We start from the raw sequence: 144,179 nt of genomic DNA on the forward strand, positions 1-144,179 counted from the left end.
CAACTATCTCCCCACCCCCAGCAGTCCTCTGTTTGATCCATTCTGGCCAGGGTTGAGATACCCTCTGCTGTAGATTTGAGGGAGCACAGAGGGCTACTAGGGGAAGGAAGGGGCAAGTTCTGTTATGCAAGTGGAACCCTACTCATGTGACACTGGAGCTGTGAGCTGCTGTCTCTTTAAAAAGACAACTGTAACTTCTCCTTCAAGTTTCTGTTGACACTCGGAACAGATTTTGTTTGAGAAAAACAAAATATATATATATATAGTCATCTGTTTAGATAAAAATACCATTCGTTCAGCATTTTGTGGTGAGCTTCACTGGTTATCTCTGTACTTGCCCTGAGAATGAACCTATCTGGAGTGGGAGAAATCACCTTGCTTTTGTTGTTCTCAGCTCTCCATGGTCTCATTTAGACATTTATTCCAAGTCCTGCCTGGAGGTGCCTGGGAGTGGACTAGGGAACTTCTGCAAAGCCCATCCTCATTGATTTGAAACATACTGTGATCTTAAAGTGCCATGTGGAACATCTGCTTTAATTCCTTTAGCAGCGCTGCTGTGGAAGCAACTAGAGACAGATTCTAGTCAATAATTTTTTGTAAGATTCAAGTTTTCTATAAACATTTCACAGTTGTGTATTCCGGCATTCTCTTTTATATATATATATAATTTTTATTCAGTTTTTTCCAATATAAAATTTATACAATTCATACATCTTTTTTATATCCATTCTCTTTTTTGACTTCCCTCAACTTGGCTGATACTCCTTCCCTTCTTGATTTCTTACTCATTTCTAAAACCTTACTTCTATTATTTTTATAAATTAAATCTTATTTTACTCATATTCTAACATTTCTTTTTACAGAGCTTCATTAAAGCTTACAAGCGTTATTTGATTATCACTTAATTTATGCATATACTCTGTAAACTTTTCCCAATCTTCTATAAATCTTTGGTCTCATCGATTTCGGATCCTTCCCGTCAGTCTATCAAGTTCTGCAAAGTCCGTCATCTTCAATCTCCATTCTTCCAATGTAGGTAGCTTCTCTTGCTTCCATTTCTGAGCCATCAATATTCTTGCTGCAGTCACTGCATATAAAAATAGCTTCCTTCCTTTCTTATTTATCTCATTCCCTGTAATACCAAGTAAAAACGCTTCTGGTTTCTTAACAAAAGTGTACTTAAACATTTTCTTCAATTCGTTATATATCATTTCCCAAAAGCTTTTTACTTTCTTACACTCCCACCACATATGATAGTGTATTCCGACATTCTCATCTGCACACACATTGGCTCAAAAATATTTTAATTTGCTCATGAGTCAAAGACAGCATGAAGAACATGCAAAGTCATTTGGCAGCAGCAAATGTTCAGATTTGTGCTGTGAGTGACTGGAAGCTGCAAGAACAGCAGCAGACATCAGTTGGCTCACATCTGCCAGTCAGCTGTGGCCCAAATTGCTGTCAGCTCACTCACTGTGGCCATCAGTATTCAAACAGGTGAGATGAGAGTAGAATCCTGGTCTCACTAAGGCTCCTGAGGTTTACCAACAAGTCTCTTGTGTTAAAAACTTCCGTTTCATGAGAAGTTCCAAGCCCTTTAAGTGTTTTGCAGTTGGCCCAATGATTTCAACTATGCAAGAAAAACAGTAATGTTAAGAAGCACTGCCCCCCCCCCAAAACCCCCCACAGCTTTTGCCTGATGCCTCAAGAGACTCCATTGTAGGAAGCCAGGCACATGTTCTGCAAGCAAGCTGAGTTGCAACAGCACCTAGTAAATGCAATGTCTCCTTTCACTCTAAATCTCTACGGTTCCTCCCTTATCATTTGCAAAATTGAAATAAACAATGCAGTATTCATAATCCTCTGAGAAGTGTCAAACCAAGGTAATCGACATGCCAGTCCTTCATTTCCCCCCTCCTCACAGTGACTGAGTTCTCAGTGGCCTGAAGTTCTTGTCAGAAGAGATGAAGAGATAAATAAATTTATTATTGAACAACAAAAGCAATATAGGAGACGAACAATAACAGAATAATATAAGTTCAACACTATGAGCATTTGATAATGATGTCAAAAGGGAAAAAAATCAGGAGCAAATGAAATGGATACAATAATAACTTTATAAATGTATAAAATTACAGCTTCTATTGTACAATGAAAGTGTCGGGGGGGGGGGGAAGAAAAATTGCAACTATTTACTTCAATTCCAATGCTGCACCTGGTCAGCTATCTTCATTTTACAGTGATTGGTTAGTTTCTCTGTGACTCACAGATTTAATAGTATAATGCTGTTTTAAAACTTTTTAAAAATACTGATTATTAATACTTTGTACTGTATTTGATTTTTATTTTGTATGTCATTTTGAGATTTATTTACTTTTTGTGTTTGGGCTCTTTTTGGTGTATTCTTTTATTTTTACCTACACTTTGTATATTGTTTTGAGATTCCTTTATAATATATTTGATTTTTATATTGTATATTGAGATGTGGTTTGTTAGTTTTGTAGTTGATCTCTATTTTGGTAGTCTTTTCTAAGGTACTTGACCTTTCTGTTGCCTAATGTCCTGAAACTATGTTTTACTGGATTTGGTTTTTATTTTCTTTTAGATTGTTTAGAATGTAAAGTGATGAAGAAATTTATGTAATAATAATGACTCCTACTGGAAGTCTCCAGGCAATGGGTGGCAAATTTCTGGAGCTAGATTTGGTGTAAAGTTGCACCATTGCCAGAGCATGTCAAGCACTAAAGGAGTATAGTACTGACAGGGAACATTTTTCAGCTTGAGGCCACATTCTTGTATGGGCAACTTCCTGAGGGGCACATGTCCATGGTGGGCATTTGTTGTTGTTTAGTCGTTTAGTCGTGTCTGACTCTTCGTGACCCCATGGACCAGAGCATGCCAGGCACTCCTGTCTTCCACTGCCTCCCGCAGTTTGGTCAAACTCATGTTCGGAGCTTCGAGAACATTGTCCAACCATCTCATCCTCTGTCGTCCCCTTCTCCTTGTGCCCTCCATCTTTCCCAACATCAGGGTCTTTTCCAGGGAGTCTTCTCTTCTCCTGAGGTGGCCAAAGTATTGGTGCCTCAGCTTCAGGATCTGTCCTTCCAGTGAGCCCTCAGGGCTGATTTCCTTCAGAATGGATAGATTGGATCTTCTTGCAGTCCATGGGACTCTCAAGAGTCTCCTCCAGCACCATAATTCAAAAGCATCAATTCTTCGGTGGACAGCCTTCTTTATGGTCCAGCTCTCACTTCCATACGTCACTACTGGGGAAACCATAGCTTTCACTATACGGATCTCTGTTGGCAAGGTGATGTCTCTGCTTTTTAAGATGCCGTCTAGGTTTGTCATAGCCAGAGGTAAAGGGGCACAGCAACAGATGTGACTATTAGTTTTGAACAGTAGGCTACATTCCAGCAATACAAAAACCAGAGTCTTCACATACACACATCCAGGCAAGCAAGAGGCATTTTCAGAATTTAAGCGTCTATTGTTTCAACACCAAAGGACTCGTGAAGGGTTTGGAGCAGAGCTGGTGTGAGGTGTAGCCTGGGAACTGGCCTTTAGGAGAAGGCTTGACCCAGGAAAAGGACCAAGGGCCAGATAGAGATGTCTGGGTAGCTGTATTGATCTCTAGAGCATGAGGTTCCCCACTCCTGAGGTTTAGGATATGGCAGAAAGTCAAGGGGCAGATATATAGCTCTCCCCACCCTCTAAGCCAATTTTGACAGGTTTGGGGCCCCACCTACCTATCGATCACTCTACAATTCAATGATTCTGTGATCCAGTTGAAATTCCTGTATTGTAGTGGGTTGGACAAGATGACCTGTGGTGTCCCTTCCAACTCTACAATTCTTTGATTCTATGACTGATAGGTGGACAATCCCACCACCTGTCAAAGCAGACACACAGGGTGGGGGTATGGGAGCGCCCAGCAGGACTTATCCCTGACCACTTGCTGATCAGCTTATGCAACCCCATGACATCAGGTGAGTGACATGTGGAGGTAGTTAGGGGGGCAATGACCTTGTGGGCCAATTCACTGGCTGATCCACAGACTCGAGGTTCCATAGCCTTGGGCTACAATGTCAGTGTGCCTCCTCTGTTGCAGTTGCCCACATTCTGCTCAATAATTTCACCCTATTTTAGCCAATGCATCTGAGAATTTTGCATAAGTATCTGTCATGACTGCAACCAGGGGCGTAGGAAGGGGGGGTCACCCTGGGTGTCATCCCAGAGGTGGGGTGAAAAAATCCTCTCTGGGCAGATCACCGCTGCGCCAGTCACCCCTCGGGCGGATCGCCACCATGCTGATTGAACCCCTAGGTGGATCGCCCCGCCCCCTGGCATGTGCATCGCTCCGGGTGTCCGAGCGACTAGTTCTGCTGTTGACTGCAACACAACTGGCATTGCAACAGAAGCATGGAGCTTATAGGCCCCACAGCCACCAATCTTTTAAAAGATAGCAGAGATGGTTGTAAAACTCTGTCCTCCTCTTTTGAAGAGTTCTCCAGAGCAGGCAAGTTCGGAAAAGGAACGTCCATAATATTTTCTGTGCTTGGGGACTTCTGAAATCAGAGCCATACATGGCTGTTTTGATGGGAAGGAAACAACATTATTGAACAGCACTTAATCTCTTTCATATGCATCCACACACAGATACCAGAGGAGATCTGTGTTTTTCTTATGTTTTGGCAATACTAGTATAACTAGTCCTGCCAATAATTTGGACTGTTGTTGAAACATTTTCCTTTCCCTCTGGAGGAAATGTGCAAGAGCTCATTCATGTTCTCTGTTGACATACATCCAGAGCTTGGAAGTTCACGATTCAAATCTTACTCCAAATTAGGGACTCACTGGGGCCACGTTCACACCTAACATTCAAAGTACTGTGATACCACTGTAAACCAAAGGCTGCTGTTCTTAACAGCAGCCAACCAGATGCCTATCAGAAGCCTGCAACAGTGGCGTAGCGTGGGTTGTCAGCACCCGGGGCAAGGCAAGTAATTTGCGCCCCCTAACCCGTGGATTTTAGCACTCGAGTGCGAGCGCCCCCCCCAGATGTTGCGGCCGGCCCTCCTGCACCCCCCACGCTACGCCACTGGGGCTGGGGGCGAGCGAAGGAGCCAAGGACCCCCCCTTAAGGCTCAGCAGGAATTTATTAAATTTATTATTTGCGGAGCCCCCGCGAGCTGAGGCAGCCGAAGCCCCCTCCCCTCGGGCGCCTCCCCGCCCCCTCCTCTCCTTGGGCTGTAGGTGGAGCCCGCGCTCCGAGGCGCTCCAGATCCGGGCTTGGCGAGCGCCTCTCCTCCCCCCGGCCGGGTCCGGGGGCTTCCAGCCGCGCTCCGTCCTCGCCCCCCGCCCCCGCGGCTGAGACTTGCGCTGAGAGCCGGAGCCAGCGGCGCCCCCTTCCGCCAGCAGACCCTCGCCCGCCCGCCGGCTTCCTCTCAGAGGGTTTTGGGGAGCGCAGGGCGCGGCGAGGCCCCTCGGAGCTCTCCTCCCTCCCCGTCGGCAGAAGCAGCCGCCGCCTGTGGCTGGGCCGAGGGGATGGCGTCGGGGTGCGGAGGCTGCCCATGCCCGGCCAGGGATCGGTGGCGGCGTCGGCACTGCTGCAGCGGCTGCTCCTCCTGCGAGCAGTGAGTGGAGCGCAGCGGCGGCGGCGGGGAGCCCGGCGGAGGAAGGAACTTGTCCCTTCCCTCTGGACTCGCGCCCCCCCAGATGTTGCGCCCGGTGCGGCCGGCACCCCTGGCACCCCCCACGCTACGCCACTGGCCTGCAAGCAGGACCTGAGTGCAGCAGCAACTTGCTCCTCTTGCAGTTTCCAGCACCTGCTATTCGAAAGCATACAGCCTCTGCCAGTGGAGGTAGAAGAGAGGCATCAGGCAGGGCCGGCCCACCCAAGAGGCAAGGTGAAGCGACCACCTCAGGTAGCAGAATCCAGAAGTGCAGCAAATCACAACGCAAATTCACCACTCACCCTTTGTTCCCTGGGGCCAGGAAGGATGCCATTTTGTGGTTCATTCACCTCAGGCGCCGAAATGTCTTGGGCCGGCCCTGCTATTAGGGTTGGTAGCCATTAAGATTTGGGCATTATTGGCTGAAACAAAAGATAGACCTTGTCTATAGTTGTGTACACAGCTCTGAAAATCCCTCCTGAGGGAAGTTTGTCTCGGCTCCCCCTAAAAATTTTGGTGGATGACAAAATACCCCCCTCAAAGGCTTTTGGCTTCTAACATCTGGATTTAATAGCTGGCTCAAGATGAGTTGCTTATTTGTAGGCATCACTGTCTCCTGCAGATGCTTTTTGAATGTTGTTTTATGCTGTGCTGACTTCAGTAATTAGCAATTTTAATTGTTTCAAGTGATGACTTTAGTCGCGCCTTTTACTATTTATAGGAAAAGTGAGGGGTAAATATTTTAGATAAACAAACTCCACTGGTGGTCCTCTGGATTTGAGGTACATTAGTTCTCCTACGCTAAGGCAAAAAATAAAATAAAATTCACTTGTAGTTAGTGGGGTCTCCTGATACTTTCACATGTACTGTATATGCCTGTATTATTACTATTACTATTATTTATTCTACCTTCCTGAGCAGTGGTTCTGCTCCTGCTGCTTTTCCTCCTAAATCACTTTTACCTTTTCCTCAGCCTTTTGTATTTCTGACCTGCTCTGTAGGGCTGCTTGTTCTGGTGGAGGTCTGCCGTGTTTTAAATCTCCACTCGCACCCCAGGAACAAATATTCCCGTTTTTTCCTCTACCAGAAGCTGTGGAAGAGGCTACAGTAACGTTTTTGGGGGGATTTTTGTGTGCAAGCGTGTCCGTTTAGCGAGGAAAACACGACGAACGCGCTGCACTCTCACTCCAGGGTGGGCGGGAAATCGGCGTGTATTATGTAAACAGCAGCGAATGTTTCGGTTGTTATTCCCGCCCCCGCCATAAATTTATTTCACCAGCACCAGTAAAAACAAATACTAATACTATTAATAACATAAGAGTGTGGTGCGCATGGTGGGCTGCGTCTGCCTGGCCGCTTTCTCTCTCTATTTCCAAAGCTTCCCTCAGCCCTGAGAGAAGACGAAGGCCCGCTGAGGGACGAGGGTGATGTAATAACCACCCGGCCTCAGCAAACAACTCCGCCTCGCCTCCCTCCTCAGCCAGCCCGAACATCCGGGCTCTCGCCGCGCGCTGCGCCACAGCCGGCGGTACGAAAAGGAAAAAACGACCAACGACGGTCGAAAGCTGCTACTCAAGGAGACGCGGGCTTGGGGTTGGATGGACGGAGGGGAGAGGCGGGGCATAAGGCTAGAAATCGCTCGCCCATTGGCCGCTCAGGGAACGCAGGCTCGAGCCGGCGTGCGTGCTTGCGTGTTTAGTAGAGGAGGGGGGGATACAACTGCGCGTGCACGCACGCACGGCACGTACGCAGGCCAGGCATAGGAGGCCGGCGGGAGAGTTCCTTTCCCTCTCTCTCTCTCTCTCTCTCTCGCGGGCGTGCCTTCCCCTGCCTTGTTATACAGCCGACTCACCCCGCGCACGCGCGGTTTGGCGAGGCGAGCTCGCGCTTTCGGCGTCTTGTCCGCTCCGCGCTTACGTCGTCGTCCTCCTCCCCTCTCCCTCGCGCGCTGGGTGGTTCTCTTTGCGCGTGCGCGACCCTTTGCTCGCTTGCTTCGGTTGCCCGCCCGCCTGAGGGAATTGAAGCGGAGTTGAGGCGGGTGCTTGGTGGGGTGCGGAAAGACGGGGAAGCGCGTGAGGCGCCGTTGCCGCGAGGGGAAGAGGGGAGACCCGCGTGCGGCGCGGGAGGGGAGGGGTGGGCGACGGGGAGGCCGGGCGAGATGAGCGCTCGGCTCCCCGCTAGGGCCAGCCAGGAGGAGCAGCAGCAGCACAAACAGCGGCCGCGGCTGCCTTCGCCGCAGTCGCCACCGCCGCCGCCATCGTCTCGCCCCGTCTGAATGAACTGAGGCGAGAGAGGCCGCTTTCGCCGGCTCGGCCCGGTCTGGCTCAGGCCTCCTCACTGCGCCGCTTCGGAGCGCCCACTCAGAGCCCCCTCTCCCGTAGGGTAAGTGGAGGCCCCAAGGGTGGCTGAGGGAGGCCTCGGGTGCGCCTGGGTGGAGGGAGAGAGAAAGGCCCAGTAGCAGGAGGAGGAGGCCGCCACCGCCGCCGCCTGGATCTTGGGCCTGGAAGCCAGTGGGGAGGAAGGGCGAGGAGGCGCCCGGCCTGCGTGTCGTCGAGGATGAGGCGTCTCTCTCTGTGTGTTGTAATCCACCTCAAAAGATCCGGCGGACCCGGACCCCCCCCTCCCGCATTTTAAAACACGAACAGCTGGGGGTGGGGCAGAGACGGTGGCAAACTGGCTCTGGGAATCGGATGTTTCCGTGCACGGATCTGCCCCTAGGAGCTTACAGTCGGAAATCCTGCACGGGGGCTTGGGAATGGGGGGGAAAGGCGGCAGCAGAGGGGGAAGGGAACCAGGGTAGCTGAGAAAGGTCTTCAGTTCCTGGTGTTGGCGAGTTAATTCCACCCCCACTTTTCCTTACTAGTATATGTGTGTGGGTGGGTGGGTGTGAATTTGGGAGGCCTTAAAAGTAAGTCAGTTCGTACAGCAAAGAGACTCTTGCTCTCTGAGTCGTTGGTTCCAGCCCCAGGTTGGGCTGAAGATTCCTGCATTGCAGGGGGCTGGACTAGGTGGCCCTCGGAGGCCCTTCCAACTCTGATTCTGTTATTCCTAAGCCAAAACCATGCTCTTTTATTCAGTTTATTTTAAACACCCTAATATGCTGAGCCTTTAGTATATACAGGGCGCTAAATCTGACAGGCAAGTCTTTACGTGTTTCCTTGTGGGAGGGAAGAAGACTCTTTGATTTTGGCAGAACTTATTTATTTAGCACCGCAATCTGAAACAGAGAGAAAGGTTTTGTGTGTGTGTGTGTGTGTGTAGAAGGCGGCCAAATGTTTGGGATTTGATTCCTCTGTGTTCATTGTTCATGCCAACCCAATCCGGTGATGACGTAGCTGGATGTCTGTATCTTCCCCTGGAGGGATGGTGGTGGGCGAAAAAGCTTGCTGTCTGCCAGGATTTATTAATAATGGTTATAAGCACACATTCTCCTCCTCCTGCAAAGCATTCTGCTATCATTCACAGAGAACCATTAATAAATGAGTCTATTTATAAAGCGCCCCACCCTGCTGCATCATTCACTTTGCTAGGTATATACTTTCAGATGTGCAATATTTATGAAGCAGTCTGCCTCAGTGATTGCCTTCCTACACACACAGCTATTGCTGTCTCTTTTTAGAAGAAAAAGAAAGGTGTGGGAAAGGGAAATGAACCCAAACAAAAAAGGGTTATGTAAATGTGCCGTTTCTTGTAATAACTTTGAATAGTGGAAGTGGGTGTGAGATGCTGTTTTCAGAGGGCTGTACTATTGCCCATTGAAATGCAAAAGGTAATTATATTTTTTTCAAGTCTGCAAAACATTTTTTTTAACAGATCAGTGATGCTATAGTTATTTATGGTGCATGTTATGATTTTGGCTCTGTCTATTTCGTGCTAAAAATATTCCAGATTCTGCACCAAGCAACTATGAATTCTGTAGCCTGTGTGTGTGTGTGTGTGTGTGTATTATGCAACACAAGCAGGTTTGCATATATTTGTTGTGTTCTGCTTTTAGTAGTTGGGGAGGGGCATATATATGACACAGAAGCCCATCTCCTGATCAGTGTAAATTTTGCTTAGCCTTCTCGCCCCCAGATTTCATGAGACATTTCTTAGCTATAAAGGGGGGCGGGGGAGCCACAAAAGCTGTGACTTGGTTGTTAAGTTTTGGATCCATTATGCAGTCTTGCGTTTAAGTAATTTGATAAGAATACACATTTCTGGTGCTTGTAGTTTAAAATACAGATCGTTTTATAATTATATAAAAGGGGATAATTTTTAAAAACACAGATTTTGGGTTTAGGATTCAGATTTTGTTGTAGAAAACAGCAAGTTTCATAGTTACTTCAGTGTGATGATTGTCCATCTTATGATGTACTAGTTAGAGTATGTGATTTCCTCACAAACAAGAATTGAATCTCTTCAGCTTATTGAGGAATCACTCTGCAAACGTGTTTTCTTAAAGCAGGTTGGAACATGGAGAGAGCATATTGGAACATGGAGAGAGCAGTTTCTTATTACCAGTGCTTTTTCTCGAAAAAAATATGCTTTGGGGTACTCATTTTCCTACTCATATTGAAATACTGCCCCTCAATGAGGCCAAACCTAGATTCACAAAATGTTTAGGGGTATGCATACCCCTGGGTTCCCCCCAGAAAAAAGCACTGCTTATTAACATAACCTAGTAGACATTTTCCTCACATGTGTGTTGAGTTCTCAGGTTGAAAAAGAAGTTGAAAAGACAAGACTCTTCAATTACTACTGTTATAATGATGTTTAAAAATGTGACCTAGCATATTTTCCCTTAGTCTGCAGACAGTGCTGCAGTGCTTGTGCTGTTGAAGGCGTTGTCAATCCTTAAGAGTGAAGGTAAGATTTCACTCCTCAGAAGAGTGAGCCTTAGAAGAGCCCTAATGGAAGTAGTTGAGCTGTCAGATTTTCTTTCCCTTTATAAAGCTGTGTAAATAGTAGAAATGAGTACTGTGCTTAGAGCCACAGTTTGGCAGAATATAGGGGATATGTGAGGATATAGCGTAGCCAGGTAATCTTCCTCTGGGGCTCTGCTTTCTTTCAAGAGCCAGATGGGTGGAATATTTATACATGCAGATGACAGCTAGAGACTAATACTAAACATGGCAAAATAGTTTAAGAACTCTCATCATACCACTTTCCACCCACTGGAGCTGGGCTTATTGCCGGAACCCCTATGAGAGCCTTTGCTTATTCTGGTTGAAAGCTCGTATGCTTTTCACTCCCTGTTATAAAGCAACTGTATGGCAATCAAATCCTACTGACTTCTCTTCCATATACTATATTAAGGATTAAGTGATAATTGTCTTGGGCTAAATTGTTGTGTTTGTGGAACAAAGTCCAGTCCTGCAGCAGAACTGTCTCCCCTCTCCTCCCCTTATGCCCCCTAAGCCTGCTCTGGAGGGTTGGTAGAACCCCCAGAACAGCTTTAGGAGGTGCACAGGGGGAGGATAGAGAAGAAAGTCCTGTTGCACAAGTGTACTTGTTCCCTGGACACATACTCCATTTAGCACTGCATAGAATTCCACCCCACGTTTTACTATAAAGAGTCCTCACATTCTCTAGTGTGCTTAAGGAACTACCTATGTTAGAAAAATCTTTCCATTTTGTGGTTGAGGAACTAAGATAGTGACTATATTGAAAGCCACATTGTGACACTGCTGTGGGGACTCCTCTTTTTCAGGTCTAAGACCAACCCTAGTGCAGTGTTTCTCAAATTTGGGTCTCAAGCTGTTGATGGACCACAACTCCCATCATCCCCAGCTAGCAGGACCAGTGGTCAGGGATGATAGGAGTTGTTGTTGTTCAACAACAGCTGGAGACCCAAGTTGGAGAAACGCTGCTCTAATGGCGCTCATTTTTATTCATTCTTTGGGCTTTGTCCTCATTCATCTTCTTCACTAGCCTTTCTGATTAGTTCAAAGTTTAACAGTCTACCCATCTGTGTGTACATGTGTCATGGTAAAAAGTTCTAGAGGGGTCACTATGTTAGTCGGTTGCCGCACCCCCCTTTTTTTACATCTTAAATTAATTATAATGTAAGCTTTTGTGGTCTAGAAACCATTTCCTGAGAATTGTTATCTTTTCTTAGCTGGTATGTATACAGATGGGACGCAGGTGGCGCTGTGGGTTAAAGCCTCAGCGCCTAGGACTTGCTGATCAAAAGGTTGGCGGTTCGAATCCCTGCGGCGGGGTGCGCTCCCGCTGCTTGGTCCCAGCGCCTGCCAACCTAGCAGTTCGAAAGCACCTCCGGGTGCAAGTAGATAAATAGGGACCGCTTACCAGCGGGAAGGTAAACGGCGTTTCCGTGTGCGGCTCTGGCTCGCCAGAGCAGCGATGTCACGCTGGCCATGTGACCCGGAAGTGTCTCCGGACAGCGCTGGCCCCTGGCCTCTTGAGTGAGATGGGCGCACAACCCCAGAGTCTGTCAAGACTGGCCCGTACGGGCAGGGGTACCTTTACCTTTACCTTTATGTATACAGATAGCCCATAGATCTGGTTAGCTACTTGTCTAGAATGAATTACTTGTTCTAGGAGAGTGGCTAATTTCACATCTACTCTCAATAGTCCTGTGAGGTAGGTCATTGTTCATTCTGGTGTAACACAATATATATGTGACAGCAGCTTCAACAAATGATTAGAGGAAAGTGAGGGAAGTGGTTCAAATGTTCCTTAAAGTGGAAACCACTAACCTGTAAGCCAGGCATCCCCAACATTTGGCCCTCCAGATGTTTTGGACTACAATTCCCATCATCCCTGACCAGCTAGGGATCATGGGAGTTGTAGGCCAAAACGTCTGGAGGGCTGCAGGTTGGGGATGCCTGCTGCAAGCAGTTCTGTATCAAGATTGGGAATCGTGCTGCATTGGAGGGAAGGAGTTTGACCAGTAGAGCAAGGAAGTATAGAACTGGGTTCCTAATCGGGTGAGACTGGAAACCAAGTCCACATTCTACTTTTTGTGGGGATTAGTGACTGAGCTCAGAATTTTAGATTTACTTCAGTACCTTCATCAATCTAGTAATCAGTAATCTTAGTAGACTTCTAGACTATTTGTCAGGTTTGAGATTATATTTCTATAAAATTCTAATAGATTTATATTAGAAAACCAAAGTTGGTTAAATGCTATGAAACTACATTATAACTCTTTAGAAAGGCCTCATTTTGTGAGTAGGGCAGATGAGGCATATGTAGAAGACCCTACATCTGGTCCCTGGCTTCTCCTATTAAAATGCTTAGGTGGCAGGTCTGGCAAAGACTTTATTCCCCAGACTTCAAAGAACTGCCACCTGTAGATAGTACTGTACTAGATGCACCAGTGATTAGACTCTCTATAAGGAAGCTTCCTGTGCTCATTTGATATATCCCAAATAATTAATTTTTGAAAAACAATTTAAAACACGCAAACTGTAAAATGCTAGTCTGGAAGCTGTTGCAGAATGCAGCGAAGAGCAAGCTGCGTAGAGTGTTTTGCTCTTACTTTGGCTCAGCTTCATTGGTTGCCTAAATCTGGACAGAGTTCAAAGCGTTGGTTGCTTTAAGAAATCCTTACATAGTCACGGTCTTATCTAGCTTTGGCATCTTCATCACTTTTGTCGTTTTAATGTGATGGCCTGACATCTTTATCTTTGGGCAGTGTCTTTGGCCATTTCTCTGGTGTTTTAATGGTTGGTTTAGAGTCTTTGACCTTAGGGAGGCTATTTAGTGCTAACTAGTGATTGGATGTCTATTTCTGCTGCTGTTTTAGTTCTGTTTTAGTCCAAACAATGTACTTTAAATAATAAATAAGATCTTATATCTGGCCAATGAGATATGCTAGGCTGAGAGATAATTTAAGGCCACCCAGGAAATTTCTTAGATAAGACTAGGGATATGAACCTAAAACACTCTAACCAAAGTCCAGTTCTCTGGTGTATACCACAGTGGCTCACATTATGGATGCTGTTGTGGATCCTTTTTTTAAACTGTTTTAATTGCTGTTGATGGTGTTTTAAATTATTTTACTGATGTAATCACACTGATCATTTTTATATGTTCACTGCTTTGGACACAGCTTTGGCAGCAAAGAATGCAGTACATAAATGTTTCCTGCTTTACAGTGCAAACCTATACATATGAACTAAGGTGAACGTCAGTGGGACTTCCAGGTAAAAATAGGGTGGCAGCTTTCATAAGAAATGGCAGCCATGGGTACTTTTGAGGTGGTGTTGCATGCATTGCATAGTTCAGGGGTTTTTTTCTGGGGGGGGGACACACCACTTAAATCGAGTTTTATTGATGTAAAGACTTGCAATAATGGTGTACTGCTGTAGCCACTGCAGTGTGCTGTGTGGGAGGTAAGTAGGGTTGTTTGTCTGTTTTGTGCTTTGTTATGCCATTCTGAGTGGGTACTGACACCTATAACAACTTAGGTTTCTTTTGATGTAGCTGGCTCCATGATGGCTAGAAAGCAACATTTTTAATAGTATTTTGTTTATCATTTTCTCTTTTACAACAAACAGCAGATTACATAAGAGCATTTCATTACTTCCGTTCCCCTTTTCCCATGGTTCATTTTAGTTTTCTTTATCTAACTACATATTCAAAAAGCTCAATCCCCCTTTAAATTCCCCCTATATCTAATTTCATTTTAATTAATTTTCCTGCTTCTATTATTCAATCCGCGCATTCCATCAGTTTTATCTGCCACTCCTATTTAGTCAGTACTACTGCTTAGAAAGCAACATGTTAATGATGATAGCATCGTTTCTCAGCCAGTTGCATGCCCTGGTGTCCTGGGTATGTTCCTTATCCCAATGAATTAAAGCATTTGTTTCTTGATGCCAGTACAGTGATGCTAATTGTTTAGCAAAATAGTCATAAGGTCAGACCTCTCATATTTCTGTTTCTGGAATACTAAATTAAGCAAGACAGTATAACACTGATAACTTAAGTAGCACATTTGTGAAAAGCAGGTGGATCCCACTGCCTTTGTTCTTTTCGGTAATTGGTGCTTGCTTTTGAATTTTAGTAAGCTTTTGTCTCTATTTCAAGTCTACATAGAGTATCTGGAGCTGCTTCTCCTTTAGGTGACGTGATATCTAGGAGCTGTGTCTGAATGATATGGCAGTGTGGCTTATCATGTGGGTCTTGGAATCCAATGTTGTGGTGAAGACTCAATGATTAGTCCTATCTATATGGTTGCATCATCCCATCCATGTGGGATCACTTCATGGGAAAGTAGCTAACCACATTGCTGCATCTAAAGGGCACCTGAGGATCCCAAGGTAATCAGTAGCTGTAGCTTTAACCCAGACATAAGAGAAGACTTGCCAGCTTGAGCCCTGCTTCACCCAAAAAGGATTTCCCTGACCCCTTAAAGCAGTCAATCAGAAATATCACTTGAACGTTGATTGCAAACTAGGGACACATCCTCCATCTTTGATCTTTGCCTTTAATGCTGATCTTTTTTCTTCCCCACATCTCCCATTTATTCCTCCTGATTCCTTGAGCCTATACTTTGCTTTGCATCTGAATTTTTACAAAGGCTAGTATTCAAAAGATACTTTGGAAATGAAATGTGGTGTCAAATATGAACAGATAAAAGTTTCCTTGGAACAGAGAACGCTAGTTTAATAAACTTTGAACAAAAGTACCTCCTTGTGGTTATAAGATCAGTTTGAAATTAAAATGCTGTCTAAATAAAAAGGTAGTATAAATTAAAATGAATTTGGGTATCTGTCAGTACCTACAATTTAGTTAAATATCAAATATCAACATTGGAGGTTTTAAAGCAGAGATTGGATGGCCATCTGTCACAGATGCTTTAGTTGAGGTTCTTGCTCTGCATTGGGTTGGATTGGATAAGGGTCCCTTCCATCTCTACAATTCTGCGAGTCTATGAAACTTTCCTCAGTTGGATAAGATTGAGCCAAGCTAGGTAAAGTAATATATTACTTCTTTATCTCCTTTATGTTTGCTTTGCAAAACTCAGCAAATGTGTTTTCATGCTTTTACATAAGCAGCTTTGGCTTCATCCAAGTATTGCTGCACATATTTTAACTGTTACACATGTGAGAAGTTGCACTGACTTAAGTACACAAAAGACTGGTATTATATGCCTTTCTGGATCAATAACTATAAAACACAGTGATTCACTTTTATATCAGAATGTTATATTTGTTTCAAGGTGATTTCCCCCCCCCAAAAAAAAACCAACAACAACACTAAACTAGAAAACTGACCTCTACAATAGAAGACACGATTTGTTTATATCATGACCAGTAATGTGATGTCAGTATTTTGTTTTAAAATGTCTTAACTTAGATTAATATCTTATTGGATGACCCAGCTGCTCTAAACTCCAGTGTAAGGATGGGGAACTGATAGCCCTCCAGATATTGTTAGGCAGTAACTCCCACCATCTACTGATGATTGACCAAGTTGGCTAGGACTAAATGGAGTTGGGAGTCCAAGTACATCTGGAAGACAACAGGTTTCTCACTCCTGCTCTAGTGAAAGCAGTGTTAGAAACTGAAGTATGAAAGCTAGGAGCTAAATGGCACCTTAAACCTAGGTTATGGGCCCAACTACAGAATGTCTATGCGTTTTTTTAATAACAAGAATGCAAAGCTGAAAATGAATGAACTGCAGCTAAATATTATGTTCATTTTTCACATGGTCTTGTCCTTCCCCTGCCCACCCCCCTAATATTCTTAAGAGGGTCTCTTCTCCAGTCTTCTTAAGAGGGTCTCTTCTCCAGTCTTCAAAGAGTAGCTGGAAGTAGGGAGGCAGAAAAAGGTCCTTTCTTCTACTCTGCAGTTTAAATCTGAAATCTTAGGCGCAGTACTGCGCCCGGAGCTCAGAAATTGCTCATGCTAATGAAATTCCCTGTCGCAAAATGTGCCTAGAACAGGCATCCCCAAACTCATCCCTCCAGATGTTTTGGGACTACAACTCCCATCATCCCTAGCTAACAGGACTAGTGGTCAGGGATGATGGGAGTTAAAGTCCCAAAACGTCTGGAGGGATGAGTTTCCTATGCCTGGCCTAGAACAATGGGAGTTTTGAACACTGAGTGAAAGATAACATTTTACCTTGCTTCATTGCTCTTGTTAAATTGAACCACCACCACCTTACATACATAGTAAAAATAAGTGTTAATAGATGCAGACCACTTCAGGCTAATCTAGTGGCACTTCTGATATTGTCTGAAATTTGGAAACTTTAACAATGGAACTTTCTCTACCCAGTATTACGGCCACCAGAGCTACACAAAAAGCTGTTGCTGAGAATCAAGAAACTTTGTCAGTAACACGAGAGGGTGTGGGCTAGCCAGGAGGGGAGAGTGGACAGAAATTATGTCCCAATTTTGCATGAAAGGACATGGAAGGTACCTTTGGATCCAACCCATTATATGTAAATCAAATACAGTGGTACCTCTGAAGTGGTACCTAAGAAGTACTTAATTCGTTCCGGAGGTCTGTTCTTAACCTGAAGCTGTTCTTAACCTGAAGCACCACTTTAGCTAATGGGGCCTTCTGCCACCGCACTACCAGAGCACGATTTTTGTTCTCATCCTGAAGCAAAGTTCTTAACCCGATATACTGTTTCTGGGTTAGCGGAGTCTGTAACCTGAAGCGTCTGTAACCTGAGGTACCACTGTATGAAGTGTATGTGTTTGGCAGCATATTCTACAGCAGATCTATTAACCATGAAAATGTTGATAGAAAAATGTGACCACTATACGTATATATATTGGATTCATTGACTAGGAAAAAGACTTGATACTATTGAAACCTGGACATTACAGTGGCCATTACAAAATTGCAGAATTGATATCAGATGCAACCATCTACTACAAGAAACAGCAGACAAGGCAGCAGCAACTTATCATCTCCATATAAATACCAATCCAGTACATTTGAAAAGAGGCATAAGACAAGGAGATAACTTATCACCTGAGCTAATTTACACTTGCCTTGAAAGATGTGTTTTAAAAGCTTTATTGGCCAGAAAGGGGAATGAATGTTAACAGAGGATCTACGATATGTTGATACAGTCATAATAGCTAAAATAAATCCTGGAAGAACTAAACCAGAGGTTCCCAAACTTATTTGGCCTACCACCCCCTTTTCAGGAAAAAAGAACAACTTAACGCCCCCTTGGGTTCAGTCCGATCTGCCCTCTGCCCCAGGGGCGGGACCGGTGCCCACTAAATTAACTAAACTAAATTAAGAATAAAAAAGGTAAGACTGAAGATGAATTTAGCTAAGACAAGTTAGAGGAACAGAGCAGGTTGAAGATTATGCTTAGGACAAAAAACAATCCTAGAAGTCTGCAGGACATGTGCTGAAAGATTGCTCAGGCTGATGGAACAGAGGAGTGCTACTGTGCAGACCATACAATTTTAAAAAAATCTAGGTGATGGCCACCCATGCAGTGGGTGGACAATCTAAAATTGACAGCAGGCCTTATGATGCAGATAGCAAAAAACAGAATGTTGAAGAGAACTTGAAGAAGTGTATATCCAAACTTGAAGAAGCGTATATCCAGAAGAGAAGGCCTTCTTCACTTGTTTATCCTTTGTATCTGCATCTACACATTTAAATTCTATTCCTTTGCTAGGTGCCCTGGTGGGAGTAGGTATGTTATTTCATGATTCAAGTCCCTTCTATTTGTAAGCAAAGGGGGAAAGGGGCTGCTGTTAGGAAAGCATGCAGGACTCTGTAAGGGGTATTAGAACATGATAATGTCAGGGCAAGAAGCACCATTCTTCCATTCTAAGAGGCAGGAAACCACCAGAACTTTGGGAAGAATACATTAAGTTTCCCCTATCCTAAGGTGAATGGCTTGGATTTACCATGCTTGAGGTAGGAAGAAAACATTGGAGCCCTTGCTTTTTAAAAATCTATAGAGCATCAGGACATGTTTCCCAACATAGACTGTCAGTCAGTCAATCAATTAATTTCTACCATCCCCACCCCTGGAGGCTAGGGAGGCTACTTACCTACTCACTAAATTTCTATGCCACCCTTCATCTGAGGACCACAGAATGGTTTACAATTTAAAAATGCATTTTTGCCTAGTGCCTAAATATACGCAATGAAAATGCCAAGCAAGCCTCCCTGGGGAGAGGCTTCCACAAGCAGGGAGCCACTGCAGAAAAGGCTGGCTCTCATGTTGCCACCCTCATGACCTCGTGAAGGAGGGCCTCAGATGATGATCACAGTGTCCAGGTTGGTTCAAATGGGAAGAGGCAGTCTTTGAGGTATTGTGGTCCTCGGCCATTTAAGGCTTTATAGGTCAAAACCAGCACTCTGAATTGGGCCCAGAAACTAATTGTCACTAATTGGCAGCCAATGCAGTTGGGCCAGAATTGATGTTATATGCTCAACTTGACTTTCCCTGGTGAGCAGCTTGGCCACTGAATTTTGCACCACCTAGTTTCCAAACCATCATTAGAGGCAGCCCCACGTATAACACATTGCAGTAATCTAACCTAGAGGTTACTAGAGCATAGATGATAGAAGTTAGGCTTTCCCTGTCCAGTTAAGGGTGCAGTTGGGCCACCAGTTGAAGCTGATGGAAGGCACTCCATGCCACCAAGGCCACCTGAGCCTCAAGCCTTCAGGGGCTACAAACATGACTACCACATACACAGAATATATGTTTGCTTCAGATAGTCAACTGACATTTGAGTTTCCAGAACTTACTAGCTAGTTCAGAATCTAACTTTTGCCACTTTATTGGCCACTTATCTAGGTGTTTGTTATATACTTACACTTTTGCACTTTAACAAAGTTGTTAAGACATCCTGTTGATCTTGTACTGTGATGACATTGACAATCTATTCCTACGCTTTCCTGTCTTAGTATGCTTTTAGAGGGCTATATTTATTCTTTTGATGTTGGGTGCCTCCAGAAAGCATGCATGCAGTCATTGCTATACCCTTTATAACAATTTGTCATCACTTCACTTTATAGCATGGTGTGCAACACTGAAAATATTTGGGTCTCTGTCATATACATTTCAGTACCATTGGTGGTACTTGTTGGGTACTTTATCCACCATGAGAGTGCTCATAAATTAGCAAAACATAGTTATTTTTCTGTATTCAAGAGGCCTGCTCTCTGGAATAATTTCTGGAGATTTGTGTATGAGTTGAAATGCTGAGCGCTGACATCATTAGCACTACATTAAAAGAGCATGTGAACTGTTGTCATAAACAAACAGATGTTAACTTTGGAAACGTTATGTGGTTTGTCATGGGGGAAACATGGTTTCTGAAAACACACTCTGCTACTTTGAAAGCTTTTCCCACTGCTGTATATCCAGAAAGTATTTCTCATTCATGTCATGTACCCACTTGTTTGGCGTTTACCCAGAAATAAGCAGTAAATTGTTTTGGAAGGGTACATGTGCACTTTCTTGTGAAGAACTTGGTGTACACTTATTAGCTGAAAGGCAACTGCTGGGAAAGTCAGTATTATTCTGATATGTGGAACAGGAGTTCTTTGATCTGAGAACATAGACCCAAAGCACTTAGTCCACCTTGCTACCACAACAGTAAAATGAGATGCATTTTCATGATAGTACTAATGATAATTAGAGGTGATGTACTTTAATATATCATTTCTGTTTGGTCAAGTTGAGCAGGAACTATAGGTGACTTGTGGATAGTATGATACGTTTGACTTACTCTAGCCTTGCAAATCACCTTGGCAAAAAAGTTACCGGTACTAGTCTGCACATAAAAGATTAGCCCACCTCCCTAAACAGGTCAAACATTCCTTGCCTATAATTACAAGTTCTTGTTTAATGACTAATTTCGTGAAAGCAGTTTTAACTTTACCGCCTACTTATATAAAATAAACAATCCATATAAATACTCTGAAATCATCACAGAATTTTCTTCCAACATGTATCAAGATAAGTTTATAAACCCTTTTGAGTCTTAAAAATATTGAATAACTCCATTGTTCACATCATCCCTTCTGAACCTTGTCTCTCTTTTCCGTTCCTTTGCTATCTTCCCCACAATAAATATTTTTAATGTAAGCCCCCTAAGGCAAGCAATCTGTCTGCAAACCCCCATATACTCTGGTACTATTCCACATATACTCGAAATATTAAGAGTAATATGGTGGTTGCCTATGGGCAGGCAGTAGGCAACAGTCATAGTTTAGCCGTGGCTGGTTCACCTCGTGGCCCAAGGTTCACATGCAGCCCTCAAGGCCTTTTTGATGGCCCTCAACAACCCCCAGCCCCTGTGCTGTTATCCCAAAGCCTTGTGGGTAAGTGAGGTTCTGGGCTTTGAGAAGGAGGCATGGAAGCTTTGACAGGGTCCTAGAGTCCTCCTACCTCTCCAAAGCCTAGTTAGCACTTTTCCAGCTTTTGGAAGGAGGTTGGAGGGCTCTAAGAACCTGCCAGAGCCTTGCACATCATTCCCAAAGAACGGCATTTCAATTACCGTAGCTATACTTCGGAAGGCAGCGTGAGGGCTTGGGGGGGTGTCAGATTTCGGCCTCCCCCCAAAAAACAAGTTGTGTGCAGCCTCCAGGTTCCATGCCGAAGTACTCTTGCAACCACTTGGTTTGAAAAGTTGGGCCGCCCTGGTTTAGCTGGTGATAATATATAACGTTCAGACTAACTTACATGCAGAATAACTGACCCCAATATATAACAAAACATGATAGTAGGGGGATCACTACTATACAATATATTAGATACACAAAGTTCAAAAACCTATGATAAAATATGAAAAAATATTGTTGAAGGTAAAAAGTAATATACTGTGGAGACAATATGTATAGTGCCTGAGAGTGGTTTTGCTCCTTGAGATCCCTACTGCTCTCTGTTCATCCTCAACCAGCACAGAAAAGTAGCAAATACTGAGCACAGTGGGCCAAATTTGGGTTGGGACTCTGGCATGGGGATGTAGTGGGGCTTTAACTCTATGCACCTTGATGTGGCTTTAATCAGGATTGGTATTTGCTGTTTGCTTTGTCAAGAAATGATCCATTGGAGTGAATGTTGGGACCATGTTGGATTACATTGTGACGTAGTAAGGGGCAAAAGATAAAAGTCCCTCTTACACTCCCCCAGCAAGGCTTTATATCTGGATCAACCCCCTGCTGTTGGAGGGGGGGAGAGAATCAATTGGAACGAATAGGAGCCTATTTCTCAGTGCAAATTGTAGTGAGGGGCTTATGTGTGAATTGAATAGATGGTATGTGTGAAAGTGAATGAATGGGTGTGCTTGCATGTGAGCATGACTTGATGGAATGGGGTGTGTGGCTGCGGAGTGGCACTCCCTTTCATCACTGGTATGTGGCCCCTGACACATTTTATGCCTGAACGGATGCAGCCGTCCCAGGAGGAAAGATTCCCTAGCCTTGTGTTAATTGGAACAGGCCCTCTGCTCACACAAACGAATACTCCTCAATGTTCCACTTCATTTGCTGCTTCTTGGTTTGTGGGAAATCATAGTTTTCTGTTAAATCTGAACAGCAAGGTATGGTTTGTTTGCCCTGCAGACCAGGTCAGATTCTTGTTTACACACTTCGTTTGCATGGCAAGTGTAAATCATATTTTGCTAATTCAAATATTTTTGGCCCCAAGACTGGAGAATAGCCACCCTGAGGAGTGCAGCAACTAACTCATCTCCTGTAAACTAGAAACATTTATTGAAGTGTTAGAGAAAATCCTGCAAATAAATAAATCTCTAGATGACATTCTTTTCTGGAACACCATACCAGATCAGATGGAAGCCCCGCTTTCATAAAATATATACGGTGGACTTGGTTGTACTTGTGTCTCCTGGAAACAAGTGAATTGTGCCATTGTGTTGACCATTTATGTGTTTGCCTCATGTTTCCACTTGAACCTCATGTAAGTACAGTGTGTAACCCATAGGAGAAACTAGGACATGTAAGTGATTTGGGGCAGAGGAGCAGAGCAGATTCACCCAAGAATTGCAGGGTGCCTGTTGCAAAATGAGGAGTGTGTGGGCTTGTGTATGCACAGACCTGACTTTCTCCCTGAGTCTTGCAGGTCTGTGAAGCACAAGGCCTTCATTCTTGAATAACCCCATGATGATATAAAAAGAGACTGCCAGGTATTCATTCATGTATTATTTGACCTGCATCCCAGCCCTTATATTTAGAGGAATTACATTCATATGATAACCACTTTAGACTTTTGGGAAGGAAGCGAACAGCAATGCAATGACAGTTTCAACATTTTTCTTTCGCTAAAAGACAGAAAAATATATTAGCTAATAAGGGATTGAGGCATATTTTTAAAAGATTTCCCTTTGTGTTCTGTGGTTATATGAATGTTTATATGGTTTCTTTCAAGTATTCATTGCTCTTCTCATATTTTGGTAATGCTTAAAACTTTTCTAAGGTAGGTGATAATTCAACTGAGACTGTTCACAGCTCATGTTCCTGGCTATTATGATATACAAGATCTAGTTATGGAGCTATGTTTCAATCTTGGGTATGAGAAAGAGTTGATATGAGGGAATACTGAATGAATGCTTTGCTTGAAAATTGCAGTCTTGTCTCTGGACAGTGAAGTGCTAGGCTTGGTGGCTTGTGCATCTCCAAAAGTCTGCAATTTCTGGTGCTTTATCAGCCTTGTCTAGGCTTGGTTCTTAGGGATTAAAAGTTGTTTGCTGACTCCTTAAAAAGGAGAGGGGTATAAAAGAAAGGGGTCTTGATAAGAACCTATCAAAAATCAATTACCCAGCCAGATGGGTTCGGTATAATTATTATTTTTATTATTATTATTAATTCTTCAACAGTCTGTGAGCAATTACATACTTTTTTGCTCCACATTCAGAATAGATAAATTCAGCTCTTAAGAGTCATACGTATTTCCCTGGTATTATATATTCATTATTCAGAATAATTACATCCTGCTTTATAGCCCTGAGAAGCTCTCCAAAGCTGCTTACAAAAGATTCTTCAAATAGAATCACTCTGAGATCTAATGCAGAAATAATAATAAAAAAGACACATGAAACAGCATATTCAGGCAGCATTTCCTGCTCTTTAACTTGTTCTTTCCCCTGTCTAAACCTGTTGTCCCCAGATATTTCTGCTTCATCTCTCTCTTCTATTTCCTGTTCTTCCATCTTTATGACAATAGTGTCCCTTAATTACCCTCACTGTGCTACAGCCAGTGTTTCCTGTTGCAATACAGGCTTTACATACACAGCTGGTTAGCCACTGTGAGAATAGGATGCTGGACTAGACAGGCCTTTGCTCTGCTCCAGCAGGGCTCTTCTATGTTATCATCCCCAACCCAGGTCTGTGGCCAATTATTCCTCTGGTTCTTACCTCTGTCCAGCAAGCAGGGTTACTTCCTAATTATGTAGACAACTGGCCTGAAATCTATATAGAATGGTTAAATCCAAAGATCATTCATATTCCACTGTGTGGGAGACCATGTCATGCCAGGCATGCACAACATATGATCCTAAGGCTGAATGCAACGTACTGTATATTGTGACTTTGCAGATGTTTGGCGGCCTGGTTGATTGAATATTTGATGCATTGCATTCAGTTTTTTTCCTGAGGGGAGAGCTACAGAGTTTGCCATCTTGTACGAAACTCTTACTATTCTAAAAGATGTGAACTTTACTCAGAATATTTTAGAGGCTTCAAAGCAATCCAGTACAGTTGTTAGTTGAAATTGTATGCACATCCCCATTTGCAGATGACTGAAACATAGTTGGATATTTTTATTTCACTATAGCACTTTAGGGTGTTGTATATAATGTGGAATTTGTATGATTGCTTAAAGATTTCTTTATGTGTTAAGCATAAGATACATTCTTTTTTAAATAGATGTAAGATTTCTTTGGAAAACTTCTTCAATAACTATTCAACTTCAGTAACTATGGCATGACTACTAAAATGGGTTCAGGTAGAATAAACAATGAGAATCTGCAAATAAAAACATCACTTAAAGATGTATGATATACTGGAAGAGTGTGCCATTACCATTTACCTGTTGTGATTAGTACAAGCTGTGCTCTTTCAAACAAAACCCACAAAAACCTAAAAATTAATGATGCTAAGCAGATGCAAGTATGATTTACAGTCTTCTATCACAACTATGTCCATAGCCCAGTTCAGTCAATTTTGTCCTCTTATTTTCCCATCGGAGCACATCAGTTGTTGATGTAGCAGTACAAATTAGGCAGGAATAACCAGCTGCACAAATAGAAGATGAGGGATACCTGGCTTACTTGTGAAAAGGATTTAGGGGTTCTTAGTAACCCACAAGTTCAACATGAGTCAACAGTGTGAAGCAGCAGCAATAAAAGCTAATTCTGTTCTAGGTTGCATCAACAGAAAGTATAGTGTCCGGATAAGGGAGGTAATAGTACCACTCTGTTCTGCCTTGGTCCAGTTCCAGGTGCCACAGTTTAAGAAGGATATTGACAAGCAGCCTTGAAATCTACTCACTGAAAGATAAGATAAAATTATTTATGTAGATTTCCCAGTATTTACAGATTAGTTTTCACCATAGATGGGCAATCAATGGATTTATTCATTTATATAGGGGTCTTATAGCATGCTTTTCATTAAAAATCACAGAACAGGGCAAAATGTAACAGTCTTGAAACCAGTAAATTGATTTTGGTCCAGTATAGTCACCATCACCACTATATATATACACACACAAAACTACAAACACACGATCTTTGTTTTCCAGTTGGGGATGTTCCATTCCAGGTAGCTTCCATGACAGTTACTGGCCAAGTGCATGACAAGATGGATCTAGTTAAATCTGGGTTTGGTGTGTTGGTATACAAATGGGTGACTGAAAATATTACTGTACAGTGCAACCAAGAATCCACTGAGCTTTGTTTATTTCTTAAGAGTCTGAGCTGTGGTTTGATTTATTTACACTTACTGCAGATGTTTTGATAAAAGCCACATTAATAAAGCGCAAGCCATTCTCTTGCATAGTAACAATTTAAATATTTATAATAATACACAAACTATTCCCAAGAGTGAAGTTCACAAAGCCACAAGCTGAACAGTTCAGCTCCCTGTTAATTAAACATATTCTGTCTGTTTTGTACAGTAAGCACTGCAGTTCAGGTTCGTGTTTTCTTTAAGCAACATGTTCAGCATATGATTAAACTGCTAACTGTCTTAAAAATAGCTTAACAGCAGATCTTTTTGTCTCTGCAGATCTTAAAGGACAAGACATCATGGGAGCATTTTTAGATAAGCCAAAGATGGAGAAGCACAATGCCCAAGGGCAGGGCAATGGACTACGTTATGGGCTAAGTAGCATGCAAGGTTGGCGAGTTGAGATGGAGGATGCGCATACAGCTGTAATTGGCTTACCAAATGGACTTGACGGGTGGTCTTTTTTTGCTGTGTATGATGGACACGCTGGATCCCAAGTTGCCAAATACTGCTGCGAGCATTTATTAGATCACATCACAAGCAATCATGATTTTAAAGGCCGTGGAGCTTCGCCATCCGTGGAGAGTGTAAAGACAGGAATCAGAACAGGTTTTCTGCAAATTGATGAACAAATGAGGCTACTTTCTGAGAAGAAGCATGGTGCGGACAGAAGCGGGTCAACAGCTGTGGGAGTCCTCATTTCTCCTCAGCACACTTATTTTATCAACTGTGGAGATTCTAGAGGATTACTTTGTAGAAACAGAAAGGTTTATTTCTTTACGCAAGATCACAAACCAAATAATCCACTGGAGAAGGAACGTATACAGAATGCAGGTGGTTCAGTCATGATTCAGCGTGTGAATGGCTCCCTCGCTGTGTCTAGAGCACTTGGAGACTTTGATTACAAATGTGTCCATGGGAAAGGCCCTACAGAGCAGCTTGTCTCACCTGAGCCCGAAGTTTATGAAATTGAGAGATCAGAAGAAGATGATCAGTTCATCATACTGGCCTGTGATGGCATCTGGGATGTTATGGGAAATGAAGAGCTGTGTGAATTTGTCAGATCAAGGCTTGAAGTCACTGATGACCTTGAAAGAGTTTGCAATGAAATAGTCGACACCTGCTTGTATAAGGTAGCCAGAAGTTTTATGTGGGATATATTGAAATGTGTATGATTAGTTGTAGTGTTGGCAAATGATGGATACAGCTGGTGTTGAAAGTGGTAGCTTTTCATTCACAATTTTAGCTGGCTTTTGACTCTCTGGGACCAATATTGAACACACATGCTTAAATCTAACTTGCTTTGCTACTAGGTTGCTGGATTTTGTATGTAGGGAAGAGACTGTAGCTCATTGGCAGTTAACATGTTGCCATCCAAAGGTCCAAGGTTCAATCCTCAGCATCTCCAGGTAGGGCTGGAAAAGACTCCTGTCTGAAAACCTGGAAAGCTGCTGCCAGTCAGTGTGAACAATACTAGGCACGATGGACCAGTCATCTGATTATATAAGACAGCTTTCCACATTTTTTGGAGAAAAGCATGTGTATTGGTAAATTATTTTAAGCTAATGATCTCACATAGCCAAATTGGACATCAGCTCTAACTTTACTTACTAATATTTCTCCACCACCACCCTTTCCTTAAAATTAGTATCATGGAGGTTTGGTGGGAGCAGGTCAAAAGAAAGATACATACAACAGCTGTTGTATCTAGTTTAGGCCAATTTTGTAGCTTAGCTAAACTACCCATTCCTCTTTTGTTTCCTTAACCTTCACTTTCATAAAAAGTATGCAAGAAGTTGGAGGCTATGCCTTTAATATTATCACTCAGTGTGCTTTGTTGTGTTACTAGTATTGCAGTTGCAATCTGTACTTTGCCAAAAGGGGAGCCAGAATAACTCATGTAAGCTTTGAACAAAGTGACTTTGTTGAACAAGAGTTATAGAAGCAAATGGATACTTGCTTACGTTCAGTGTTGGAGTGAGAAATTGGTGAAAGTTAAGATTACTAGCATTTTCTTGTATTAATGTAAAGAACGTTGTCAGACTTGTGTGAATATTATGCTGCAAAATAGAACTTCATCAAACTCTTTTCTTTTTCCCACTTCAGGGAAGCCGAGACAACATGAGTGTGATATTGATCTGTTTCCCAAATGCACCAAAGGTATTACCAGAGGCAGTGAAGAGAGAAGCAGAGCTGGACAAGTTCCTGGAAACCAGAGTAGAAGGTGGCTCTTTTAAAAAAAAATAAGTAATTTTATTTCTAAACAAATGCCCAACAGCTAAGTCCTAAGCATCTATAAGCATTTTCTTAAATTCTTAAGTGCCATTCAGCATTACACCTCACAAAAAGGTACTTTTCTTGCCTTTTTGGATATGTGTAGTATGTCCTGTCAAAATAGGTGTCCTTGACAATTCTTCTTACACTGCAGAAAGATTTGAGTATAACATTTATTTTGCCAGCAATAATTCTAGACTGTAAGCAATTTTTGATCCTGGTTGCTGAGAAGACAGCCATCATAATATGATCAAATTTAAATTAATAGTTTATTAATATCTGTTATGCTTGTGTAATAGTAAATTTACTGTCAGTAAATCAGTACTGTCATAGATAATTTAATCTGGTATTTTGCATTTCATATAATTTTGTGCCAAATGGTTCAAAACTGGTTCTGGTTTAAAGCATGAGTTTGAAAGGTGTTTCACACTGTATTATAGTGCCTTTGAACATGTGCAGTGCAATCCTGTGCATGTTTCCTTAGATGTTCCAGTATGTTCAACAGGACTTAGTAAGTATGTATTGAAACTATAAGTTGTAATATATGTTTATTTCCAAAATAAAGAAACCATTTTATTGTGAATGTTGAGTTAAGTAAAAATTAGATTTTAAAAAACTGAATTTGCTGAGTGCCTGTGGCAAAAAAGTGACCAATAAATTTGATTATGGTGGTGGTAATAATAATAATAATAATAATAATAATAATAATAATAGTGTGTAATGGACCTAAACATAAGGTGATTACACCTTAAAGGCTCTGAAGTCATAAGTCCCATGCACTAACATGAAATATTTTTAAGCCTGCCATATTAATGAATGAGTTTTTAAAAATCTCTTGCACTTTATTTTTTTATTCTGTAGATGCTTAACTGTCCTGAACATAAATGTTGTTTATTTAATATTTTGTCATCTTGAATTGATTCAATGGCTTGTTTACTGAGAGTTGGTGTCATATAGTACCTAAGAGACTGAGCTACATATTAGGAAGTCTCTGATTCAATCTCATTTTGGCCATGAACTTACTACTCTTGACCCCTTTTCCCTTCCATTTTAACTAGAGGGATCATAATATTGAACGATAATATGGGGTGGTTGTAAGAAATACAGCAAGATTATGAATGTGAAGCACTTTGAACTCTTGAAAGTTTTATTCAAATGCTCAGTAGTGGTGGTGATGTAATTCTTATTTTGCTCCTATTATAGCACATTACACTGGGAGAATTGCAGTTAGTGGCCGCTGATATTCATGCTTTGGAGTCACTTTCCATAAATGTTACAAATTGTGGCATATGTAGTATTCAGAAGGTAACTGAAGACAAGGAATGTTATGTTTGTAATGACCTAGTGAGATGTCCATCAATATTTAATAGATTAAATGAGAAGAGGCATCAGAAAATAATAGTTGTGTTTTCTTGTTTGTCCACACTTTTTCATCCTTGGGAACCAAAGCAAAGTGTGGCAAAACTGCACCAGAATTTTGCAAAAAAAAAAAGCTTGTTCTACTGCAGCTCTTTGCCCCTCCTGAAAAATTGCTTAGGAAGGTTTGGGCATCCAAGCAGTATTTGATATATAGGAGGAGCTACAGCAAGAAAGGAAAATCATCTGTCGTCATCTATAAGTGTGGAAGCACTTTGTATGCATAAGCTTATTTTGATATCATCCCATATGACTGAAACCATTTCACTGATGAGTATGTGTGTGTAACAAAATCCATGTTCATAAATGAAACTTGACCTTACAGTTCTTTCTTTGTGTAAGTGGAATTAGCTCGACTTTTAATTTGTGAATAGATGCCATAGCTGCGATCCACAGGGCAGTGTGAATATACCTCAGCGTTTTGAAGATTTTCTGTTTAGTGCTCTTGAATTGCTCTTTGAAGTTTCCTGAGTTCAAAAAGCAGTTTGGGGATTTGGCGCAAGAGTAGTTTTAAAGGGAGCTGCCAGTTAATACAGCATTGTCATTTACATTTTCTGGCATTATTTCCCTATCCTACTTTTAAAAACTGAGGTGTGTTAAAGATCAATTTAGGCATTCTTGGACCGGTTCTGAACTGGAAACTGTCAAAGTTTCAAGCATGCCTGTTTCTATTCAGTGTGCTGTGAGTGGAAGGCAACATGTCCCATTGTTCTCTGGTAATGGGTTTCTGGTATCAGTGTTGAATAAACTAACTTTGAGTCTCCTGCCAACTCTATAGTTGTATCTTTCTCTTTACCTCTTCCCCCCTGCAGCCCCTTGTACCCTCTTCCCCCAGAAAGCCTCTTTGGTAGACTGTATCTGGAGCTGCAGTGAAAGGAATCAGCTTTCAGGCAATTCCCCCCTTCCTCAAATACTGCTGCCCTGGGCACGACACAGCCTGCAAAATTTGATGGGTCCTCCAGCCCTCAAGTGAGGCTCTTGGGCGGGAGGGAATGATCCGTGGCACAAGTTTCCTTCCTCTCGTACAGTTTTGGATTACAACCCAGTATCTTCTGGTTATGTGCAACATCCAACAAAGTAGTTCCATATATGTAAGATTTTCCGATTGCACAAAAGAACTTCCCCCTACTCCTCCCTCTGTACTGACTCCCAAACTGTTTTGGAGGGTTGGGGTGAACATGCTGTGAAGGGGACGCGGGGGCTAGTTCTATTGCACAGTTCTTGCGCTAACGGAACTACTTGGTTGAATAAATTCACAGGAAAATAGAACTGACTATGTAACTGTTGAATAATTCAAAATGTGCTTACTATTCTGTTACTGCAATCTCCCTAAAATGCCCTAAGTTAGTGTTTTTAAAATTTGAATTATAATTTTAAAATGGACTTGTATAATGAAGATCTGTAAGCAGGCCCATGCAAATGGGGGGGGGGAACCTGGGTGAGAGCTAAGCTGGCCAGGGACCCCGACCAGGGACTGACCTGCTTTTTTGTTTGAGTTTATAACTTTATTCTAACAAGACTTCAGCCCCAGGCCTCAGAAGAGCTCTGCACAGGCCTGTCTGTAAGCAATTTTGCACTGTACAGATCAAATTGAAATTTAAAAAATGGTAGCTGAAAACAATATTACCATTATATGGCTACTGAAATGGTGTAAATCAAGTGAGAAGATTGGACACATTTTAATTTACAGCCCAACCAGGCTTAAGAGCTTGTACTTTTGACCCAACGTACTAGGAAAAATACTTAATTTCACCATTCAATTTTGTTTCTTTTTGCGAAGGAGCTATGTTGGTGACTAGTTTAGGAAAAAACCTATGGCAGTTATGAATTCTGCTGTCTGTTCTACTTTATTTTATATCAATGTCAAACAATTTCAGCTGTAATTGTGTAGTAAATAATACTAATCCCACCTGCAACTTGCAATATAAACTACGTATTTGAAAATTTTATTCCCAAAAAATACTTCAAGGATTACAGACAATGAGTTGGATCTGGAGTTGCACAGAGTTTAGTTCCATACACTGTATGCTCCAGCAGGCAGAAAAAGATAGAGGTGATCTTCACCTCCCCCCCGCCATTGGCATTCTGGTATGCCACAAAAAAACTACAATAGAGTGTGTGGGGCCGCATGGGGCGGGGGGGGGTAATTGGTGGAAATTTCTTCCCACTGTCTCCCCATTGGAGTGTCCAGTTTGTTGAGTAGGAACCTCCATTGGACCCAACTCACTTCTGCAAATGAAAGGGAGCTCTTCATTTCATGGAACAGCAGGTCTGGATCCAACCCTGTGGGACTAGCCCAACTCTTCAAAACAAAACCCCTCAACTTTCCATTACTAACATCCTTAAGCTGTTCCATCGGTGCAAGCGATTGTTAATTTTTGTGGAGCTTGCACAGATGCAGCACTTTTAAGGATTGGGCGGGGAAACTGTTTTGAAATATGTTTTGTAATAGGTGTATGTCTACTATTATAACTATTTCAATGTCTGTGTTTCAATGAATTAATTGAGTGTGATCACCTCAGTGTAGACTATATATCTTCAGTAAAACACATGTTTCAGTATAGATATTTTCTCTCATTTAGAAGACGGAAGTAAGTAGATCTTTGGATGCAAGAACATGTTCCCACAAGTATAGAAATACAGTGTTTCTCAGACTTCTAAAACCACAGCCTCCTTTTAGATAAGAGCAGTTGAAGTCAACACTATTCATCTGTCTTTCATTAATCTTCTTGTGCTGCAGTTTGAGAAAGTGTTTTAAGTTAATGAGAAGCTACAATATGCATGGACACAAAAAGATATTGCAAGATGAAGGCCAACGGATTGGTTCCATTTGTGCCATAAATAATTTGTGGATTGTACATATATTTCTATTGAGTATAAATGTATTTTAGTGGAGAATGTATTTTAAATGTACTGTTGCTTTAGGTTATTGAACTGTGTAGTTCAGATAAATTTTAACCCCTTTATTTTTGTACAAAACATAACATAGCATTAGAATGATGTAGACTATACTAGATGTTCACAATTCACAATAAAAGAACTTGGCAAAATAAATCTGATATCTTTGCTCTTTATTCAGTTTCAGTATTAGAAGCCTTTGTCATAAATAGTTGATGGTAAAATACAGATTCTGGCCTTAGTACTTCACCTTCAAAATGTTTAGCCAAAACAAAAAGTAAAGTATTTGCTTTGAAATACTGTCCAGGATCCATAGAACTGTGCAGCTATCAATGTGATATCAAGGGAACTTGTCCCCCCTCCCCAAGCAGTCTGCGTTTGTGATGGACGTGTGGGCCTTGGAGAAGAGAATAGATGGTTCCAGTGGGTTAGTGCCAAGCCCCTTGCTTTTGCCTAAGCAGCTCTTCAGATCCTGGCCACTATTCACTAATAAAATAAAATAAGGAAAAAAGAGAGAAGCATTTATAGGGAATTAAATTTGATATCTATGTATTTTGACAGCTGTCAAGATTTCCCCCCGACTATTTGCTATCGGCTACTATATATTAAGCCTACAAATTGAGCTAAAACTTGCAGGGACTGAAAGGTTACTGAAAATCTGTTTTTGTGCTCCTATTCCACTAGCTGTGTTCTTGTGTCATATTGTCTGCATGTGGCCTGCTGTTATAAACTGAAAAAGTTAAATTTGGTAGCACAACATTCCTTATTTTATTTTTGGTGCTACATTGATACTACATGCAGTTTTGAGAAAACTGCACTTCTCATCAGGCTCATTTTACAGGTGTTTTCATGAAGTCTCAAGTGTGCTGGCCAATATACCAAACTGCTACTTTAATTAAAGCTATTGTATGCCTAATAAAGCATCCATTATAATAATAGGTGTTTACTGGATTGCAAAATGAAATCTTTGCAAGTGAAAGTTTCCAAGCTTGATCCCTCTAATGTCGTCAGTTAAATGCTATCAGGAAGCAAAGTAGAAAAAACCTGAGCTTGAGACCTTGAAGAGCTACTTTCAGTGAAGAATGCTGCTGGGTTAGATGGACCAGTGGTGTGACTTGTTCAAAGGCAAATATTCATATCCTAATATTGTCAGTTTTAATAGTTCTATCTTATAAATCAACAAACAACCTAAGTTGGTGGTCTGAAACACTTTTGAAAATCTGACCTATGATTTGTTACATTAATGAGATTTTAAAATCTTGGCACCTGATGTTCTCTGAATAATGCACATGATCTGTTAATTGATTTGAAGATGGATTGAGAAGTTTGAAGTATTCAAATATTCGGTGTTCAAATACTGCTTGAAAGTAAATGATGCTGCAGCTGAAATCAGATTCTTATTTCAATGGGGTTTAAGTATTGCACAAATTAGTTTGAGCATTGTTTCCCTACAGAGACTGTGCAGTTCATCTTTTGTTGTTTCACAACTCTATTTTTATTCAAGATAGTATGTTTCCTATCATGTCACTCATGTTTTCATATTTCAGTTTATAAAACTCTTAAATTGGTCTGTTGGAGTGTATCATTTTCATTTACTAAAAATGGTTGTTACATTTTTCTGTGAAATCAATTTATAACTAATTTGTTTTCTTCTCAGGCAGTATAAGCACTTAAGATCTCAGTGCTCTTTTAGAGCAAGCTCCCTTACAATGTACTACAAGAGTATCATTGATATTTTTAGATAATGATCTAATGAGATTAATATATTGTATGCTTCCAAAAGTTTTATTGTAGGAAATACATGGCAAAGATGCCAAGGTAGAACTGTTTTATCCAGCCTGCTTATTTTGTTATGGTACAAGAGACACTCTAAATACAATACTCAATATGACAAAGGTTTTGAAATCTTAGTCTGTCTTATATAAAGTAAAATGTTGAAATCTTTTCAATTGCATTTGGACTGAATTTACAAAGAAAGTACTTCTGATTCCCAGAGATCATAAAGAAGCAGGGCGAAGGAGTGCCAGACTTAGTCCACGTCATGCGTACTTTACAAACAGAGAGCATCCCAAACCTTCCACCAGGGGGTGAATTGGCAAGCAAGTGAGTTTACACCTGCGTAAATCTGCTGTTGATTTAATATTCTTTAAATAAGGCCACTCTTAAAAAGGGAGGGGCACCAAAATAATTTTAAAGGGGCATTACGACTATTAGCCCCAACCTTTTCTTTCAAATTTTGAATTATATTAAACATGGGAATGAAGGCATGCGTGATACCCTGTGGCAGACTGGGAGGTGGATTCTAAAATTAAAAGTAAACCTGTGTCATACCACAGCTGAAGAAAGGTCAGGCTATTTTTAAGAGTGGCCTCATCCTTTAACTGAAGTTCTTAAATATTTACCGCTTTTAAATCTTTCTAAGTGTATGATTCTAATGGTTTAGGTATTTATGTTTATATGTTTTGACTGGCTTAAACAAATTAGTTTTTATTTGATATGTATAATGCTGGTTTTTATGGTATTGCATTTTCACCAAGGTCATAGTTGCCTTTCTCGGATGGTAACGCATCAAAACTCCTGATACCATGCAGGCTACACCAGTTGCCAATCTGCTTCCGGGGTCAATTCAAACACTGCTTTATGACTAAATGGTTTGGGACCAGAGTATCTTTAAGAATTGCTTCTTCTCACATGAAGCCATTGCATCCATAAGATCATTTGATGAGACTGTGCCCTTTGTCCATCCACTGTCAGATATGTGTGGGGGTCTTTTTTTGTACTGGTACAAAGGCCATGGAAGACCTGCCTAAGGAGGTTTGCCTTTCAATAAGCAGCTATCTCTCCCAGTGGTTCTCAACCTGTGGGTCCCCAGATGTTGTTGGACTACAACTCCCATCATCCCTGAGCTCTGGCCTTGCTAGCTAGGGGTGATGGGAGTTGTAGTTCAACAACATCTGGGGATCCACAGGTTGAGAAAGGCTGCGGCTTAGACACTGCTTCTCAAAATGGGGTTTAAATGCTATTGTCTGCTCCATTTTGAACTGTTACCAATTTTAGGTTTTTTTGTAATTTGGTAGCTTTGAACCTAACCTGTTAATATTTTGAAGAAAACCAAGGAGTCTTTATCTTTTGGTAGAAAAGTGGATTAAAATATAATTAAATAAAAAGGTCTAGTATTTACAACATAATCAAGGCTATAATGTCAAATCTTTCTTCATTCTGACAATTTTAGATGTTAGGCTATTGGGCACGGAGATACAGGATATTTTGACTACAGTTGAACCAGAGATGAATTGAGAGTGTTAAATCTTGCATCTCTGTTAGGGGTTCTTTCTGTTCATCTTAGTTTGGCAGTAAAGTTCCAAACCATCTGTGGGAATTTTCTGTCTGGATGAGACTTTAGTGAAGCCCCAGTTTTTCCTGTACTGAAGGGTATTACTGGGAATTTCATCCACATCTGTACTGGGATTCAAACCCTGGTTCAAGACATGCCCAGTCGCTTGAGCATGGGATTTTCAAGTGGAAAAATTGTATTGGGGCTGCTGGGAATTCAAGCCCTACTGGGTGCAGATAACTAGTTGTGCTATGCTTTGGTCCTTGGCCCTCTCATTCTGCTGACATTCTCTGGTACTTGATTAATTCTTTTAAAATAAATGTTGCTTTCCTTATTTGGGATTTTGGTAAGTAGTTCCAGTAGTTTGGTTCAATTTGCTGTAGTGTTTGTTTTGTTTCGCTGTGCTTGCCCTACCTAGTTTGGTCTGCCAATAGACAACTGGCTACTACTAAAATGGTTAAGCTGCTGCTTTTATCTATTTCTGTATAATGATGTGTGTTCTGTTATGAGTGTTGACGGTCTTATGGAATTCTGGTAAACTACCTTGAATGTCAGTTTGCAGAAAGATGGCGCACTTTTTTATATATATAAATAAGGGGTTCCTTTTTTCCTTTTTAAAAGGTATTTCTGTTTTGAGAATCTGTTTTCAGATGACAATTGTCCTTTGGAAAATGCTGATCTTTAAAACCTTTTTTTTTCCTTGCTTGCTTTAGACGGAGTGTGATTGAAGCAGTTTATAACAGACTGAATCCTTATAGAAATGATGATGCTGTGAGTATTAGTGCTGTCCAGCCTGTCAGCCTGTCCTTACTGACCATTTTCACAAGTTTAGCTGAAAGATTGCTTTTTCAGTGCTTAAAATGTATTGTATTCATTAAAGCAAAAAAAGAAATCCAGATTTGTGAGATCTGTTTATCACTGACATTGGGAGTCCCAATGCGCAGCTGCCTTCCATTTGAATTGTAGCTGTAAAAACATTTTGTTGCATGTGAATGGCAATGTATTTTGGCTGTCAGAAGTGGAATTGGTTCCTGTTGTGTCAAGTTGGGCTACCCAGTTTGTTCTTGCTGTGGCTGCAGCATTGGTGGACAAGCCATTAGCTTCCCCCCATCTCATAATTGAATTATTCCGTGTGCAGTGCTATGTGACTAATACACTGAAAATCTTGGCATTTTTGTTTCACCACTTAATTTTCACAACTCTTCCGCTTCATTTTCACACGCACCCCATCTTCTGTCTCAAACATGTGCTTGCACTTTTTTTGCTATTTCCTTGGCACATAACACACCTCACATGCACACTACCCTTCCCACTTGTAGAAAGGTTCTTGGGGAGTTGAAAGGAAAACATTTTTAGCTCTGCATTCATGCATATGGGTGGCATCTACACAATCGTTAACCTTTTATTGTTGACTTTTTGTGCTTGTTCTGTGTGGTAGTGGGGACAGGTTGAGAAGTCTCTAATACTCAAAACTACTTTTATTTTTGGCTCATTTTTGTAGCCACACATGGTCTCATCAAAGTCCTCATTGATTTTACATCAAAGTAGCACATTTCTAATGCAGTGCATAACTTTTGTACATAATTCTACAGAAGGGTTTTCTTTGTATCATGGCAGTGGTGATGCTCAACTAAGTTGTACAAGGAATAGAACCACTGAAATGAATGGGCTCAGTTACTTAAATCCACTTATTTCAGTGAGACTGCTTTGAGTATGACTAAGATAGCTTATCACCCTGTATCTGGTGCACTTTGCAGAGACTAGAAAAAAGCAGAACAGGGAGAATAAAGGGCAGAGCAATAGAAACAAGCTCATGGTGTGAGGTTGGCAGCCAGGAGAGAAACCAAATCCAGGATGATGATGATAACCATAATAATAAATTTTATTTATACCCCACTCTCCCTGGCCAAGACCAGGCTCAGGGCGGCTAACATCAGGTATAAAAGCAATTGATTAAAATACAACTTAAAAACAGGATTAAAATACAACTTAAAATGCAGCCTCATTTCAGTGGAAGTCCAGATCAAAAACTGTTTGGGGAGAGAAAACGTCAAATCTTCACCAGGGCTAACTACCCAGACTGGTCCTACGTGGGCCAGAAAAAAGCCAGGGAAGTCCCCAAATAGGGGTTTCATCACAGAAGGAAAAGGAAAAAGGGGGAGGGGATCAGGCTGATTCCAAGCCAAAGGCCTGGCAGAACAACTCTGTCTTACAGGCCCTGTGGAAAGAAATCAGATCCGCAGGGCCCTGGTCTCATGAGACAGAGCGTTCCACCAGGCTGGAGCCAGTGTTGAAAAGGCCCTGACTCTGGTTGAGGCTAATCTGACTTCCTTAGGGCCAGGGACCACAATAGTGTTGCTATTTATGGACCTTAAGATCCTCTGCAGGGCATACCAGGAGAGGCAGTCCCGTAGGTACGAGGGTCCTAGATTAAGTACTTTAATTCAGACTGCACGGGTGAGTGCAACCTCACTGCATTTTGCACCAGGCTCAATGTAACTGGGTAGACAAAATGGAGTCAGTGGAGGAAATTAGGTTGCTTGGGCTGGTCATGCATTGTGCTTTTGAGTGACTTGCCTCTTTGGAAAACTCGTCTTAAAAGCACTGGAAGATTCTTGGTGGATGGTCTGTTACTGGAGGGCTTTTTATGCATAGTATAAGCCTTTCTAATTTGCCCACTTCCAACACAAGGCTTTTAAATATCTTAAAAGGTGAAATAGATATATTCCTCTCATTTCTGTTGTGGAGGATGCCAACCAAACTGAAATGACTTGACTGCTATGCAAGATAATCTCCAGTTTCCCAGTTGGCTTCTCTTGAACATCAGTATACTGTATACAGAAGCATCAAAAGTGAGCAACCTCAAATTCAGAAGCGTAAAGAAAATCCTGTTAATAATTGGAAGGATACCATAACTTTTTTCTAGGTCAGCAACATTCAAAATGATTGCTTACAATTATTCAGCCAGGACATCTTGACAAAGGTACATGCATGTAAAATACTAATAATGCCGTATTTTACCAACACAAAAATGCCACCTGATTTAAGAGCCTAAGTCTTGTTCTTTAGAAAGTGGCATGTTCAAAGTCATGTTCTTTAGTTCTTTAGAAAGTGGCAGCTGGGTGCCCCAGGCTATTCTTATAGCCACCCTTCCTTAGTTGCTGACTGCATTGGGGTGCAGTATGCAGGAGTGATGAATCTTTGGTGCTCCAGATGTCGCTGAACTGCAACTCCTACCAGCCCTAGCAAGAATGGCCAGGGTTGATGAAAGTTGTAATTCAGTGATCTTTGTAGGCCAAAGGGTTCCCCATATCTGGCTTAGTGGGACATGATTTAGGAACATGCACTCTCCTCTCCCTGTCCCATGTGACTGGGAAGATGACCACAGAAGCCTTCACTAAGCCAGCTAATGTTTTCTATGTCATTTGGAGACAAATATGTGGTTCATACCAACGTGATCCGTCTAAATGAGCCTGTTTTAGAAACACTGGTTTGAATTTTGCTTGTCTGAAATCCACCATAGCTAGTGCCAGACACAATTTGCCATGCTAGAAGACTTTGCAATCCCAAATTGGTCCAAATGGAAAGCAAAATCTCTTAATTCTCCCCCAGCTGTGTGAGAGAAGGCAAGGAGTAGGGAAATGCGCTGGAAGAGACCATTTTTGAAGTTGGTTGTTACAATGATAGTGTTTTCATGTCACACCACCTCCGTGAGTGGACAGGCAAGAAGGCTTTGGCCTTTAACTTGACCACGTGATTTGTAGCAAACTAGCTTGAACATCCAGCCAACTTCAAACCACAAGTTATGAAGCTGGTTTGTTAAATTAGCCGAAGTTTGTTATTAACTGTGGTTTCAACACAATGACAAGCCAAAATTAGGGTTCAGGGAACCTAAACACAGTTGAAGTCCTGCACAGCTGTAGATTTCGGGGTGGGGGAGATTAAAGCCAGAGTCCCTGTTTTCACAAAACCCAAGATGTTTAGGTGCCTTTGGGTTCAGTAAACATATCAAACCCTGCAATTTAATTTGCAGAGTTATACATAAAACATACTAAAAGTTATATGAAAATAAGCATTTCTTGCCTCTATTTTTTAATTTGCATTTCTCCTAGCTACTTTCAACATTTCTAGAAATCTTAAATCTCTTAACGCTTTGCTTTCAAATGCCAGAGGGGTAGAAAAATCCATCTTTATCTGGATAAATAAAGGGTGCAGTAGTAGTGCATATCAGTACTGTGACTATGAAGTGCTGAGTTACATCAGATACTGAACACCTGAAGCTGCTGCTTACTTTAGTACCCAGGTGATGTCTTCCATCTGGTGAGTCAAGGCATTCTTCATCTCCACAGAACTGGCATGTGGCACAGAAATGCCTTGTTCAGCATTTCAACATGACTAAGGAAAAGAGGTGAATGACAGTTGGACAATATCTGTTTTCTATTAATAGCATCTAAAAAGATACTTCTACTAGAGTACCTAGATTTTAAATTCTAAGGATGTTCTGTTGATTTCACTGAAACCTGCTTTCTAGCTTGCATTATGGAATAGGAAAACTGAAAAACTGTAGGAGAACATGTGTGAATAACTTTTAGTTTAAGGCAGAAGCTGAAAATTTAACTATTGACACCTGAAAATAGTCTGCTTTTATGTTCAGGGGTATATTTAAGGGTGACCTAAATAGCTTTTGTGTATTAGGTATCTTACCTTGTTAAATGCTCATAAATTACTGTTCCCAGAGTAAAGCTCTTCAGAACATAAAGAACACCTGAATCCTAAAATTATTGCCGTATCTACCCTTTTCAGTCTGGATTATCCAGAAACTGCTGTAATTTTGGGCGCTCCAGACTTTAAAGGGTTCCTTCTCTTTTCTTTAAGGACTCTGCATCAACCGATGATATGTGGTAAAACTGCCATCTAAGCTTGGAGTTTACATCCATCCTGATGGAAATTGCACCCTACCCACAGTGACCCTAACATCCATCTTCCACCTTACTTGAAGGGGAAAAGATGTGTTGGCGAAAGTGACTACACCTGGAAGCAGAAGTCCCAACACCTAGCCCAGGAACTGATGATCTTTTTTTCCCCTTTTCGTTTTCTATTGCAAAACAGACTTCTGTAAAAGTGATATTGAAACCAATATGTTGTAAATTGGACTCTTAAGCAATTTTATGTTGTATGATTTTTGTTTTGTAAAGTGCAATTGTGGTTGTACAAAATGCTTATTTAATGATGAACTGCTTTACATCGATTAAGGTTAGATTAAATGCTTGGTTTGTTGCTTTGAACAACAGTAATCTAGCCCTTTTCCATTCACATTTGTGGTTCTGGATTGCTGGGAGCAGCAACCTCGCCAGCTAAGCTAAGCGCTCAGGAGGTATATAGAAATTGTGTAAAGGCTATTTTATATAAAGGCAGATCATTGCAATTCTAGTATGGAAAATAACTGATAAAACAGTTCATTCTCCATCAAACTTTTAGTTGTTTGATTAAAAAATAATAATTCCTGCGGGATCTAAAAATCCTATTGAAATATATGGGAAGTTCAGTGAACAAATGGGACAGGTTTGCCAACCTTGCAACATGGCAGTGAAATATAGATCATGGGGGTTAAAATGCCTTGATTATTTGCACCTTTAAAAAAACCTTTACCTTCAGTTAATTTTCAGTTATGTAAGAGGCTATGTCTTTATTTAGTATAAGCCTGCAGCATTCTTATCATCCTGATTGGCTGGGTTGGCTGCTGTTCCAAGTAAAATACTTTGAATTCCATTATATCAATAAAGATTGATTTAACAAACAACAAAATTTAACAATATATGTGTAACTACTTTCTCCCTTGTCTTTTGAAATGCTTGTAAATGAGATGTCATGTGGATAAATATTTTTTATTAACTAATTGCCCATTTATGAAATGGGAAAAACTCTTGGCTGTTGCCCAAGGCACAGGTGGATATTTTTCCCCAGTTAGCAGGCGTAATATGGTATCAGAAATGAAATCCCCCCCCATGAGTTTCTTTCAAGATTATTGATTTGAGAGAATCATGTGAAGTTATACTTGCCTCTTGTTAATGAAAACTCATTTGTCAGAGTCTGACAATCTTACTTTTTATGGTATGTTTTATATGGCCCCGTTGACTTAGAACAAAAACTAGTGTTTTAACAGTATGTGAGATTTGAAATACAGCATGTTCAGAATATTTAACTGTTGAGATTAAATTTTAATTCTTAAAAAAATCATAAAAGTAATAAAACTAATTTGACTTTTCTCCTATTGAACATTCAAAGATAACTTTTCAAATCAGTCGTGTTTGCAGAACTACTGTTTCGTGCACCTTGTATTTTGTCCCTTTTTATGTTGAGAATATTGTATGATCAATATGTAGCTTTCTTTAATCTTTCAGTCAACAGATTCCCCCTCCAAAGGAAAATCAACAAAATATATAAATAGGTTGTAGCAATGTAGCTAGAAATTTTTTTAAAAAGGTGTAAAATATACCTTTTTATAGGAAGCAATGTACAATGCGTTTTTCTATATCTGTCTTCCCCCCCCCCCCCAACTTGGAAATATACATTTGTGTGTATATATAGCCTTAAAACTGTTGCAGAGTTAGGGAGTGTTGAACAGTGTTGAACAGTGAAAAAGTAACTTAATAATGTCTCAACTAAGGATAGCATTATACCAGCAAACACTTTTATTTTATTCCTCTTGTTTGTGTGAGGTGCTTAACCTTGACATCATTGTAATCAGTTTGTACCCTGTTAAAGCATGAAGAAAAACCTTAAGCACTATTTGTATTTATAAATTTATAGCGATTTTGGGTTAAAGAACCAATCCTTCCCCTACATACAAATAAATGGTTAAAATGTACAGTTTTGTTGAGTTCAGACTATAAAGATGTCAAACGTATAGGATCACAAGAACCTATTTCAGAGACCTGTATTTAAAATACAACAAGGTCAGCTAGTAAAGAATGTTAAAGTGGTTCCAGGATTGGTAAGATAACTGCTCCCTTTTCTGTGCAAACTGAAGTGCAGTTCTTTAATTTTTATTTTTTTTTGGCAGAACTTCAGGCTGTGGAAACTGAAAAGTTTAAAATATTTTATAAATCACAAGTGGAAAGCCATATGTTAAAACAATAATTTAAATGTCATAATGACATAGCGTATGTTTAAAACATACGGCAGGTGCACCCTTTAAACATACAAAAACACAATTCTTCTGCTGTTTCTACTAGTGCTAAGAAAGGGGTTGAAGGGGGGGGGAGGCAGGGTTAAAAAAAAAAGAGGCACAGCAGTTGTAGGGCCCCCCTCCCTTACATTTGGTACTTTGAAGAGGTCAAAGCACTGTGTTAGTTATGCCTGCTAAATACACTGCTATTCTATGTATACCAAAATGAGATTAAATCCATATAATCAATGCACCACATATTCTAGCAAAGGCGCTTGCTCACTCTTGTTCATTCGTCTGCAAAAAAAGGCACTTTTCGTTTTTGCAACTTTTAAAAAATGCTAAAAAAAAAATTTAGAACACCTCAGGGGCAATGCAGCAAAGTTTTGAAGAATTGTGTGCTATTTATTTCCCTAACTTGGAGGGGAGGAGTGGATGCCTCTGCTGACGAAATAAAGTAATATGATGGTCCCAAATTTACCTGTAAGGTGTTAATATTTTGTTCCTTTGCTTTTTGCTTCACGTCCATACTGCTCTGTATATTTTTCTTAACTTTGACCATTACAGTTTAGATCTATCAGTGAGTTCTGAACATTAATAATACCAAGTTACACTTACAGTAGGCCACATTGTTGAATTCAGTATGTGTTATAGTTGGTTCCACATCTTGTGGTTTGCAGAACGTGGGTTCTGACCTATACCGTTGGCCTATATCAAGCTCCTATTATATTGTAGCTTTTTACACAATTCCACCTATTCATTAAACAAAATTGGGCTGGCCACACAAGCTTTCATTCATTTCTACAGGTATCATTTCCCCCCTGTGGTTAATGTTTGTTCAGACGTGCACCTAAGCAGTTAAAAAAAAAAAGTATACAATGAGTTTCAGCTACTGAAATAGTTCAGTGCCTGAAATTCGTAGTTTCATCATGCGAGGAGGCTCCATGCAGCCAGGCACTTAAACGTAGAAGAATTAGATATTTCTAACCTCAGGAGTTAGAACCCTCTGTAAAAACCAAGGTATAACTCAGTGTTATATCTGCTTAATACAGAAATGCAACTGGCTCAGAGCAGTAGCCTGGTTTTCCTTTTTGTCATTTTAATCAATCTGGAAATCCGAATTGGAGAAAATTTCATCCATTTGTCATCAGCGTGTTCTGTGCTTCCTTCATAGAATTCAAAGTACAGGGTAGCAACATGGCTTAAAGGTACCCCTGCCCGTGCGGGCCAGTCGTGTCCGACTCTAGGGTTGTGCGCCCATCTCACTTAAGAGGCCGGGGGCCAGCGCTGTCCGGAGACACTTCCGGGTCACGTGGCCAGCGTGACGAAGCTGCTCTGGTGAGCCGGCACCAGCGCAGCACATGGAAACGCCGTTTACCTTCCCGCTATAAAGCGGTACCTATTTATCTACTTGCACTTAGGGGTGCTTTCGAACTGCTAGGTGGGCAGGAGCTGGGACCGAAAGACGGGAGCTCACCCCGCTGCGGGGATTCAAACCGCCGACCATGCGATCGGCAAGCCCTAGGCGCTGAGGTTTTACCCACAGCGCCACCCGCGTCCCAAGCAACATAGCTTACGTTGCACAATTCTAATATTTGTATCTTACTCTTTCTTGAACAGCTTTGGACAGATGACATTTATCCAGAGTTACCCATCAAATTTCATGGCAGAATGGAGGTTGAACTCGTCCGAGATTTCACACTCAGTCCAGTTTACTGCACTGGGCTGCTGTTACAATTTCTGTTAGTCCATGTTAGACCTGAGATTCTGTGGTGCATGGAATAAACTGATGCAAGTACAAATTTATGCATCATGGCCATTTTCGAAAACTAACCTTCAGTACCTGATCTAAAGGAAGGATCCTGCATCACAGAGATTGCTGATTGGCATGCCTATCCAAATCAGCTTTTCAGCCACAGCATTTTGTTTGCTGAGGCATCCCGAGGATCTATATACTGCAAGGTGTGGCCTGTTTTATTCTCCCTTGTCCCCGTCATTTCATGCATTTTGATATTTGCAGTGGTGGATTTGTATTCAGTTTAAAAGACATCATCCTCACATAGGGGAAAATAAAACCCCCGCATCTCAGGCTATTGTTTGGAGTAATAACTGATCAAGCAGGAGAGAAGTTCCCGCAATAGGTGAATCCTTTTTGAATAATAATAATATTTTTTTATTTATACCCCGCCCTCCCCAGCCAAGACCGGGCTCAGGACGGCTAACAACCAATAATAAAAACAAGTTGATTAAAATACAATTTAAAAAAGATTAAAATACAACGTTAAAACATTAGAAGCCCCTTTTATATCTCTGCAGGGAATTATTTTTTGGTAGCCCTTCGTCCAGTCTTCCTTTGGAAAAAGCAGTTGTGCTGCATTCTAAGCCTGCCAAGAGACTGGCTTGCAGACTGCCCTGGGCAGGGAGATATTTAAAAAGAGACATCTGGTGGATTAAGATCAAACAGCCCCATGATTTCTCCCACAGTGGTGGCATGAGATGGTGCACTCGTGGAGGAAGGCTAAATGATGTGAAATGGCTGGTGTTAGAGGGTATAGGTGGGGGAAACAATTTGTCCTGCAAGATGCACTCTTAAGGAAGCTGTCAAATAATGTTGCTGAGATGGCCATTTAAAATGCCCTAGCAGAATGCACTCTACTCTTTTTCTCAGCCAAGCCTTTAAAACAGGAACGGCAAATCAGCAAATATCAGTGTTTCTGCAAAACTGCCCACAAACAGTAGTTTGTTTGTTTTTTCTAATTCCACAGGGCATTGGCCCAAATGGCTGTAGCTGCTTCCAGGCATGTCTGTGGGGTGCTATAGAGCTGGCTGTAGTGCTTCCTTCTAGTGCAGCCTTTATCAACCTTGGGTCCCCAGATGATGTTGGACTACAACTCCCATCATCCCTGACCACTGGTTCCTGCCATCTGGGGGTGATGGGAGTTGTAGTCCAACAACATCCGAGCACCCAAGGTTGAGAAAGACTTCTAGTGCATGGGTAGGTAAACTAAGGCCCAGGGGCCGGATCCGGCCCAATCACCACCTAATTCCTGCCCGCAGATGGTCTGGGAATCAGCGTGTTTTTACATGAGTAGAATGTGTCCTTTTATTTAAAATGCATCTCTGGGTTATTTGTGGGGCATAGTAATTCGTTCTCTCTTTCCCCCATAAAAAATATAGTCCGGCCCCCCACAAGGTCTGACGGACAGTGGACCGGCCCCCTGCTTTAAAAGTTTGCTGACCCCTGTTCTAGTGGACCAAGGCCTCGTTTCACGCTAGGGATATTAGACCACTTGCCTGGATTTTCAGCATTCACAGAAACATACTTTTTAAAAAGGTACGCAGAGAAAAATGCATCATTCTGCTCTGTGAGTCATAATCTGCTGCCGCTTTCCAGAAAGAGGGGAAGAGGCAGACAATTTAGCGCTTCCACCTTTCCCTAATCCATCCTTTGCTGACCTGATGCTCTCCAGATGTTTTGTTGGACTACAACCATGCTGCCTGTTGCTGATGGTAGTTGTAGTCCAAAACACGCAAGATTTGCAAAGGCTGCCCTAATGCCTGACTGGCTCTTTTTAAGTTGTGATCTATATACTTCCCCCCTTAATGTTGGTTAATCATTGCTATTAACATGTAATCTCCATCTCACAACCGTATTCTTTCTTGTGTTCTGGTTAGTTTTGTTTCCTGGTAGCCATGCCCCTTGCCCAGTTTCCGGCTTGTCAGAAAGCATGCAGTTTCATCAAAGCCCTGTTTAATTTCAGCGATCCAAAGCCAACTTTGTTATACTCTTGTCTGGTGGTTTTGTTTTAGTTTTGGATCTGCTTAGGTCTTGTGGCACCTGAAAGACTCGTAGAGGTGGAGACGAGAGAGCTTAGCACACTTGTTCTTGCTTTGCATGTGAGCATCATCCCAGAGGAGCACAATTTGTCTTAAACATCAAGTCCAAGCACACTATGGGAGAACCTTTAGTTGTTTCTGAACTTCACTTCCCATTAGCCCCAGCAAACATGGTCACTGGCAGTGGTGTAGTGTGGGGGGGTGCAGGGGGGGGCCGGCCGCACCGGGCGCAACATCTGGGGGTTAGGGTTAGGGGGCGCAAATTACTTGCCTTGCCCTGGGTGCTGACAACCCACGCTACGCCACTGGTCACTGGGCAGAGACAATGGGAGTTGTAGTTCAACACAAGTTTTCCACACCTGTAGGGTGGCTACAGGGACGCGGGTGGTGCTGTGGGTTAAACCACAGAGCCATGGACTTGCCGATCAGAAGGTCGGCGGTTCAAATCCCCGCGACAGGGTGAGCTCCCGTTGCTCAGTCCCTGCTCCTGCCAACCTAGCAGTTCAAAAGCATGTCAAAGTGCAAGTAGATAAATAGGTACCACTCTGGCGGGAAGGAAAACGGTGTTTCCGTGCACTGCTCTGGTTCGCCAGAAGCGGCTTAGTCATGCTGGCCACATGACCCGGAAGCTGTACGCCGGCTCCCTCGGCCAATAAAGCGAGATTAGCGCCGCAACCCCAGAGTCATCTGCGACTGGACCTAATGGTCAGGGGTCCCTTTACCTTTACCTTACTGTGGCTACACACCTGCACCGCCATACCTTTTCTATTTACAGTTCCAGTGTATAAACTTCTTTTTCTCGCAAAGCTCTGTACACCACAAATTGCTTTGCTTTGCATCCGCAGGTTACATTATTTAGGTTTCCCCCTTACCTGTATGTGCCTTTGCTTTCATTTGAAAAAAGATGACCTCCAGGTTATTTTATGTTCTGAAAAACTTGCAAGTGTGCCAGCTGAACATCTGGCTGCAACTTCTCCCTTCTTCTGCAGTCCTGTTGCACTTTTTATGCTTTGCCTTTAACGGTCATTTTCCCCACTTAAATCCACCACTTTCAAGCAAAGCCATGAGCACAAAGTGCTGTTTAGAACCCAAAACCATCTTTGTAGGGACACTGGTAAGTTTCACAAGGTATCTTATGCATTGGATAACCCAGGTGGCTGCATTTTCCTCTCCAATGTATTGATTCTGGAATAGAGTGGAGGGACTAGGTCTTGGGAAAAGTTTATCCCCGAGTCCTCGGGGGCAAAGAGGAGACACAGCCTTTCTTTCATCTGTTAAACAAGCATTAGGGGAAGGGTCTGGGCTCAGAGATTACCATATTTTTCGCTCTATAAGACACACCAGACCACAAGATGCACCTAGTTTTTGGAGGAGGAAAACAAGAAAAAATATATTCTGAATCTCAGAAGCCAGAACAGCAAGAGGGATCGCTGCGCAGTGAAAGCAGCGATCCCTCTTGCTGTTCTGGCTTCTGGGATACCTGCGCAGCCTGCATTCGCTCCATAACACACACACACATTTCCCCTTACTTTTTAGGAGGGATAAAGTAAGTCTTATAGAGCAAAAAATATGGTATGTATCGAAGGGTGTGTGATCTCTGAGCCCATATTCCCCATCTCCAGTGCAGTCACTTCAAAGACGGGAGGGGAATATAAAATAAGATGGGAACATGCTGGGAATTTTGTGAAGGTAAAAGGATTTAAGTATGGACACGCGAAGGAAAAATGCCTGTAGCAGCCTTTGCAAACCTGGTGTCCTCCTGAGGTTTAGGAATATAACACAACTGCCTAGGATGGATGGAGTTGTAGTCAAAAACATCTGGATGGTCCCAGTTTGGTGAAAACTGGCCTAAGGAATGTTTTAGAATTCTATTTTTATGCCTCTCTGTTACAGTTTTTAAAAGTGGTCTTTTAAATTTTAGTTCCAAGTAAGCTGCGCTTTCCTTAAATAAATTTCATTTTTCATTCAGAATCCGTTCCTTTGTTTCATTCACACTTGACCAACCTGTGCCAGCTCAGACACGCAATACTAAAATGTTGCTTCTTCCCTAGATACTGGGATTCTTTCAGTAAGAGTGAGGCAGTCTTGTGGTTAGCATGATTAGATGATGGCAGCTACATGTCATTTTTATAATTGAGAAGTGGGTGGCAAGGGTCAGTTTGCCAAAGGAGGCTGTCACTGCAGTCTTGTAGCGCTTGAGACAGCCTTTTCTATCCTCCCATCTCATGGCTCCCAACAAAACATTAACAACACAATAAAACATTGAACATTAAAAACTTCCCAATACAGCACTGCCTTCAGATGTCTTCTAAAAGTTATGTAGTTGTTTATCTCTTTGACATCTGATGGGAGGGTGTTCCACAGGGCAGGAGCCACCACTGAGAAGGCCCTCTGTCTGGTTCCCTGTAACCTCACTTCTCGCAGGGAGGGAACTGCCAGAAGGCCCTCAGCTTCAGTGTCTGGGTAGAACGATGGGGGTGGAGACGCTCCTTCAGATATACCGGACCAAGGCCGTTTAGGGCTTTAATGGTCAGCACCAACACTTAGAACTGTGCTTGGAAACGTACTGAATAGTGGATCATTTGATGAAAATGTTGATCCACTGTGGCACCTGTGAAGAAGAAGAATCCCATGCGAGGGATCATTGGGAAAGGAAAATCTGCCAATACCGTAAGGCCATTATACAAATATATGGTTGAGACCACACTGGGAATGCTGTGTGCTGTTTTAGATGCCTTACCACGAAAAGGACCACCTTTGGCTGAGTTGGCTGGGCAAATCTTCAACATAAGAAATTGATTTCTTAATTTAGCTGTTAGTCGCTGTGGTCATTGCTGGCGAACCTAGCTGTGCAAGAATTAAACCCGACTGCAAGTTTACACTGTGCTTTTCTCCCACTGCAGCTTTCTTTTAAATAAACTAGCAAAGATCTCCAGCTTTGTGGCACAACTAGATGAAGCAAAGCATGCCCTCGGGCTACTGGGTGGGGAGGGGGAACCTGAGGCAGGAGAGCGTAACTCCTTTGTGAGCGTGGCCACATTCAATTTCCTTTCCCATTGTGCTGGAGTCCTCAGAGATGGAGTGCCACACCAAGGGAAAGAGGCTTCTGCAAAGAAATTCTGGAGGTGGGGACCTCGGCCGTGTACAATGGGGAAGTCCTGGGAGATGAGGCAGAAGAGTTGCACCTGGCGCTATTAATTGCCTCCTTGAAATGGGGTCGGTGGGAAGGGGAGCCGAAGATGGGCAGAAAATCCAGGTGATTATTCATGACTGCGGTGGAACGAGATCTGATGCAGCAGGAACAAAGATTCCACCCGGGAGTCTCCTTTTGATTGAACTAGCACTATTTGGCTTTTGCCTTCTTTCCTGAGAAATCTCCTTGCTTTTGTCCAGTTTTTTAGCGTTGCACCTGGTGGGTGTTGGAAGATGAAGAACAGAAGCCCCTCCACCTCCCTGAAAACTTTGCTTCCATCAATGCTGTGCTTTTGAGCAGGCTGCTCCTTCTCCCCCTCCCTTTTTAGACTACTCTTTTTCCCCCATCTGTACGCTGCAACCCAGAATCTGCTCCCAAATCTACTCCTTAAAATTCCCTCTGAATTCTTGAATCCTTGAATAACCATTGGAGATTCAGTATTTGTACAGTGGTTGGCATTGGATATCTGGCACATGCGATGGAATGGCATACTTAAGCAATAATAATAATATTAATAATAATAATAATAATAATAATAATAATAATAATAATAATAATAATAATAATAATAATTATTATTTATACCCCGCCCATCTGGCTGGGCCTCCCCAGCCACTCTGGGCGGCTTCCATAAAAACCAAAAATACAGTAAAATATCACACATTAAAAACTTCCCTGAACAGGGCTGCCTTAAGATGTCTTCTGAATGTCAGGTAGTTGTTTATCGCTTTGACATCTGCTGGAAGGGTGTTCCACAGGGTGGGCGCCACTACCGAGAAGGCCCTCTGCCTGGTTCCCTGTAGCTTTGCTTCTTGCAATGAGGAAACCGCCAGAAGGCCCTCGGCGCTGGACCTCAGCGTCCGGGCAGAATGATGGGGGTGGAGACGCTCCTTCAGGTATACTGGACTGAGGCCATTTAGGGCTTTAAAGGTCAGCACCAACACTTTGAATTGTGCTCGGAAACATACTGGGAGCCAATGTAGGTCTTTCAAGACCGGTGTTATATGGTCTCAGCGGCCGCTCCCAGTCACCAGTCTAGCTGCCGCATTCTGGATTAGTTGTAGTTTCCGAGTCACCTTCAAAGGTAGCCCCACCTGCCTGGCTGGGTTTCCGCAGCCACTCTGATCTGATGGCATCTGATCGATGCCATGCAAAGTATGTTTTCCTAGCCAATTTTGGACAGCTTAGGAGATTTCACGCTTCCAAACTAAGCAGGAGATGCCCATGTGTCTAAAGCGCTCAGACTGAAATCACATTTCACATTTGAAATGCAAATTGCAGTTATTGGAGGATAAGATAATTCCTGGTGTCTGCGAACCACCTCCAGTACTAAGAGTTGGTTGGGGGAGATCTTCTCTTGTTTACATCCTAACAAGGAGCTGAAACCTAGCTCACCCACAGCTTTTGGTCTTGTTGGCTTTCAATATTTTAGCATGCCAGGAAATCCATAGACTTTGGTATGTTACTCTCTCCTCCGCCCTGCTTGTATTATTTAGTTCTTGTCAAGCCCGGTTGCCCTGCTTAGCCATTAAAGTCACACTAATACAACCACACAGCACCCAGCTTGGTTCTCCCTGGGGCATGGGATCCAATGTCAGCGGAGTGCGATCCAGTTCACATTGGGAGAGATGGATTAAATCTTTTTGCTCGGAGAGTTGTCAAGAAAAGCCAGGCTGCCTGCTATCAAAGGCGTGCAACCCCCACGAGGCTCTCGCCATGTGCATTGATACAGAAGGGGTTGTCGCTAACCCTCGGGGGCATTGTTGTCAAGGTCAGGAACCGCTGATCTTTCTGAGCAACAACCACCGCCGACAAGGGGAGGGAGAAGAAAAAGAGGTTCTCAAAACGTGACCTTCAAAGAACCTTATCTTTGCAGGACCCACTTAACGGTGGTGAAGTAGGATTTCCCGCATCTGATTTATTGCTAAGATGGGTTTGGTTTTGCTAACACGCTTGGGGAGCCCTTTAAATACAGCCCACTAAATAATGACGGTGCAGCTGAGCGACAGTGGAAACGCCAAGCTCTTCAGAAATGGAGATATTTCTCTGAACCGCAGTAGGATAACCCTAGAGACAAGGAAGTCCGCTCCACTAAACCGTGGGGAGGAGTTGTGGTGGACCGCGTGGCCACCCACTCTCCTCCGGGGGCGGGGACGAAGTCCTGCGTTGCCCAGGGGATCCCGGCCGCATCAGCGACCAGCCAGCCAATCCGCTGGCTGGTTGGGGCGTGGGACCATTTAAGCCAAGGCAGGAGCCTCTTCGATCTCCCTCCCTCCCTCCCTATTTTGCAGGTTTTTCTTCTTGGCCTTGCTATGGACCTCGGTTAGTCGCCGTTGAGGGGCCTGGTAGGAATTTTTCCACTTGCAAAATTGGCATGGGGCCATTTGCTTTTCGCCTACCTCGTAGCAATCGTCACAACTTTGTAGGGTTTTGCGGTTAGGCATTGTTGGACCCTATGATGGGGGAGGTGAGGTGGGGCCATCACCTGCCCCTCCAAGCTTAAGGGTATCCTGTTAAAGGAATCTGGGGGTGTGACACGACCCTATCGGGAACACCTGGGGGAGCTCGAGTTGGTGGTTTACCCTTCTGGTGGTTTACCCTTACCGGACTCCCTGCACAATGAGCAGAAGTCAGATATAGTCGGGTCCATTCAATACCTAAGCCAATACCGCTCACATTCTGTAATCAATAAAGTTGTGGCCAAAATTTGCCCAATAACATTAACCTAATATTGGTGTCCTGTGTGTTTCATTTCAATGAGGGGGTGGTTGTGGGGTCTTGACACACAAAGGCAAGGGGTTCTTGCCCTCTGTACTCATGGTTTATAATCTGCCGTCTTCCTCAAAGGCCCTTCCATGTTTGCCTCATCCAAAGAAGGTGTGGAGGGTAGTTATACAATAATGGGCTTTTTTGGTGGTGGCCCCTACTTGCAGAGGCTCTTCCCAGGGAAATGGGCTAGGTGCCATCGTTGTCCATTTTTAGGTGCCAGTCCAATAATTTTTCTATTCACTCAGACTTTGAGGGGTGGGTAGCCTCTGTTGTGGTGCTAAACTTTTAGTAAGATGGTATAGGACTTGCCCTACTTCTTGTCATTGGGTGTTTTGTTTTATTTTGCTTTGCTTTCAATTAATTTTATCTTCATGTATTTTTAAAAATACTTGATAGCTTTAAGGCTTTTTACAAATAAAGTGATAATGAATTGCTGTTGTTGTTGTATCAGCAGCACTTGCGGCTGTCCTAGAGCTTTGACCCTGTTGTTGTTGTTGCTGTTTTGTGGTTGCTGCTGTCGGAATTTGTATACCACCCTTCATCCGAAGAGCCCAGAGCGGTTCACAACAGAAAAATACAAAATGAGAATACAAAATCTGTATTAAACCAGAAACAAACCAATAACTTCACCTCCCACAAATACATTTCAAAGACCATAGAATGTTAATCAGCCGAACGCCTGGTTGAAGAGAAACGTTTTTGGCTGGCACTGAAAGAGATGTAATGAAGGCGCCAGGCGAATCTCCCTGGGGAGAGCATTCCACAAACAGGGAGCCAACACAGAAAAGGCCTATTTTTGTGTTGCCGCCCTCCGGACCTCTGGTGGAGCAGGCACACAAAGGAGGGCCTCAGATGATAATTGCAAAGTGCAGGTTGGTTCATATGTGGAGAGGCAGTCCTTGAGGTATTCTGTGGGATATTAAATGCAGTCAAACCAACAAGTTATGTTTTGCCAGATAGGCACATGATAGGAGTGGAAGCTCACAGAGTTTTCTGTAAACTCGCTAGAGAGGACTCTGTGAGAGACATTCCCACTGTGCCCTGATGGGGGAAGGCATAGCTATATATTCTTCTACCTGCCTGGGCAAGCTCTTACTCTTTCCGTCTCTTTCCATTTCCATTTTAAGCTAGACTTTAGTATCTTTGTGGCTGAATTACCAAATGAAGCCTGCCTGAAAAAGGTGCCATATCTGTTACTGTTAAACAAGCATTCTGAATGAGTAAATGTTCTTTTTAAAAGACCTTTTGTGTGACTGTTATTTTAAGGGGGAAATAGGAGGAAAACCCAGTCTGCCTTAAAGCATCCTGGGTTACTTAAAGTAAAAGGGTAAAACTGCCCTCTCTGCGCTTCTCTGTAAGCTGCAAAGGGGTGGCACTCTGCTGAACCCACAAACATGAGGAAGGAAGGTCAATACAGTGGTACCTCGAGTTACCAATGCCTCAGGTTACAAACGCTTCAGGTTACAAACTCCGCTAACCTGGAAGAGTTACCTCAAGTTGAGAACTTTGCCCCAGGATGAGAACGGAAATCGTGTGCCGACAGCGCAGCAGCAGCAGCAGCAAGAGACCCCATTAGTGAGAGCACACCTCTAGTTAAGAACAGTTTCAGGTTAAGAACGGATCTCTGGAACGAATTAAGTTCGTAACGAGGTACGGCTGTAATAAATACATCCTCCTTTAGCATCTTCGCATCCCAACAGATTCTGCCCATCTCCAGCAGAAATTGCTCAGTTTGCATCTTGTTGCTGATGGGTGCTTGGGCCACTCTGGTGTTATGCCTCTCCCTGTATAAACATCCCATATTCTGCCTGCATCCTCTGAGGTCCTTCTTTGTGTGCCTCTTCCATGTGAGTTCCGGAGGGTTTCAACACAAGAACAGGGCCTTCTCTGCAGTGACTCCTCGTCTATGGAGTTCCAGGGAGTTCGTCTGGTGCCTTTATATATTTTTAGGTGCCAGGCAAAAACATTTCTCTTTAACCAGGCCTTGGGCTCATTAATATCCTTCAGCCTTTTAAGTTTATCTGTGGGAAGGGGGGGTATTGTTTTGTTGTCTTGGTTTAATAATTTACTGGTGTTTTATCTTGTATTTTATTCTGTGAACTGCCCTGAGATAGATGATAGATTAGCTGATAGATAGATAGATAGATAGATAGATAGATAGATAGATAGATAGATGATAGATAGATAGATAGATAGATAGATAGATAGATAGATGATAGATAGGTAGGTAGGTAGGTAGATAGATAGATAGATAGATAGATAGATAGATAGATAGATAGATAGATAGATAGATAGATGATAGAGAGTTTTTATTTTCAAGGTGCAGAAGATAAATTTTGAGAAAAGAATTATTACAGTAAACAACAAATAACTTAGGAAGAGACTATGCTTAAATGGCAAAACTAACAGGGAAGCTCAGAAATCAAGAAGACAACAACTTTAAAAAAGAAGGGGAGAAGTTTGTAATTTATATATGAGATCATTGTAAGCAGGTTGAAACATTGGCAGGATTTTAACCACACTTGTAATATAATGGAACGTATGGATAATTTAGAAAGACAAACAATCGGAGAAGTATTGATATACAGTTGAAAATATTACCAATAGGACCCATGGAAGGGATGGGGTGAAGCCAGGAGATTCAGAGCAATCTTGATATTTGGATTTTGAATGGGGTTTTGCTATATGTTTATATTTTTGAAAACCAAATAAAAAATTATTTACAAAAAAAATAACCTGTCCTGATAAATTTTCAGACTTCTATCTTGCCCTGGGAACTTTTGATTAAGGGTGGTATATTATTATTATTGCCTTAACTCTGTGATTAATGGAGAGAGTAGGGCTGGCTATTATGAAGGCATGGAAAGGACCTTCGTCACAGTCAAAGGTTCTGCCTGCCGCTAAAGAGCAGGAAACAGTCAGTGCTCTGCAGATGGGAAGGGGAACAGTTTACTTCTGCATCCATGTCTGTTTCTGTGTTTTCCCCCCCCCCCCCGTCCTCACGCACCAGTGCTGAACGACACCCGTTTGTGCCTAATAACCCTTTGCTCTGAACACTCTTTTGTCAAGACGGCGGTGTTTTTATTCCAGGCCGAGCCAGAAATGCTTTTGTTCCGAAGATGCTCCTAAGAGATAAACCTTGTCAGCTCTGCGCTTGCGATTTCCGAGAGGCCTACCAGGTAGCCGCCAGGGGAGCAGGCTTGCCGTGTTTGGACTCGATGGGGTAAATGGAAATGTGTTGTAAGCTGGCCGTGCGAGCTTGTCGCAAACCGTAGCGAGCACAAATAGGGCCTGTTACACGTTGCAAATGGAGCGGCCCAATGCAGGTAACCGCAATAACAGCAACTGCGACACAGTTGTTCTACTCTGATCAGGAAGGGCCATTAGAATAATGCTTTTTGTCACGCACCCCCCCCCAGCCCCCATCTCCTTGGCTCTGTCTGACCTCTGCGTCTTCCCTGTGCACGGCTGTTGTTTCATGTGTTATGAGGGATTCTGGCTCAGTCGGAGGCGCGATCAGCAACTATTACTTCCGACTCAGCTGTGCCATTGTGGCAATTGGACCCAATGCATTATGTCGCTGAGCATCTGACGCCCTTGGCAGCCCAGGCAGCGGAGGATTCTAGTGCCTAGGAGTCGACGTCATCTGCTTGGGGCTATCTGGTCTGCGGCAATTAGATGGGTGGCCGGAGGGGTTGGAGAGTAGAAATCTCAAAATGGAGAGAAATGGGAAGTGGAGTCCCCCAAGGACTGGGATCTTTGCTCTTTTTCTTCTTCTTCTTTTGCCTGATCTGGTACGGTTTCCTGTGTGCCCATAATTCAGTGCAGAAAGGGGGAATTCCAAGATGCACTTTCAATTGTTTTGACCCAATAGGTTGGGATTTTTCTAATTCTTGCCCCCTGATGATGCCTCGTGGAGCAGGCAAGACAATTTCCTAGTAGGTGAAAATGCTCAACTTAAAAAAAAAAAAGCTTGGCAACATACAGGATTGTCTCAGCTCTTTGATTTGGAGCAGTGCTGCAGTTAAGTGATTTTTTTTACTCTGGTCATGTTGTGCGGATGCCTGATCATCGTCTTCCAAAGCAACTACTCTATTCCGAACTTAAAAATGGAAAGTGTAATGCTGGTGGTCAACAAAAGAGGTTTAAAGACTGTCTCTAAAAAAAGTAGTATAAACATCAACAATTGGGAAACACTGGCCTGTGAGCGCTCCAGTTGGAGAACAGCCTTTACCAAAGCTGTCATGGGCTTTGAAGACACTCGAACTCAGAACTCAAGGGAGAGACGTGTTAAGAGAAAGGCATGCTTGGAAAATCCACACCGTGACCAACTCCTGCCTGGAAACCAATGTCCCCACTGTGGAAGGATGTGTGGATCCAGAATAGGCCTCCCCAGTCACTTACAGACTCATTGTTAAAACCGTGTTTATGGAAGACAATCTTACTCAGCTACAGATCGCCGAAGAAGAGAAGAAGAGAAGGAGGAGGAGGAGGAGGAGGAGGAGGAGGAGGAGGAGAAGAAGAAGAAGAAGAAGAAGAAGAAGAAGAAGAAGAAGAAGAAGAAGAAGAAGAAGAAGAAGAAGAAAAATGTTTATGGCTTCACTTTCTTCATAGAGTTGGAAGGGGCCCTGAGTGGTTGAGTCCCACCCCCTGCAATGCAGGAATATTCAACCTTGGCATTATCCGCACCAGCATGCTCTAACCAACGGAGCTATCCAAAATGTGGTCAGCTGCTCTGGTGCTTTAAGAGGCCCATTGCTGATTAGGGCCCTGGACTTCCTGCCCTGATGATGCCACCGATTCTGATCTCATGTCCGCACCTCTCTGCATATCTCTGTGAAGATTTTGGTTGCCTGTGTCCCAGGGGCAGAGAGTGGGAGCATCTCCCTGTGTTCCCACGCCGAAGACAATATTGTGTCTCTGTGAGTTAGACTGTGCGGCGTTCAAGGCAAGGACCTTGTCTGCTCACATGTTTGTTATAGAGTCAAAGATGTGTCTTTTATCTGCAATAGGTTACGATGACTGTGATAATGACCTTGAGAGAGATCTGAATGTATGTGAATACCTATAAACTAGCACTTTTAAAGCCACCTGGAACACTTTTTTAAAAAATGGCAAGGCAGATGATAAATATTTCAATAACAGCCATTATTATTATTATTATTATTATGCATAAAAAAATAAAAGTAGTGGGGTTGTTTTATCCATTTAAAGCAGGGTTTCCACTGCTTTTTGGACTACAGTTCCCATCATCCCTAACCACTGGTCCTGCTAGCTAGGGATGATGGGAGTTGTAGTCCAAAATCACCTTGCGTCCCAGATTTACTCCCTCCTCCATTAATTTAGCCAGAAACAGCTTAGCAGGTGGGGTGGAGCCACTGTGCAACCTTTTTGGTAAATGGATAACTGTTGCTTAGCAGGAGGCAGGGAGGTCAGCGTGGTGCAAAAGCCCTAGCAGGAACACTGAATTGGCTTTTGCACCCTGCCTACCTCTCTGCCACTTCATCCCTCCATTTCCCGGTAAGCAACCGTGACTCACCTGCTAGGAAGCCAGCATGGTGGCGCTAACCCACCCAGCAAACTCTTCTGTCTAGGTTTGTGGCATTTTTAGAGGGCTGGAGTTTGCATCTTGGTTTCAGAAGTGCAGATTTGATTTCGGAAGTGCAAAATGCAAATGGGGGCGGGGGGAATTATCCACCCCAAGGATCTCCTTCTTATCAAACCATGTATTGAACAAGATCACATCTAGCGCAATATCCCACTCCTATCCTCTTCTGCTCATTCAGCCTATAGGACCTCTTGCCACAACTTTTGTGCAACAAACCTGATTTTCAAAAAGCTGGACTTTTTGTGACAAGAAAAACGATGCAATGCACTGGAAAGTGTGGCACAACACTTCCTTTGATGATCTCGAATCTCCCGTAACACTGAATTTGCCAGTTCTCTGTGTAGGAATATTGATGGGGACTGATGCTTATAAGCATCTGAATGGTGTTTTAATATACTGAACCGCAACTGAACACTAGGAGGCTCCCATACCTTGTCTCAGGGACTTGGGAAAATGGCTCTGAAAGCTGAGATTAAATACCTTTGTAGAGTTAAGTTGTACGAAGCTCTGCTTGGAATTCACACTCCAGCAATTAGAGAAATGGAACTGGGTCGGAAGAGATGCACACCTTGTAAAAATCCGGAACTTCTCTTGCAATTCACTCACTAACGTCTCATCTCTCTAACATTTCAAAGGTGTGCACTGGTCATCGTTTCAGATGCTCCTGAAATCTGTTGGAAACAAAGGCCGGTCTGCTGCCTCTAGGAGCTCCCCAGCACCTGATATTCTGAGGTAGCCTTCTCCTGAACATGCAGGTTCCATTTAGCCATCTTTGGCTCATATCCATTGAGAAACCCGTCTTCCATAAATGAGACAGGAGGGGCTGTCGCTCAAAAGTGAAACATACAGAAGGGTCTGGGGTTAAACTCCAGGTTCGCCTGGAAATGCCGCCTTCTATGAAACAGCTGCCAATCAGTGTGGATGAAACTGACCTAGGTTGAACTGACTCTATATAAGTCACTGGTGCATGTATACATCTATGTACCCCTATGTATACATAGATACCCTGACTGTCTTTCAAAATATTGCCCTTCATCCGTAGATCTCAGGGTGGTTCACATAAAAAAAATAGATAAAAACACAAAATACATAATGAAACAAAGAACAACCCTCCCCCCACAAACCAATAACCTCCCCCACGAATACATTTAAAAGGTTATAAGATGTTAAGCAGCCCAAGGCCTGGTTGAAGAGGAACGCTTTTGCCTGGCACCTAAAGGTGTATAATGAAGGCGCCCAGGCGAACTTCCCTGGGGAGAGCATTCCACAGACAGGGAGCCACTGCAGAGAAGGCCCCGTTCTCGTGTTGCCACCCTCTGGACCTCACATGGAGGAGGCACACGAAGGAGGGCCTCAGACGATGATTTCAGGGTCCGGGTAAACCTCTAAATCCATTCCAATTTGACTGTACCCTTCTAATAGTGTGATGCCCCTAACTGGACACAGAATTCCAGGTGAGGTCTGACAAGCGAAGAATAAAGTGGAACTATATGAGATCATGTTGTATTATTAGGATGGAGCAGATTAAGCGAGCGAAAGCTCTCAGGTTGTTCCGTGGGGGATTTGACATTATCTCAGTGATTTTATTATCTGCTTATGGTGGACCTAGCCTTGGGATTCACTGGCAGTGAAGGGCGAGGCAGACATTTTTATGGATTAAAATGTGATAAGCAAATAATAATTTTTTAAAAATGTAATAATAAAAGAATAGAGCAGGATATTATTCTGATTCAATATGGCTGGTTCGCTTCCCAGAAACATCACAGGCCTTGATAGTTCCATCCAGGGTGGTGCAGGAAGTTTAAAACTGGGACTTTATCCACACAAAACAACTTCTATACCGCTGAGCCCCGACTCCCCTGTAGGTGGGGGTGCAGCTAGCCATTTCAGTTTATCATTTTCTAATCTTCCACTCTCCACATTTCCACACATGTTTGCATTTTTTTTAAGCCCTCGTGAAAATTCAAGGACATTTCAGCACCTAATTCCCCCAATACACACATATTTCTTTGCCATTTTGCACATTTTTGCAAAGCTATCCCCCCCATTATAATACATCTTGTGTGTTATTTTAACTAATCTATGGATTTATTTACCCGTGTTACCTGTGCATTTCTGCACGTCTCCAGAACGGCGCTGCAAAATTCGGAGAATTTTGGTGTGAGTAATGTTTCGTGGGGCATAATTTAGACAGGTTCACCTACTTCCCTGGTGAATATTTTTGAAATCGGCTACCTTCTGGTGGCAGGGAGTTCCGCCGTTCCCAATTGTCCCCTATGCTGTTCCCCCACCCCCCCACCCCAACCATTTGTTTTGGCTCCCCCTGTCTTGCCCGTCTCCTTGACTGCAGCTTTTGCACTGCGTGGAAGTCCAAACAAAGTGCCACCTGCTTGCCTAGTTACTCAACTTCTTGGAAAAACAGTTAATGTTGTGGCCAATTGCCTGAAATTACACATTCTTTCATTGAAAACAGTTAATTAGGAATTGAGCTCTGAAGTTAATTTAGCTAAGGTCACCCACTATTCTGTTGGGCCCGGTGACCCCGTCTCCCCTAATCGGGGCTTTAGCACACAAAAGTTACGGCTTTTCTTTTCAGCGGATGACATAATCTCTTTAATTGGTGTCAGGAGGCCTGCTTGTGAAAGAGCCACGGAAAACACCTATAGGCTCTAATTTTTGCTTGGCCTCGTTCAGGGAGGAGTGAATGAAGCGAGCTTTAAGAATGTACTAGAGTCTCATTACCTCCCCCTCGGTTGTCAGCACAAAAGCCCCCTCGCCTTTCAAGGCGGGGGGATTAGCCATGGGGAATTCTGTTTGCTACTAACTTCACTCCCTGAACTATTAACCTTTTCAGCAAAACTGGTGAAAAGTGAACGTCGGCTAATCCTCCCCTGAGAAACCTCATCGCAGGGTGGGGCCGGGGGGGGAGCGGCAATGCGCTAATTAAAAGTTCCACAAGTTATTTTATTTTTTAAATCAAATGGGAGCATCTAAGGAAGTCGACAATTTATTTCTTAGAATTATACAATTGTAGAATTGGAAAGGGGTCCTGTGGGTCAATCTAGCGATGCAGGAATACGCAGCTGTCCCATGCAGGAATCGAACCTGCAACCTCTGCATTATCAGCACCATGCACAAACCAACCGAGCTATAATCAGAGCATGTTGAAATATACATTCTTTAAAAAACCAAAAGCATTTTTACTTGGTATTATAGGCTAAGACATTAATAGGCAAGGTGTTAAATTGTTCTTATATGCAACAACTACGGCAAGAGTGCTGTTAGCCCAGAAATGGAAGCAAGAAGAAATTCTGACGAAAGAGGAATGGCAGACAAAATTAATGGACTATGCAGAATTGGACAAAATGACAGGAAGGATTCGAAATCTGCGGGACCAGAGATTTACAGAAGATTGGAAGAAGTATATGAATTATTTGAAGAGCAACTGTAATCAACAAATTACGCTAGTAGGACTACAAGAAGTTTTGTAAGGAGAAATACATGAAGTGTTACAAAGTAGAAAAAGAGAGAGATATTGTTTATGAGTTTGAAATGTAATAAGGAAAATAAGAAATGCATACTAAGAGATTAGATTGGAAAATTTTCAGACAGGACTGATGGAAGTAAAAAAAAAATGAATAACATGTAAAAGTAAAAGTTTAATTATTGTTGAAAATGGTATGTTAAAAAACTAATTATATATATATATATATATATATATAAATAAAATTAGGGCTGATTTCCTTCAGAATGGATAGGTTTGATCTTCTTGCAGTCCATGGGACTCTCAAGAGTCTCCTCAGAGCATCTATAAACCGCTATTAAACCATAAATCGTAGAATTGTAGAGTTGGAAGAGATCCCAAGGATCATCTAGTACAATTATCTGTAGTGACCAAGGTGGTATGTGGCGTAACTATAAAAGAGGACAGGGGAACCCAGATGTGGCCTCCAAGTCTCTCTGCCAGGCCTCTGGGACTCTTGCCACAGGCCCCATGCCTCACCAGCCCCACTTTGCTCCCTCTTTGAGTGGTTCTTGCCTGGCTGAAACATGCCCGTTTCGGCTAAAGTTTAAAATTAACATTTGTCGCTCCGCCTACTTTGCCTCTGGCCCCCTCCAACACAGGGCTGTGGCCCCCTGAAAGTTGCCAAGGGCCAAAAAGCATTCCTCACCCTCTGACTTAAAACAATTCACTGGAACAGGCTAAGCACCCTAAACCTGTGTTTGCCAGCAACTGTTATTCAACTCCACTCCTACTGTGGAGGCCGAGCCCAGCCATTGATGGCAGATAACAGATTGAGGTTGAATCCTGACAAGACAGAAGTACTGTTTTGGGGGGACAGGAGGCGGGCAGGTGTGGAAGACTCCCTGGTCCTGAATGGGGTAACTGTGCCCCTGAAGGACCAGGTGCGCAGCCTGGGAGCCATTCTGGACTCACAGCTGTCCATGGAGGCGCAGGTCAATTCTGTGTCCAGGGCAGCTATTTATCAGCTCCATCTGGTACGCAGGCTGAGACCCTATCTGCCCACAGACTGTCTCGCCAGGGTGGTGCATGCTCTGGTTATCTCTCGCTTTTACTACTGCAATGCGCTCTATGTGGGGCTACCTTTGAAGGTGACCCGGAAACTACAATTAATCCAGAATGCGGCAACTAGACTGGTGACTGGGAGTGGCCACAGAGACCATATAACACCAGTCTTGAAAGACCTACACTGGCTCCCAGTACGTTTCCGAGCACAGTTCAAAGTGTTGGTGCTGACCCTTAAAGCCCTAAACGGCCTCAGTCCAGTATACCTGAAGGAGCGTCTCCACTCCCATCATTCTGCCCGGACACTGAGGTCCAGCGCCGAGGGCCTTCTGACGGTTCCCTCACTGCGAGAAGCCAAGTTACAGGGAATCAGGCAGAGGGCCTTCTTGGTAGTGGCGCCCGCCCTGTGGAATGCCCTCCCATCAGATGTCAAAGAGAAAAATAACTACCAAACTTTTAGAAGACATCTGAAGGCAGCCCTGTTTAGGGAAGCTTTTAATGTTTAATAGGTTATTGTATTTTAGTGTTTTGTTGGAAGCCGCCCAGAATGGCTGGTTGGACCCCGCCAGATGGGCGGGGTATAGATAATAAATTATTATTATTATTATTTTATTGTTGTTGTGGTGGTGGTGGTGGTCCTTTTCCTCCATGAATTTGGCTCCCTGTCTTCATTTGCGAGGGCGTGCAAGAACGGCAGGCCTCAGAGCACGTCTTTTGTATCTCCGGGTGGAGGTAACGGCGACTGGGAAGCCCTCTGAGCTTGGTGAACAGGGGAGACAAATGGAGAAATCGTCTGAACAGAGTTAATTATGGAGGGCGATGAAAAGGCCAGGCTGGAGCTGGGAGAGCAAGAGGATAAAAGCGGGGGGGGGGGGAACAGGGGGAGGAGAACCTCCGGCGGCGTCAAAATGGAGTGACATGCAGCAGTTGTCAGTCACCTAGCAACAAGTTTCCTTCCCCTGCTGCGCTCTTTAATTCGCCAAATCTGCTCAGGATGTTGTCCTGTTCTCCTGACAAAACGCATTATGCCGGCAGAATGGAGGAGACAGGAATCCACTGTACACAGTGCCCTGCTCCCCACGGACGGCCTGCTCCGCGCCTTTCTCTGCCACAAAAGGGAAGGCCGCATGGAGGCCTGGACCGGCTCGGATGGTGGTGGGCAGAGGAAGCTTGACAGAGAAAACCTTTGCTTCTAATTGAGTTTGACGACGCAGTGAAAAGGATGTTCTTTTTAAAAACGCTGCCTGATTGAGGCCGCTCTTTCTTCCCCGCTCTCTTTCGGTCTCCCAGCACCCGCCACGCATCCCCCGTCGCGAAGAGGCGTAAACACTGGAAACACTTGAGCCTGGGTGCTGGCTGTCCCTCACACACACAAACACGCACAGACGCACGCAGCTGTCTCTGGCTGAATGAGGACAGCTGTGTTTTCCTGTACTTCTACTAGGTATAAGCTGCGGTGCCATAAGCTTTCGTGGATTAGAGCCCTCTTCACCGGGTGCCCCGGAGAGCGATCTTCAAAACACGCAGAGGGACATATAGGGTTGCACCTGGTGAAATTGCCCTGTCCGTGCAACTGCGTCTCCTCCCTCCTTCTCCTGCCCCTGTTCAACTCCCAAATGTGTCCCGGGGGTTCCCCCAAACCTCCAAATTTTTATTATTTTTTATTTTGTTTTTATTCACATAATATACATTCTTTACAACAAACAACTCGAAAATAAGCAGACAACTCCAAAATAAAATCATATGTAACAAAACCATAAGTCTCATGTTTTCATTTACACTGATCTCCTCTCCAATACCTTTACTTGATATTTCTTGCTGCTTTCTGCTTTATAAAAATTGAAATCTCTTAAATACTATATTAATCGTTAACAATTTCAATTACCGGTAATCCCTTCACCTCCCTCCAGATTTTTAATGGGGTTGGATGCAAGAAGAAGGAGGGGAAATTGATTGGTACAAGCAAAAGTCCTGATGAGGATAATAATAATAATAATAGTAAATAATAAAAATAATTTATTTATACCCTGCCCATCTGGCTGGGTTTCCCCAGACACTCTGGGCGGCTTCCAACAGAACACTAAAATACAATAACCTATTAAGCATTAAAAGCTTCTCTAAAGAACATACAACCCATGTTCTTTAAATTTATTAAAACCAACATAAGACTAAAAAGATCCAAAAGCTGCAAACTTTTGTATACTAAAAACAAAAAGAAAAAAACAGTCTAACACATCCCACCTACTAAAAAGAGGTTACGATGTCTAAAACCGAGCTAAAGGCCAGAAGCCTGGCTGAAGAGAAACATTTTTTTCCTGGCACTTAAAAGCAGTCATGGATGTCATCATGTGCCTTTCCCTGGGGATAACATTCCAGTTGTCCGGAGCCACCACGGAAAAGGCCTGTTTTCCTGTTGCCGCTCTTCTCAGCTCCCTCAGAGAGACCACTCAGATGAGGGCCTCAGGTGACAAACACTGGGTCCAGGTTGGTTCACGTGGGGAGAGGAGGTCCTTGAGGTTTTCAGGTCCTGACCCACATTGTATTTCTGTGCTGTGGACCGCCCAAGAGATCTACAGATGAAGGACAGTGTGCAAATTTACTGAATAAAATAAATAAGTCTTTATAGGTCAAACTGTTCAATGTGGTCAACCATTTGTCATGTCTGTTTGGGTACTGGCAACGACCAGGATCCCACGAACTTGTGAGGGGGGTGAGTTAGGGCAGAGATGGGGAACACACAGCCTTGCAGGTGTGGATGGACTACAACTCCCATCATGCCAGGCTGGCAATGCGAGATAATGGGATTTAGAGTCCAACAACATATAGGGGTTGCACGTGCCTGCTTTAGGGAACAATAACGTTTATTTATTTCATAAAATTTATTCACCTCTTGTTGAGAAAACAAACCAACTATCAAAGTGGTTGTTTTTTAAAAAATAAAGCTATAACATTATTAATAAGGAAAATTAGCAAGTCTAAATTAAGAGTTTATCAGGGCTCCCCCCCCCCCAGCCAGAACTCAGTTCCGGCACCTCTCCGGTGGGCGCCATTGCCATCCTAAGAGAACAAGGGAGGTGTTAATATGACTGGAGTTTATTAATGTTAAACTAACAATCAGCTTAAAAACAGATTAAAACTGATCAGTCGCCAAATGACTGATATTTGTGGAATACAGTTTATTTACACTGCAATATTGCAAACAGTTTTCATAGAATCATAGAGTTGGAAGAGACCACAAGGGCCATCGAGTCCAACCCCCTGCCAAGCAGGAAATATCATCAGAGCACTCCTGACATATGGTTGTCAATCCTCTGCTTAAAGGCAATTGTTTTGCCTAACAATTAACTTGGAAGGTACTGAAGAAGAGAAGAAGAGTTTGAATTTGATATCCCGCTTTATCACTACCCGAAGGAGTCTCAAAGCGGCTAACATTCTCCTTTCCCTTCCTCTCCCACAACAAACACTCTGTGAGGTGAGTGGGGCTGAGAGACTTCTGAGAAGTGTGACTGGCCCAAGGTCACCCAACAGCTGCATGTGGAGGAGCAGGGAAGCGAACCCAGTTCACCAGATTACGAGACTACAGCTCTTAACCACTACACCACACAGGCTCTCTACTGGTTCATTAAAGCTCGAAAGGAATGTTTGGACAATTAATGACTGGGAGTTGCTGCGTCATTAAACTTCAGATAACAGACTTGGATGACATCCCGGAATGGAATGGAGTCAGAGGAAGCTGCGCTGGTAAAAAGGCAGTTGGAAATATATACCGTATTTTCCACTCTATAAGACGCACCAGACCATAAGACGCACCTAGTTTTTGGAGGAGGAAAACAAGAAAAAAAATATTCTGAATCCCAGAAGCCAGAACAGCAAGAGGGATCTCTGCGCAGCGAAAGCAGCAATCCCTCTTGCTGTTCTGGCTTCTGGGATAGCTGCGCAGCCTGCATTCGCTCCATAAGACGCACACACATTTCCCCTTACTTTTTAGGAGGGAAAAAGTGAGTCTTATAGAGCGAAAAATACGGTACACACACACACACACACACACACACAAATAAAGCTGTATTTGACGGATGAAAGGATATATGATGTTTGACATGATTGAGAATCATGGAACCAGGGACGGAGAATTTTAAAGCGTTCAAATTGAGATGTGGAAAATATGGAAACAACGAGGAAAGGCAGAACTGAGATGTGGAAATATGCTTCTGAGATCCAGACTGTGGGGAGCTCTGAAAAATCGATAATTATCATTTGGATTATAAATTGGTCTTTTTTATTCTGGTTTTTTATTTTAATCGGATTACTATGATTGGATTTATTAATTGGATGTTTTTTGTTGGAAAATCAATAAAAATGATTTAAAAAAACAGATTAAAACTCGCATCAGCTTTCTAAACATCTGGGCAGAGGAGGAGCTAGCTGCTCCAACACCCGGAGCGGTGCATATCCTGTGCACCCGGGGGCAGGGCTAGCAGCCCGTGGGGACGGGGCTAGTTGCCAGCGGCGAGCATTCCAGGGGGGCAGGGGGCGATGTCACCAGTGTGACAAAGAGCCAGTGTGGTGTAGTGGTTAAGAGCAGTGGACTCGTAATCTGGGGAACCGGGTTCATGTCTCCGCTCCTCCACATGCAGCTGCTGGGTGACCTTGGGCCAGTCACACTTCTCTGAAGCCTCTCAGCCCCACTCACCTCACAGAGTGTTTGTTGTGGGGGAGGAAGGGAAAGGAGAATGTTAGCCGCTTTGAGACTCCTGAAGGGAAGTGAAAGGCGGGATATCAAATCCAAACTCCTCCTGTTCTTCTTCTTCTTCTTCTTCTTCTTCTTCTTCTTCTTCTTCTTCTGGGATGACACTGCCCCCCTTCCTCTGCCACTGCATCTGGGTAAAAGGTAAAGGTAAAGGTACCCCTGCCCGTATGGGCCAGTCTTGACAGACTCTGGGGTTGTGCGCCCATCTCACTCAAGAGGCCAGGGGCCAGCGCTGTCCGGAGACACTTCCGGGTCATGTGGCCAGCGTGACAAGCTGCATCTGGCGAGCCAGCGCAGCACACGGAAACGCCGTTTACCTTCCCGCTGGTAAGCGGTCCCTATTTATCTACTTGTACCCGGAGGTGCTTTCGAACTGCTAGGTTGGCAGGCGCTGGGACCGAGCAGCGGGAGTGCACCCCGCCGCAGGGATTCGAACCGCCGACCTTTCGATCGGCAAGTCCTAGGCGCTGAGGCTTTAACCCACAGCGCCACCTGCGTCCCGCATCTGGGTAGGCTGGTCCAAAAACAAAAAAAAATGTTTTTGGAAGTCATCAGATACTGTACAGTGAAGGCACCTGCCTGACGTCAAAAGGCGGGTAGTTCCAAAGAGGGGAGCCTACCACACTAAAAGATGGAGGAAGGGGGTCTTAAAAAAGTGTGCAGTGGTACCTTGGGTTAAGAACTTAATTCGTTCTGGAGGTCCGTTCTTAACCTGAAACTGTTCTTTATCTGAGGTACCACTTTAGCTAATGGGGCCTCCCGCTGCTGCCACCACACGATTTCTGTTCTCATCCTGAAGCAAAGTTCTTAACCTGAGGTAATATTTCTGGGTTAGAGGAGTCTGTAACCTGAAGCGTCTGTAACCTGAGCTACCACTGTATAAAGTGCTGATCGCACTGCAAAAGCAGTAGAAATCGAAACAATAACAAAAAAATGAGGAGGAGGATGTCAATTGTTGATGTTTGTAAAATGATATTGCGCTCATGTAGGGGGGCTGTGGGCAACAGCCGGGAAGGGAAATATGTCATCTTTTCCTCCTCCCTCCCCACAGTTAAATAACTCATCCGATGTGTGACTGCAGTTCTTGAGACGGGTGATGTAAATTTAATGTACTGGGGATAGAAGCTGCAAACAAGAATGCTGTATTATTTATGGGACAAAAATTGCACAGGCAGGCGTACGGTGTCTGCCGCCCTCTTCTGCTATAGATTCCTTTAACTAGGTCGTGCCCACTCAGAAATTGCTTTGCCACTCCGTGGCCATTAGTACTTGGAGTTGTGTTTGGGTAGGTGTCCCTGCTTCCTCTAGTTAGCAGAATGAAGCAGTGGGAATGAGGGCTGTAAGATGCAGATAGCAGCATGGAGGTCGTCTCTGGCACAACCAGGGATGCACTTAAGGAAGAGGCCTCACTGTTAAGGAGGGATTCCTCCTTCTCCTCCATCATCATCATCATCGTTTTATTTTTATGCCGCCTTTCCATAGGTGAAACTATGCTCAAGGCGGCTTACAGCATGACAAGATTTACATAATTACAAACATAAGTCATAAACAATAAATAAAACACATCAAAAGTATACAACCAAATGGAATTTCCACGTAAATCATAAGGTCTAAAACTAAAGGTTTTAAATGCAGTGTAAGGTAGTCTCTAGGGACGCGGGTGGCGCTGTGGGTTAAAGCACAGAGCCTAGGACTTGCCGATCAGAAGGTCAGCGGTTCGAATCCCCGTGATGGGGTGAGCTCCCGTTGCTCGGTCCCAGCTCCTGACAACCTAGCAGTTCGAAAGCACGCCAAAGTGCAAGTAGATAAATAGGTACCGCTCAGGTGGGAAGGTAAACGGCGTTTCCATGCGCTGCTCTGGTTCGTCAGAAGCGGCTTAGTCATGCTGGCCACATGACCCGGAAGCTGTACGCTGGCTCCCTCGGCCAATAAAGTGAGATGATCACCGCAACCCCAGAGTTGGTCACAACTGGACCTAATGGTCAGGAGTCCCTTTACCTTTACCTTTAAGGTGGTCTCTATGGGAGTATATTGTATTTAATTATGGGGTATCAGAGTTTTTAGGGGGTTGACCAGGCTGGGATAGCTGGGACAGCAGGCTTGTTGGTTTTTGAATGTCTGATGTAGATTTTTTCAATTTCGTTGTTCTGTAAGGGACAATGACAATAAAGATTACCGTATCGTATCAGTATCAGTAAAGATACAACAATAATATCAATAACAGCAACAAACTCTCTCAACCTCCCATAAACAATACTCTAGCCCAAGAATCTGTTCAACAGCCTCAGTTTTTGTAGCTGGAGTCAGTCCACACTCCACTCTCCCAGACCGGATGGGAAAGTGCCAGCAAGGCAGGGTGCAGGTCTTCCAGGGCTCACAGCCAAGATGGTCTCATTTAAAACGACGCAGATAAAAATGAAAAACAATTTAAAAGAGGAGCCCTCTCTGCTGAGCAGCAGCCGCAGTCCTTGTGAAGCCTGTCAGGCCTCATCCCAAGCCAGGTGAAGGCAAGGGCAGGGCCCTTCAGGCCTTCAGCAGGCAGTCCTCCAGACATCTATATATCATGGATTAATAGATTATGGCCTCAAGCAGAGGCATCAGTTCGCTCTAACTGGGTGCCTTTCTGTCTCCATTTGCAATTCACTTTGTTTTATGGCAGAGTGAGGAGAATGAGGAATAGACAAATTCTCTCTCTCTCTCATTTGTTGTTGTTTAGTCATTTAGTCGTGTCCGACTCTTCGTGACCCCATGGACCAGAGCACGCCAGGCACTCCTGTCTTCCACTGCCTCCCGCAGTTTGGTCAAACTCATGCTGGTAGCTTCGAGAACACTGTCCAACCATCTCGTCCTCTGTCATCCCCTTCTCCTTGTGCCCTCCATCTTTCCCAACATCAGGGTCTTTTCCAGGGAGTCTTCTCTTCTCATGAGGTGGCCAAAGTATTGGAGCCTCAGCTTCACGATCTGTCCTTCCAGTGAGCACTCAGGGCTGATTTCCTTCAGAATGGACTCTCTCTCATACATAGGCATAAAACAATCAACTCTTCCGAAAAGCTTTGCCACGTGAGAAAGGAGATGTTTCCAGTTTTGACAGCTGTAGTTAAAAAGGGGGCCAGGATGAATCCTAGACAGAGCCAGGGCTTGATCAGATGCACACTTGGTGGTGGAAGTTGATTGGTTGCAAATCATAGAATCGTAGAGTTGGCAGGGACCCTGAGGCCCAGCCAGATGGGCAGGGTATAAACAATAAATTATTATTATTATTACTAGTCCAACTCCCAGGAATCTCAGCTAAAGCATCCATGACAGATGTCCACCCAACCTCTGCTTAAAAGCCTCTCATGAAGGAGAGCCCACCACCTTCAGAGTTAACCCATTCCATGGTCAAGCAGCTCTTACCACCAGAAAGTTTTTCCTGATGTTTTGTTGGAGTCTCCTTATCTGGCAACGTGAATCCAGTGGATAGTGCAGTCAGCAGAGCATGAATCCATTGGTCTGGGTCCTACCCTCCAGAGCAGGAGAAAACGAGCTTGCTCCATTCTCCATGTGACGGCACTTGAGATATTTGAAGATGGCTATCATAGGACCTATCGGTCTTCTCCTCTCTGGGCTAAACAAATAGTATATGCAGATTTGTACCCTTTTGTTAGTGGGACTCACTTTAGCAGCTCAGGAACCTCTACGCCAAACAGTGGACCTCTACCCCAAACCTCGTCAACCTCAGCAAACTCTCTACCTGCCAACTTACAACTAGCCTGGGGGCTGGCGCTGTTAGGATATAGTTCCGTTCCACCTTTAGAACAGGCATGTGGAATTGTTGTATGTCACATGTCTGTTTACTTCCAGCACAGTTTGCTGGGAACTTCCGTTGTATATAGCTTTTGTCTATGGTGTTTGCTTGGACACAAAGGGAAGCAGACATGTTTTTCCTTTGTTCTAATGCTGAATAAACTCTTGTAAATATGCTTACATCTGCCTCTGTCCACTACTTCTGTCGCAAAGAGTTCTCTGCTGGCTTGCGTGCTCAGTCTCTAGAGGTTTCTGAGGCTTGAGTTGCAGTTTTTGAGAGAACTGGAGTTTGCCCAGCAGCTGGCTGGTGGGCTGGAGCCAGGTGGGGGCCTGCCAATTGCCCCGTCTCCCGGGCGCATCCCAACAGGCCCTCCCTGCCTTCCGAATGTTGATGGGGCAGCGCTGAGCTGCTTTATGGGCACACGTTTCAAAGCAGGGCTCTGAAGCCAACACACAGAGGGCAGAGCACGCCGCCCACTCATGCAAAGCCCTTTTTTATGTCAAAGCAAAGTGGAGCAGCAGCAGGGAAGGGCCGTTCAGCAACGTTTCGAGGGCCACCTGCTCGCCACCCTTTGAAGTTCTCCAACGAGAAGTGAAAGTTTTTTCACGCCGCTTCCGGCTCTCTTTAAAGTCCCGGCCCTCGTTTCTTTGGAATCGCCCACTCTTTTTTTTCAACCAAACGAGACAAATCAAAACTGGTATTTCGCTTCTGAACTAGGGAGCGCTTACGACTATTAAATCAGTTTGGACATCTTAATATAATTATACCATATTAGTGTCAGATAATATTCATTAATGGTTCCTGATGCTTGGTGGTTGGCCAAAGCTGGAAATCTATGCTGATTAAAAAGAAAAAGACGGAAAAAGCAAGTCTTGCATTCACCTTTCTGCTACATTGCTCAGCTAATTGACATAAGTATATCTAATGAGGAGGAGGCCCTAATAGGATTGTCGCAATATGCCCCTTGTGTCTGCTAAAGATCTCGCTGCCCTGTTAATCACCGCCTTTCCAATAATCCACGGTAGCTTTTCTGTAAGTTGGCCCACCCTAAAATCTAATTAGAATCACAAGTCCTATTCACACATTGGCAATGTCGAGGGTAACCAACACACGCCAGGCAGTGAGCTCACACCTGTTCACTCCCTCCTGCCGGACGTTTACTGGATTCCTAAAAACAAGGCCATGCCTGTGAAAATATAGTTTGCATGGCCTTGTAGATCAGGGGCATGGGTTGCAATTCAAACAAGTCACAAATGGAAAACTGATAGGGGGTGGGCAAAGGTAACCCCCCGCCCCACTAACAAATGGGCAAATCTCTGCACTTTAGTTCCTCTTGATTTTCCAATCTTATGTTCATTTCTGCATACTTCCACATCAATTTCAACTGGTAAAATAAAACAGTCCACCTGCATTTTAGCATGAATTCTGCTAATACACACTTTTTGGCATGCAGTTTTTCGTAATCTATAAGTTTTCACAAAGCAATTTTCCACTAACAGAACACATCTGGGTTTGCTGTTTTCACAGATATATCCATATTTATTGTTAAGTTGTGGGTGAACAACACAGCGATTCTTCAAACGGCTCTTGTTTATTCGCAGGCCAGAACAGAACTGAACTGAAGGGTTCAGCCAGCCTGCTTATATAGAGCTCCACTACAACGCAACAGTAACCATTTTCTGTAACTATCCAATCACTGAACATCACTTTCAATCCCTTATTTGCATATGTGGACCTGAGTGAAAACTGTCTACAGCATCCCCCTGCTGGCCCAGGGTGAGAACTTCAGTACATAACATTCATGCACCCTTCCCCCTGGATTGTGTGTTTTTGTACACACAGCTTGGCTGGAGAACTGCATACCCCTCAACTGTCCTGATTTAAGTGGCGCATCCCAGAATTACAGGCACCATCCTGGCTTCTGACTGAATCCCAGCACGTCTCGTTTTTGGGTGCTCTGGGGCGAGTCAGCTGGCTTCCTCCCGCAAGAGCTCAGGACCCAAAAACGGACATCCCACTTTGGGTCCGTGGTATGTTGGAGGGTATGGAATGGCATTGTGAAGCTCAGAGAGGTGTAAATTTCAGGGGATGGCTGGTTTGGGGAAATGTGAGCCAGGGAATTTTGCCTTTAAGTGTCCCACAGATTCTATGGTGCACACAACACGTTGTGGCTCTTTGCAAGACATTGCACCCAGGTGAAGAACCAAATGAGCACCCAGTTAAAAATCTGCATTTTGCATTTTGGGGCGTTTTTTTTGGCTCTTCCTGGTTTTTACATTTTGAAATATGCAACCCTAGACAAGTTGGTTTCTCAAAGAGTATGTGGGGAATTCCTCTCTCTCTCTCTCTCTCTCTCTCTCTCTCTTTCTGTGTCCGTGTGTGTAGGGAATTCCCCATCAGTTTTATTTGGTGGAGCTGTGAGTTCATGGCCCACGTTTCATTTTAGTAAAATGTATTTAGATACTTCAATAAAAGTTTTATTACTATTCATTTAATTAACAAAAATGATATACCACTTGATTGTAGTAAAAGCTCCAGGTAGTGAAATGCTAAAAATATTTTTTAAAAACCAAGTTAAATATTTAAAGCATTTGAAGATAATTAATAGCAAAAAGAGGAAATTGTGACATTTGTTTATTTTTTAAGGTTATTTTGTTACGGGTCTTTCCTTCTGCTGGAAAGTGTCTGTTTTCATTTCTTAAACTGTAAGACTTAAACTTAAAGCCATTTCAGTATATTTTTAAAAAGCACCTACACTGAGGTTCTGGTAATATGCAGGTTTATTTACATATAATTGATTAGTCACTTAAAAGGCAGCAGACTAGCCAATAGCTTATCAATAATCATTTCAGCATTTCAGTGTCAGCAAAGCAAACAGCTGACAGTCTTAATTGTCTTTTGAAAGGGGAGGGAAAACCTTCTGCAAAACATCCATTCTTTGGTCAAGACCCAGAAAGGGAGCCAGGCTTAGCAGAAACATAATGAAGCCATCAAGAGTCTTCATTCAATTAAACTTCTTTCCCCTCTGGCTAATGACGATGACACATTTATTGTGTAATGGGCCAATTAGTTGATACTCCTTGTCTACTGGCATCCTATTAAATATACATTTTCCATCTTTTTTAAAAAATGGAATTTAGATAATTAGGGACTGTGGAGAGTGCATCCGTCTCCTGTTCCAGAACTTCACCAAGGCAGAATAAGCGCATTCTATTGCGCAAGGCATCTTGTTGCAAAAACCTTGAGATTCCTGCATTGCAAAGGGTTGGACTTCCAACTCTACAGTTCTGAGATTCTTGTCTGGCTTCCACTGCTTACATTTCCATGCATGCGGCTGCACAAGGTAGGTATCTGAAAGCTGTGCAGACCCCACACTGGCATCACTCCCTGCAACACAGAGATCTCAGCTGAAGCATCCACGACAGGTGGCCACCCAAACTCTGCTTAAAAACCTCCAAGGAAGGAACCTCCCGAGAGAGACCGTTCCATGACAAGGGACATGAAATAGAAGGCAGGGTCTGGTTGGCACAGTGGGCACAAATGCCAACCTTGAAAATCCCCAGGTTATGTCAGTTCTCAAATAAAGATGCTCTAGCCAAGGTGCAGTCAAGAATGCAAACCCTGGCATTTGGTACAAACTCCAGTAGCGATACCAGGAAGCTGCACAACATAAGAACTGCTCTCACGGAATACGTCTGTGAAATCTGTTCTAGGGAGCCCCCTGAACCTGTGGAGCAGACCTGGGGTTTGTGCAGGGGCATATGAAGGGGGGTGGGGTTCCGCCCAGGGTGCCACAATGGCCTGCTGCCTCCCCCCCAGCTGTAGAGCGACCCAGGGCACCCCTGCAGTGCCGCGCATGTGCAGTCTGTATGGGTGCTGCGCATGCGCCACTGGCCGGTTTGCCCTGTCCCTTGGCGCCCCGCCCTGGGTGCCAGAGAGGCTTTCTCCGCCACTAGGTGGGTGTGGGGTTCTTGCAGGGAAAGAGAGCAGGGGAAGTCCCACTGTGAAAGCAGAAACGATTGCACTTCCAAGACACAGTGGTACGGCAAAGTACAGTCCAAGGAGAGACTTTGTCTGTGTGGGCAACCTTGCGTAGAGGACCTGTACTACTATTTATTGCAAAGCCTGATATGTATAGAACCAAGAGACCGATTTATAAAACCCCTGCTCAAGAATGGAGCACACTCGAACAGGGCGGAAAGGGTGAAATGGCTGCTGAGTGATACTGATGACTTCGTAACTTATAAAGTAGCAATAAATGCGTTGGCAGCTAAGATGTTCAGGAGAAAATAACTAGATAAAATAGCGGTCAATTGCAAAGGTGATTTGGACATTTAAGCTGGCACATTCTATCTGAGAACCCCCTGCTATTATATAGTATGCAACAAATAATTTCTAGGAGACGTGACCGTGGTTCATTGTACTTGCAGTGCCTGGTGTTTTTATGGTTTGTATGGTTATTGTTGTTTTTCTTTTTGTTCCCTTTGTGAATGATGCCATGGCCCTTGGCTACTGCAATAAAGTTGATGATGATGATGATGATGATGATTGGATACCGCCCTGTAGAACGAACCATCTCATGGTCTGGACAGGTCAGGCTCACACTGACAAGCAAGTTTAAAACGTCAGCAGGGTCAGTTGAAGAGTGTGCCGCCTTTTATCCTCCCTGCTGGTGGAAACATCCTTTCTCCACTCACTCACTCACATACACCAGTGGCATAGCATGGCGTGTGGAGGGGCAGTTACAGGGGCAGTTGCCCCAGGCACAAAATTGTAAGGGGTGCAAAATTTCAACACCCAGTGCTACCTCAATACAGGTGCACGCTTCTGTTGCTGGGCTCCGGTAAAAACGGCTTCTCCATGCCTCATGGTTTGCTGAGCTGGCAAAAAAAATGCTGCCCAAATTTACAAAGGGGATTAAATTTACAGGGAGGAGGTGGAGAAAGAGGCAGAGAGGCATGCCAGATAGGCAGGGATGGCACTAACATCAGGGCCAGCAAACAGTGGGCCCACGAGCAGGATTCTGATTCATTATCTTGCCCACCCACAGCCTGAGCCAATTGCTTCGGTTTGCCAGTCCTGCCCAGGGATGGAAACAAGAGAGCGCTCCATAGGCATCGGAAATCAAAGATTTTAAAGTAGCTGTTTTGGGGCATAGGCGTGTTCATCCCAGCCCACTCTCAAAAACTCCATGATGAAGATGGAGGAAGAAGAGGATTCTGTACTAAAGACTCCAATTCCAAACTCCAATAAATGAGAAATATTAAGCACCCGCTCAGCACACAAACAGCATTTGTCAAAGATCTAGTGATCGACCGCTAACCTTCCAGCCTAGTTTTTTTTGTTTTCTGTGTGTGTGTTTTTAAAGTAAAATACATTGTTTTTCTTCATCAGAGTAATTATTGATTAGCTTAAGGCAAAGCTGGTGAGTAACCATATGGGGATGTCTGTTATCCAAGTGGATTAGCATTTGAATCTCACTGCCTCCCATCTGAGAGTCTTTAGGATCAATAGAAGATGAGGAGAAAATCAATATGATTAGCTTTGGAGGCTTCATGCCTCTTGTGAATCCTCCAGCAGAAGAGGATCTAATGAGAGATTCTGCTTAAGCGCCATATTCTTTTCAATGTCCCACAAGGGAGAAGCACTGTTGTTCCTGCAGCAAACAACACCCGGTAGTTTTACTTTGCCGTTTTCCATTCCAAAGGTAAGTAAAGTTGTGATAAAAGTAATCGACACGAGAAGAGCAGCGCTGCTGGATCAGGCCCACCCAGTCCTGCTCTTACAGTGGCGAACCAGACACCCTTATGGGAAGCCCACAAGCCGGACCCAAGTGACCAACACTCTGTGATTCTCAGCAACTGTTATTCAGAGGCCTTCTGCCATGGAAGGTAGGACACAACCAACCAAAGTGATAGCCATGGTTTGTTTATTCCCCTATGAATCAGTCTGTCAAGCATGCTTCCCGGCCAAATGAATGAACATGGCGGAGAGTTAAAAGGTGTTCCAGAAGTTGGACACCCCTCCCATCAAGATCCCGGGGGGGGGGGTTCCAGGCACTCACCCAGGGATTGGGCTCCACTGGTGGATTGGAGATGCGACGAAGACTGCCGTAGCTTTAAGAAATATGATTTACTCACATATTGACACCTTCAGTCTCCATGGAGGGAGTCCAGATCGTACAACATGGTCATTGCTGTTCCCCTCAGCAGTGGAAGAAGACTTCTCTCCCCAGTGGGGACAGAGGCTCTTGCTGTGCTTCCCCACCGGGGGGGGGGGGGCGAAGGATACTGCTGTGTGCTCCCCCCACAGGGACGGAAGCTGCTGCCATGCACACACATACACCCTGTGGGACAGAGGCCACTCCCACTGCTGAGGCAGGGCAGATCGAGGAGGGTGAACAGCACTCTCTGTGCCCTGTCCTCCCCCCCAAGCATGTCAGTGGGGGTGGCGTGGGGCATGGAAGGAGATGAGCGTGCTCCACGCTCTGTCTCCATGCAAGCACCAGTGGGGACAGAGCCAGGCATGGAGGGTGTGCCTGGTTTGCTCCCCCCAAGACTTTGTGCCCAGGGCCACGGCCTCCCTGCCCCCACCCCCACTACGCCCCTGTCTCTCCCAGCCGACCTTCAACCAGCCTGCCCAAGATGGATCTGTCCCTTTCCTCTTTTTCTTCTTCACAGCACACCTTGCTCTAAAGACTCTCTTTTCCTGTGTTATGTACTGAGTTGAAATTTCACCTGACACCTCAAACAACCACCCCAGGCCCAAGAATTCATCAATACCTTTTGTCATGTTAATGCCTCTATTCTTTCAGGTGATGCCCTGGCTTGGAAAGGAAGCTTAGCCTGTATTTTCCCACTGGTCTTCAATCTTCCCTTCAATACTCTGTTTAATCAAAATCCTACCATTTACTATTTTTTAGTATATATTTTTTGTCAAATCTATAACAGTATTTGGGGCGCGGGTGGCACTGTGGGTTAAACCACAGAGCCTAGGATTTGCCGATCAGAAGGTCAGCGGTTCGAATCCCCGCGACGGGTGAGCTCCCGTTGCTCGGTCCCTGCTCCTGCCAACCTAGCAGTTCAAAAGCATGTCAAAATCCAAGTAGATTTTGTAATAGTACCTTCCAGCGGGAAGGTAAACAGCGTTTCCATGTGCTGCTCTGGTTCACCAGAAGCGGCTTTGTCATGCTGGCCACATGACCCGGAAGCTGTACGCCAGCTCCCTCAACCAATAAAGCAAGATGAGTGCCGCAACCCGAGTCGGCCACAACTGGACCTAATGGTCAGTGGTCCCTTTACCCTTTACCTTAGAACAGTATTTATTGTCAAAGATAATGCTTACCATCCCTTCTACAGCTCTGGATATCTACACACACCAATCTAATGGCTAGGCAGCTATTCCCAGGTCCATGCTCTGGTTTATGTACCTTCCCCCAACGGGCTGCATGCATGGAGCCAGAGACTGGGCCTGCATGGAACTGCCTCTGCTCCTCCCTTTTCAATCCCTTCCTGGTTCTGGGAGACAGTGGTGCAGGAGAGGCTGGGGAAGCACCTAGTCTTTCACATACCTGGTCTGCCTCTTCCTCCAGCTCTGAAGCTTCCCCTGCCTCTGATTCTCACCTCCTGGCTGATACAGGCCCCCATAAACCATCGCCCCTTCTCCCGAGTCAGACTCCAGCCCCCTTTCCCCCAGGGCACACTCATCAGTCCCTAACACTCTCTGACCACTCTTCCTCTCTTTTAAAACCATCCAAGCTAGTGGCCATCACTACATCTTGTAGCAAACTCCACGGTTTACTGCATACCGTACTGTAAACTATGGCCTGTTTGGAATCTTTCCTGTATCTCCATCGTCCAGGGGCATTTCCCCCAGCTAGGGCTTCTAGGTACATGTCTGTAAGCGCTAGGAGGAAAGCAAATGGAAAGGCCGATGTGGCAGGGGAGACTTAGGAACACAGGAAGCTGCCTTCTTGTTTCTTTCTGCCTCAGGCAGAAATCTTCCCCATCCCTGCAACTTGGCTTCTTTCTTGCTAGAGGCACCAGAGATGCAACCGGAGGAGACCTTGTGCTTTTGAGTGGTCTACTGCCATCATCCCTCCCTCCCCAGCATTTAAGCACCCTACGTAAGAAGAGCCTTTGCTGGATCAGGCCAGTGGCCCATCTAGCCCAGTGTTCTCTCTTCTCACAGTGGCCAACCAGATGCCCATGGGAAGCCTGCAAGCAGGACTTGAGGGCAGCAGCACTCTCACCTCCTGCAGTTTCTGACAGCTGGTATTCAGAAGCATAACTTCCTCCAACAGTGGAGATAGAACATGGATGTCAGGATTAGGAACCTTGCCCCTCACTTATCATGCCATCCTGACACTTTTAAGCTGTTTGGCCCTAACGTTGTAATGTATTGTTGTTGTCTTTGCAAATTTTCAGCTGGAATAAGCGGTTGCTTGGTATCATTTTTCCCATTTGAGTAGCCTGCCTTAAGAACATCCCCACATTGAATTAACACACAAGTAAGGAAAGGTCTAGAGGTTACTAATCCTTGGTTCCATGAGCAGATGTTGAGCATCTTGTTAATCAAAGCAGATCGCTTGGCAAGCCTTAATTACACAGTAGCAAAATAATTGCTTGGCTTAGCCAAACTGTTATAGGAATGAAAGGAGTCTCTCTTCCCACCCACCACCCACCTTTCTAGAGCAGGATAAGCTTGTTTAAATTATATTGTGTATAATCTATAGATTGAAAGTATAAGACCTGGAAAACAGTACATTCAAAATCAACACCAACTGGGCTGAAGTTAGTTGAGGACTTCCATTTGTTCTAGTCCTCTGCCCCACCCCACATATAAGGTGAGAAAAGTTATATTTGAAAATATTCTGGTTCTAAAAAAATGAATTACATGAATTGTCATACCCTAGTTCCTAATGTTGAGAGCTGGACCATAAAGAAGGCTGATCACCGAAGAATTGATGCTTTTGAATTATGGTGCTGGAGGAGACTCTTGAGAGTCCCATGGACTGCAAGAAGAACAAACCTATCCATTCTGAAGGAAATCAGCCCTGAGTGCTCACTGGAAGGACAGATCGTGAAGCTGAGGCTCCAAGACTTTGGCCACCTCATGAGAAGAGAAGACTCCCTGGAAAAGACCCTGATGTTGGGAAAGATGGAGGGCACAAGGAGAAGGGGACGACAGAGGACGAGATGGTTGGATAGTGTTCTTGAAACTACCAGCATGAGTCTGACCAAACTGCGGGAGGCAGTAGAAGACAGGAGTGCCTGGCGTGCTCTGGTCCATGGGGTCACGAAGAGTAGGACACAACTAAACGACTAAACAACAAAGTTCCTAATGTTTAGTTTGAAGAAAATACTTTTAAAGAAAAGATCATCAATTTGGCTTGGCCTAGAAGATTTAAGGACATAGGGTATCCATGCTGTTTTGGTAGGGCAGCACACAACCAGTTCGTAAGGGAAATGTCCTGGGGTACAGGACAAAATAAAAATGGGGGTGGGGGAAATAAGCAATAAAAAGCAGCAGCATGCAATGTCATAAAAACATAGCAATATATATAAGAGCCTGCTGGACAGTGTTTTAGCAAGAGCTTTGTAGAGTATCTGTTTTGCAAGAAGGTCTGGTGGTCAGTTCCCAGTATCTTCTGTTGAGGCTGGGAAATACACCTTGCTTGAAACCCCGCAGAGCCACTTCCAGTCAGTGTAGACAGTATAAGGCAGCTTCCTATGTTCCTAAGTTAGTAGCTGCCTGTTTGTTTGTTGAGCAACTGTGCGGTCGGATAGAAAATGAGTGACTTGATGAATTTATAGTCAGGATACCATGGTTTCCTGAAATGTCTGGAGGATTGAAGTGCCTGTAACTGGTTTAAGTTTTACAAACAAGTCGCAGGAAATCTGAACATACCATTGCTTGCCCAATCCTTAAATTGCAAACGCTTATTTGGGTCATGGAATAATAGATGTTTCCAGAAAGGTATCAAGGGAAATACTGAAGGAGCCAATCGGCAGAACCAATTTTTCAGTGTTGCTCTTAAGAAAGGGATTTGTGGTTAGATGCACTTTAGAGAGCTCTGCTGGAAGTAAAAATCGGGCTTATACATTAGCAAACACAACGGGCAGTTGCCCCATAGAGACTCATAGCTTGTCCTTTGAAACCTGCACAATTGTCTGCTTCAATTCTGTGGCATGCCTTCCTTGCTGGTGCACCAAAGCTTCATTGACTCATAGGTCCATTGAAGTCAATGGGAAAGAAAGTATTTGCACTGAGTCTGGGGCCGGTCTCACATTGTTCTGTTGACAAGGATAACATGGCTTTAGTGTGCTCCTCTTGTGCTACTCCCATTCCAGCTGTTCTGGCAGCATATCTAGGGTGCCCCACCAGCATATCTGCCATGCACTTCTGCCAAACCCTGTAGCCCTCAGATGGCAGAACATGAATATACCATATTGGCCCACATATAAGTGGCACCATTAAAATTCGGGGGGGGGGGGGGAGAGAATACCAGAAAATAAGCCGCTCCCTTAAAATTCTGCAAGCACTCACACCCGTTCCGTTTTTTACCGTATGTCTGTTTCAGCAGCGATATTGTAAAAGCCCATTTTTGTAAGGTCACAAATTTAAGCTGCACAACAATGACAATAATAATGTGTTATTTATACCCTACCCATTAACTTTTCATGGCCAGAATTTGCGGGGGTGGGGGGGAGGAGTGAGGCTTATATTCAGGCCAATACGGTAGGATTGCTCCATTGATTTTAATATTTGAATCAAGTATCATTAGATGTCAAATACTGAGACAGAATATTTTGTGGATATTTTATCTTAAGGGGGGGGAACTGATCTTTTTGCATGCATGCATAGGACTGGATACAACGGCTGCCGCACATATGAACAGGCCACAAGCAGCCACTCAATGAATTAGGTGCACATTCAGGCCACACTCACATCCTAATCCAGGATTATTTCTTGGAGTCCTTGGACCTAAATTTGAGACTTTTGCAACTCTTATGAGTGGGAAGAGAGACTTAAGTCCTACAAATACACAAATTACAAAACTGCAAATGACATAAAATCAGCTTTAAAAGGCAGATTAACCCACACAACCCCATGTACCAGTTTACTAACAGGAGCATCAAAGATGCAGTATTAAATGTTCAAAAATGAATAAACAGCTAAGTAAGTAGGTAACTCATTCTCAATCAGTGAAAGCTCTAACCTCCTATAACTGTCTTGGAGAAGTCATGGGACTTTGCTTGGCGTGGAAAAGACAGGTGTTTCAGCGGCAAGAATGCTTCCAAGGGGAGGGCACTCCACGAGAAGGGCACCACCACAGAGAAGGCTCAGTCCTGCATCACCACATAGAAGACTTTCCCCAGTGGTCAAAATTAGCGCTGAAGAGAAAGGCCTCCTATGAAGATCTTAGGAGGACACAGGCTGGTCAGATAACTGAGTAAGGTATGCGTAATCTGCCTATCTTTAAACCAGGAAGATTCTTCTTGAGGGAATGTAAGTCCTCTTATGGAGGAGAGAGTACAGTTGAGGGAGAAAGGAGAGAACCGAGTGAAGTTACCTTTCCAAAGGTGAACTGTTCCAAATGTTCAAAAAAAAAGAGCATGATATTCACATCAGATCAAGCAAAGGTAAGAAGAGTGGCACACCAAAAGGCAATTTCCTGGCAAGATGTTAACATGGGAACATAAAAGTGATGTGTCTGGAAGCAGAACTGCTGAGCTACAGACAACCTGGGTGTGAGTCAGAGAACATTAGGACAGGCCCTGTCCACCAGGAAGGGAGACTTGATTGCATGTGACTTGTGTCAACTCCAGAGACGTCAAGAGCTACAACATTAAAAAAAAAAAAAAAGCCAACAGAGAAGTTTCTAAATGAGCCGTTCAGCCTTGAAGGCAGGCAAGCTGACAGCAACTCAATTTCTGAGGAAAACAGTCAACAATCCAGGTGTGCTCTCTGAAGTTAGAGCATACAGTCCTACATTTTCTTATTGACATGAAGGCAGCAGGAGTGGATACACACACATGCTCACATATGTAATCCATAGATGATTCATTGTACAATTATGACTGTGCTTTAGGACTGTCATTTTCTCTATCAGTACTGACTGGAGGTGAGATTAATGGTTCCCAAACTTGTTTCCCCACAATCACTTGAAAATTCCTGAGAATACTGGTGGACCACTTCCTTGCACCTATCACTTCCAGTCTGTCTTGGAGCAGATGTTGCCGCCACAATCCACAGCTGCCACTTGTGTTCTTCATAGACATACAACTTTGCAGTCCACAGTTTGGGAACTCCTGGATTAGACAGATGGGTAAATTTGCACTACAATACTGATAAATTTCCATGAGGGCATGTGTGTGTGTGTATATATCACAAACGGATGCGGAAATGTGGTCTGAGATCGAATGTTTTGCTCCATTGAAACAGGAATTCATTTGCCATTGTTCACAGAAACATTTGGCCGCATGAAGAAATGTGAGGCGTTTAATATATAGATTACTTTTTTATTTAAAATTTAAATGTGTTACAGGACAGTATTTTTTTAAAAAAGGAAAACAACTGTGACAATAGTGACAAGCATTCTGTTGCTACAACAACTTGTAAAAGTTTTACCAAATGTCTTTACAAAGTTGAGATGACAGTAAAATTCTTGATAAATACATAGCACCAAACGTGTTGAAGAAGCTATTTCAAATTAAAGTTTTGAAGCTTACACTACATGCTGCTCATAAAATAAGAGTTTTTAATATAGTGAAACAATTACCTTTAACTTTCTTAACTGGGGCCATTTAAAATCAATAGACTCAAATGCAACAATGTCATCACTTGGATGAAAATATTTGTTCTCTTTTTCCTTTGTCATCTTCTTTTGTTTTAGGTGCAAGGTGAAAAACATTTGTTAATGCATAAGAACTCTAAGCCCATTTGAGAAATATAATTAAAAAAGTGAAAATGACTTTCTGCTTTGTGATGAAGACTGAAAGCCTTTTAGTGAGGCAGCCTGGGATGACCCAAAAGCAAAAGGAAAACTGAAGTCATCTTTCCCATTTTGAAAAGCTTGAGTGGAAGAGCACGACGGAAAAGAAAATGCAAATGAATCATCATTCTCCATTTTCCCAAATAAATTTCCTTGAAGGGAATAATATTTTGAATTAACTTTTGACTTTATATGGAATACAATCAATAATTCTGGAGATTAATTACAATTTCATTATTTTAAAAAATTGCCAAAGAGTAGTATTATTTCAGTTAGATATGACCATGGATTCTGAGATTGTCCTACTGCTCAAGAATTTCTGACCGACGGTGTTCAAAGAAATTATGTCAAATATTCAGACCACTACTAAAGGTGGAACTGCTAAAGCATGATGAATCTCAAAAGCAGGTAAAAAGTGTAGAGTGAAATCTAAGCCATCATCATCATCATCATCATCATCAAAGCCCACAGAGGGAAGGTGATGGGTAGCTATCAGCACACATGTTATCAGCAATATATGCAGTAAGAGAAGCTATTGACAAAACAATTTATTTCATGATAAAAACTTACCAATATCTTTGTGTGATGAAACAGGATTTAAATTTCCAGAATAGCTTTCACCTAACTAAAACATATATAAGTGAATTAATTGCAAAACTCAGCAATAAATTAGTAAGCATCCTTTTACAAGTTCACCAGCTATTAAGGGAAATGCACTAAAAAGGATATACCAAGAGCTCTGGCCAAAAGTTTCAATACAAGGAATAATTCCTACTCGAGAGTTGAAAAGAAAAACGTGTATATTCTGCTAAGAATAACAGTTTTAAACTAATAGTAGATTTAAACACAACGTATAAGTGCGACAGTTTTAAAATAATAGTAAATTTAAACACAACGTTTAAGTGCAAAGATAATGTAGTTTCAAATATGCAGTAATATAGTATAAAGGTACATAAAATACCAGTACACAACAATTGTTTTATACAAGTCTCAGTGGCAGTCAAAAGAGTCCATATTATATAAAATCAGAATAAAGAATCAAATAGGGCCAAAAAGAAGTATTCGGAGTATGAATCAGATGTGAGACTCAGTAGTGGTGACCAGGACAGGGCCCTGTTTCGGAGTAAACACCTTCTTCAGCTGGTAATATCAAATAATATGTCAAAATAGATCAAGGTTCTCCAATACCATAATTCATAAATATAATAAAGTATATACATTCTAAAGTGTATTAACACATATCATAATATTTGGTTCCATACCTCGGTTTTTTAAGGAATATAAATCTGTTGGAAGTCTGTATCATTCAATTCTTTTATGTTTCTTTTTCTCACATACGTCTAGAAATGAGAATTTACAAGAGTTATTATTTCCAGTCAAATTGTTTGTGAAAAACGGACATCAGATGAGTGTTTTCTCACCTTAGATAAATGAATCCAAATTTTCTTGCGTTTCTCTGTGTGTTTTCTATCAGGGAGTGAGATCATTGTCTTATATGTGTGTCTGTGGGGGAGGAGGATAAGCTCTCCCTTCTTAAAGGTGTAAACAGAGAAGAGATATAAAGTCCAAGGTCGTTTGTAGTGGTTTTTTAAAGAAAAGAATTATAGTCTTGATGTTCATTCAAGCCCTTGGGGGTCATCGTTTCAAACAAATGAATATATCGTGCTTCCTGTTGTAACAATAGTCTATCAATGTTTCTCCTGGTATATAAATCTACTTTTGGTTTCCAGATAATGAAGAAGACAAGATCATCCTCCGTAGGTTTTTGCTGTATATAATGTTCCACCATTGGGGCTTCTAGTACTCTGTTGCGGATCCGTGATCGATGTTCGTTTATGCGTAGTTTAATTGGTCTGGTGCTTTTGCCTATATATATCTTGTGGCATGGGCACATCAATGCGTACACGCTATTCTTCGTGTTACAGTTACTAAAATGTTCAATCTGAAACTTGAAGCCAGTCTGTATGTTGACAAACTCCTTTACTTGTAGTGCGTATTTGCATACATTGCAACTACCACATTTGTAGTGACCTTTAGTTGATGCTTCCGGGTATGTAAGTTGGTCCGATTTCACCAAATAATTCCTCAGTGATTTGGTTTTTTTAGACCAATTATAGGTGGTTTTTGACATCCTGGGATGTTGGATAACAAATGCCAATGTTTATATACGAGTTTCTTAATGCTAGAAGTATATGGTGTAAATTGCAGTGATGTGCAAATACGATCTTCTCTGGGTTTATCCGAGGTTTTTATAGCGAGGTCTTTCCTGTTTTTCACTTCCGCTCTATCTTGAGCTGCAGCAAGAGTCCGTGATGTGTATCCTTGTTGTAATAAAGACTGTGTGAGTTGATAGGCCGCTATTTTATAGTCATGTTGGAACGATGCATTTCTTTTTAGTCTTAAATACTGTCCATACGGTAAGTTGTTCAATAAATGTGGAGCGTGAAAGGATGAAGCGTGTAGTAATGAATTTCGATCGGTCGGTTTATGGTATGGGCGGATCTTAAGGTGTTGAGAGTGATCTTTAAAGACTGTGACATCCAGAAAATTAACTGACACAGCAGTACAAGACACAGCAGTACAATTCCTTCAATGGATCAATGACCAAGATCCAAATATACGACTGTCTGGGACCATTCATGACACATCAGTTAATTTTCTGGATGTAACTGTAACACGAAGAATAGCGTGTACGCATGGATGTGCCCATGCCACAAGATATATATAGGCAAAAGCACCAGACCAATTAAACTACGCATAAACGAACATCGATCACGGATCCGCAACAGAGTACTAGAAGCCCCAATGGTGGAACATTATATACAGCAAAAACATACGGAGGATGATCTTGTCTTCTTCATTATCTGGAAACCAAAAGTAGATTTATATACCAGGAGTAACATTGATAGACTATTGTTACAACAGGAAGCACGATATATTCATTTGTTTGAAACGATGTGCCCCAAGGGCTTGAATGAACATCAAGACTATAATTCTTTTCTTTAAAAAGCCACTACAGACGACCTTGGACTTTAGATCTCTTCTCTGTTTACACCTTTAAGAAGGGAGAGCTTATCCTCCTCCCCCACAGACACACATATAAGACAATGATGTCACTCCCTGATAGAAAACACACAGAGAAACGCAAGAAAATTTGGATTCATTTATCTAAGGTGAGAAAACACCCATCTGATGTCCGTTTTTCACAAACAATTTGACTGGAAATAATAACTCTTGTAAATTCTCATTTCTAGACGTATGTAAGAAAAAGAAACATAAAAGAATTGAATGATACAGACTTCCAACAGATTTATATTCCTTAAAAAACCGAGGTATGGAACCAAATATTATGATATGTGTTAATACACTTTAGAATGTATATACTTTATTATATTTATGAATTATGGTATTGGAGAACCTTGATCTATTTTGACATATTATTTGATATTACCAGCTGAAGAAGGTGTTTACTCCGAAACAGGGCCCTGTCCTGGTCACCACTACTGAGTCGCACATCTGATTCATACTCCGGATACTTCTTTTTGGCCCTATTTGATTCTTTATTCTGATTTTATATAATATGGACTCTTTTGACTGCCACTGAGACTTGTATAAAACAATTGTTGTGTACTGGTATTTTATGTACCTTTATACTATATTACTGCATATTTGAAACTACATTATCTTTGCACTTAAACGTTGTGTTTAAATTTACTATTATTTTAAAACTGTCGCACTTATACGTTGTGTTTAAATCTACTATTAGTTTAAAACTGTTATTCTTAGCAGAATATACACATTTTTCTTTTCAACTCTCGAGTAGGAATTATTCCTTGTATTGAAACTTTTGGCCAGAGCTCTTGGTATATCCTTTTTAGTGTACTTTCAACAAGAACTCCAATTTCATTAAGGGAAATGCTGCACAGCACAAGTTAAAGCAAAATTTCTCTTCTCAAACTCCGTATGTTTTATGACAGTCTTGGTAAGAGTGTTACTTCTAAGGATATGTCACAAATCTCAGACACAATCCAGGTGGCTGGACATGCAAAAAGGTAGGGGTTATTCAATAACAGAAGACTCCTCGTGAACTAGTTCCAATTATTGCTTCTAAAGCTATACCAGTCCCTAAAGAAAACATTCCACTTTGCATTTCTGAACACTATCCTTAGTACAGTTCACAGTTGTAGAGACCATGTTTCCCCTATTCGCCTTTTATTCAGTCCTCAACCAATAAGGTTAGTGGTTGATTGGGGATTGAAATTCAAATCTCCTCAATTCTAGTCTGACACTGACTGCACCATACTTTAGTAATGAATAAGCTGATCACTTCACACAGCTCTACATGTTGGCAATTCAATATTACCTGGCCTGGTGAAATTTCCGCTCCAAGTACAGAAGAATCAAAGAAATTAAATCCAGGGGACTTGGCAGTAAAGCTAGAAAGGAAAGGAAAAGCGGGCGACTTTGACATTGATCCTTCACTTTTTGATGGAGTTCTGTTGTAAAGAAAGGAGAAATTTAGTAAGAATGGTGGAGAGGGAATTGGTGTTAAGATGGGAAACATCCCAAAACTAAGTTTGGTAGGGTCTTTTACCACATGCTCTAGAAAATGACAAGCTCATTAACAATATTTGAAATAAGAATTCTTACAGTTCCAATGGAGTTTCCATCCTACTAGAAGCAGGTGTCTTTGGAAGTATGTTAGACTCTGGAGTTCTTGGAAAGCTTACAGCATCATCTTCTCTTTCTGCAAAATGACAGTCACTTGTTGCCTGCTCATCCTGTTAAAGAGAAATTTTACATACAAGACCATGTTTATATGGCATTCAGAGCTGTGTGGACACCAAGACATACTTATTGGGGCTTTTCAAAAAGAGAAGAATCTTTATATTCAGCAGACATAAGACTGCCTTGCTTGGAACAACTGTAGTGGAGGTGGGATAAGAAACATTCTTAAATGAATGTATGCATCCATCCATCCATATATGTATAATGAAAGTGAAAAGTGAAAAATTTAATCACCTGTATATAGACATCACATACAGACATTTGATGAGTTATTTAACAATATAATGTTTGATTACAGTTTTCTCTAAGCTTATCAGTTGAAAGACGACTACAAAATCAGAATCACTTTAAAGTATCTGCTAAAATAAATAATATCAACAAGGAGGGAGGACTGTCTGATCTCGGCTGCAGATGTTCCACAGAATTGGAACCTTAATACAGAACACAGAGCTCCTGTATCTGAGCCACAGGGACTACTAACATGTGTGTGAACTTTATAAAGCTGCCCTATGCTAAAATACCATCTAACTCAATTTTGTATACAAACTGAGTGGCAGCAGTTCTCCAATATTTCAATCAGGATCTTTCTTATTCCTACCAAGCATTGAATCGGGGTGGGGGTGAGCTTTCAGTTGAAAGCCCCTAGAGTGGGTTACATGTCACTTAAAACATATAACACAATATTTAAAACCAATGTAAAATAATGTAAAATACAATGAAACAGTAGGTGTGAGTTGAATCAAATTACAAGAAATAGCACTTTAGCCCACTCCACTAAAAGTGACCTGTTGAGGAAAGCTATATAATGTTGGTGCAAGATTAACTCTGGAGGGGGTAGCATTCTGAAATTTAGAGGCTACCACTGAAAAGGCCCTCTCACATGCCATCATCTGTCAAATCTCATTTGGCAACAGTACCGTTGAAAAGAGCCTCCATGGCTGAACTTATCATTGATCATTTTAGAGCATGTGCTCCATCACCAAATATAGCCCCTCCTTGTGAAAACACTTTATTTTTTATTGCAACTACTTTCAAACAGGAGAGCTCACATGTCAAACATTAATTTCAAATGACACTGCATTATACAACATGATAAAACTGCAAAAACCTGTGCTAACCAGGCATGAATTTGAGGGAAATAGAAAAAAGAAAAATAAAGTTAAACTGACTTGAAACACATGTGCAGAATCGTTTGACCTGCTTCCTTCTTCTCGTTCCACATATTCAGTCTTTTTTCCTTCTAGAGAAGATTGTTCGCATTAAAAATAATTCAGCTTATCACATGTGAAAATAATATTCCAAAGTAGCAGTCTTCATACTATAAATTTACTATATGGCTTATTTGTATTTTTTTTTTAGGAGCAGAGAGCATAATGGTATGTTCCACAAATCACTTAATCCATCATGGTGTCCCTTACATCACCCTATACCCTCAACCTAAAGGCTGTGCAGTGCAATAAAACAGATAATCCATCTCTTGATCTACTGTACCGGGGGCTGACCTGTGCACCTGTTAGTAATGGGGTATCCTGGGCACTACAAACAAAAGCAAAGAGGTACAATAACTATACTGAAGAGATGCTCAAATGACCAGAGAAACTCGAAGAATTTGGCCTGCAAGTAGCATATTTAGAAGAAGAAAAAAGCTGGTTTAGATATCTTCTGTAGGTGCATCCATATTAATTGCAAAACCTTTAACATCATGTATAAACAAATCATTCACAGGTCTATTTTTTTTATCTACTTTGCACAATACTGTAATTGGTGGTGGCTGATTTTCCCCACTTAAGCAGTGTTTACTACTACTACTACTACTACTACTACTACTACTAATAATAATAATAATTTATTTATTATTTATACCCTGCCCATCTGGCTGGGCCTCCCCAGCCACTCTGGGCGGCTTCCATAAAAACCAAAAATACAGTAAAATATCACACGTTAAAAACTTCCCTGAACAGGGCTGCCTTAAGATGTCTTCTGAATGTCAGGTAGTTGTTTATCGCTTTGACATCTGCTGGAAGGGCGTTCCACAGGGTGGGCGCCACTACCAAGAAGGCCCTCTGCCTGGTTCCCTGTAGCTTTGCTTCTCGCAATGAGGGAACCACCAGAAGGCCCTTGGCGCTGGACCTCAGCGTCCGGGCAGAATGGTGGGGGTGGAGATGCTCCTTCAATTACAGACTGATACCACATGTGTGTGATTGTAGCAGTGGAACATTACCACAAATTCAACTATCAGTCAACATAATATATATTTTAAATAAAAATTGATTTATTTATTTTTAGGCACAGCAGTCCAAACAATCATGAGTCTTCATGCTTTTAAAACCAAGAATTCTATTTTATGCAGCTTGTAATTCATGCAATAAGTGGATTATCAGTATGAACTTTTTCTTCACAGCTATATAATTAGCAAACCCTGGTAGGTCAGGAGACTGAGAGTGTTTCCACAGCACAGGAACTCTAAGCCCAGTTAAGGAACAATTTCTAAAAAGCAAAAAAAATGCAAGGATTGAAAGCCTTGGAGTGGTTCAACTGGAAAAGGAAAACTGATGTCATCTTTCTCATCTTGAAAAGCTTGAGCGGAAGAGCATGATGGAAAAGAAAATGCAAATGAATAATCATTCTCCCTTTTCCTAAATAAATTTCCTTGAAGGGAATAATATTTTGAATTGACTTTATAAGGAATAAAATAAAAAATACTGGAGATTAATTACAATTTCATTATTTTAAAAATGGCCTGAATACTTAAAAAAAAAAAGTATTAGACATAACACGGATTCTGAGATTGTCCCACTGCTCTTAAAGGACAGGATTTCATGACTGACAGTGTTCAAAGAAGCCTTACATTTCAAATATTCAGACCACTGCTTCAGAATAGTGAATGAAATTGCTGTGAGAGTTGGTTGGAACAATTAAAGTTTAACAAATCACAAGAGCAAGTGGAATGGATAGACAGAAACCACTAAGCCCAAGAGCTCTATGATACCGTGTGAAGCCAGACTGAATCCATTTTAAACATTTTGTTAAAGGAATGAAGCTACTGGGTGCCTATCAGCAATATGTCAATTAATGGAAGCTATTGACAAAACATTTCATGGTAAAAGCTTACCTTTGTGTAATGAAACAGGATTTAAATTGCCAGCAGAATCTCTTTCACCTAACTGAAACATAATATTCATTATATAAGTGAATTAATTAGAAAATCAATAAATTAGTAAATTCAGGATTTGAAAAGCACCATGTTTTAATTATCCAAGTTCTTAAAATGCTGATGTAGTGAAACTGTAATTCCAAAAATGAACCCTAGCAGTAAGAACTTGCCATTTCTGCCAGCCTTGTTATTAAACTCCATGCATGTTACTTCTAGGGGTTATCCCTTCTACTAGTGAGACATTAATTCCACCAAGTGCTCCAGAAGTCAAAGTAAAGACATGGTTACGTTTTCTTTAAGATGTTCAGAGCAATCCTATGCATGTTTACTCTTTATTATCACTGTATTCAATCAGCTTTAATCCCAGGTAAATTGATGGAGGATTATACCCTGAATGTAATATTTTTATTATTTTGTGCATGCTAAAAAGCAAATCAAAAGCAAATATTACATTTTACTAGTTTTGCAACCTGAGGACTGAGATTGCCATACCACTCCTAAATGCAATAATAATTTACTTCCAAGTAAAACTAAATGCAGCAAGGGATGCGGGTGGCGCTGTGGGTTAAACCTAGGACTTGCCAATCAGAAGGTCGGCGGTTCGAATCCCCGCGACGGGGTGAGCTCCCGTTGCTCAGTCCCTGCTCCTGCCAACCTAGCAGTTCGAAAGCATGTCAAAGTGCAAGTAGATAAATAGGTACCGCTCTGGAGGGAAGGTAAACGGCGTTTCCGTGTGCTGCTCTGGTTCGCCAGAAGCGGCTTAGTCATGCTGGCCACATGACCCAGAAGCTGTACGTTGGCTCCCTCGGCCAATAAAGCGAGATGAGCGCCGCAACCCTAGAGTCAGCCAAAACTGGACCTAATGGTCAGGGGTCCCTTTACCTTTTTAAAACTAAATGCATATGACCATGTTTATCATGAACTGGGACTCATCATTCCAGAAGAATACCAAAGAATAAATGCAACACCATGAATTGATTGTAGTTATGGTCAATGAAAGAGAAACTGCATATTAGGAATAGGGAATCAGTTTTGCCTTATGTTTACTACCTGGCATCTCTAGGTATGCCTCAAACTACATGAGGCATGCAGTTGTGTGGTCCCTGAATCTCTTTACGTTATGGAGATAACTTTGAATGTGTGAGCAGCTGGAAGGGAAAGTGTTATCTGTTCATCCGCCCTGCATTCTGACTGGAGTCACCAAGGCTGCTTTTCAAACAAGTAACAAAAGAAAAACTCAACTCCATCAAGGAAGAGAGGCAGGTAAGTAGATGCATGTCTAATTTGAACCTGACTTATGTCAGATGTAGACTTCATGGAAGATTCTGCAGAGAAGGTCACAGGCAACTTTGTAATCATCCTTTTACAGGCTGACAGGCTATTAATTCTGTATGTGGCCTGTTTAAGCAAATCTTCTCTTCTCAATCTTTGGTAAAATCTGTGTATCTGAAGAAGTGTGCATGCACACGAAAGCTCATACCAAGAACTTAGTTGGTCTTTAAGGTGCTACTGGAAGGAATTTTTTTTTGTTTTGGTAAAAGAATGTGACTTCTAAGACAGATCACTAATTTCAGACAAATCCCAGGGGACTGGACATCCAAAAGAGTTTGGGTTATCCTTCTGCAGCTGACTCCCAATGAACTAGTTTTTTATTATTGCTTAAGAATCTATACCAATCCCTAAAGAGAAATTTTGAACTTTGCATTTCAGAATTGTATCCTTACATGAAAATGCCTATTAGGTTGACTATACCTGCAGATTACACTTATTATTCATGCTGTGTTTCTAATATTTATTTTATTACATTTATATCTTCACTCTCCAAAAAAACTCACACTTGTGGAAGCCATGGTTTCTCCCCCAAGCTTTTTTCCATTCCTCACCCAATGAGGTTTGCAGTTGATTGGGAATTTAAATCTGCACCTTTTCAGTTCTAGTCTGACACTAACTACATCATGAATACATTTCTCAAGCTCACACAGCTCTGCATTTTGAAAATTCAATGTTACCTGGCCTGGTGACGTTTCCGCTCCAAGTACAGAAGACTCAAAGAAATTAAATCCAAGGGACTTTGCAGTAAAGCTAGAAAGGAAAGGAAAAGCAGGCGACTTTGACATTGATCCTTCGCCTTTTGATGGAGTTCTGTTGTAAAGAAATAAGAGGAGAAATTTATTGGCAATTGAGGGCGGGAATTGGTGTTACGTTGAAAAGCAGCCAAAATCTGGGCTTTGTAGGGTGTTTACTCCAAAAGTGTGGGAGAATGACAAAGCTCATATCTGAACTAAGAATCCTTACAGTTCTAATGGAGTTTCCACCCTACTAGAAGCAGGTGTCTTTGGAAGTATGTGAGGCTCTGGAGTTCTTGGATAGCTTTCAGCATCGTCTTCTCTTTCTGCAAAATGACAGTCACTTGTTGCCTGCCCATCCTGTTAAAGAGAAATTTTACATACAAGACCATGTTTATATGGCATTGGGGCTTTTCAAAAAGAGAACAATCTTTATATTCACCAGGTATAAGGCTGCTGTGCTTAAAACAACATTAGTAAAGATGGATAAGAAACGTTCTTAAATGTATGAGTTCATCCATTCATATATAATGGAAGTGAAAAAAATGAAAAAATCCTTCAATCACCTGTATATAGACATCACACACAAATTTGATTAGTTATTTAAACAATTTCTGTACTGCCCTTAAATGCCTGCTGAATTAAAAAAGCCTGGGCCCACAATACGGAACACATAGCTCCTGATGGATACAAACCATGCATTTGAGCCATGGGGGACCACTAAAATGTGTGTGATCTTTATGAAGTTGTATTGTGCTAAAAGGGCATTGGTCTAACTCAATTTTGTATGCACACTGAATGGCAGCAGCTCCCCGGGGATTCAATCAGGATCTTATCCCTACCAAGGACTGAATCTAGGGCCTTCAGTGTTTTTTTATTTATTAAACTTCTGACCCTTCTTTCACTTGAAGATCCCTGAAATGGGTTACATATCACTAAAAACAGTACTTCACTCCACTAAAAACATGGGCAAAGAGGGGCATCTTGACCTGTTGAGAAAAGCTATATTGTTGGTGCAAGATGCACCTCGTTGGGGGCAGCATTCCACAGCTTAGAGGCTACCACTGAAAAGGCCCTCACATGCAATCATCTGTCAAATCTCATTGGGCGACAGCACCATTGAGCAGAGCCTCCATGGCTGAACTTATCATCGATCATTTTAGAGCATGTACTCTATCACAAAGCATAGCCCCTCCTTGTGAAAACAGGATCCATACTTTTTATTGCATCTACTTTCAGACAGGAGATCTTACAAATGACATTGCATTATAGAGCATGTTAGAACTGAAAAACTGTTATCTGGGCATTTATTTAAGAAAAATAAATAGATAAAGCAAAAATAAAGGTAAATGGACTTGAAATGCTTGGGCAGAATCCTCTGTTCTGTTTCCTTCTTCTCGTTCCATATACTCAACCTTTTTTCCTCCTAGAAAAAAATGCTTGCATTAAAAAAAATCAGGCCATCACATGTGAAAAGAATATTCAAAAGTAGCACTGTTGGTATCATTGATCTACTAACATAAGAGTTGGTTTATTTGTGTTTTTAGCAGCAGAGTATGATGGTGTCTTCTACAAATTAGCCTCATTCTAAAGGCAATGTGTAGCATGAGAGTGAAGTTCAACTCCACAGACTGAAAAATAGTCCTCTTGATTTGTTGCCCTGGGGTGATCCATGCACCTGTGAGGAATGTGGTATTCTGGGCACCACAAACAAAAGCAAAGGGGTTCAAGAACAATACTGAGGCTCAAATGGCCAAAGAGACTTGAAGAATTCATGTGTCCTACAAATGGCACATTGAGAGACAAGGCTGCATAGGTATCCTGTGTAAGTGGGTCTATATTGACTGGAAAACCTTTAATACACTATATGGGCAAGTAATTCATAGTTCTATTCTTTATCTACTTTGTAAAATGCTGCAATTGCTGATGACTATCGTTCCTGATTAAGCAGTGATGATGACTGACACTAATTAGTTGATCCCATACGCTGTGTGTAATTGAGGCAATGAAACACCACCACAAATATAACCATCAGCCAACATAGTGGTTGTTGCGAGACAATTTAATTTCAGGCATAATAGTCCATAAGTTCACAATTCTTCATTATTTTAAATTCAAGAACTCTAATTTATGCAATTTGTAATTTGCACAGTAAGTCAATAAGCAGGATGAAGTCTTCTTTTTCTCTTTAGCTATATGATTATGTATAACAAACCTAGACAGCATCTTAAAAAGTAGAGACATCACCTTGCCAACAAAGGTCCGTATAGTAAAAGCTATGGTTTTCCCAGTAGTGATGTATGGAAGTGAGAGGTGGACCATAAAGAAGGCTGATCGCCAAAGAATTGATGCTTTTGAATTATGGTGCTGGAGGAGACTCTTGAGAGTCCCATGGACTGCAAGAAGATCAAACCTCTCCATTCTGAAGGAAATCAGCCCTGAGTGCTCACTGGAAGGACAGATCGTGAAGCTGAGGCTCCAATACTTTGGCCACTTCATGAGAAGAGAAGACTCCCTGGAAAAGACCCTGATGTTGGGAAAGATGGAGGGCACAAGGAGAAGGGGACGACAGAGGTTGAGATGGTTGGATGGTGTTCTTGAAGCTACCAGCATGAGTTTGATCAAACTGCGGGAGGCAGTGGAGGACAGAAGTGCCTGGCGTGCTCTGGTCCAGGGGGTCACGAAGAGTCGGACATGACTAAACGACTAAACAACAACATTTTAAACAGTGTTTTGTATTCTTATGTTTCAGTTGCATTTTATACCTATTTCTGCAGCCTCAGCCTCAAACCACTGCCTGTTGTTTGTTTGCTTCTGATAAGATAGCAACCTAAGACAATAAACAGGATAACGAGTTTGTTTCAAAAACATTATCTTCATGCAAGATTCTTAATCCACACTTTCACTAATGAAAATATGATTTGTTTTAAAAGTTACCTTAGTGGTGTTTGGTTTTGCAAGCTTGTTACAGATGAAAGCTGGGCATTTTTTGCTATGTTAGTTCCTATGGTGTCATTACATTTCTAAAACAGAGGACATATTTCAAATGAAGGGAAGTACAAAATGATAAATTCAGACATGTTGACTTTTCCTTAGGCTGTACAAATACAGCTCTTTTGACCTCTATTTACAGGTCATGATTTTGAAACATTATTTTTCCTGCCATCAGATCTGCTCCAATTTGTCATTTTGGTTTCCCTAAAAAAAAACCACACTAAAAGAAAATTGCTATAGTGAATAAATTAATTTGCATTGCTGTATATTTGCTTAATAGGCTCATTTTTGTTATGTGTTAAATAAAGAACATACAGTATAACTGAAGTGAGTATAGCATTTACTTTTTACTTAGGCTTTCAAAAACAAACTCTGATATATACCTATTACATGAAATATATTAGGAGACCTCATTATAGTGTGAGTTGATGTACTCTTAAAAGGGAAAGACAATGCATATTTATAGCAAGGAAGGTCAAAAGAAAAGGATGTAGAACATTGCTCTGGAATGCTGAAGAACAACATAGCGGTATAGCAATAAAACTGCTAGCACATTTACAAAGCTAAGCAGGGTATGGTATGTTTCAGATTGGATGGGGGAACCACGTGTTGTGATTCCTACATTACAGGGTGTTTGACTAGATGATCCTCATGGTCTCTTCCAGCTCTACAATTCTATGATTTTATGAAAACAAAGGCACAATGAAGTCAAATATAAGCACTTGCAAGTTCCGTTGATTTTTCTGGCAGAATTAAGAGACTACCTATATTTCTCTCACTGAAGTCAATGGAACTTCAAATTGTTTATTGGCATCACATAAGTCTATATCAAAGGATGAAAAACATAAATATTGCTGAATTTATTTATTTAATTTTATGTACCACTTAATTGTAACAAAGCCTCTAAGTGGTTTACAAGAATCAGGGTTTGAGGGTTTGTAGAGCTATTCCCCTTTCTATCAAACCTATACCTTGTTAGCTGAGAAGAATGGGAAAGACCAGTGTAGTAGTGGTGTAGATTGGGTGGGTGAAGTGTTTCTTGCTGTATGTCTGCATGGAATCTCTGATTCAGGGGCAGACTCATATGCATAGTTCTGTCTGGATAGATAGGTGAGATTGTCCTGCAATTCTTTGGGGGCGGGGAATTGTTATCTACAGGCAGAACAAATTTTCTGGTTGTGTAACACCTCCCACTGAATCAGTGACCTTGAATTTGCATTAAAAAATACCTTGCATTAAAAAATACCTAAGAGAAGGTGATGGCTGTATAGATGTAGCTTGTGCCCCTCTCTAGAGAAGAAGGACTGTGTCTGGTAACTCCATGCTTCTAGCATCAACTATGGAAGGGCCACAGCTCAGCAATTGAGTACATGCTTTGTATGTAAAAGGTCCCAGGTTCAATTGCTGGCATCTCCAGGTAAGGCTGGAAGAGAACCTGAAGCTCACCTCATGTTGGAAGCGAGAACATATTTTGTGGCTACTGCGCTGGCTACCATTTAGCTTCCAAGTCTAAATCAAAGTGCTGTTTTTCACTTTTTAGGTTTTTCACAAACTAAGACCCAAATCTATCTCAGAAATCACCCTTCCTCATATAAGCCTGTTACATAGTCTGTATAGGCTAAAGGCACATGAGGCCACCATTCTGCTAAAGCTGAGCAGATCTGGGTTCAATCGGTGCCCATATATGACTACCTGGGAATCACATGCACTCTGCCTTGGATTCCAGGAAAGAAGGTGAGAAATATATGAAAGTAAAATAAAAAGAATCTGTATCAGTGGAGTCCTCCTCCATATAGCTGCATCACATGAAATGGGGACATCGGAGGTGAAGATAAGGGTCTTTTGCTGGAACTGAATGGCTCCTTTAAGGGCTTAGGACACTGTTTTATTCTGTCAGACCACTGGTTCATCTAGCTCAATATTATCCACACTAACTGGTAGTAACTCTCCAGAGTTTCCGAGGGGAGTCTTTTCCAGTCCCACATTGAGATATCAACTATTGAACCTGGTACCTTTTACAACTGAGACATGGCCCTGAGTTGTGTTTAGCTTCAGTGAAGTTATAAACCCTATCTCTTCCAGAAGCTTTAAAAAAATGTTGCTCTGTTGTTTGCTTGGATTGTTTTTGTATGTTTTGTTTTTATTTTAGTATTTATCTTACTGTATCTTTATGGCTTTAGTTTTTGTGGTGGCACATAAATGAAGCAATATAAAAATAATAATAATAAAACATTTAGACATCTAGATTTGTTTTTCTGTTGCTGGTTTTATATATGCGTAGAATGTTACAATGTGAAAATTGACTGCTTCTTTTAAATCAAATCATCTTTTAAACAATAGATACAAAAAATTGCTCCTGTCTTGCCCCTGGTCTCACCTGCTTTCCATTTGCATACCTGTCTTTCATTTTCTACATGGCTGAAGTATATACTGGTCACTGCTGAATGTCCTGCAGAATCTTTTCTCATTTCCATATCTATTTTATTTAATGGCAGTTTGATATAATTAGCCATTACTATTAGCTTTACTATTAAACAACCAAAAACAAAATTGACAATAAATGCTTATAAACAGCATGAAGGTAATCAGAAACTACCAGCTTGAAGATGACAAACTTCAGGGCAAATATACCAGTTTCTTAAAACATATATAGATGACTGCTGAGAAGAACTGGCACAAAGTATTATGTGGAAAAGTCTCTCAATACTATATCTGTCACCTTTGGTGTAGGTAATTCAGAGTACAGAAAACACACTGATGTATTTGCCTATACAACAATTGTGATCATTCTATATTATTATTATTATTATTATTATTATTATTATTATTATTATTATTATTAACTGCAAACCACAAGGTGGTTTACAATATAAAAACATAGCTGCTAAACTAGGTGAGGATAGCTGATGAGCCTCAGACTTCTCCTGCATGCGAAGACAAGCTATGGCGGATTGAGCGGATGAGACCAATAGTGGGTCCAATGGTCAAGAAGGCAGTTTCTGCAGATGCTGTAGAGGGAACTGAGGGGCAGATGGGGCTCATCAACCTGGAAAGGTAGCCCATCTAGGAGAAGAAAAACTCTGGTCCTAAACATCCACTGCCTTGCAGAATATCTCTGGAAGAAGAAAAGCCTAAGGAGTAAACCCTACACAAATCTGGAGTCCTTAACACAATTGGATGGCACCTTGTATGCCTCCTTCTGTCAACTCCTGCAGCCAAGCTGGTGCCAAATGTATTGCTCTGCTTTTCTTTGGACCACATCAGTAAGACCGAGAGGGGGAGGATCTTGTCATCTGGGCAGCCCAAGAATGCCATACACACACTGCCCAGGCTTGTGCCCTGGGGTGGTCATGTCGGTGCTAACACAGCAGTTTGTCTCCAGCAGCACTCCATCATTTCCCGAGACAGACATATGCCGACAAGAAGTAACAAACAAAAACAATACACACACCCAATAATAATCATATGTATGCTTTCAGAAACATTAGTGCCCATACAATGATTGTGTCTACTGCACAGAGTGTAGAGTCCCCCTCAGATGTGGCAAGGACTGCTTACTATGGGATAATTAACATCTACATTACTCCTCACCTAAAAATGAAACGTCAAAATATTTTCTTTACAGATATAAATTATACCTCTCTGCGTTTGCTGAAACAATGGCTTCAGAGTTGAGAAACTTTGGACTAATTTCTGACAAATGCTAGGAAGCTGTAATGATTCATACATCTGACGTTTATCTTTTAACACATGGTGACTCTCTCTGAACAAGCTGAAAGAAGAAAAAAGTTACAATGAAAGCAAACAGTAAACAAGGTGAGTGGATTTTTTTTTTTAAAAAAGAGAGAGATGTGAAGGCCAGGGGTGGCTTAATGAGGTAAAGGACAAAATATTGAAAAGATGTACCTTCTCTGCCTAAGCTAGAATCCATTATAATATATTTGCTGGGTAATACCTCCCAATGGGCATGATACAAACATGACAAATTATAGAACCGAAAGAACGTAACATGGAGCCATATAGGGACAAAACATTTAATACATCCCTCTACCTTCCTTTTTAAAAAAAATTCCCATTCTAAAATGCAGTATACAGAGGATCTTGCATTAACTGCAATAAAGCAAAGACATGTGACATTAAATGCAGAAAGATAGCATAGTATGTATATTATAGGGTTGACATATGTCCAGAATTTCCTGGACATAACTGGAATTTGGCCATCGGAAACAGTGTCTGGGCAGAAATCGCCGAAATGTCTGGGAAAATCCAGATGTATGGCAACCAATGTCAGAAGTGTAGATTTTGGCAAAATTCCTTAAGAATAGCTCAGCATCTTTGCAAAAAAACCAAAAAAAAACCCCACCTCAACAACTTTTGTATCTGTATTTTCGCTTTTTTGAAATATGGCAACCCTAGTTCAATGGGAGATTTGCCAAAAGTTTAAGTGAAGTCAGAATTGCACCCTTAGACTTCAGTAAAGTATAGAGATAAAGCTTTTAAAATAAATATTTCTACCTTGATAAAAAGGTATAAAAGCAACGCTATTCTCAACTACAACTGCATTGACAGTTCAGAACTAGCCCCTCTTATTTGTGTGCTGATCAGAAGGTCTGCACTGACATTAGAGTAACGCAGGAGCCACTTTCTACTCTTATAGAGCACTGGCAATAACTATTCCCTCTCCTCTGGGAACTCTAGTGTTATTTTTGGGGGGAGGGGGACTCACATACAAGATAATGTAAGGAATCAATACAATATAATCTGCACAATCTTCAAACACTACAGCTCCTATTGTAAACATGATATATGTTTGTTGTGCAGATATGTCTGAATGTTTATATAGATAGGATTATAGCATTACAGTTTACGGGACTTGTTTATGTGTGATAAAATAAATTTTAAAATATTGCCTTTCATCAGATGCCTTCCTTGCTTCAAGATCTTTTGCATTTTCCTTTTCTATCACTTCAGGATTGTGTTGATCTTCTTTAATCTTTTCAATTTGCTAAAAGAAAAATTATATAAACAAATGATATAATTGTAACCATGGACAGTATTCAACTAACTTATTGTACTAGCTCAAGGATTAGCACTAGTTTAAGGGGATTTCCTCCCCCCCCCCCTTCTGCATATATCTCACCTGCTCTCATGGATTGGAAGAACCCCCAAAATAGATTTAGGGAGTACAGAGATGAGGAGACGGGGACAGACTCTTCTACCACAAAGGGAAAAATCCTTGCACTAACAGAATATTCACTGTAGCACTATGTTTAATACAATGCCCCCCTTTTATTATGCACTACAAGGTACCCCATAGGCTTCATTGAAAAATCTGGTGGTTCCTTAAAAGTTGCAAAGTTGCTTCCAGCATGGAAAGGCAGTCTTATTTTTCCATGACTTGTCTACACTAACCCAAGAAACCCAAGGGTCTATCTCTGCCTGCCCTTGTTTAATTAATGGCACCTTTCCACCTTAAAAAGCCCTCAGAATGACTTAGACCAATAGTAAAATAAAAAAGGAATCAATTACAGCAGCTTAGTTTCAGAACTTGATCTACTCTCAGGAGAACACTTGCCCTGACGAAAGAAAGGGAAGAAATTTTCACTGATTCCCACTTTCCACTGCACCTAGCCCCCTATGAACCTGTTATTGAGAGTTGTGGGAACCTCTGAAGCAGTATAGAAGGTGGGGAGGCTACAGGGAACTAGTAAAAATCACCTTCATCTGTCAGATTGCAATCACTTCGGTAAATGAAAGGAGCCCTTTTGTTCATGGGAGGGCATGACAGGATCCAATCTATTACATTTCTTTAAACTTATTAAAATCAGAATCTAAACTACAAAAAAAATTATTAAGTTTTAAGACAACAGAAAACCTATTAGAAAAGGTCATCTCTCTATCACCACCACGGAAGCCTTCAGATGGGCTCTATGCTGTTTTGGCTGAAATTTTCAGACGTTTTTCTTCATTTGCACTCTTATCTTTGTTTCTGCTGTCTCATTGCCTGTAGCTGCCTAGTAAACCACAAAGATGTTTCAACTCTGGCAAGAGGGAAAGGGTTCTAGGGGCTATTGTGTCCACTATTTGAGTCTATGTACACACCATACATTTAAAGCACATTTCCTGCTCCCACCCTATAAAAGGAATCCTGGGAAGTGTAGTCTACCCCTCATAGAGCTACAATTCCCAGCACCCTTAACAAACTAACATTGTCAGGATTCTGTGGGTGGGTGCATAAAATCTATGTTGCATATGTAGCCTAAGTGAGCTCCAAAGTCCACAACTATAGCTTATGGATAGTAAAATCAGGAGAATACTCCTGCAATGGACAGTAGTATTCAGCCAGCTGAATACTCCCCCAGTCTGGCAACTAACCTGATGCATTAGTCTCTGGAAATCTTAAATGGTCCTCCACCCTTGTGGAGGCTTGAGGAACCTATAAAACCAATCTTAGATCTTATGGGGTATGTTCAGAAAAGCAAGTGCTATAAAGAACCCTGTTGAAAGGGATTGAAAGGCTCTGAATCCAGTGCTTCAAAAGATATAGGGGCCTGAGGCCCAAGTCATACATTTATTAATAATGCTATGTACAACATACTTTGCCTGACACATACAATCTTTTTACAGGTGTTACTGTGTGACATGACATTAGACTATGCAGAACCTTTCAGACTTTTTAGTGGGAACTGATATACAGATTTTAAAAAGCTGACCTAGCCTGACCAGTTCTCTTTGTTCAATAATAATGCATGGATCATGCCACATTGTGAATAGGATGCAGGATTTTAGGTGTTTGAAGGGGAGGTATGCTAGGTGGTTTTTAATTCCAACTCTGGCAAGAGGGAAAGGGTTCTTTTGAATTGCTATAGGTATGTGTGTGACTGAAATGAGGGTGTTTATGCTGCTTGTGACTGTGTGAATATGACATGGCAATGTGGCCTTTCTTTTACATTGATTGAAGAGAGAGAGAGAGAAAGAGAAAGAGAAAGAAACCAGAACACTGAGCAGTGAAATGGTTCAAATCTCTGCTCAGCCATGAACTCTGTGGGTAGCCTTAGGCAAGCCACTATTTCTGAGCTACTGCCCCAAATCTGCAATAGGGGACAATAAATGGTGACCTACATACTCAAAAGATAAAGGAAAAAGAATTGTAGCTGGAGCTATTAGTCTTCAAGAAAATGTAGTGTAAAGTTTTCCTGGCAACAACAAAGAAATTTCACTGACATTTATATATTACCTCTCAGTTCCTTTATTTAACTTCTAATCAGTCAACCACTATGTAGCTGGGTCTTCAGTCTCTCCCCCTGCCCATGTCTGCTGTTACCTGTCAGATTCTAAAATCCTGTCAGGCACTTAACATAGGATGAAGATATTTCTTTTAAATTTGTGGGAGTTGGGAGGCGGTGGGGCTCTGTTGAGAAGTGGACTGGTGGAGAGCATCAAGAATAAGGAACTGCATCAGGGTGGGGGTCAGGATTTGGTAGATCTGAGTGAAATGCAAGACCTTGGGTGATTATGTTATCTGATGTGTGGTTGGGTATCATCCACAATGCTTTAGAGGAAATGAGGAAATCACATTTTGTCATCTTAAAATAGTAAGAACACAATAATTACCAACTACGGAACAGAGCTTGAAATAATGCAATATATCTTTAGCAACTGTGAGTGATATAGTAGTGTTTTAGCAGATAGTAACATAGCATGGAATTTAAAAGGCATTTTACCTGTTTGAAATAATTAATTTTCCTTTGTAGTTCTTCTGCTGTTTTTTCTAGTTCAAGTGATTGCTGCCTGAGAACCACTGCACGCGTAAGAATTTCTTTTGTGTTGTGCCTCAAAGAAGCACTTTCTTAAGTTAAGAAATCAATAAAACATACACAACAAACAGTCAAAGTAAAATGCTAAATGGAAACACATTTTAGTGTGCTCACTTGGATTTAAGGCTTTGAAATAAATGAACTTATTCACACTTACGCTGTTTAATTGGGTAACTTTTAATCTCAACCCAGATTCAGCCACATTTGTGCTGAACATGTTGTCTGAATCATTTGCTATTAACCCAGACAGAATCTAGAATCCACATTTGGATGATAAGCAGTGGCATGCCATGCAATATTTAGGGCTTAATGTTCAGATAAACCACTTATCACAGCTTTTGTTCATGCCTGATGGAGGGGACAGTTGTCATATCACAACTGTGCTGGTTGTGTGAAATGAGTTCTAGTATTTCAACTGAACTGAACTGAAGGATTGAGCTTTCAGTGTCCTCCTGTGGCTAAAGAACTGGATATGAACATCATGTAAATCCTTAGATTTATTACATTGCTTTGGGCAAGCTGAGGCTCTGCTCTGCTTCCAAAAATCTGAAACAACGTTAAGAACGCTATTGCAAGAATTAAGACCATTCTGAATAACAACTAGCACAAAAGGCCTTTGAGAATTCAATCTATAAACATCATACTTATCCCATTTTTATCCCACCCTGTCCTGAAGATTCATGGTGAATTATATATGACAAAAATGTACCAGTAATAAATGCACAGAACTTTTAGCATTTATTGTAAATAATTTAGAACAAATCTTTACTTGTGAATAGCAAATAGAGCAGTAAATAGGGCAGTTCTAAACCAAAGTTAAACTAATATTTCTTCCTTGCTCATGACTTGTTGATTACAGTAGCTACATGGCCTGAACTATAGGATTTGTTCTTACCCCTCTACGTCAATTACAGTACAATAGACTTCTTTAAGAGCTGGAAGACAATGTAGATACCTGTGTTTTTCAACATCTTTCAGCAATCATAAAGTCAGTAACAAAGACAAGAAAAACCACAGGGCAACTCTTAAACAGACAATTTTTAAGCTGAGTATATGGATACATCTGTAATGCCCACTGCGAAAGTGACTGGAACGGACCAGGTTCTGGAGGAAGGAAAATTGTTCATGAATTAATCTCATTTTTACGCATTTTGGGTAAAAACTGGTCACAAAGGTTTTTAAAAATAGCTTTTCATTCCAGATTGTGCTATATCATGTTCTCACCATGTTAATCTGCACAATGGATCCTGTTTTGGATCCACTACTGTTGCTTGAGGCTCAGGTGGCCTCAGTGGCACGAATCTGGTCAAGGATAGCCTAACGTCTGTCGTCTATGCTCTTGTAACCTCTAGGTTAGATTACTGAAATGTGTTATACATGAGGCTGCCTCTGAATGGTTCAGAAACTGGCTGGTGCAGAATTCAGTGGCCAGATTGTTCACTGGGGCAAGATGGTTTGAGTATATCATTCTAATCCTTGACCGGCTGCACTGGCTGCCAATTAGTTTCCAGGTTCAATTCAAAGTGATAGTTTTAACAATAAAGCTTTATGGCTCAGAACTGCAATACCTCAAGGACTGCCTCTCCCATATGAACCGACCCAGACCCTGTGATCATCATCAGAGGCCCTTCTTCGTGTGCCTCCTCTGTGAGAGGTCCAGAGGGTGGCAACACAAGAACAGGCATCTCCTGTGGTGGCTCCCCATTTGTGGAACACTCTCCTCAGGGAGGCTCATCTGACATCTTTGCTACATATCTTTAGGTGCCAGGCTAAAACATTCCTGTTCTCCTAGGTCTTTGGCTAGTTAAACTATATACACCTAAATTGGGGGTACTGTTTTTGTTTATTATAGTATGCATTTGTTGTTATATTGTGAACTGCCCTATGATCTTCAGATGAAAGGCAGTATAGAAATTAAATAAATAATAAACAATGACAATAATATCAGGTGGATTGAAGGGCAACTGTTGATCTGGGCATACCCTTAAAGAAAAATAATCCCAACTCACTGCAATCTGTTGAATTAACTTTTAGATCCCTTCCAAACTCTTTTATTTCTGTGGATGAATTCAAAGCATTTTGGCTTGCCTTATAGAATGTTTCCCCTTCTCCTCCTGTCATATGCCATTCTAGTAGTTCTCCCCGCAAAACACCCAGACCCCATTTTGTGGGGGAGCAGAAGAAAGAAAGAACCTCATTGCACAAGACCGGGGTTCCACTGATGGAATTCATTAGGTGAATTCCACCATGTATATTTTATTTCAGTTGGGATACCTGGCATTATAGAAACTATGTTTTTACCTCGAAGCTCTATCACTTCAGCTTCTTTCTTTTTAAGTAGCTCAGACTGCTTCAGAACTCGGTTTTGGATTTCTTCAAACTCATTTTTTTCCTGGTGATATTCCTGAGCAATGGCAGTTGCTAAATATTTTTCTTGGTGCTGTTTAAAAGTCTCTTGATACTGAGTTGTGTAATCCTGGTACATTTTCCTTTTAAAACAAGGAAATACAATCACTCGCCTTAGACACCACTTTAACTATCTTTTCAAAGCAAAGCCAGTACTTTAGACAATTGCTCAGTTCAACACAGGGGAAATTTGAAAAAAATATGTGTTGCCTTAACTGAACTACAACATAGTTGGGAATATGAGAAACCACCTGTATTTTTCTATTACTTTTCAATGATAGGATGCAGTCAGCAATTGCCATTGAAGTGGTGGTGTACCCCAAAATATAATTCTCCATTAAAGAGTACATTCTTATCTTCCTGAGTGTTCACATTTTTATAGGTAACAAATTCATTGCTTATAATCAGCAATATTTTATGGAAGTCTTAATATACAGCTGTCAAACATTTCTACATACTTGTCTTTTTCTGTTGATTCCTGGTAATTCTGAAGTTCCTTCTGCAAATATTCTTCATGCTGACTAAGAATCATGTATGTTGGTTTCCAGCTAAGGCAACAAATTTAAAACTACAGTAAGCATCTAATTATTAAAAGCATAGTTTAATTATATTCATAAGTAACAAAACCATCATAAAAATGGGTAATTCCCACCAGCACCTTTCTATTTACACTCTCCCTGCTTGCTACCAGAAGATAATGTGATGATGTCCTCTGAGAAACAGGAACCCCGGATATACTTTTGGCACACAGTCAGCTTTGTGAGTCTAAGCTAAAACCTCTGTGCTTTTCTCATTGATTTCAATTGCATGTAGCTTGTATCCAGTGTAAAGTTCAGTACTAACATGTGTACCAACTTTTCATATCACAAAATACTTACACTCAAAAATACTCATTAATACTCATTAATACAACAAAACTAACTGGAACCCACAAAACGTTCTCATTTGCTGCTCTCAGACGCCAGAACTCCTTGCCAAGGGAGGCCCAGTTATCCCTGTCTCTGATGACTTTCCACTGGTTGGCAAATGCATTTGTATTAATACAGTACAGTCCTTTGACCCATATGTTGATTTGTAAGTAAGTTGTGGTTGGCTCTAAATGGTTATTTGTCTAGTTTTTTATGTTTTTCAGTTTGTATTTTACTGCTGTTTTATTGTATGTTGATATTTTTATTATACAGCGAGACCTTGGTTTACAAAGTTAATCCGTTCTGGAAGTCCGTTCTTAAACCAAAGTGTGTTTTTCCATAGCAGCAGGGGACTCAATTTACAAATGGAACACACTTAACAAGAAGTGAAACATGTTCTGCTTCCAAGGCAAAGTTCACAAACCAAAACACCTACTTCCGGGTTTGCAGCGTTCTTAATCCAAGTTGTTCATAAACTAAGCTGTTCTTAAACCAAGGTACCACTGCATTTGTATTATTGCTGCTAGCTGACTGAATTGCCATTTGGCATAAACACAGGATATAAGTGTAACAAAGAAAGAAATACATAGCAGTAGTTAAGAAACTGGTATGAACCATGCAGTGTCGGATTACCAAATAGAGTAGGGGCCCCACGACAACAGATCAAAATAATATTGATTTGATCTTGAAAGAAAATTACAACCAAGCTTTCCGAGTTCAATGTTATCCCACTAAAGCACACACACAAGGGCCCGCCCCCAAGTTTGAGAATGCCTAGGGGCCTCTGAAAGGGTTTAATCCAGCACTGGAACCATGAAGTCCCCAGTTCAAATCTAAGGCTGCATACACACTATACCTTTAAATCACAATCAAAGCACATTTTTCCTCTCAAAGAATTCTGAGGAATGTCTTTTGTTCAGGGTTGCTAGGAATTGTAACTGTGAGAGGTAAACTATAATGTCCAGAATTCTTTGAGAGAAAGAATGTTATTTAACTGTGCTTTAAAGGTATAATGTGAACACATATCACAAATTTTCCAGGTGTCTCCACCCATTCAGACACTCTACCACCCATACGCAGTATGTAAATAATAATAATAAATAATAAATAAATAAATAATAATACTGACTGACCTGACTGACAGAGTTGCAGTAAGATTATAGAGATAATGTACTGAAAGCACTTTAAAACCTCAGAAAGTGCTATGTATCTTCCCTGTCTATAACAAAATAACTTCACACCCCTTCTTACTAGCTAAATCCATAATTGCTTGATTACAAAGAGGTATATTATAGGCAATTGCGGTTTCAGAATTAAAGTTTTTACCATATACTTACGCATTACAATTCTCTTTACAGCTATTGTTTCGTTTGCGTAGGCTAGCAATTGCCTCCTTGTTCTTGTTAATTTCTTCTTGTAGCTGACAGATCTCAATCCTTTTCCCTGCAGTATTTGCAGAATATACTGAAAGAAAATGTTTATTTCATGTTTGATGGAATTTAAGATCGGAATAGGTCACTGGGATACAAGCTATACAACTGGAACCACCCAATATGTTCCAAGGTTAGAGCTATAGAGCAGAATTTACCTAACAGTCTCATCAGCAGAAGCTGTTCACAAAGACTTGCTTACACAACAAGACCTGCCCTCCTCTGCTCCCCACACACTATCCCAAAATTAGTTTGGGGTTGGGGGAGAGGGTATAATTCCGACCAGCAAGGTGAAATGCTTGCATAGATACAGTGGTGCCTCGCAAGACGAAATTAATCCGTTCCGTGAGGCTCTTCGTATAGCGGTTTTTTCGTCTTGCGAAGCAAGCCCATTGACAGCTTAGCGGATTAGCGCTATTAGCGGTTTAACGGCTTTTAGCAGATCAGCTGATAAGCGGCTTAGGAAAAGGGGGGGAGGGGGAAAAACCCGCAGGAACTCGCAAGACATTTCGTCTTGCGAAGCAAGCCCATAGGGAAATTCGTTTTGCGAAGCGCCTCCAAAACGGAAAACCCTTTCGTCTAGCGGGTTTTCCGTCTTGCGAGGCGTTCGTCTTGCAGGGCACCACTGTAGAATGTTTGAAAGAGCATGATGCTAAATTCCACCCAGAATGTTGATCCAGCACCTTCTTATGCAGGCTTCCTCAACCTTGGCCCTCCAGATGTTTTGGTACTACAATTCCCATTATCCCTAGCTAACAGGACCAGTGGTCAGGGATGATGGGAATTGTAGTTCCAAAACATCTGGAGGGCTGAGGTTGCCTATGCCTGTTCTTATGGATACTGGAGGTCTACTAGGCATCTGGAGCTCCCCTGCTTTCTAGGGCTGCTACATTTGTTTCAATAAGGTAGCAGGTCCTTGTGCATGGTGGTTTTTGTTTGTTTGTGTGTTTTTTGTTAGACACGCCTTTGGATAGACACCACAAGTTGTGAATCATAACCAATTCTCAGACCAAGAGTACAACTTCTCGACAATGAGGACCAGTTTCCATTACAACCCACCAAGGATAAGAGGAATGTTTCTATCAAGGAAAGGCAAAGGGCATGCAGAAATATATATGAGAGCTTAAACTGCAAGAAATGCAAGATTCTGACAAAATTTATGTACAGTATTAAAGTCGACTCACTCTGTATCTGTTGCCTCAAATGTTCCTTGGAGTAAGATGCCTGCTGCAGCTGAAACACTGTAGCAGAAACATATAGATGAATGATATCATTGCCTTCAGATATTACGGTAAGTGTGAAAACTAATTTGCATATTAAAACAGTAACTTAGTCACTTGAATACTGTATTTTATTTCAGTGCTAGGTGTATTCAAGCTGTTTGCCTATGGCTTGCCTATATTAAACTATACCCTATCAGCTGCTTCCCCTCCTTTTCAGATGCATTTCCCTTATAAATATCCATCCAAACCAGTACAAAGGTGAAAACTGCTGATGGGGAAAGGAGAGGGAAGAATTAAACCATTCCCACCATTCTTTGCTACTAATTCTCCTCTCTCAAATTTGCTTTGAGAGTGGTGACTGTTAGGACCTTATAACATGTGGTTTGGCATCGAGTGTAATTCTCTCTTAACCCAGTAACACAGATCCATACGGGACTCAGCTACATTTGTACTGTAAAGAAAAAGTGTTTTAAATGTGTTATAACACTGTGAGGCAAACAATAAATGCAAATAATCAAAAACTATAGGTAACTGAAGGACTCTCCCTTGCTTGTTTCCAAAGCTGAACCACACAGCAACATACCAAGCTGTAGCAGTAGTTTGTTCAGGTTGTTTAACATGACATCAGCCATTTTGTAAACCTACATGAAGAGGGAAAAGAAAAGGAAGAACATAATAAAAGCACAAACTCACAATGACATAATAGCCCCAGCAATACAAAATGAAAATTGGAGACAAATGAAAAGAAAACCCACCCCTTGCTATAAAGGCCTAGGTAAAGGGTAGTAAATTCTATTATTACAGGCTATGCTAGCACGGGAGATGCTTTGTAAGGCAGGGGTGAAATTTTCGTGAAAAAGGAGGGAATATGAGGCTAACATTAACCCTCTTTTAAAATTATCCCACTTTGCCTGAGGCAGTTTTTTCCACTGACCTGTTTGTAATGATAGCTGGAGTCTTTAACCAGCTTTTTACCATTAACAAATTTCAATGTATCTGAATAAGCACAAAAATTCCAATCTTAAAAGTGTTCAAAGTTACACTGCATGTTCACCAATCTTCTGCCCTCATTAATGTTTTCACAGGTAATGATAAACATGATCCTTAAACGATCAGTCAGGAGGAGTGCTTAGCAAGACAGCAACATTTTTATCTAAATACAAAATTAAGTCAGGTGTAAAGTTTCCAGACCACATAACATGACGATTCTGGGTAAAATCTGCATTTCTACAAAACCCTGTTTCTTTATTTCTTTGATTATTAAATTTCTATACAGCCCCCTCAACCGAAGGCCACTTTAAAAATACTTTCAAACTACAGCCTTCACCCCCAACGTGATTTAAAGGCAGTCTGACAACAACAGTAATAAAAATAGATTTTAAAACCCTATTGGTGACAAAAAAAACCCACCACAAACACGGTTTCAGAAGAACAGATAAAAATAATCTGTGGTGTGTATGGCACCAGACCTGCTGATCTTCGTCAAAAACCAAAACAACCCCCCCTCATTTCGTTTGGGGGGGGTCCTGTTTATTCAATGGGGGCAGTAAGGCTCACAGGGAGGCTGAGAGTCAACCTCTTAAAACACTGTTCAGCAGAAAGCAAAATGGCGCCGCCCTGGAGGGGGGGTAAAATGCGCGGGAAAAGTTGAGGAGGCGGAGGAAAGACGCGCGTTTCTGAGGCGCTTCTCGCGGTGCTTTAACCGCCGTTTGGCTGCGGTGATCCGCCTCAGGCGCTCGGCAGCCTGTTTCCCGCCTTTATTTTAAGTCCTAACGGCAGCGGGGCGGGCGGGGGAGGGGAGCTGCGCCGCCTGAGGAGATTCGTTTGGCGGGAAGCCCTGAGGGGGTTGAGCCCGCTGCGTCCAAGAACGCTTTGCTCCCTAGTCAGTCCCTCTGGGCGCGGCTTTACTTCCGAGTAGACATGATTTAGGGTTGCGCGCCCTTCCTTCGGGGACTTATAAAATTCTACGGCACTTAAAATGTGGGGTTTTTTTTGGGGGGGTGTAATTAGTTTGCTTGTTGTTTTGCTATATATAATAAAGTTCTCATTTTGCGTTATTCTGTTGTGAAGCGCCCTGGGCTCTTTGGATTAAGGGGTGGTATACAAATTTAACTGGTGGTGACGATAAATATATAAAAATAACGACGACAGTATTCTTCTCCAAGCTTAATAGGGTTGAAATATTTCAAAAAGTGAAAATCCAGATACAAAAGTGAGTCTTCCAGGAAATTCTGGACATATGGCAACCCCAAGCACTTTTGTGTGAAGGGCGGTATACAAATTTAATAAATTATTAGAATTATAATCTACTAAAAATTAGCAACAAGAGTATTCTTCTCCAAGCACATTTGGATGGAGGGTAGTATACAAATTTAATAAATTATTATTATTATTATTATTATTATTATTATCTATATTAACAACCATAATCTTCTCCAAGCACCTTTGGGCAATTCCCCTGTAATGTCTCAGATTGCACGTCTGCTTGATTCCCGGGGCAACCCCACAAGAAGAGTGCAGTTCTAAACCATATTTGCTCGGGATTAAATAAATGCACCCATTTTTTTTAAAAAAAGATTGAAGTATTAAACAGTACTACTACCAGCCACTTAAGTGTGTGGTTCTTGGCTGAAATGGTTCTAGCTGAAAAAAGCCCTGTATACAGTCAATGTTAACAGCTATGATCCTGGAGGAGGAAGTATCCAGTTTTCCAAAGTATATAATACTGTGGTTTGACTACTAGGAAAATGCAATATCATAGTGCACCAAAATTGGGAAATTAAAGGTGGTCATGAGTATAGCCCCAAAGTTTTGAATACCTGACTGAAATCAGTGGGAACAGATCTCTTTGTATTTGTTTTTTTTAATGAATCAACTCACTTTCTTTTCCTTTCTCTTCCCCCAAATACTCTTGAAGAAAAGCAATGAAGATGCTCCATCTACTGGAGAATTGATGCAGCATATCCCCAGACGATTTCAGGCAGCTGCCGCCTATGTGCTGATGACAACACATGCACAGATGACAGCTTTGGTGAATTGAAGTTCAGTGTGGGAAAACAAATCACAGTGGCCAAGCTAGCCAAAAGACACTTGGAAGGCCCACAAGCAGGACACGAGGGCAATGACTATTTCTCACCCTTATCCAGCAATTGGTATCTAGAGGCTTGTTGCCTCTAAACCTGGAGGCTGGTACCCACTAGCAGCTACTGGTAGACAGTCAGGGATTACAGTTGTTGTTGTTTAGTCGTGTCCGACTCTTTGTGACCCCATGGTGGAGTCAATTAATTGCGATCTTCTCCCCACCCACCTCCCTTGCAAAGACACAAAGGACTGAATACAAGGTTGCAGCCCTATGCATGTTTATATCATAGAAGTGTAGAGTTGGAAGGGACTCTGAGGCGCATCTAGTCCTACTCTCTGCAATGCAGGAACCCCGACTAGAGCATCAGATGTTGTTTTAGGGGAGTGCAACCAGTTTGGTCACACTGGGCATAGAGCCTTGGGGGTGCTGCTGGGGACGCCACAACTATGATTTACAATGGAGCATGAGAGGTGTAAGAGAGCCGAATTTTAGTGTCACACAGGGTGCCAATGAAATTTGGGGTCCCAAGATCTGCCACTGAAAGCATCCATGACAGATGGCCATCCAACATCTGCTTAAAAGCCTCCAATGAAGGAGAGTTCACCACCTTCTAAGGCAGTGGTGTCCAAACTTTTTTCAAAGAGGGCTAGATTTGATGAAGTGAAGGGCCGTGGGGGCCGACCAAAGAGCCAACCAATGTTATTGACCTTTTTTAGGATTGAAGAGTTGTTGTGCTTTTTTTTAGGGTTGGAGTTGATGAGCTTCTTTTAGGATTGAAGTAGTTTCATTGAGGGTTTTTTTTAGGATTTTACCCCAGGAAATAAATTGCCATTGGGACTGGACTGAACCAACCGGCAGGTCGGATTAGGCCCCCGAAACAAACTTTGGACATGCCTGTTCTAAGGAAGTCTGGTCCATTCTCGAACATCTTTTACCATCAGAAAGTTCTTGTTTAGTTGGAATCTCCTTTCTTGTAACTTGAATCTATTTGTAGTGAATGGTAGTAAGCCTCATTGAACTCAGTAGGATGTACTTCTAAATACAGTGGTACCTCGGGTTAAGTACTTAATTCATTCCGGAGGTCTGTTTTTAACCTGAAACTGTTCTTAACCTGAAGTACCACTTTAGCTAATGGGGCCTCTTGCTGCTGCTGCGCCGCCAGAGCAAGATTTCTATTCTTATCCTGAAGCACTCTTTCTGGGTTAGCTGGGTAACCTGAAGCGTATGTAACCTGAAGCGTATGTAACCCGAGGTACCACTGTAGATCACAGCACCTCAAGGCATTTCATTGACCCAAGGGCTGTGGTACCACATTCTTTGCCAGACATGGAAGCAACTGCTGGGTCATGTGTGAGCCGTGCAGCACTAAAATTGAGTACAGTTGTTACTGTCATAATTCTATCCCCAAAGTATTCTGTGTCATTATAAGGGATCCCAGGGTCCACCCCTTAGATTCCATGCAGCTTCACTGCAACACATACATTTTCCTGCCCCAAGCAACCTCATGAGTTGCTTGCCCAATTGAACTGGCAGAGAGAACAAATAGGAAGAGCATCATGGGTGCACATGTTTGGAGAAGCAGATTGTTTAATGAGAAAGAGGGAAGTAAAATGTGGTAGTCTAAAGCTGATGGTCAGGCAGGAGATGAAGGAAAGATGCAGCAACTGGAGAAGGAGGAGGAGAAAGCACACTGGAAGTGAGATATGGGCAGATGCAATGAATTAATTCTGCTCAAAATGTAGCCTATTGTCAGTCACAGACAGGATATGTTGCCTGGGGAAATGAAAACTCACGCATCAAGAAATGCAGGAGGAGCATGGAGGAAGCACTGACTAAACTGACCTTAGGTTGAAAACACAAAGGGACAGAAAATGAATCAGACCAACATAATTGCATAAAAAGAGATGTTTATAATATATACAGTATGTTTTAATACACAGTTGCTCAAAAACACCACTGAATATACTGTTAAATAGGCATCGGCCTCTTCATCTGTGCTACAATCTCTTGGTTTTATTCTGATTTGCTTATGGCATCGTTGTCTGTTTACAGTATTCTGTCACCACCTCACCACCCTCCTTGCTGCAGTTTAAGGCACTTGTTAATGTCTTTCTGTCCCCAAGCTTCTTGTTTCATGAATGTCTCACAAATGAATCATGCATATCCAGCCTAAGGCTGCAATCCACACACTTCTCTAGGAGTAAACCCCATTGTAGTGGGACTTACTCCAGAGTATACATGTATAGGCTTACATTGCAGAACTCCTTTTTGCTGCTCTGATCCATACTCATCAGAGGAAACAGGTGTACATTTCTTAACTGTCCCTAAGCCAGGCATGTCCAAAGTCCGTTTCAGGGGCCTAATCCGCCAGTTGGTTTAATCTGGCCCCTATGGCAGTTTATTTCCTGGGGTAAAATCATAAAAAAAGCTCAACAACTTCAATCCTACAAAAAAATCCTACAAAAAGGTCAACACATATATTAAGTAAAATAGAAACATTGCCACCTGTCCCCGCCCCACTCACCTTTCCCCCATCCACATCTTTTTCCCTTTTTCTTCCTAACGTAACACTAATGTCTCAACAAATGAAACTGATCTGTAAAAATGTAACTGGGGGGGGGGGGGAGAGACATTGCTCATACTTTTGTAAACCAATAAAATCTTTAATAATACTGTAATAATAAAAGGTCAACAACTTGGGTGTGGTGAGCCAGTGTGGTGTAGTGGTTAAGAGCGGTGGACTCGTAATCTGGGGAACCGGGTTCGCTTCCCCGCTCCTCCACATGAAGCTGCTGGGTGACCTTGGGCCAGTCACACTTCTCTGAAGTCTCTCAGCCCCACTCACCTCACAGAGTGTTTGTTGGAGGGGAGGAAGGGAAAGGAGAATGTTAGCCGCTTTGAGACTCCTTCGGGTAGTGATAAAGCGGGATATCAAATCCAAACTCTTCTACTCTTCTTCTTTGGTCGGCCCTCACGGCCCTTCACTTCATCAAATCTGGCCCTCTTTGAAAAAAGTTTGGGCACCACTGCCCTAAGCCTTACACACAAGCAGTTTTGTGTTTGTTTTTTAACATCTGAGCAATTGGAATGCTGATGAACATCCTGTAACACTTCAAGAGCTGAGCTAGTGCAATAGATAAATACAGTCATAGAATCATAGAGTCTTAGAGTTGGGAGGGACCTGAGGGTCATCTATTCCAACCCCCTGCAATGCAGGAATCTCAGCTAAAGCATCCTTGACAGATGACCATCCAACCTCTGCTTTAAAACCTCCAAGGAAGGAGAGTCCACCACCTCCCGAGGGAGACCATTCCATTGTCAAACTGCTCTTACTGTCATAAAGGTTAGTTTCTATTCAGTCAAGGAAGAACTCTTGCAGTTGATTGCTATGGAGATTAAAAAAAAAAAAAACAGAATCCTATGTTTACCTCAGTCCCCCACCCCTCCCGTTTTCTTTACTCGTATGTATCTGATTGCGTCCGTTTGGCAAAAAATACTATTTTCCTTGAAGAAGGATAGCATTCAGTGCTTTAATTGATAGTTCATTCATCTCCCCTCAACTATAGTTAGTGCCCTAAAACATTATTGAAAGCTGGCTTTGACAGTGTGGATAAATTCACGGATAAGAACTTATACAATTGTTACCCAGCAAGATAAGTTGATGGTTACTCTGACAATGGAACATCAATAGCATAGCTATGAATGGGTGTGTGTGTGTGTGTGTGTGTGTGTGTGTGTTTGGAATCCCAGACAGAGAAGCTGATAATTGCCATCCAAGGTCAGATATGAATTACAAGTAATATACAGCAAATTCATTACTGGAACTACTTACGATGATGACAATGCGAAAAATGTTGTTAACAAAGAGGACCAATTGATTGCTCCATCATGAAGTGCCTTAAGTTGTCAAATACTGATTACAAAGGCCCACAACTAAATAGTAGAAATGAAAATCCTTCATATATTTGGATGAGCAATGTCATCTTCTAGTATAAATGTTCTCGCCATAAAAGCACATCATGAAATAATTCACTCTTATTTTATTGAGGCAAGCTAGTGATTAACAAGGAAACATTGTCTCCGATAGGTCAAACACTGAAGTTATGGATGGTCCCCCCCCCAAAAAAACCCCCCAATAATTTTACTCCTTAGCTGAGGAAATGCCAAATGCAGTTGTAGAAATACTGAATATCAAAGTGTACACACATAAATTAAGTTGTTTTAGAAAGCAAATACAATAACCTCCATTTTCCCAGTGGAAGAGGGGATGAGATATTCATTTTTAAATGGAAAGGCTTGCTGCTCAGTGTCTCAAAAGCTTCAATAGATGCAGTTTATGTGGTTCCAATATTATTTCAGCCATCATAAAGGCTGAAATAATTTTTATAATTGAGAGGTGATCTCAATGTTCCTAAAATAACAGGTGTCATTGATAGTTGCCTCATAATGAGCCTAAGGCTTTTAGGCTTCCCATAATCCTCTGGTTGGACACAATGACAACAGGAAGCTGGACTAGTCTGGCCATTGGCCTAATCCAGCAGGGTCAATTAATATTATTAATGCTATATTTTAAGCAGAGCCTGATACTGTCTATGGCAAGGTGGGAAATCTGGAAATGTCCAGATGTTACTGAACTACAACTCCCATCATCCTTGACCATTGGCCATGCTGGCCACGGCTGATGGGAGCTGGAGTCCAACAATAGCAGGAAAGTAACAAGCTACCCACCCTTGGAGATTAGGAATGAGTTCTAGCTGTGCTCTACAAATCTCCTCTTCCTTTCAGTGACTCTCATTCCCAACACCCTAATGGCACAACTACCAACACCAAAACTGTATTTTGTTTTGTGTTGTTCTGTTACATGACCTGTTTGGAGGCTCATCAGACCAAAAAGCAGGATATAGATGCAACTTTGTAAACAGATTCTGTAAAATCCAAAAAAGAATAAGACTATGATCTTTTAAAAGTTAATAAATCTGTAAATAAATAAATAAAATGCAGGAGCTGGCTATGTATAATTCTTATCACAAGCGCCCCCCAAGCAAGAAGCTTACCCCACAAACTTGCCCTGCCATTGCTGAACTCCTGTCATTATCATATGCTTTCCCCTTCCCATTTTTTTTCCTGCAGCCACCACTGATTCGTATTGACCCAAGACAGATATTTATTTATGAATTAAGCCTGTCAAACAATTGGCAAGACTTGTGTATGCAAACAATATAGCCTTATGCCACTAATATTGCCAAACGTGAGATACACAAGTTGCAGAAGCGGATGAGAAAACAATTATTAGGCAGCACACAGTCCAAAATTATATATAATGGGAAGTTGCCTTCATATTGTCCATACAATTCCTTATCTCTTGTCCTCAATGGAAAACCGGCCTGGGAATCTCTACCGGACTTTCAACGGGTCCTTTTTGTCCAGGAAAAGAAGATGATAACGGCTTATACCACTTCACATTGTGTGGGGTGGAATGACATTTGTGAATGCTCACACATGCATTCCAAACCAAAACCTTTTACAAATAGAAAAGCAGAACAGCAGACAAGGGGCTGGGCTAGAATCTTTCCCTTTGCCGTGCTAGCATCCTTGTGATACAGAGTTATTTTTACAAATCTTTTAAAAATGTGGTCTGTCCCGCCCCCTCCTAAAGTGGTGCAATCCATTGTGCCACCTCGGAACTTGGCCATTCTGCTGCAAATATATAGACCGGGCGATTGCTATGATCCCCGAATGTGAATTTGGAAACGTAAAGGAGCCCTGGACGGTTAAGTCCAGCCAAAGGCGACTATGGGGTGCGGTGCTCATCTCGCTTTCAGGCCGAGGGAGCCAGCGTTTGGCCGGCACAATCTACTTCACATAGATTGCACATTTATAAGGTATCTCAAGGGTGATTTCCTCAAGGAAGGAGGAAAAATCTACACAGCAAATAAATAAGCAGGCAATGCAAATTAAACAAACGTGTATAAATTGACCTGCTTTCCGTTGATTGCCTGATCTTATTGTTCATGTCGTGGCAAACATGGATCCAGAAAACAAAACATAAAAAAACACGATTGGGGAAGGTACGCAATGTTATCCACAGCATAATTCCTAAAAAAGGAGAGCTGTTTTGTTTCGCTTTAACATTTATATCCACTATCACGAACAGATTCATTTGTCTAAATAAACCAGTCGTTTGTTCTTTGACAACTGTTCCATTGACTCCGGAGAGATTTTTTTCTTTCTTTCTCCATCCTCCTGTGCTGGATTTGGTCTCATGAGCCTGCTGTATGATATGCAAGGCGAACAGTAGGACTTTGAAAGTATTAAATGTTTCACGGATGACAAAGGGCCGCTTTCATCCCCATTTCACTTGTTTGCTCCTTGACTCAGTATAATGGGATGTTGTGCTGGAGAGGCTTCCCTCCTTACGCAGGAAGAGGGGTATGTGAGTCACAGGGCAACATTGTACTTGGAATGACAGATTTGTCTGCTTAAACTGGGGAGATGCACTTCTGCGCTTAGAAAACAGTCAGCTTGCAGGAATCAAAAATTTAGCAAATGGCTCTCTCTTCTGTAGATCAGCCTCAGATCTCAGGGAATTGCAGCTCCCTAGCAAAGCTGCACAGAAACCCCGAAGTGATAAATGTGACGGTTTCACAGCTATGACTTTGCACTGTATTATTTTATGTCTATTTTCCCTCCCTTATTCCTGCTGGTGTTTTTTTTTTTTCGTGCGTGAAAGAAAGAAATAGAAAGAGAGAGACAAAAGAGAAGAGAGTCTCTCCAAGAGACAGGGAATCAGGCCTTTCTTACAGAATGACAGATTCATCGGAGAGGCAACTTTCAGAATCCTTGGCGTCGCTACAGTTTGGCAGGAATCTAAACTGCTTTCAGTTTTGACTTAACCCTAAGGGTCGGATAGGGACCGATTAAAAGAAGTAGCAGGTCTGAGGCTCATCCGCGGTGCTGGACTCTCCAATAGGCAGACTAAGTACACACTGTTGGGCAGCAACAAAGCAGGGGCACATTGATTTTATTTTATTAGAATTTTTTTTTTTTTAGAATTTGGCATTTGATTTTTTTAAAAAATAAAAGGCTTCGAAGTAGTCATCATGGGGAAAATCAGAGCTTTATTTGACTTCCGTACACTCCACAATCTTCTCCCAGTTTTCTGTTCTCTTTTTTCCTGACTTACCCCCAACTAAACCAAGGGGCGCCCTATTAAGGCAGATGGATACAATGCAAGGAAATCAGATCCTGTCAAGTGTTACAATAAATCCACGTTTTATTTTATTTATTTTATTTTATACTTAACAAAGTGACCAAGCGCGTCGCATATAGCTTGGTTCTGCCCCTACTAGATTCTGCTACGCCCATGAGGGGCACCATAACTTTTTCGGTGCTTAGAACCTAGAAAGGTTTTAATCCGGCCCTGGTCACCAGGGATATATTGCCTTATTTTAAGCCCTGACTTTTAAAGCTTCTGACCCGCCCCATCCGTAAAGCACAGATGGAGGCCCGTGCTGATTTGTTTTGTTTTTCATACCTGTGTCCTGACAAATGATCCCGGCGGCTGTTTTCACACGAGCCTCATCGTGGTTCTGAATGTTTGCCTTCTGAACGTTGAGAATGGCTTAACGCGTACCTCCCAAAGCACCCTCGGTCCTCTCTTGTGGTGGTGACTTGTTTCGCGGGTTTCTTGCGCACGTGTGAACGCTCCCTAATGCTAAATAATAAACAGGAGTGGAGTAGTTTGACACCCAACTCTATCCAAATTAGGCTTTTACGCACGCGTCCGCCTTGCTGCGACAGAAATTACGCACGACTCTGCTTTGCTGCTGAAATTAGGACGGGCCTAGGAAACCAAGTGAAAGTGAATATATAAAAATGCCTGAACGCTCGCTCGCGCTCTCTCTCTCTCTCTCTCTCTCTCTCTCTGTGTGTGTGTGTGTGTGTCACACACACACAGAGAGAGCGAGAGAGCGCTGCTGCAATGTATTAGATGTTCCTGCCTGTATACATAGAACTGCGGTCCGGTGGACAATATCGGGAGCCTTGAGAGCTTATTCCCCCCTGCCAGGACACCCGAAGGCCGCTTTTAATCCAGCTGTCCATAAAAATCGAGGTGTGTGCACCTTAACACCGCCCAGCTGGTCCTTGGAAGCGCAGAGGGCGCAGCGTGGATGGCGTGAAGAATCTGCTTTCCAGCCTCCTCCCTGCGTCACCGCCCTCGTCCGGCCCAACGACTGAGAAACTATTTTGACTCTAAATTCCACAGCACCGTCAAGGCTCCAAATCAGTGAAATACTCCTTAGAGCAGAGTTAGTTAACGTGTTGACTCCAGGTGTTCGGGACTAAAACCCTCATCAGCTCTAACCATTGGCCGTGCTGGCTGGGGCTGAGGAGGGTTGGAGAACATGCGGACGGCGCCACATTGGCTACCCCTCCCTGCTTTATATAGAGAGGAGCATTTAAAATAGCTGGTATTGGTTAAACCAGGGTTTCCCAAACTTGGGTCTCCAGCTGTATTTGGACTACAACTCCCATCATCCCTAGCTAGCAAGAGCAGTATTCAGGGATGATGGGAATTGTAGTTCAGCTGGAGACCCAAGTTTGGGAAACCTTGGGTTAGAGCAAATTCCCTTTCAGAAGTCTTCTGGAACATAGAAAGCTTCACCTTATGCCATGGGCCCATCTAGCTCAATACTGTCTGCACGGACTGGCAGAGACTCTTCTGGGTTTCAGGTAGGGGGTCTCTCCCAGTCCTACCTAGAGATGTCGCTGGGGATTGCACCTGTGACCTTCTGCATGAAAGGCAAAGGTTTTACCGTTCTGCTGAGGGGCAGCTCAGCAGTGGGGAAGTGCAACACCTCTCCACCGTTGTTGTGGTATTCAGCGGTAGACTTCCTCTGAGAGTCTGGATTTGATATCTCGCTTTATCACTACCCTAAGGAGTCTCAAAGCGGCCAACAATCTCCTTCCCTTCCTCCCCCACAACAAACACTCTGTGAGGTGAATGAGGCTGAGAGACTTCAGAGAATTGTGACTGGCCCAAGGTCACCCAGCAGCTGCATGTGGAGGAGCGGGGAATCGAACGCAGTTCACCAGATTACGAGTCCACCGCTCTTAACCACTACACCACACTGGCTCTCATACCTGGAAGTTCCCATTTAGCTGTTACAGTTGATAATCTTCTTCTTTACCACCACCAATTGGCCAAAAGCCATCTAAGCCACTGGCTCGAAGCCAGTAGTACACGTGAAAGGGATCTAGAGGTCTTAGTAGACTACAAGCTTAACATGAGTCAACAGTGTGAAACTGCAGCAATAAAAGCGAGTGCTATTCTAGGCTGCATCAACAGTGTTCAGATCAAGGGAAATCATTTGTTTAGTCATATCCGACTCTTCGTGACCCCCTGGACCAGAGCACGCCAGGCACTCCTGTCTTCTACTGCCTCCCTCAACTTGGTCAAACTCATGCTGGTAGCTTCGAGAACACTGTCCAACCATCTCGTCCTCTGTCATCCCCTTCTCCTTGTGCCCTCCATCTTTCCCAACATCAGGGTCTTTTCCAGGGAGTCTTCTCTTCTCATGAGGTGGCCAAAGTATTGGAGCCTCAGCTTCAAGATCTGTCCTTCCAGTGAGCACTCAGGGCTGATTTCCTTCAGAATGGATAGGTTTGATCATAGTACCACTCTATTCTGCCTTGGTCAGGCCACGCTTGGCATACTGTGTCCAGTTATGGGCACCACAATTAAAGAAAGATATTGAGAAACCGGAAATTATGCAGAGGAGGGCAACCAAGATGATCAAGCCTTATGAGGAACGGTTGAAGGAGCTGGGTATGTTTAGCCTGCAGAAGAGAAGACTGAGAAGAGGTATGATAGCCATCTTCAAATATCTGGATGGCTGTTCCACGGGAAATGGAGCAAGCTTGTTTTCTCTGGCTCTGGAGGGCTTCAAATTACAAGAAAGGAGATTCAGACAAAACATCAGGTGGAACTTTCTGATAGTAAGAGCTGTTCGACAGTGGAACAGACTCCCACGAGAGATGGCGGACTCCGCTTCCTTGGAGGTTTTTAAGCAGAGGTTGGGTGGCCATCTGTCATGGATGCTTTAGTTGAAATTCCTGCACTGCAGGGGGTTGGACTAGATGACCCTCGGGTCCCTTCCAACTTTATACTTCTATGACTAAATACTCTGTTGTATGCAAGTGCTGGTAAACAGCGCGAACTTATACTTGGAAGTAATCCCATTGAATCCAACGTGCAGAGGGTTAAGCAATCACTATCAGTTTGCTAAAGAAATGGGGTCAGTTTTCTCAGAGCTAACCGGTTGGCGGCCAATTACATGCGCCTATGCTTCATTCGCCAGCAAAATAATGGGCGCGATTCAGATATATTTAATGTACGCTCAACTCTCTTTCCCTTTGAAAGAAGTGGGAGTCAAAGGCGCAAACGGTGCTCAAGGCAAACACCTTAAAACCCATTTATTTCATCTGGAGTCATTTAACAAACCGCTTGATTCTCACTTTTAAATCGATGGCGCCTTTACAGTGTAGTCATATACGTGTCTACTCAGAAGTAATCCCTATTGAGCGCAATTTACCCCCAGGTAAGGGAGGGTATTCCAAGCTGGAGTGCTTTACTCAGACGAGAAAGGATCCAGCTTTTAACCCAGTCCGAAACACATTTACTTTTCTATAGGACGTCCAGCGCGACCCTACACCTACTTGCACGGAGCTATGTCCTACCGAGTGGTAAGCGTGAGAAGAATTGTAGCATGAACGTGCGCGCAATGCGAAATCGTTGCCAATTTCGTATCCAGTCCTGTTAGAATTAGGGCGCATTTCAGACAGAGATTGAGGACCTCACCCCAAGCAGACATCGCGGGGTGAAGAAGAAGCGACCCGGTACCCCACGGCTCCGGGATGCCTCTCTCATGGCAATAAACACCAACACAAAGTCGTTCAATGGCTGGCGTCTCCACCAGCCCAGTTCTTAAAATCAGCATTTTTCGTTTTATTTCTCACGACTTGTTTTGAGCACACCGGTTCCAGTTCATTGTGGTTCTGGTTTAGGAACACCGGAAGCTTTTCAACACCGACTCAGGCCAACAGGACATCTCGCTCGGCTTTGCCACTGCACTGGCAAGCGGCGTTTGAGGTAAGGTTTTCTCCCGGCCCTGCTGGGAAATGGCCGGAACCTGGAACCTTCTGCCCGCGAAGCAGATTTGATAAGAGCCCTTCACTTTGTTTGTCCATGACTGGGAGAAAAGCAATGACAAACCTAGACAGCATCTTAAAAAGCAGAGACATCACCTTGCCAACAAAGGTCCGTATAGTTAAAACTATGGTTTTCCCAGTAGTGATGTATAGAAGTGAGAGCTGGACCATAAAGAAGGCTGACTGCCGAAGAACTGATGCTTTTGAATTATGGTGCTGAAGGAGACTCTGGAGAGTCCCATGGACTGCAAGGAAGATCCAACCTCTCCATTCTGAAGGAAATCAGCCCTGAGTGCTCACTGGAAGGACAGATCCTGAAGCTGAGGCTTCAATACTTTGGCCACCTCATGAGAAGAGAAGACTCCCTGGAAAAGTCCCTGAAAGATGGAGGGCACAAGGAGAAGGGGACGACAGAGGACGAGATGGTTGGACAGTGTTCTCGAAGCTCCGAACATGAGTTTGACCAAACTGCGGGAGGCAGTGGAAGACAGGAGTGTCTGGCGCGCTCTGGTCCATGGGGTCACGAAGAGTCGGACACGACTAAACGACTAAACAACAACAAAGCGAAAAATAGCAAATAGTTTGACGGAATTGGCTTCTGAACCTGTGAATCGGGTTCTACTGGAGGCCGCAATGGGCCTCGAATCAGTTTCATGTTCTTTTAATTTTGCTATTTATTATTTCAGTGTTGCTCTCTTTATTGTTCTATTGCTCTGGTTATTGTTCGGGAAGAACTTTCCTACTGTAAGAACTGCTCAGTCGTGGAACGGAAAGTGGTGTACTCTCCTTCACGGGATTTTTTTAAAGCAGAGGTAGAATGGCCATCTCTTTAGCTGGGATTCCTGAGTCGCAGGGGGGTCGACTAGATGGCTCTGGGGGTCCCTTCCAACTCTCCGATTCTATATGTACACCGCTTGTGTGCTCTGCAGAAAAGTGTCTATAAAACCGGTCCAAACCTTCGGCGTAGCTGGACAGAGGAACCGAGTTGCATCACGTCCAACTCTTCTGCCTTCAAGAGGACTAGGCTCTTGATAAAAATAAATGCTTACGGAATGGGGTCCGTCCCCCCCCCCCCGCACTCAGCGTTTGATTACACGCACACAAACACGCCTTGCCGGGTCTTGTTTCTCTGCAGTTCTTCTCCTGTCGTCTTTATGAAAATGAGCAATATCGAAAGGCTTTCCATCCCGCTAGCAGCAAGCCTCGCATAAATGATGAAAATGGCTCGGAGGGTTTTTTTTTCAAGTGAACTGTGTAGATCTGTGAAAATAATATCAGGGTTTTCCGTCAGAATGAACTTAGACGCGAAGCCAGGCATGCCATAATGTGACCCGACACCTCCAAACCATCTGCGCTATGTATCCGCCGTCTGATTTACCAAATCTTTCCGGGAAAAAGTCACAGTGTGCTTGATACTAAAGAAAAGGCAGTAGAAGTCTCTCTCTCTCTCTCTCTCTCTCTCTCTCTCTCTCTCTCTCTCTCTCTCTCCTCCTCCTCCTCCTCCTCCTCCCAAACAAACCACGTCGAATCGGAGGGCATTTCATTTTACGTCTGCGCGGGGACCGAGGAGTGTGTGAAAAATAACCAAGGCGAGGCTTGAAAACAGAATTGATTTATTTTAAACTTTAAATGTGAAAGGCCTGGCACTAATATAGAATTTAATTCCAAATTTCTGAGATTAGCTTTATTCCCTCTCCTCCCCTCCCCCCCCCCCCCAGAAGAATGGATGCTTGCTTATAAAGACGGAAGGGGGAGAAAAGCAAAATAAATCGAGAGACAGTCTGTGGGGTTAGAGTGGTTAGAATGTCACAGACTGGGATCTGGGAAAGACCAGGGTTAAAATCCTCTCCAAAGTCCACTCGCTGCCTCCCAGCCTGACCTACCTCACAAGATTGTTGTGGAGATTAAATGAGCCGGGGGAGAATCATAGAATCCTAGAGCTGAAAGGGGTCCAAGGGTCATCTAGTCCAACCCCCTGCAATGCAGGAATCATGTAGGCCACCTTGAGACTGTAAATAAATATCAGTTTATTCTATCTCGTTGCCCGAGACGCCATAAAACTGCAGATTCCAACCCTCCGGGAAACGATTTAATTCCGTTTGCTGACACCGACGAAGACGAAAATGTTGCTATTATTATTTCATGGGAAGGTGAAATAGTGGCTCGTACTTTCTTAGACTTCGCAGCAGAGAGAAAGGGGAAGAAATATTGGGGGGAGGGGCCAAAATTATGACTAAAAGTTGATCCATAATTTAAAAGATGCCTTTAAGTTGCTCACCCTGACCTACAAATGACTTCTCACTTCTTCCGCGGCTTTCCTGGGTGTTTATTCGAGGCCGCTGAAGCGAAAACAATGAGGTTTAAAATGGAAAGGATGGGTGCTAAATAAAGGAGAAAATGAATGAGGGAGGGAGGAACGGATCGGGAAAGGGTCGATCCTCAGCAGGCCCTGGATGGCGGGCAGAGGATTATTCGTTTTCCGTGGTAGTTTTCATGGGGGTGGCGTTAAAGGTCTCCCCGCAAAAGAAAACATCTAGAACTCGGTCGAGAAGGGCTGAGCTCTGCGCACTTGGAACCGGGGAGAGCTTATCGCTAAGGAAATATGCATAGGATCGCTGCGCGCGGGTGCCTTCAGCAAGTCTTGGCCAGAACCCAACTTTATGGGCGGCGTTAACCAAGGCAGCCTCAGGCCACCTGGTGCCCTTCAGATATTTTGTACTACAACTCCCAAACGTCTGGAGTGCACCAGGTGGCTGAAGGATGTGTTAAGATTATTCCAGGTTCTCGCGCTGAGATTCTTCTTTTCCGCACTGCAACCCCAGCATCTCATTCAAGGCTCTGCCCCAACCTCCTTACAAAACCCCCAGTCCCATGTATGGTCCAAGCAACCCAATGGCCGTTGTTTTCCCCAAGCGCGCGCCAGTTAGGCAGGAAAGGAATCTTAAGATGTCACTGGAAAAAGACCCTTTGTGTCCCTTTGCGGGTCATCCTAAAGCCAGGCGAAGAGGCTGAAAAGGTGGAACGCGTGGCTGGCTGCACGTGAGAGCGTGTCCGGGCTATATAGGCTGCCTAGATTTGGGCGGGTTGCGTGTGCATGTGCTGGGAATCACAGCTTGGCGGCGAGGCCTCTCCGCGCACAAAGTGCCAACTTCCATCTCTGGCAAAGTACCAGGCGGCAGCTGATTTGAAATACCTTCCGCTTAAATCTCCAGAGAGAGCTGCTGCCGGTCAGAGTATGCAATAGTGGGCTAGATGGGCGAACATTCTGACCCGGGTGCAATGCTTCGGTGTCCAAAATGAAGCCTCCGCTTCCTCTCATCAGGCTGCAGGAAGATAGCTTTTAAAAAAGATTCAGGTAGGTAGCCGTGTTGGTCTGATGCAGTCGATAAATATATATATTGTCCAGTAGCACCTTAAAGGTAAAGGTAAAGGTACCCCTGCCCGTACGGGCCAGTCTTGACAGACTCTGGGGTTGTGCGCCCATCTCACTCTATAGGCCGGGGGGCCAGCGCTGTCCGCAGACACTTCCGGGTCACGTGGCCAGCGTGACAAGCTACTCTGGCAAGCCAGCGCAGCACACGGAACGCCGTTTACCTTCCCACTAGTAAGCGGTCCCTATTTATCTACTTGCACCCGGGGTGCTTTCCAACTGCTAGGTTGGCAGGCGCTGGGACCCAGCAACGGGAGCGCACCCCGTGGGGATTCGAACCGCCGACCTTTCGATCGGCAAGTCCTAGGCGCTGAGGGTTTAACCCACAGCGCCACCCGCGTCCCAAGTAGCACCTTAGAGACCAACTAAGTTTGTTCTTGGTATACTAACAAAGTGCATGCACACTTCTTCAGATACACTGAAACAGAAGTCACCAGACCCTTATATATAGTGGGAGGGTGGGGTGGTTTTTTTTTATCAGGAGGGTAGTAGGAGATGGGTGATTGACTCATTGAGTATGGTAAATCTGTTGACCCTACTGGACAATTTTTATTTATTTATTTAAAAAGAGACACATTTTCCTGTAAAGAGATACTTCGGAGTAGAATCACGGTGCTTTCCCTTTCCAGATCAGATGCTGAATGAGTTGGTTTTATTTCGGATTATATTTGGGAAAGTTGAGTGGCACAGTTACCATTCTCTTTTCCTCGAGAAAACCACACCGCTTCGCCATCTCAGGCAGCGCCCGGTCGCGCCTGCGCCCTCTATCTGAATACAGCGCAAATCTCTTGCAAAGAAACACTCTCCCCATCACCACCCTCCAGTTCTCCCTGCTAGCGAAGGGCCAGTGCAGTGACTGGGCGCTGTCGACCGCGGGGAGGTGCTGAAAGGAAGAAAGGGAGAAGCGAGGAAAGGGCGGAGGACGCTCACCCTCCTTCTCCAAGCGCGCTCGGAGCTGCTGCGCTGGCAGGATTTCGCTCTTTGATTGGCAGAGGCTTGGCAGTGATGGGCAGGCGGCCTGCCATGGAAACCGAGGGGGCAGCCAATCTGGCGAGGCCAACAGCAGCAAATCAGAAGCTGGAAGGGAGACCGAGGGTGCGGTGTGTGTATGGGAGGGGGGGCGGTGGTGGAGGAAGCGGGGGGCTTTCCCCTGTTTCCCCTCCCTCGCCCTCCCTCCTCCATTCACGCACAGGTCCCTCCCTCTTGCCAACTTGAGGCAGCCGCCGGAGCGCGGCGCAGTCTTTCTCCCAGCGCCCTAGCGCAGCGCGCGCGCGCGGCGGCCGCTGCTGCTGCTGCGAAAGGTTAGCCAAGCGAGCGCCTGAAGCGCGCAAAAAGAGGAGGAGGAGGGGACGGGAAGGGTAAGAGAGAGAGATGATTTTTACCCCTTATCTGGAGGGCTGAAGACAGAGAGAGAGCGCTGGCTTTCTGAACCCAGGAGAAAAGCGAAGAAGCGTGGCCTCTGCCCAAACAAGCGCCGCTGTTTGGAGAGGCGAGGCTCTGGGAGTCGCTTCCGACGCGTGGAAGAGTCGCTGCAACCCTGCAGCCCCATAACTAAGGGACGAGGCGCCTGGACCCGCGGTAGAGGCAGCCCAGCCCGAGGCGCGGAGAAGAGGCGCCTAGATTCGGCGTTCCCCGCGGATTGCGCGCAAGAGGTGACCCGGAGGAAGCGTGGTAGCCAGCAGCCCAGCCATCCCTCTCGTCTGCCCTGGCCCCCTCGCCGGCCGCCTCCATGTTCCAGCTGCCCATCCTCAACTTCAGCCCTCAGCAAGTGGCCGGGGTGTGCGAGACCCTGGAGGAGAGCGGCGACGTGGAGCGCCTGGGGCGCTTCCTGTGGTCGTTGCCGGTGGCGCCGGCGGCTTGCGAGGCTCTCAACCGCAACGAGTCGGTGCTGCGCGCGCGCGCCATCGTGGCCTTCCACGCCGGCAACTACCGCGAGCTGTACCACATCCTGGAGAACCACAAGTTCCCCAAGGAGTCGCACGCCAAGCTGCAGGCGCTGTGGCTCGAGGCGCATTACCAGGAGGCCGAGAAGCTGCGCGGCCGCCCGCTGGGGCCGGTGGACAAGTACCGCGTGCGCAAGAAGTTCCCGCTGCCGCGCACCATCTGGGACGGCGAGCAGAAGACGCACTGCTTCAAGGAGCGCACGCGGCACCTGCTGCGAGAGTGGTACCTGCAGGACCCTTACCCAAACCCCAGCAAAAAGCGAGAGCTGGCCCAAGCCACCGGACTCACCCCCACGCAGGTGGGCAACTGGTTCAAAAACCGCAGGCAAAGGGACAGGGCCGCCGCCGCCAAGAACAGGTCGGTAGCGCACGGCGGGGATGGACCGAGGAGGAGGAGGAAGATCTCGGGGGAGGGTGGCTGGTGGGATGGCGACCGCGCCGCTATAGATACACTCATACCCTTCCTAGACTCTTGCGCGCACTCACGAGTTCTCCAAACACAGATACGAAGATTGAGTTCCAGTTGCGCTGCTGGCACTGTAGGAAAAGGAGATGGTCCTCTTATTCCGCCCCCCTCGCCTGGCGATTTCTCCTTCTTGTGCCCACACGTCCTCACCCCATTTTATTGGCTTAGTTGTTCCATGCCCAGGGGCCTCAAAGCGGACTAGCGTCCGCTTGGAATCCCCTTTGCAGCGACCGTCTCCGCTTCCAAGTAGCGGGGAGGCGAGGGTGCGAATCCTGCTGCTCTCTTTCCCCGGCCTGCGTCAGATTCACTCGGTTAGCTTTGTTTTCAGTCTTTGGGTATTCGCTTTTACGACCGAATCGAGATAGCTGCTAACGTAGGCAGGAGGAGGATATTCAGGCGAAAATTCATGTTCAGGTTTCCAGAATAGGACCCATTAAGCTTAAAGCACTGCACAATAATCCCCCCCTTTTTAAAGTAAGTTGAATTGGATCTGAATTCGTAGGGGGGAATCCGGGAAGCCGTTCGTGTGAATCTGATCCGTTGAAACAGATGCGGGTTTTTAAACTCCGCCTTAAAGTGCCTGAAGACCGCATATGTAAAATGTGTTCAAAATCTCCCTATTCCACGGCCGTCTTTGCATTCACTTTGGAGCAGGTCCTCGCTAATCTCACCTTCCCAATTCAGTCCAAAGAGGAAAGAGACTTTGGGAGGACTGGGAAAAGTTTAAGGACTATTTGAAAAAACACTATAAGCTGTATGAATGTTAAAAAATGCACCTTTCAGGAAATACTAGCTTCAGCAAATGTAAGTTAATGAAATGAAAATTAAGACACAAGAATTTAGAGGTAAAATAATGAAACAACTTTATTGTGTTTAATACAAAGCATATAAGAATTGAGTGACAGTAAAATTGAAAATAGGGAACATGATAAAATGGAAGTTACAATAAGTCTTGAAATAAGTTAACAAATTGCTGATGCTTTATAAGACAGAGAACGCAGGGTTCGGAGGATGTGAGGAAGTCCTATAGGTTAGATGGAAAAAGAATATGGAAATTTGTTATTTATATTTATCTTTCATATAACCACTCTTTATTCTTTTTTCTGTATTTCTGTATCTTTAAAAAAGCAATAAAAAATGTTTAAAAAAAAAAAAAACAAAGAGGAAAGAGACTTTGGTGGAAATTTGCAGTACAGTTTTATGCACCTTTACTCAGAAGTAAGTCATACTGAGTTCAGTGAGGCTTGCGTTTAGGGTTGTACTTTCCCCTGCTCGAATTTCCCACAGAGTGGGATTGTGGGAGGAGACAAGTAAGAATGTGAGCTTCTTTTGTCCACCCGGATCCTAAGCCCGGAGCTGGGAAATGAGCTGCAAAACAAGTATTAAATTACCAATTTAGGATCAAGCCACATTGATATCAGCAGGGCGGGCTGCTATTTAGAAACCAGATTTCATGTAACCGATTTCCAGATGAGCAGCCTTGATCGCCTTTTGCAGAATAAGCAACGCTGCAGCGTTGTGGGACCTCCAAGAAAAAACTAATTAATTGTGGCATAAGCTTCCTAGAGCAACAGTCCACTTCATCAGACGCACAAAGCATTATCCTGAGTTGCTGGTACATAGTTGGGTGGGGAGTTGTAAAAAAAACTTGAGGCCAGGGAGATATGAGATGCAGAAATGTCATTTTACTTCCAAGTAAGTATGTTGAGGATCAGCCGGGCAATTACATCTGCTTACTTTTCTGCAGCGTCCCTGTATCTGTAAAGGTGTACTGCTGTTGAGACTGTTGCATTCTGCAGTTTAATTAATGTATGGGACATCTTTTTGGAAATTAATTTATGAAACATCTTTTTGGAAGGGAAGGAAACTAGGCAGGTTTGGAGAACTGCAAAATGATTCTTCAAAGAATTAAAATTAAAGAAGGAAAGAAAGCAGGTACAGTACATGACATAGGATATAGTGTTTTCTTTCTATTTTAAAATCTATTTTTTACTATTGTTATCTCCTCTAACAATTCATCTACAATTAAAGTTTTGGCTTTCATTTTTCTTTTAATTTCCTTTGACTATCCAGCACATCATCTCTGCTTGACTAAAGGAAAAATGCATTGCCTGTATGTATGCATAGGTAGAGACCAGCTGATGGGTTTAAAATAAGCATATCTTAAAATACAATATCTATTTCACTACCGGGGGTTATCATTTAATACCATTATGCCATGCTTGCTGATACCCATCTATACAGATGGATATTTCTAATACTGTTAATGCTCTCTGGTGCATAACCTCGTTAATGGCTCATTTAAAACAAGCATTTCAGTGGATCAAGCTGATTGCTCGCCAGTCCTAAATGCACGTGTAGCTACCTTAAAATCATGTTTATAAGAAGTAAGTCCCCTTTAACTCGAAAGAAGATATTCCCAAGTGTACAGGGACACGGGACCACACTTAAATGATTTTTTAAAAATGGCTTACTTTGAGTAATGAGTTTCGAATCAGTCTCTAAATGCAATCAACCACGAGCAAGCACTTTTAATTTAAAACCAGGAGCAACTCGGGAGCAAAGTGAGCAAAATACTTCTCCTATTGAGAAGTATGTGGTATGGCTATACCATTCTCCTTTTAAGCAGCTGTCCGTTCGTCCATCCATTTTCTAAATCCAATTTGTAAAAAGACGTAGACACACTGCTGTGTTTCAGTGCAAAGACACAACAGTAGTAAATGCCCGTATTCAACTGCAGCAAGAGCCACTTCCAACAGAATTCAACACGATGGTATCTTAAAAGATATGGTTCTTAAAGCCTCTTTACCATGGCAGTCGGCAGAGGGATTGAACCTGTCAAATATTCAGTTCCAGTTACAGATAGGTAGCCGTGTTGGTCTGCCATAGTCAAAACAAAAAAAATTCCTTCCAGTAGCACCTTAAAGACCAGCTAAGTTAGTTCTTGGTATGAGCTTTCGTGTGCATGCACACTTCTTCAAATACACTGAAGAAGTGTATCTGAAGAAGTGTGCATGCACACTGTATCTGAAGAAGTGTGCATGCACACGAAAGCTCATACCAAGAACTGACTTAGTTGGTCTTTAAGGTGCTACTGGAAGGATTTTTTTTTGTTTTAAATATTCAGTTGTGATTCATGCATATTTTAAGGTACATGCCATTCCTATGAAATTCACATCAGCTTCCCTTCACCATTATCCTTTATCCCTCTCTAGGGTTACGGTTTGGATACAGCCCATAATTTTAAAAAGATGCTCAATGTTGCCATTTAAGCGTAGGACTTTTATTTAGCCCAACAGGGAGCTGGTTTAAGGACTAGATGGGGGGCTTGATGTTAGGAATAAATAGGGAAAGTAAATAGAAGAAGAAGAAGAAGCCTAGCTTAGAATGGGAAAGGATTTCTGATGACAATTAGGTGCACTAATTAGCACGAATGACCTATATTTTGCAGGAGGCGTGTTTACGATTCCATTGTGCCAAAGTGCTTGAATGTAAACCACGGACTTCAGTAGGATTCTTTCGGCTTAAATCCAATAGGATTCTTTCGGCTTAAGTCTGTGAATCCGCCTAACAGAACAATCCCATACAGGCTTACCTAGGAGTAAATCCTGTGCTGCGGGACTGATTTCTGAGTAAACATAGATAGGCTTCCATCTTACAAACTTTAAATGTGAGGGCGATGCACACCAATGTATAAATAACTTGCAATGAGAGAGACAGAAAGACAGAGAGGGGGGAAATTGCTGGGGACAAGCTGTTTTTGCGATCCAGTCGAAGTATACATTCTTGAATCTATTCCTCAGTTATAACCAATGAAGAAGAGAGTTTTGCAATATGCATGCAGCTATAATCCCCATGCATGTTTACTTGGAAGTAAATCTTTCTGAGCTCAGGTGCACACGGGATTGCAGCTGTAAAGAGATTCTTAAATTCAGGCAGGCCGACAAGAGCCAATGCAGCAAAACTGGAAACTAAAGGACTTTTATTTCAAGTGGGTTGCGGATATTTCAACAGAGAGAAAGGCTACAAGAGAAAAAGCAGAACATTTAGCAGGCTGTGTTTAAAAACGGCCCTGCTGTTTGTTTCTAAAAAGCATTTTCCAAATCTACTCTGGATTGCTCAGAGCTAAAATTGGTTCTAATCTTAACATCCTTGAAAGCTTTGTTCAGAAAATACTCTTCTTTGTTCTGTATTTTTGTGGATGTGTCATTTTTAAACAGTATTGACTCTTTATTTCATAAATGTTTATAAAATAAGGGCGGAGCAATAGCACACAAGAAAATATCATATTACAAAAACAAAATTTGAAACCCGGTGTACTTGGGAGTGGATGTTCCATTTATACAATAAATACAAATAATGAATCCAGTGAAAAACACACTGTTTTTGGTTCTAAACTATCCATGGTGGAAATCAGTTTGTAGGACATTCCTTAAACTACTGGAGAGGAGGTGATTCCAATCCATAGTGCGATCTGCAGAAACTGCATTTCCTCCCCATTGTAGTGCAAGTGTGGTTAAATTTATTGGAACTGGGGGCGGCGGCGGGGGGGGGGGAGAGAAACAATGTTTTGAAACACTTGTGGGGACCACAGCCGCCTCCAATAAGTGATCCAAGATATATTTCTGCTAAAAGTTGCTTGAAAGCAGGTATGTTTAAAATTACTATTACGCACTATAGTTTGCAGAAATAGAAACTGCTGCTTCGATGACAAATTATTGGTTCGTCACCCATGAATGTATTTGTCTTAGGTTTGGTAGCTAAAAGGAGCCGTTTCTATAGACGAGGCTTAACCCTCGGTGCTTAGATTAACAGAGTTCTTCGGTTCTTTGTTCTAAGAGATGTAGTCAGCCGTAACAATGAGCCTGGCTACATAAAGAGGTGAAGGGATGATGATGATAGAATAACAACACTAATAACAGTAAAATAGCATATATCAAGAAGTTGCAATATTTCACAGATGTATTTTATTTCAGCTCTGTAACACCCATGTTTGCCCGAGGCAGGTTTAATTTTAGAAATGTGATTCTTTAAAAAGAGAGGAGTGGAAAACAATACAATCTTAAATATGTTCCTAGATGCTATTCTGTAGGATGTGTTCCACATGTGCTTGGAAGTATTTCTGCCTTGAACTGGTCTTCCATGCCGATTCTACCCAGAGAGTGACTATTGTTAACTGGGTCCATGTGCTAGGTGTGTGTACCTTTGCTTTTTTATATTAAAAAAGCTGCATGTGTGATGACTTCATCCATGTCGATAATACTACAGCATCTATTGTGAGGCAGAACAGAACAAAAAACCCACTAAAAATCTTCTCAAAATACATTGATTTCGCCTTTTTTGCTGCTCTACTTTGAACGATACATTGCCCCTTTTGTACTTTTTGCAGACATGTTCAAGGTAGAACTACAAAAAAGCATTATGTGTTGAGAACATTTGTTGTGGACTTCTGTTGTGTCTGACAATAACTGCTCTAGCAGACCCTTTGAACATCACTCAACCCTGCAACCCTTCCCTACTGAAAAGTTCAGAAACTGAAATGAATCCATATATATATATGGATTCATATATATATGAATTCATATATATATGGATTCATATATATATATATGGATCCATATATATATATATGTGTGTGTATATATATATATATATGGATATATATGGATATATATATATATATATATATATATATATATATATATATATATATAAAAGGCCTTTGATTTATGTTTGAATATCACCTCCAAATTGTATGGGTTATTACACAAATGAAAACAATTACTCCCAATGAAAACAAAATGGGGGCCAAATAAAATGTAATTTACAAGGTCTGGGTGTATAAGTTGGCGGTATCATATAACATAGCATTGCAAGGAAAATAACAGTAGAAATAATCGCATTTACAGAATCTGAAATAATCTGAGAAATGCATTCTTGAAAAGAAACTTCATCCAGAATATTACGGATATATATTAATGTTGAAAATAATACAATTTGGAATTAGGGAAATATAATTTAAATGCACAAATGGCTAAATTAAAACTGCATGAGTGGATCAGTTGGCAAGAGTTTTAAAACCTTGCAGTGGCTGCAAATGTAGGCGTGGTGAATTAGCAAAGTTCGCAGAATGAGGAAGAGTCAGAACTGGTTCCAGTTGACCTGCCACACCCCCTAGCCCCTAAAGCAGGATAAATACCCCCTTGAGCTATACCAACGTATTTCTCAAACTTCCCGCATTCAGGAGGAATTTCCACCCTGATCTGTCTGCTGAGGAACCTGTGTGCAGTTGTCAGTGAACCCCTGGCCATTGCAGAAAGATCCCCTGTGCAATGTGACCGACTGTTGCAGAAGGCACACAACCCTTTTCTTTGGCTGTGCATTAAAGGGAGGAATTGGTAATGCTCTTTCAGGGAAGCTTAGAATTGTAGAATTGCAAGGGACGGGGGGGGGGGGGAGTCATCTAGTCCAACCCCCTGCCGATGCAGGAATCAACTGGCTTGTCTGTCGTTCCTGAACCTTTCACTGAGGACCTCTGACAAATTTCCAGAGTGTCTTAGGGTTCCCTAGGGAGATGGTTTGAAACCCGTGGAACCCTGCACCAAAGTTAAGGTAAAGGTAAAGGGACCCCTGACCATTAGGTACAGTTGTGACCGACTCTGGGGTTGCGGCGCTCATCTCGCTTTATTGGCCGAGGGAGCCGGCGTACAGCTTCCGGGTCATGTGGCCAGCATGACTAAGCAGCTTCTGGCGAACCAGAGCAGCACACGGAAATGGCATTTACCTTCCCGCCAGAGCGGTACCTATTTATCTTTCGAACAGCTAGGTTGGCAGGAGCTGCGACTGAGCAATGGGAGCTCACCCCGTCGCGGGGATTCGAACCGCCGACCTTCTGATCGGCAGGTCCTAGGCTCTATGATTTAACCCACAGCGCCACCCACATCCCTGCACCAAAGTTACGCTGAAGTTATTTGTACATGCACGTGAAGTCATTCTATGACTGGCCATTTTAAATTGTGGAAGTGGCCTTGGCTAGGATAGTTGATGGGGAAGTGTAAGACACTGGCTACTGCAGCTTCAGATTAGGTGGTTAACAAGTGGATAAGATGGATGGAGTTGGGAGCCAATAGGACCTAGCTGAATTTGGCAAACATGGCTGTAACAGAAAACAGTGCTTAGGAGCCTTGAAGCTGATATGATGTTGCTAATAATAATAATAATAATAATAATAATAATAATAATAATAATTTTATTTATATCCCACCCTCCCCAGCCAAAGCTGGGCTCAGAGCAGCTAACAACAATAAAAATAACACAGTTTACATACAATCATAATCATTTAATTGAAATACATTCTGAAATCAATTCATTCCAAAATCAATTCAGAATCAAATTAATGGCAACCATTGGGCTAGAGTTCTGTGAGGATTACCAAAGGAGAGGGTCAGGCTGCGCCCTGACCAAAGGCCTGGTGGAACAGCTCTGTCTTGCAGGCCCTGCGGAAAGATGTCAAGTCCCGCAGGGCCCTAGTCTCTTGTGACAGAGCGTTCCACCAGATTGGGGCCACAGCCGAAAAAGCCCTGCTGATAGGTCCAATGTTGGGCATACTCATTTCTTTATACCTCTATAATCTCTGATTGAAGCAGGTTCATGAAGAAACAAAATAACAATAATAATAATAATAATAATAATAATAATAATAATAATAATTTATTATTTATTATTTATACCCTGCCCATCTGGCTGGGCTTCCCCAGCCACTCTGGGTGGCTTCCAAAAAAAAATTAAAATACCGTAATACATCAAACATTAAAAGCTTCCCTATACAAGGCTGCCTTCAGATGTCTTCTAAAGGTTGTGTAATTCTTTATCTCCTTGACATCTGAAGGGAGGGTGTTCAACAGGGAGGGTCCCACCACCGTGAAGGCCCTCTGCCTGGTTCCCTGTAACCTCACTTCTCACAGGGAGGGAACCGCCAGAAGGCCCTCGGCGTTGGACCTCAGTGTCCGGGCAGAACGATGGGGGTAGAGATGCTCCTTCAGATATACTGGACCGAGGCCGTTTAGGGCTTTAAAGGTCAGCACCATCACTTTGAATTGTGCTCAGAAATCCAAAGGAAGGCAAATTTTTAGGGCAGGGTTGGCTAGTCTGTGGCCCTCCGTATATTCCCAGACTCCTGTCATCCCCTGCCAATGGTCAGGGATGATGGGACTTGTAGTCCAATACCACCTGGAGGGCATCAGCTTCCCCCACCATAAAGGAAAGACAGAGTGATTTCTGAGGAGGCAAAATGTGTCTTACACTGTTAGTTGTAAGGATTTTTTTTAAATTTCCTTTGCAGTAGCTGAGTGGGTGAACAGGAAAATTACATCTTTAAGTAAGCTTTTGCCTTCTCTCACCTTCCAATGAATGACAAAGGGTACAGATTCCAAGATAAGCTTTTGTCCTTTGGGGAAATAGCATGCATTGAAATAATAGGGAACAGAGTGGCTTGGTTAAAGTGACATGGTTAAAGTGAAAGTCTTTTTTTAAGCTGGGGGGTGGGGTGCGGGGATATGGTCACATCATTGTTGTGTACCTTTCTAAACTCTATGGCCAAGCCACCCCACTGGGAATACGAAAGGCAGTACTTCTTTATGCAGTGCATAATTAATCTGTGGAACTCATTGACACAAGGCACAGAGAATATGCTTTAAAAGAGCATTAGACAAATTCATGGAGGGTAGGTGTATCATTTGTTATTGATCATACAGTAATGCTATGATTAGAGTGGCTGGGGAAACCCAGCCAGATGGGCAGGGTATAAATACTAAAATAATAATAATAATAATAATAATAATAATAATAATAATGATGATGATGATGATGATGATGATGATGATGTCAAGGTCTAAATGATGTAGATATCTGAAATACTGCTTCCCTCCCTACAAACCCACTCATTTATTAATATCAACATAGCAAGTCATCTTGGTATTATTATTATTATTATTATTATTATTATTATTATTATTATTAAAATTTGTATACCGCCCTATGCCCGCAGATCTCAAGTTAAAACCACAATATAAAAAACATAAAATGCATAATAAAAACAAAAACAAGAGAAACCCAATAACCCCCCGCCTCCACAACACATTTTTTAAGGGTATTGGATGTCAATCAACCAAAGGCCTGGTCAAAGAGGAACATTTTTGCCTGGCACCTAAAGGTATATAATGAAGGCTCAGGCCAAACCTCCCTGGGAAGATCATCCCACAAATGGGGAGCCACTGCAGAAAAGGCCCCACTGGAAGTTCCACTGCCCACAGAAGTTTGAGTGGTGGTGCTCTGGGAGAGAGCATTCTCTGCAGCAGCTCCAAAGTTGTGGAATTTCCTCCCCACAATTGCACTCAGGTCCCGATTGTAAGCTTTGTTGGCCATCGGGAAAACAGAATGTTGGGCTAGAAGGGCCTTTGTCCTGGTCCAGCTATTTCTGTGTTCTTGTGGCTCATTAAAATGATTTATTAGTTCTTAAGTCTGCCTGGGCTTTTGCGAAATCAGAGAACCACTCTCCCTGTATGGATATGAGATCCCTACACCATGCAATGTGCTGAGAGCAGCTGGGAAGTCCTAGTTCATGGGTAGGCAAACTAAGGCCCAGGGGCCGGATCTGGCCCAATCGCCTTCTAAATCCGGCCTGCGGACGGTCCGGGAATCAGCATGTTTTACATGAGTAGAATGTGTGCTTTTATTTAAAATGCATCTCTGGGATATTTGTGGGGCATAGGAATGAATTCATTCTTATTTTTTTCAAAATACAGTCTGCCCCCCCACAAGGGCTGAGGGACAGTGAACCAGCCACTTGCTGGAAAAGTTTGCTGACCCCTGTCCTCGTTCACTGAGAGCCAGTGTGGTGTAGTGGTTAAGAGCGGTAGTCTCGTAATCTGGTGAACTGGGTTCGCTTCCCCGCTCCTCCACATGCAGCTGCTGGGTGACCTTGGGCCAGTCACACTTCTCTCTCAGCCCCACTCACCTCACAGAGTGTTTGTTGTGGGAGAGGAAGGGAAAGGAGATTGTTAGCCACTTTGAGACTCCTTCGGGTAGTGATAAAGCGGGATATCAAATCCAAACTCCTCCTCCTCCTCTTCTTCTTCATTGCCCTCTCCATGCAGGCATGGAGAAGCATGGTGTCTGATGATGCAAACACGACTGCTATGGTGTGTGTTTTTGGCTAACAGAATCAGAATAGCTAAGAGCTGGAGAAGTGGTAGGTTGCAATTCCGGAGACAGTGGCAGAGCATATGATTGTGTTTCCACCTTTTGATAAGACAAAGAGGACTGTAGGGTTAGTACAGGGGTGCAAACAACATTAGAAGAGCCAAGTGGTGCATCCAGTCCACATCCCGTTCTCACAGTAGCCTATCAGATGCCTATCAGATGCCTCTGCAGTAGCCTATCAGATGTCTCTGCCCACCAACAAGACCATAGTGCAACAGTGCAATTCAGCCTGGACACTGAGATCCAGCTCCGAGGCCCTTCTGGCGGTTCCCTCACTGCGAGAAGCTAAGTTACAGGGAACCAGGCAGAGGGCCTTCTCGGTGGTGGCACCCGCCCTGTGGAACGCCCTCCCATCCAATGTCAAGGGAAAAAACAGCTATCTGACTTTCAGAAGACATCTGAAGGCAGCCCTGTTAGGGAAGTTTTTGATGTTTTATTGTCTTTTTAATATTCTGTTGGGACGTGGGTGGCTCTGTGGTGTAAACTACTGAGCCTTAGGCTTGCCGATCAGAAGGTGGGTGGTTTGAATCCCCGCGACGGGGTGAGCTCCCGTTGCTCGGTCCCTGCTCCTGCCAACCTAGCAGTTCGAAAGCACATCAAAGTGCAAGTAGATAAATAGGTACCGCTCTGGCAGGAAGGTAAACGGTGTTTCCGTGTGCTGCTCTGGTTTGCCAGAAGCGGCTTAGTCACGCTGGCCACATGACCCGGAAGCCGTACGCCGGCTCCCTCGGCCAGTAAAGCGAGATGAGCGCCGCAAACCCAGAGTCGTTCGCGACTGGACTTAACTGTCAGGGGTCCTTTACCTTTACCTTTAATATCCTGTTGGAAGCTGCCCAGAGTGGCTAGGGAAACCCAGCCAGATGAGCGGGGTATAAATAAATTATTATTATTATTATTATTATTACTACTGCTACTATTTACTTTAGAGGCATACTGCATCCAGCAGTGGACGCAGAACAGAGGCATCAAGACTTGAAGCAACTGGTAGCATTATTAGAGGAGATTACGTATTTTAAAGCCATAAAAGTTAGTGAACATCACTGCCACTTTGTGCAGTGCAGATTCCATAGTTTAACTGCGCTGTGTGGAGAATCCCTTTCTTTTTTCTGTCCTGAATCTTCTAGCATTCACCTTCATTGGACATCTCAGTTTTTCTGAAATGCCATGCATAAATTTTATACACTTCTTGCCTTTTACTAGTCTTTTCTCTGATCTGAGAAGTCCCAAATGTTGAACTCTTTCCCAATAGGCAAGTTGTCCCATCCCCTCAATCCCGTTACCCTTTCCAGCTCTGCAACAGGGGTGCCAACTTGAATAAAATATTGGGGTGCCAGGTAAGCCCTGCCCCACATAAATCGATCACATGACATGGCACATGCACAACATTTGAATGGCAATGTCCATTAACTTTGGGGGGCCCAGTCCCCTCACATATTTTATTGGGGGGGGGGGGCAAAGGGACATCAGCCCCTAGGAGTTGGCTCCTCTGCTCTGCAATTACTTTTTTGAGATGAAGTGACCAAAACTCTAAATAAATAAATAATATTTATACCCCACCCATCTGGCCAGGTTTCCCCAGCTACTCTGGGCAACTTACAGCATATTTAAAACATCATACATTAAAAACTTCCTGATACAAGGCTGCCTTCAGATGTCTTCTAAAAGTTGTGTAGTTCTTTATCTTCTTGACATCTGATGGGAGGGCATTCTACAGGGAGGGCACCACTACTGAGAAGGCCTTCTGTCTGGTTCCCTTCACTTCTTCCAGTGAGCGAACCAGTGGAAGACCCTCGCAGCTGGACCTCAGTGTCCAGGCTGGACGATGGGGGTGGAGACACTCCTTCAGGTATACTGGACCCAGGCTGTTTAAGGCTTTAAAGGTCAGCACCAACACTTTGGTTTGTGCTTTGAAACGTACCGTTTTCCAAATGCAGCCACACCACAGATTTCTAGAGGAAAGTATAGGCTGTGATGTAGGTGAGACCTTGGGCTGCTCAAGGTGTGAAGAATAATAATGAGTGAGCACAAAGGGAAAGAGGTGTGTTCATCTCTGCCAAAGAGACAGGGGTTCTCATTAATATGGTCTGCTAGGGGTGTGTGTTATTGCTATAGTCTATTGCAATCATTTAATTTAAAAAAAAATCATTGTGTCATTGTTTTACTTATGGCTGTATTTTGACAATAATAACAAACATAATGGATTGTGTCCCGTGTTAACCCGACTCAGAGTAGATCCACTGCAAATAATGAACATGTCCATTGTGTTCAGTGGATCTGTTCTGAGTAGGATTTAGTTGGGAACATCATCATCATCATCATCATCATCACTATCACCATCATCATATAGATTGTGAATCTCCTTGGGAAATTTTTAGAAATTTTGAGAGAATCGATGGAGTGCAGTTCATACCTAAATGCAGAAAGCATTATATATCCAAATGTATTACTGCCTTAATAATAATGATAATAATTTTATTATTTATACCCTGCCCAAGCCCATCTGGCTGGATTAAATATGCACCACCAGAAAACAACAACAAATTTAGAAAACAAGTGTGTGGCGCTCACTGGCCGTCCTTAGCCCAAAGGTGGAGGGCCAGCATTGTTCCTCGCCCCTGTAGAAATATGAATGCACATTGCCCGGAAGCAGGAGGCTGCGTCTTGGTGCTGAGGACCCCTGTCTAGGTGGCTCAGGGATGGGCATCGGGGGTGCAGTGGGTGGGCCCGGAGACAGAGGTGGGGGTGTTCCGGAAGGAGGGAGGGGGCAGCCCTTGATTATTTCCGCTGCCTCCCCAAAGTGACGGCTACCTCTCGCTTCTCCCGCCGCAGGCTCCAGCAGCAAGTCTTG

The 144,179-nt window shown here is 42.8% G+C and overlaps 3 protein-coding genes and 1 long non-coding RNA gene across 12 annotated transcripts in view; 2 read left to right on the top strand and 2 right to left on the bottom strand.

Moving 5' to 3' along the window:
- Positions 1 to 7,373: 7,373 nt before the first annotated feature.
- On the top strand, positions 7,374 to 43,163 carry PPM1A (protein phosphatase, Mg2+/Mn2+ dependent 1A). Of its 3 annotated transcripts, none has more exons than XM_083737150.1 (6): positions 7,374 to 8,057; positions 25,877 to 26,730; positions 27,704 to 27,821; positions 34,180 to 34,288; positions 36,233 to 36,290; positions 40,395 to 43,163. In XM_083737150.1, the coding sequence occupies exons 2-6, from the start codon at positions 25,897 to 25,899 to the stop codon at positions 40,422 to 40,424; spliced, it is 1,149 nt and encodes a 382-aa protein (XP_083593276.1). In that variant the 5' UTR covers positions 7,374 to 8,057; positions 25,877 to 25,896; the 3' UTR covers positions 40,425 to 43,163. The 3 variants fall into 3 exon arrangements, with proteins under 3 accessions (XP_083593276.1, XP_083593274.1, XP_083593275.1); XM_083737148.1 differs by having other exon boundaries at positions 7,387 to 8,057; positions 40,323 to 43,163; XM_083737149.1 differs by lacking the exons at positions 34,180 to 34,288; positions 36,233 to 36,290; positions 40,395 to 43,163 and adding an exon at positions 31,870 to 32,346 and having other exon boundaries at positions 7,387 to 8,057.
- LOC310845256 lies at positions 42,563 to 65,892 on the bottom strand. The gene is made up of 2 exons (XR_014564602.1): positions 65,824 to 65,892; positions 42,563 to 44,446 (listed from the first exon to the last, which is right to left on the bottom strand). It is a non-coding gene; the product is annotated as an uncharacterized lncRNA (long non-coding RNA).
- Positions 65,893 to 83,666: 17,774 nt separating this feature from the next.
- LOC310842290 (protein SIX6OS1) lies at positions 83,667 to 113,858 on the bottom strand. 6 transcript variants are annotated; one of them, XM_083734009.1, is made up of 22 exons: positions 113,542 to 113,858; positions 111,523 to 111,580; positions 110,901 to 110,957; positions 109,624 to 109,750; positions 107,837 to 107,926; positions 107,274 to 107,461; positions 106,034 to 106,076; positions 104,880 to 105,000; positions 102,066 to 102,160; positions 100,794 to 100,927; positions 99,552 to 99,631; positions 97,099 to 97,184; positions 96,927 to 96,991; positions 95,517 to 95,587; positions 94,391 to 94,521; positions 94,105 to 94,237; positions 92,054 to 92,105; positions 90,111 to 90,181; positions 88,804 to 88,934; positions 88,517 to 88,649; positions 84,724 to 84,778; positions 83,667 to 84,305 (listed from the first exon to the last, which is right to left on the bottom strand). In XM_083734009.1, exons 2-22 carry the CDS (start codon positions 111,569 to 111,571, stop codon positions 84,115 to 84,117), a joined length of 2,103 nt encoding a protein of 700 aa, XP_083590135.1. In that variant the 5' UTR covers positions 111,572 to 111,580; positions 113,542 to 113,858; the 3' UTR covers positions 83,667 to 84,114. The 6 variants fall into 6 exon arrangements, with proteins under 6 accessions (XP_083590135.1, XP_083590136.1, XP_083590133.1 ...); XM_083734010.1 differs by lacking the exon at positions 113,542 to 113,858 and adding an exon at positions 112,409 to 112,735 and having other exon boundaries at positions 94,105 to 94,177; XM_083734007.1 differs by lacking the exon at positions 113,542 to 113,858 and adding an exon at positions 112,409 to 112,732.
- A 16,426-nt stretch (positions 113,859 to 130,284) lies between these two features.
- Positions 130,285 to 144,179, top strand: part of SIX6 (SIX homeobox 6) — a 15,100-nt gene continuing 1,205 nt past the window's right edge. The window contains exons 1-2 of one of the 2 annotated variants that reach the window (XM_083738270.1): positions 130,285 to 130,963; positions 144,161 to 144,179. The exon at positions 144,161 to 144,179 is cut by the window's right edge and continues 1,205 nt beyond it. In XM_083738270.1, coding sequence (XP_083594396.1) covers positions 130,392 to 130,963; positions 144,161 to 144,179 — 591 coding nt within the window. In that variant the 5' untranslated portion in view covers positions 130,285 to 130,391. The remainder of the gene's footprint in view (positions 130,964 to 144,160) is intronic. The other variant, XM_083738271.1, reaches the window with a different exon arrangement.

Source organism: Podarcis gaigeae (assembly GCF_964106915.1).
Source record: "Podarcis gaigeae genome assembly, chromosome: 1".
Lineage (NCBI taxonomy): Eukaryota > Metazoa > Chordata > Lepidosauria > Squamata > Lacertidae > Podarcis > Podarcis gaigeae.

What these genes read in the sequence shown, in the direction of transcription:
- PPM1A (XM_083737148.1), top strand. Translation starts at nt 25,897, where the DNA reads ATGGGAGCATTTTTAGATAAGCCAAAGATGGAGAAGCACAATGCCCAA. An exon ending in TCGACACCTGCTTGTATAAG is followed by an intron (nt 26,731 to 27,703) that starts GTAGCCAGAAGT and finishes TTCCCACTTCAG; the next exon opens with GGAAGCCGAGACAACATGAG. An exon ending in GGGGGTGAATTGGCAAGCAA is followed by an intron (nt 34,289 to 36,232) that starts GTGAGTTTACAC and finishes TGCTTGCTTTAG; the next exon opens with ACGGAGTGTGATTGAAGCAG.
- LOC310842290 (XM_083734009.1), bottom strand. Translation starts at nt 111,571, where the DNA reads ATGGCTGATGTCATGTTAAACAACCTGAACAAACTACTGCTACAGCTT. An exon ending in ATGTAGAAAATGAAAGACAG is followed by an intron (nt 97,185 to 99,551) that starts GTATGCAAATGG and finishes CCTCTGTTTTAG; the next exon opens with AAATGTAATGACACCATAGG. An exon ending in CAAAACCAAACACCACTAAG is followed by an intron (nt 96,992 to 97,098) that starts GTAACTTTTAAA and finishes TTATTGTCTTAG; the next exon opens with GTTGCTATCTTATCAGAAGC.